This window comes from Spinacia oleracea, chromosome 2, assembly GCF_020520425.1.
Source record: "Spinacia oleracea cultivar Varoflay chromosome 2, BTI_SOV_V1, whole genome shotgun sequence".
Lineage (NCBI taxonomy): Eukaryota > Viridiplantae > Streptophyta > Magnoliopsida > Caryophyllales > Amaranthaceae > Spinacia > Spinacia oleracea.
The window spans coordinates 59254298-59398476 of NC_079488.1; positions in this window are offsets into that span (position 1 = coordinate 59254298).

The following is a 144179-nucleotide window of genomic DNA, read 5'->3' on the forward strand; positions in this document are numbered from 1 at the left end:
AGGAACTTGACTTTTGATTCTGAGTTGAAGTGGCACTCGCATGGTGTCAGGGGCTTGCTTGGCCATGTTGTTGACTTGGCAGGTGATGACACCCACGCTTCTGTGACGGTGATCATGGCTGCGATCCGCAACGCGGATATTTCTGCGGAGCAGAGGGTTCGACTCTTCCTCTTGGCTTTGGTGAGTAGAGTGATGGCCTCGAGTAGGAACAGTCGGGTGCACATTGGCATCCTGACAGCTTTGTAGGATTTTAGGGCTGTTTCGAGCCTCAACTGGGGTGGTCTGGCATACAACCACTTTTTGTATGAGATGAAGTGGGCCTCTCGGACTGCGCCAGAGAGCGAGCCTAGTATTCCTGCCTTGTGGAGTGTGATGGAGGTATTCGAGACTCCTTGTACTTTGTATTTTGCATTTGTATGTTTTTATCTTGGACTTGATTGATGCTTTGTTTGCTTTCTGAAAGATTTGGATGTACGAGCACTTCCCGACTTTGGCGCCGGTTTGTACTAGGGATGCGGCTTACCCGTATGCTGCCTCTTGGATAGGAGCGGTGCGCAGGAGGGTGCCTCTGGTGGCCTCCCGCAGAGCTTTGCGGGTTTTATCCGTTGATGAGGTAGACATTTGTATTGTTTTTCCCTTTTGTATTTGTACTTGTATAGTTTCCTGAGTTGTCTGCTCTGTAGGTGATTTGGCGTCCCTTTAATGGTGTGCCTATACCTGTTCCGTCTACTCGTGCCCTCTTCTTGTCTGGGCGGCGGGTCTTGCTCCCGGGGGTGTATCACCATATGTGGTACTTGGGGGAGCGAGTCTCCCTTCAGCATAGTATGGGGGGCAGGCTTGTCCCTAAGGACCCACCGGAGTCCATGTTAGCGCCAGACGAAGAACTCGCCTAGCTCTATTTGAATGCTAGGGGTGATGTTGTTTGTCTCCCTTGGGAGCACTTTGTATATAGGAGGGATCGCTATGAGGACCTTTTGAAGAGGCTTGCTCCACCTGTACGCTTCGTACTGCCTGTGAGCTCTTGAATTTTGTATCTTGTATTCTTGTACTCTTGTATTCTTGTATAATTGAATCATTGTATGAATGCTTGTAGGAGGAGGAGGTCGACCCCGAGGACATTCCCTATGCTGATAGGGTCATCCTGTTAGGTTATGATACATATGACAATTCATAAATCATGCGGAAAAACCATTTAGCCAAGAATACATATTATTTACACATAATCATATAGCATAGTTTAGATGCATACTCTTTGTTGCGTGCCTTCCCTAGCTGCGCCCGAACCGAACAAGAACAAGTCTTTAGGACTCGAAGTGTCGTCCCTCCGTAGATAGTCCACAGCACGTCCGGATCCGCCTTAAGATTGACCAACTAGAATCGCCCTTAAGGTACTAATAATTTTCGGCACTTTTAGGCAAGGAATGTGTCTGAATTTTTCTCTCAAAAACTCACTTTAAATACTTGAAAACTTGTTATAAATTGTGAACCCAGGCCACATATTTATAGGGGTATGGAAAGAGAATTGGAATCCTATTAGGATACGAATTAATTAAATTAGAATCCTAATGAAACTCTTATTTAATTAATTTATCAAATAGAATTAAGAATTTAATCATTAAACGAATCCTGTACGTTTTAGGTTTCGTATGTGAACACAAACACCCACACACGCACAGCAGCCCACGAGGGGCGCCATGCGCGCGCGCGCACAGCCCGAGCATCGCAGCCCACGACTGCCGCAGCCTTGGGCGCGCGCTGGGCCTGCCTTGCAGTGGGCCTGGCGCAGCCTTGGGCTGGCGTGTTGTGGCGCGCGTTTCCCTTGCTGGACGTGGGCCTGGCTTCGTGTTGGGCCTTCGTCTAGCAAGCTCGTCCGATGCTAATTCGTACGACGCGCTTCAGATTAATTTTCCGATTCCGGAATTCATTTCCGATACGAACAATATTTAACATTTCCGATTCCGGAATTAATTTCCGTTTCGAACAAATATTTAATATTTCCGTTTCTGGAATTATTTTCCGATTCCGATAATATTTCCGATTCAGACAATATTTCCGTTTCCGGCAATATTTCCGATTCCGGCAATATTTCTATTTCCAATAATATTTCCCGATATGTACCATGTTTCCGTTTCCGGCAACATCTACGACTTGGATAATATTTATATTTCCGATACGATCCATATTTCCGTTTCCGGCAATATCATCGTTTCCGGAGTATTCAATTCTTGCCTGTGACGATCTCAGCTCCCACTGAAACCAAGATCCGTCGATTCCGAATATCCATAGATGGAGTATTTAATGCCATTAAATACTTGATCCGTTTACGTACTATTTGTGTGACCCTACGGGTTCAGTCAAGAGTAAGCTGTGGATTAATATCATTAATTCCACTTGAACTGAAGCCGCCTCTAGCTAGGCATTCAGCTCACTTGATCTCACTGAATTATTAACTTGTTAATTAATACTGAACCGCATTTATTAGACTTAACATAGAATGCATACTTGGACCAAGGGCATTATTTCCTTCAGTCTCCCACTTGTCCTTAGGGACAAGTGTGCATTTCCTAATTCCTTTGTCGCTCGATGCTTGCTCTTGAACATAAGGTAAGAGTTGTCATCCTTATTATGTCCAGAGGTGTTCCTCGGTTTCAGAGTTCAACTGATCAAATAAACAGATAATCATAGCCTATGATTCATCCGAGCACGGCCATGCATTTCACAGTTTCTAGCTCTCCGAGTGGCCTTGTACAACTTTTAAGCATCTCATCCCGATTTTTGGGAGGACAATCCCAATCTTGCGATCTTGAGATTAGACTTCGTTTGATAGGTGATTACCTGAGCGTTGCCTTTATAGCCTCCTTTTACGGTGCGACGGTTGGTCAACGTCAAAGCAACCAGTTCTCAAACAAGTAATCTCAAATCACTCAGGTATTGAGGATTTAGTGTCTAATAATTTTAATGAAATTTACTTATGACAGATTTTCATCTCTTACAGTAAAGTTTCATAGGTCTTGTCCGATACTAGTCTTCCCAAAGTAAGTATCTATGCAAATGATTATGACATTGCCATGTCCACATAGTTCAAGAAACAGAACTATTAGTCATCTTGCATTCTAATCGTCTAACGTTTTCTATGCGTCCAATTTTATAGAAAACTCCGACTAGGGACCATTTTCAACCTTTGACATTCAAGTTCACTTGATAGACATTTCTTAGTCACAGGACTGGTCCTGACAGTCTATCTTGAATATATCGTCAAATTGAAGGGACTCATCATTTAATACTAAACCAAGATTAAATGGAATATGAAAATTCATTTCATATATGATAAATGTTCAACCCCAATGTTTTACCACCATGGGCCTCAAACCCATCTTCTAAAACAGTTCATGGAATTCAAAGGTATGCTTGATTTCCAGTGCTACAATGTGAGTGTTGTTTCTCACTTGTTGCATAGGTTTAGTTATCATGCTTTGCCAATCTTAATATCCTTTTCATTGAATGTTCTTCGAGATAGATGATAAGATCTTTTGAGTATTTTGTGATCTAGTCTTTTCTTGCTTCGATAGTGGTTCTACGCATTTTGCAATGAAGAACCATCAAGTTAGCAGACATGTGATCCACCCAAGTTTAATGAAGAACTCATTAATATAAACAACTTTGTTTTATTGCTTCTTAGGCAATAAGTACTTTTACTTCAACTGTTTAGGTTGCTAGTGATGCTTTGTTTGGATTTGCTTATCCAAGCAGTTCACAGATATGTGGAAGACTTTCCAGCTGTATCTTAGAACATAGAAATTAATATTTTAATTTCCCACGCAACAACTCATGGTCTCCAATCCATGTTGCCATTTTGAAACACGATGCTCTTTAGCTCGTCCTTATCAATGGTTAACTCCAAAGGGTCTTTGCTTGATCCTTTGCCAGTGTTTATGCGTGTAGCATCAATATTTAGCATATCTTTATTTCCTTGAATCAAGAACTATTCCTATGTACCTTTTCAAGTACCATAAGTATTCTTGATCTCAATCTAGTTGATCTTCACTTAGATCAATAGAGATTGGTATATGTTCGTCATACGATACATTTTTGGCGATCCTCATATTATATCATACATGACAAATTCTTTCGCAGAATAATTCCCAATTGAATTCTATTCATGTAACTTTAGCTCATTCAATTTCAGTAGATACTGAATCCAGCTAAATTCTTTGACATATAATATATAATATAGGTTAAGAATCTCACTTAGATCCTTTGATGTTTTAACTTAGTAAATGCTTATACATAGTTCAAACATTCTTTTACTTAGATTTATTCACATGGGTCGAATATCTCCAATGGAGTATTTCGTGTTTGATTTAGTAAATGCCATTACTTAATCCAAAACAATATTATAAGATCTTTGTAAATAGATCTTAGTACCCAGTATGTACTAAGTTTCGCCTTGGTCCATCATTGATGAATAATCTCAAATCTAAGTATTTAGCATTTGAATGTTATTTCACAATAGAGAGATATATGATATGTGTGATACACATAGGACCAATTAAGTTTTATGTACTCCCACTAAACTTCTTACATATCTATAAGAATCATGTACATTTTATGAAACTAAAATACTTATCAGCTTCACTAAAATACATTTCTAATTCCCAATTGCTTGCTTAAATCTGTACTTAGATTTTATAAACGAGCTTTTCTTTTCAAGCATTTATTTGGATCCACAAATCCTATGACATAGCATGTACATAGTTTCTTCCAACATTTGACTGGGGAAGATGTTTTGTCATCCAATCGCCATATGTACCAATATGCAATCATTGCTTGAATTATAGACTTAAGCATTACGATTTTGCATGAGGTTTCAACACAATCCACATCGTGAATTTGCTTGTAACCTTTAGCAACTAATCTAGCTTTGTGTGTGAACACAATTTCATGTTTGATGGTTTTTATCCTTAAAACAAACTTTGCAACCAATAGGTGTGAAACTATTCTTGCAAATCAACAAAATTTCAATTTTGTCATCAAAACATTGAGAATGTTTTATGGCCTCTAACCATTTAAAACATTTGAGTCTATATATGGGCTCTAACCATTTTAGGGAATCTGGGTTTCGTCATAGCTTTCTTACAAGTCACAAACTCATTAATCTACATGATAATAGTTTGACTGCAAGTTGTAGGTTTCTTCACTATCTAATAGAAGAATTGCATAGTTTCAGTGACCTGAACTCCATGTTTCTTCACTATCTAATAGAATTGCATAGTTTCAGTGACTTGAACTCTATGCCTACAAGGGTATAGAACATCAAACAACAGAATGTCAATAGCCACTTAAAAGTCCTTTGAATATTCTGTTCTCCTTGAAGCACTTGTAAAGTCTTCTAAGAGATGTCTATTCTTTAAAGCCACTTCTAAAGTCCTTAAAGAATACGTGTTCGGATTTTCTAAAGAACTTCGAAAAGCCTCCGGAATGTCCGTTTATGTTTGTTGTTCGCCTTGAAGACTTTCGAGGTCTATTTTCTCCCACTTGTCATTTTGGAAACGAATCTCCAAAAGGACATCATTTCGAGCAAACAAACATTATGTTCTCAAAAATTCGTGGTAGAAACAATACCCTTGTGTCTCATTTGAATAAATCACAATGAAACATATATCTATACTTGGGCCTTAGTTTGTTGAATAACAAACACTAAGCTCCCACTGAGTTTAGCAACTCTCTAGATATATATTATCGAAAAGATATTCTGAAATTTCTTTTCTATAGCTTTGACGAATTTAGTTTAGTTTGGTGGTAGTTGAGCATTTTGTTTTAGAAATTAAAGGAAAAGTCTTTATGACCCATCATGAATCAAGTACTAATCGACTTCGATCATTCCAACATAGATATGCCATATCTTATGGAGCTAGATTGTGAATTTTACTACACAATCATTGATGATCATTCTTGATTTAAGTAATCATCAACATGATCTAACCTAGATCTTTATGATTTCTTACCAAGTGGGATTTATACTTCTGAATCTTTGAACTAGCCAAACCTGATACAAACTTATATCACATTGAGTAAATAAACCTATATTCACTCAAATCTGTGTGAAATAATAAAGTCATAAAACCTTTCTTTAGCTTTGAACTCTATTGTCTAGGTGTTCTAACAATAGTTCATATCTTTTGTTACTTTCAACAAGTAAGACTAGTCGTCTTAAATTGATCTAGAAATCAATGAACTTTCAAAAGTCCATCAAAATAGAGCTTTTGAATGTTAATTTGTTGATATGGTCTAAGCAAAAATGCCAAAGATTAGTGGAACTCAAATCAAGGGGTTGATTTGAACCTAGTAAAGTTCTTTAAAGAGTTGTTTGTTTTAATCAAGCATATTGACTCAACCTGTAATTGACCATTTCATTCAAATAAACAAACAAACATTGTTTTTGTTTTTCTTGAATGTGAGTCTTTCTGTGTTTGAAAACAGAAATTTAGGTATGTTGATTATGGAACAAAATAGCCATTAAGTTCCAGCCTTTGAAAGGACTTAAAACAAACTAGATGACCCTACAACTAATGTAGCATTGCCATGCTTCATTCCCACTTGTAGGTCATTAATAAATCCTAGCTTCCATTGTTTGAGTTATTACCGAAGTAAGAACCTCAAGCGGTATATGATACCAAGGAAGTTTGATTGCTAGGTCACTTCTCTTTAAACATAAACTTATAGGTAGAAACGGAATCGTAAATTCCTTTCATTTGTTCCTCGTTTTCCTATTTCTTGTACCCTTTCTTATAGTCTTAAGAATTGATTTCTTTAGTGTTGACTTTTATACTTTATTAGACATGTCCAATGTCACCAACAAGGTTTTTACCATTTTAATTTATGTTGAATATTTTGCTTCAACTAGATGATCTTACCAGAAGCTTCTAAAGTTCTCTAAGCATCGATCTATTCGAATGTCTAGGGACTAGACTCATTCGAGAATTAAATGGACAAAGATGTTTAGGTTGTTAACCATTGGTAAAGCTGAGCGTTTAAGCTCAATGCTTTATGATCTCAAAACTACAGTGTATTTTGAATTCACAAGCACCAATTGGTTTTCCATTCGATTTTGATACTCGAAAACAACCATAAAAGTCGCTATAAGAAACGTACATTTTAAATTGCTCATTTTCTCTCATTTCCGTGAATCGTTCTTGGATTCACTACCAATCGAGGAAATTTACTGTTACCTTTCTAAAAGGATTTATTGCAGTGCAAGATATTTAATTATAAACAATAATTAAAACATACATTGAAGCATGCAAAGTCTAAACACTTATCATGAATAATAAGTTGAAAATTAAAGCAATCATGCAACAAGTCATTAGCATTTTATTCGAGTTATGTGTTCCGGCAGGTGTGAATAAAATGATTCCAAGACCCTAAAACCATTGGAGAATTAAGCACAGTTTGTCGACTCAATTCTAAAACATTTTAGGTAAGCAAAAGCCTTTTGCTAATAGTCTAGAAACTACTCTTGGTTGATAGGTACGTCTAAGAACTTATTAGGTAAACCTATCGATTTTGCCACGACATAAAAGGACTCCTTACTTATATCGTTGAGTTTCACCAAAACTAACGTGTACTCACAATTATTTGTGTACCTTGCCCCTTTAGGACCAATAAGTAACACCTCGCTGAGCGAAAACTATTACTAGATTGATGTAAAGGATATCCAAGCAAGTGTATATTTTGGCATGGCACCTTTTAACTCAATTTTTAAGTTTAGAACTTAAGGCTCTTACTATGTTGGTTAGATTTTAAGTGAACTAAAATCCTTAATCATGCAACATAATCAAGCTTTTGATCTCATGCATTTTAAGACATATTTAAAAGCAATAAATAACTTAAAACTTGCATAAGATAAATGTGATCTAGTATGGCCCGACTTCATCTTGAAGCTTTAACTTCAAAGTCCGTCTTGAAAATCTCCGTGGGAGGCACCATTTTCTTCAAATAGAATAAGCTATAATTAAAACTAATTACAACTATTTGATGGTACGCAGATCATATTTGAATTGAAAAACAACTTTGGTACTTTAGACCAATTACATTCAAATTAATGGTACGCAGACCATATTTTCTATTCTATTTGGGCCATACTAGTCACTTCATAACCTGCAAAACAGTACATATACAATATATACCATTCACTATCATGAATGGCCCACATAGCTGGTTAGTTAAACACATTATGCATCACATAAACATTTGCATCAATTAATCAAGGGCACCAATAATTTACAAATTATTCAGTCCTTATTAATTCTAATCAAGTTGTTTTAACCTTAAGGTTTTGTAGACCTAATCAAGAGTTTATGACTAAAAGCGCTCCCACTTAAACCAATAAATTCATATGCTTTACTAATTTTAAACATAAAAATGTATTTCTAGTTTAACCGGTAACATACAAAATTAATTAAAATTTAAAGCTCATATAAATTTATAATTGAATCCATAAAGTTTAATTTAATTTTAGTCGTATTTAAATTAATTCATGATTTTAATTTTAGTAAAATAATTAGAATAAATAAAAATTTATTATAATTACGATATTCAAAATCAAAATCCAAGAAAATAATTTAAATTATTAATTTTAAAATTAATTAAAATTACGTAAACTGAAAATTTCAAATTAAACATTCAAAACGATCTAATCGCAACGCAAACACCCTACGCATCGCACGCCCATGGGCCACACGCACATAGCCATTGCTGGCCATGTGCGCGCAGCCCATGCGCTGCGTCGCATAGCTGCTGCTTCTACCCTTCGCAAGCAATCGCGCGAGCTGGCGCTCGTTGCGCGAGCCCCAGCGCTTGATGCACGCGAGCATGTGCTCGCTGCGCGCGCGCCAGCGCTCGCTTCGTGCACTTGCCAGCGCATGTTGTGCGCACTCGCTAGCGCTCGCTTGGTGTGAGCAAGCGCTCGCTGCGCGCGGCATCAACGCTGGGCGCAGCACTCGTGGCACGCGAGCTTGCGCTCGCTGCGCGCGAGGCTGCGCGCGCTTGCGCGAGGCAGTGCGCGTTGTGGCGCAGCTCGCTTGCTGCCCACACGCGACTGCCGTGCCTTGCCTTCGCCCATGCCCATTCGTCCATTGCTCATAGCCCACGACACAAGGCAGGGCTGCTGCCTTGTGCTCGTTCACCATGGCCTTGCTCATTGCATTCGTGCCGCATGGGCGACGAGCTCCCTTGCTCGTCGTCACATGCCCGCACTATACAACACCCCTTAAGGGTAACACGTAGCGTCCATTGCTTTGTGCGTGCAAGTTATATGAGCGAATCGCATAAAATTTAAAAAATTTATATTTAAAATTAATGACAAATTAATAAATAATATTAATTTTATAATTTTAGGGCGAAAAATCGAAAATTTATTATTCAATTGATTTCCGATTAACATGGATTCAAGTCTAGGTCATAAAAATTTAAAATTTATCATAAATTTACAATTTTTATGGTGGTTTTTAATCATAGGTATCTAATTAAATTATAATTAATTATGAAAATCAAATTAATTCTAAATTATTCTAATTTTCAACAAATTAATCATAATTACAAATTAGATTGCATAATTAACAAGGCTAGGCATTCAAACTTGTTAAACATATACAGTAGGTCAATAAAAAATTCAAGATTTATCAACAAGAATCGCAAATATTTAATTTAACATCTTAAATTTACGAAATTTTGCATTCGAAAAACTAAAACCTTCGAAAAGTCATAGTTAGGCTTCGAATTTGATAATTCTGGGTTCGGCAGAAAAATATTGTTTTTGTCAAAATTTTAGAATGCCTTTTACATGCGGAATTGACACAAAAATCACTCGATTTGGATGAGTAACGAAGAAACTGCCGAAAACCTACGTACGTATAATTAAATAAACGCAATTTGCAATTAATTAACAATTACGAAAATTAATCACCCCTTTTAATTCTTGCAAATTTGTAATATTTAACCATGTTCATGCAATTTAGATTATGAAAATAATAAGAGGCTCGTGATACCACTGTTAGGTTATGATACATATGACAATTCATAAATCATGCGGAAAAACCATTTAGCCAGGAATACATATTATTTACACATAATCATATAGCATAGTTTAGATGCATACTCTTTGTTGCGTGCCTTCCCTAGCTGCGCCCGAACCGAACAAGAACAAGTCTTTAGGACTCCAAGTGTCGTCCCTCCGTAGATAGTCCACAGCACGTCCGGATCCGCCTTAAGATTGACCAACTAGAATCGCCCTTAAGGTACTAATAATTTTCGGCACTTTTAGGCAAGGAATGTGTCTGAATTTTTCTCTCAAAAACTCACTTTGAATACTTGAAAACTTGTTATAAATTGTGAACCCAGGCCACATATTTATAGGGGTATGGAAAGAGAATTTGAATCCTATTAGGATACAAATTAATTAAATTAGAATCCTAATGAAACTCTTATTTAATTAATTTATCAAATTGAATTAGGAATTTAATCATTAAACGAATCTTGTACGTTTTAGGTTTCGTATGTGAACACAAACACCCACGCACGCACAGCAGCCCACGAGGGGCGCCATGCGCGCGCGCGCACAGCCCGAGCATCGCAGCCCACGACTGCCGCAGCCTTGGGCGCGCGCTGGGCCTGCCTTGCGGTGGGCCTGGCGCAGCCTTGGGCTGGCGTGTTGTGGCGCGCGTTTCCCTTGCTGGACGTGGGCCTGGCTTCGTGCTGGGCCTTCGTCTAGCAAGCTCGTCCGATGCTAATTCGTACGACGCGCTTCCGATTAATTTTCCGATTCCGGAATTCATTTCCGATACGAACAATATTTAACATTTCCGATTACGGAATTAATTTCCGTTTCGAACAAATATTTAATATTTCCGTTTCTGGAATTATTTTCCGATTCCGATAATATTTCCGATTCAGACAATATTTCCGTTTCCGGCAATATTTCCGATTCCGGCAATATTTCTATTTCCAATAATATTTCCCGATATGTACCATGTTTCCGTTTCCGGCAACATCTACGACTTGGATAATATTTATATTTCCGATACGATCCATATTTCCGTTTCCGGCAATATCATCGTTTCCGGAGTATTCATTTCTTGCCTGTGACGATCTCAGCTCCCACTGAAACCAAGATCCGTCGATTCCGAATATCCATAGATGGAGTATTTAATGCCATTAAATACTTGATCCGTTTACATACTATTTGTGTGACCCTACGGGTTCAGTCAAGAGTAAGCTGTGGATTAATATCATTAATTCCACTTGAACTGAAGCGGCCTCTAGCTAGGCATTCAGCTCACTTGATCTCACTGAATTATTAACTTGTTAATTAATACTGAACCGCATTTATTAGACTTAACATAGAATGCATACTTGGACCAAGGGCATTATTTCCTTCACATCCGCTATGAGAACTCGGATGGGGAGCAGGTGGAGGTGACCGTCCCTATAGCTTCTCCTCCGCACCAGAGGTCGTATGATGCTGTACCTGAGCATTATGCAGCTGTAAGTAATGTTTATTTGTTTGAAACTGATTGTAATCTTGTATCTGGAAATTGATATTGAATTTTGTATGCAGGCGCCTCGGGTGAGAGTGCGTTGCTGGATGCTTCTGATTGATTCTTTGAAGAGGCATTGTGCCAAGCTGACCCAGAAGCTTTCTGGCCGGGACAGAGAGGTGCTTTCTTTGACTTTGAAATCTTGTACTCTAGAAATTCGAACTTGGATGTCTGATTCTTGAATTTTGTACTTTTGTATAGGAGCGCCGTCGAGGTCGCAGAGGTTCCGTTGACAGGGAGCCCCAGGTGAAGATTTCGAGAGGGCCGGAAGAGGCGAGCTTGGATCTGGGACAGGGGTCCGGTGTTGGTACATATCAGAGGCATTCTGATGCTGATAGGGGAAGTGTCCCCTTTGTATATGCTGATCCTACCAGGCATTCTTTTGGGGGTGCGAGCAGTTCCAGGCCTTTTCTACCTCCCCCCGGCTATTACTTCGGAGGAAGCGGCTCTCAGCCTTGGCGTGTAGATGCTTGGACTTACTGGCAGGAGATGGAGAGGATGCGTCAGGCCCAGATGTTTGAGGCACCGCGCCAGTTCATGGCGATGCCGCCGCCTTATCAGTACCCTTCCCCTCAGCAGGGAGCCTATCATTCTCCCGGTACTCTTCGTATTTCGGAGCAGGAGCTTGGTACCCCTGGGGCAGAGCTGGATCGGGATCTGGAGCGTTACAGGAGCCGACACAGGGGCAAGGAGCCTGTGGTTGACATTACGGTTGGTGATGACTCGGACTGACCCTGCATGGTAGCGAGTTCCAGCTTGCCTTAGTTGGATTTTTGTATAGATTGTATTTGTATGGATTTGAAATTTGAATTTTGTATGGCTTTGAATTTTGCAAGGTTTGAAATTTTAGATCTTGTATTGCTGATATTGGTTTTTGTATGATTTGAAAATTGAATTTTGTATGTGTTGCGTGTGCTTTTGAAATTTTTAGCTATATGTATGCATGCAAAATTTGAAAAAATTTGCCCATTTTTTTCGGGTGTACATACCCACTATAAGCCCCCACTTTGACTGAGGTTTTTTGGTTAGGAAAAGCGTATGTCAAAGTATATTCAACTTTTGCTGATGCATATGCAAACTCGACTTAGGACGCCGATCTAGGACTAGAATGTTTGAATTTTGAACAGATTGACTCGAATTCGGCCTGAGGCGCTGACTCGGACTGCTTGAAATTGCGCGGTTTGCGGCTTTCGAATCATGAATAATTGAGGTTGAACTCTGCTGTCCGAAGCACTAAAGAGTGCGTACTTGGAATCATAAAGGGGAAGGTGGCCCCGTCCTCTGTTGCAGGTACCTGCGCTTGGCGCAGGTCTCGGCGCCTGGCGCCGGTCTACTGTCACAAGTGCCGGTTTTTTAATAAATAGGGAGCTTTTCGGACCATGTTTTGCATCAATCCATCCATGCTTTTCTTTGTATACTGCTTTCTCACGAAAAGAAAGAAAATGGCCATGTATTTTGAAAATTCCTTGAACTCTTGGCTTGGTTCGTTAGGCAAATTAGAGAAAAGGGAGCTCGATGGCATGCATCTTGGGGTGCTCGCCTCCTTCCGGTTTGTAAAGCTTGATGTGCACTTCATTCTTGCTGCTTTGGAGGCTTGGGATCCGAATCCTCATGTCTTCCGCTTTGGAAATAATGAGGTATGTCCCCTCCCTGAAGAGTTTAGTGCCATATTGGGGTGGCCCATTATGTTGGAGCCATGAATGCCTAGTGTTGAAGAACACTTTTTCTTGGGTTTTGAAAGATATTTGGGCTTGAAGCCCCCACTTTTGAGTGCTATTGTATATGGCAGAGGGGTGGATTTGTCCCTCCTTGTCACCTATTTTGCTGGGCTTGATGTCCCCAAGGCTTTCCGCTTGAGGGCCTTGAGTTTTTGTATCTTTGCTCGCTTCCTCTTTTCGAAACAGGGGTTTGGAAATGGTGATGCCTCCCTAATAGAGATTGTAGAGCAGTTTGCTAGTGGCCGGGACCCAATGTAGCTCGTGATTGGCGAAACATTGTTGGGCCTTGATATGTTAAAGTTGGACCCCTCTTCTTTGCCGTCGGGAAGTCCGGTATTACTCCAAGCAAGGATCTGGAGCTTTCTTGTACATTGAATATGTACTTGTATTTTGAATGTTGAATTTTGAAATGATTTTTTTGTTAACTCCCCAAGGTCTGGCTTATGGAGAGGCTCATGTTGGTGGCACCACCGGAGAACATGGAAAGCTATAATAGAAAGGGGTTCACTGTGCGGCGCATGGTGTATGGTCGACTTTCATTGGATGAGTGGCGCTGCGCACTCTCTGGTGTTGAATCTTGTATAAGGTGGGTAGTTCCTTGGTGGGGAATTGCTGCTATGAGACATGCCCTAGGTTCTACTGCTTTGAGGGTGCCAAGCCTCACAATGTTAGTCTTCTACTCGCCTGCTAGAGTGATAAGACAATATAGCTTGAAACAGGAAATCCCGGATTGTGCTGAAGAGAACCGGAAACATGTTGCGTTGAATGCAAATCGACTTGAAGTTTGGAGGCGGTACTAGGTTGCCAAACCATTCTTGAGTGTTCAATACCCGCCTGAGCCAGTTACTCTGCCTGCGGGTTATGTTATATGGATGAACGGCCCAAGCCAGAGGGACATTTCTTTCTCGGGACCAGCTAAAGTCCAAGGTTCTAGAGCTAGACGCCCTGCATCAACTGATTACGAGGAAGGTGACGGGAGTGTGGCTCATCCGGTGCTTGACCGATTTGAGTCCAAAGAAGGTTCGTCATCCTCCCATCTTAGAAGACTAGCAAGTTCCTTCTCTCGCGGCTTGGGCAAAGGGAAGATTGATGATTGATTACAGGAAGAGACAGGGGATAGTACTCAAGGTGCCAAGACTCAAGAGCATAGTCGCCCGACCCTAGATCTTTGTAGGCTGATGTGTTTGAAGTTGTATTAGAAGGAATTGTGTTTAAGAATGTGTTTAGAAAATGTGTTTAGGAAGTGTGTTTAGTGGAAGTGAAAAGGCTTTGAACTTTGCTTCACTTGATTCCAACCTTGCTTTTGAATTAGCTTTGAAGGCCTTAGAGCCAAATAAGTAGTTATTGTGTTAAATTCTGCTTGAACATACTTTGCTTTGAATTGGCACATTTGGAATAAAGACAACAACCATTGAGTTTTGAATTTGATTTTTAGGATGCCCTTAATTGAGGAAATTTTGAATTTTTTTGTATTAAAGTGGTCGGGCCTCGGAATGAGGTTGCCTACGTGTCCCGTTAAGGAATCAGGCCGGACGTAGTTCTAACCCTTACAGAACTTTTTGAATTGGATTTTGAATTTGAACATTGAACTTAGACATAGAACTTCTTGAGTTGATCGAGGTTTGTAAGAGATCAGAATTCTGTTCCATCGACATCTGTTAATTCGACTGCTCCCCTGAAGAGGATTTTCTTGACATTGTATGGTCCTGCCCAGTTGGGTTTGAATTTTCCCCTTGGGTCCATGACGCTTTTGCGAAGGGCTTTTCGGACAAGCTCGCCTTCCTTGATGTTTCGGGTTCTGACCCTCTTTTTGAAATGTCTAGCCACTCGACACTGATAGACTTGTACGTGGTGAGCTGCCTGAAGCCGATGCTCATCAAGCATGATTAGCTCATCATACCTTGCTTGTACCCATGCAGCTTCTGGGATTTTTCTTTCGAGGACTATTCTTAGAGAAGGTATCTCCAGCTCGATAGGTTGTACTGCCTCCATTCCATAGGCTAATGAGAATGGGGTTGCACCAGTTGAAGTGCGAATTGAAGTTCGATACCCCCACAATGCGAAGTGCAGCTTCTGGGCCAGTCTTTGTAATTGGTTGTCATTTTCATGATTATGGTTTTGACATTCTTGTTGGCTGCTTCGACTGCCCCATTAGTTTGCGGGCGGTAAGGCGAAGAACGGTGATGCCGAATTTCCCGGAGCATGGGTCCGTTGGGATTGCTGTATTGAAGATTATTCGGTATTCCCTTTTGAAGTTTGAACTATTGAAGCCTGTAGATGTTTTTATAACTTTAACCTTAGGAGTTTGTGACTTGAATTTTGTACTTTGGAATTGTAGATGCCTTGCTTGGCACAACCTTGCTCGGTTAGAGATTATAGAACTTGAATTTTGAATCTTGTACTTGTTGAATGGGTCTTCACATTCTCCTTGGAAATGGGTTCCTTGATCACTGATGAACTTGTGAGGAACACTGTATCTGCATATGATGTTTTCTTGAATGAACTGGGACACTTGCTTGGAACCCAATACCTTGAAAGATCTGGATACTTGGATCCTCGAATAACCCGGCCTCTAGCCGCTTAGAGACTTCTTCTTGAATTTCGAGGGAAACGTCCGATTTCATGCGACGGAGTTTCTGGTTGATGGGTTTTAAACCTGGAATGAGGGGAATTGTATGCTGACCGATGCTTGGATCAACCCCTGGCATATCATGATAGGACCATGCGAAGACGTCTATGTACTCTGAAAGTAGCTTGATAAGATCATCCCGCTCTGCTTGAGATAGAGTCAGACCAATCTGAACTAGTTTTGAATCACTGCTGTTAGAAAGGTTAACCTTTTCTGTTTCCTCAATTATGGGCGTCCTGTTTTCATGATTTTTAATAGCTTTTAGTATTTCAAGGTCAGTTTCTGGTGAAGCAAAGTTGTTTGGGTTAGAAGTGTGTTTTGAATTTGGACTCGAAGAGTAAGAGGAAATTGAAGTGTTATTGAAATTGGCAATCATTACATCGAAAGTTTTGACTTGAAGCTCGGCCTTTAGAGGATCTTGATTGATGCAAGACTCTAGCCCTAGACTCTTAGACTCATCACTAGACTCGGATCCACACTCATCCTCTGACTCGGACTCGCTCATCATAGATCCTTCGCCCACAATAATCTTGAACATTTTTCCATTTGGAGCAGATATCTTTTTGGTTAGGTCATCGGTGGGTGCGGCCTGCTCCACAACACCCAAGTGGTTTCTCACATTCTCCGAGTTGGAATTGAGGTTGGCTACGGCGGCCATGAGCTGAGTGATTTGATCGACAATGGCTATTGGAACTGTTTCTTGAAAGGGACTTGAAGCTTGATTTGTAGACGGTGAGCTGGTTACTTGCTTGATACCGGCTATAAGGGAGGCTAGGGATGATGGATTTCTCTTCAACCTTTCTCCTCTTCGGCGAACCCATAGGATCTTTGGACTCCTAGTAAGGACACACCACATGACTTTAGAATTTGGACTTCTCGACACATGATATGATATGCATGCAATGAATGAGACCTAGACTTGACTCTATGTGCCACCCCGAAGATTCGGGATTTTGGATTTTGTACTTGTATTCGGGATTTGCAACCCGTTGGAAATGTTTGAGAGGAGCTTCATTCTTTTGTGGAGGCTTCCTCCTTGTACTAGAACTTGGAATATTGAACTCAGACTATTTTAGGGGGATTTCAACCCATTGGAAATTTGACTTGTATTATTTCAAGGGATTTTCAACCCATTGGAAATATTTTAGGAGATTGGATATTGCATTATTTCAGGGGAGTCTCAACCCGTCGATATTTTAGGGGAATTTCAACCCATTGGATTTCGAAGTATTTCAAGGGAATTTCAACCCGATTGATAGGGAATTGATTTTGTATTATTTCAAGGGAATTTCAACCCGTCAATATTTTAGGGGAATTTCAACCCATTGGATCTCGGAATATTTTAGGGGAATTTCAACCCGGAGTAGAATTTGGACTATTTTAGGGGAATTTAAAACCGTAGAATTTCGAAGTATTTTAGGGGAGTTTCAACCCGTAGATAGAATTTGGAATTTGAGTTTGTATTATTTCTGGGGATTTTCAACCCATTGGACAATTGGACTTGTACTATTTCAGGGGATTTTCAACCCATTGGAAGTGTTCTCGAATTTGGATTTGTATTATTTCAAGGGATTTTCAACCCATTGGAAGTATTTTGAATTTGGATTTGGAAGCAATGGAAGACAATTATATGTATAATGAAAAAAAAAATTATATATGTACAATGAATATTTCTCGTCAACTTTACTTTTAATTGTAGTCTAGCCTATGTAATACGTATTGTACGGTAAGTTTTTTTTGAAGGTAAGATAAAGTGCCTTATCGGATTGGAATCCCGTATGGGTCAACCCGCCCGCATTAACAGGATTTTAAGAGTGAGCGCGCGGGTTGGTAAGGGGAACCCTCCCTTAAAGTGCTCATATTAAACCCCCAATCCAATGTAGAATCATTTCCACTATATCAAGACATTACTTGATAAGTACGAGTGGTAAGTGATCAAACTTATCTCTAATTCCTACTGGTATTTTTTTATGTAGAAAGGAAGTGGTTGGCTTTCCCAAAATGCAAAGTTGAATCATATATGTCTCAAAGAAATGGTAGCATTCAATTAGGAACCAAAACGTGCAAACGTAAGCACAGCAATGAGTGTGAATGACTTGGAGTTAAAGCATATCATTGGCTCTTTTTTTTAAATTTTTTTTTTAACTATTGTTTGGAGCTAAGGCAATAATTCATGTCATCAGTCATCTTGTATGGATCAACCTAGGAGCTTATCCACTTATTTCACGTGACCTGTTGTTTAAGAAATTAATATAGTACTCCCTCCGTCCCAGAATACTTGACCTGTTATCCATATCGGGCCGTCCCTTAATACTTGATTTGTTTCTAAAAATGGAAATATTCTAACAATATTATATTATTTCTCACTCCACCCCTATTAACCCACCTACCCCCTACTCCATACAAAAATAATTAAAAATTCAACCCCTACTCTCCCCCAACCCCACCTCTTAACCCACCTCCCACTAACTATATTAAAATAATACCCCACTATCATCTACTACCTATTAAATTAAATAAGTCAATTCAAGTCCCTTAAACTCTGTGCCGGTCAAACCGGGTCGAGTATTCCGGAACGGAGGGAGTAACACTGACACAATCTAGAAGCTCAATCGTAAAGGTGGTCAAAATAAACTTTTTTTTTTAAAGTTGCGTTTTATACCCCTCTTTTTGTTTTGTTTTTCTAAACTTTTTTTTTTCAACTACCACTACAAGAAATTGTACTATTAACGACGGAAAATTCCGTAGCGAAAGGCCAACAATCGTTGATTAACGACGGGATTTCCTATCGCGAACCCGTCATAAAAAGGGACCGTCGTTCATAGAAAATCCCGTCGTTAACCCGTCGTAAAAGACATTTGCGATGGTTATTCCCGTATTTGTTTGGTTGTTATCCCAGTCGCAAAAGGCTTTTACGACGGAATTTTTGACCCGTCGTAATTAGGTTGTCGTTAAAGATATAAGTTCTTGTAGTGACAAGGATTTTTTTTATAGCTTGAAGATGAATTTGAATTTGACTCGGAGTTTGAACTTGGAAAGAGAAGCATTTTTTTTGTATAGAGTATGAGATTTTGAGTTTTGAAAATCCCGACATTATGCCGCCATGGATTTGAGACATTGAATTTGGAATTTTGAAAGTCCGGCATCATGGCGCCGTGGACTTGGGATTTTGAAGTGTTTGATCATGGAATTTTGAATTTGAAATTGTTTAAGGAAAATTTCGGCATTACGCCGTCATGGATTTGGAATTTGAAGGTTTCGAATATGGGACTTGAGATTTGGAAGATTGAATTTAGAACTTCGAACTCGAGGTTTGAAATATGGAATGGAAAAGTCGGTATTATGCCGGCACGAATTTGGAACTTGAAACTTTGAGTATAGGACTTGAAGTTTGAAAGATTGAACTTAGGAATTTGGTCTTGAAGTTTGAAAGATTGAGTTGAAAAGTTGGCATTACGCCGGCATGAGTTTGGGAATTTTGAATTTGAGGTTTGAGATTTGAATTGGCAACTTGAATTTGAGATTCGAAAGATGGAATTTGAAGATTTGAATGCTTGAACTAGAAAATCCGGCATGACGCCGTTGGACTTGAATTTTGAATTTGAAACTTGGAATTGGGACTAGAAAATCCGACATTATGACGCCGTTGGATTGAATTTGAATTTGAAACTCAAATTTTGGACTAGAAAATCCGGCATTATGATGCCGTTGGATTGAATTTTGAATTTGAAACTTGAAATTCGGACTAGAAAATCCGGCATTGTGACGCCGTTGGATTGAATTTGAATTTGAATTTGAAACTCGAAGTTTGGACTAGGAAATCCGGCATTATAACGCCGTTGGATTGAATTTAGAATTTGAAACTTGAAATTTGGACTAGAAAATCTGGCATTATGACGCCGTTGGATTGAATTTGAATTGAAACTTGAAATTTGGACTAGAAAATCCGGCATTATGACGCCGTTGGATTAAATTTGAATTTGGAATTTGTGCGTGAGGCGTGTTTGAGGGTTTTGAATCAAATGGAGTGGCACTCCTAAAAGACCTTAAATCGGCAATTTTAGATGCATGAGGCTTGAATGATGCTCCTAGGGGGTTGGCTTCCTAGTTGGAGGCTAATGGGTTTTGGCAAAGCTAGAACTCGAGGTTATCTATTCACGCGTGCAAAGACGCCCACACAATGCACAAGTAGCACGTTGTCACACTAACATGAATATGAATGCAACATGTAAAGTTCTCAACCTAAGGTCGGTCTAAGTTTTGTATGATGCAAGTGGTCGGCTTTGGGTGTCAAAAGGTACTCGACTAAGAGGCGGATCCGGCGACAACTTGCACCTCCACCTAAGGGACGTGTGTGTCGGCAGACGACCTCCATACTTGACATCGGGAATGTCAAGCAAATGCCAAGTTTCTGTAGGCGCGGAAATGGTCACACACTTTGGTCGGGAACCGTATGGAGAGTCACCATTTCGTTTCCCACGGGGCAAGCTCGAATGTAGAACAGATCCGTTTGGGCAAGGTAGAAATTCGTTTTGCACAAATATGGTTTTCGAAAAATGCATGAAATGCCTAGAAATTGAAAATTGAAATCGCACTTGAATATTTTATTTGAAAATCTCGTTTTTCGACATTCGTTCTCAAGGTTTGGGAGCGTCCTTCAAAGTTCAAAGACAGAATGACTCCCACTTGAAAACTTGAGCAAACGTGGGCAGCAAGCCACTGTGAGCCACTATGCTGGATGCAGGCAGTGGAGTTTAGCGCAGGGGCCTGCGCGTGGCGCCAGTGCTGGCATCCAGAACTTAAGCAGATCAGTGGCTTGATGCTCAAGGACTGCTCGTATTTTCGAAGTTGAAATGAGGAACTCCCTAGCGGAGTCGCCAGAATTGTAGGGGGTATTTTTTCGTACTTGCCTTTTACCCCTACGGGGGCGGTTGTTTTAGAAACCTTTCATATCTTTGTACTTTGAAGGAGTCGCCACCAAAAATTATTTAGGGTCTCGGTTGGAAAGACCGAAAAGATGACTCTATTAGGATAAGGCATTGAATCTTAGAAACGGATGGGTGAGATCCGGGCAAGGGAACGAGATGCTTATTCCGTGAGCTTTAAAAATGATTCAAATGCGTGGCACAACATTTTCGAAAATACCCTAGTTTAGACTATGTGGGTTTGAATTTAGAACAAATCGAATTTCTAGTTTGTATTGTGGTCATTTTGCTTTAAAGTTAATTTAAGGGAACCTAAGATCGGTTTGTCCAAGAAATTATCTTTGTTAAGCGTGGCGTAACCTTGTATCTTGTTGTATTTAGCATGCTAGGTGATGAAAGCAATAAGCAAGTAAAGCAACATCACAATGCAAAATAGGTGCGGAATTAGTAGAGTACAAGACCACCTAGAAATGGATTAGGAGGTAGAACCACATTGCCTAGAAGGACTAGGCAAGTAAAGTTGCGGGATTGAAATTGCATAATTGAAAGTGCGGAATTGAAATTGCATAATTGAAAGTGCGGAATTGAAATTGCATCATTGAAAGTGCGGTATTGAACTTGCATAATTGAAAGTGCGATATTGAACTTGAATCTTAGCACATGAGATCCGAACGCCAAGCGACTCCTTAAAAATAAGTGCGCCCGACACGGATTCAAAGTAAAAATCTCTACTTTAGGTCAAGTTGCTGGACCTAAAGTGTCTTAGATTTTGAACATAGAACTTGAACTTGAAAAGTTTGAATCTTGAAATATTGGACTTGAAATATTGAACTTGAAATGTTGAACTTTGAAATATTGAACTTGAACTTGAAATATTGAATTTAAGAGTCTTGAATCTTAAATATTGGACCTTTTAATGTTGAAAAGGCTTGATCTTTGATGAGCTCTTATTTTGAAATGATCCTAGTTTAAGGATGTGATTGCAAAAAACCCTAAACATTATCGGATCTTGAAACATGAACTTGAAATTTGAAAAATGGAGTCTTGAATCTCAAAGATTAAACCTTTAAACATTAGAAAGACATCATCTTTGATTACTCCATGTTTGGAAGGTGATTCTAGTTCAAAGAAGTGATTACAAACAACTTTGAACATCATTGAATCTTGAAAGTTGGTATTTTTGTATCACATCAAGTTTGGATTTTGTAAGAAATGTATGATTGTTTTAAGTGACACTTTTAGGATTAAAAATGCCAACTTACTAATCATTTTTGAAAGAGAAAATCAAAGAAACATGATTGATTAGGGTTGGGATTCGGAATTACCTAGTTAGGTTTAGGCAAGAATTCCTTTTAGAGCTCCCAATTGCTTAGAACTTGAAAATTGTATGTTATTTTGGAGGATTTTTGTATTTTTGATTTGAGTGGCAATTTTTGTATTACGGCGTTGTGTTTTGATTTTGCAACCCCCTAATGCTCAAAATTAGGGGGTTTAAATAGGAGAAGCTGCTGCTAAACGCCATTTCACGCCAGCGTACAGCGCCAGGCGCTGCCGACGTGGCGCAGAAGCTGCCAAACAAGGACAAAGGATGCCGTCCTTGTTTTGGCTTGTAATGGTGTACCTTCGTACGAATTTTTCGAAGTTGGCACGTATTGTTTGCTTGATGATTAAGGAATTTTGCGACTAAAAACTAGCCGTGTACGGGTTTTTGAATTCGGTTTTACGGGACGAGGCCCGACTCTCTCGGTTTTGTGGGTCGGCGCCCGAATTTGGATTGCTTAGTGTCATTTTGACTGGAAAAGGCCTTGTAAACCCAATGGGATAGTCCATTGGGCGAGATTGTACTTGGATTTTGAAATTGATTTTTGGAATTTGTATTTTGTACCGAGTTCCGGAATGGGAACGACCTCGGGGATTGGATTTTGGCTCTTGGATTTTGGAAATGTTCTTAGCAATTGGGATTTCCGCACGGAGTTGCTCCAACCGCCTAATAAGGATAATGGTATCGCCATCATCCCAATGGGGAGACACAAATTAGGTGTCTACAGCCGGTAGAGGCCGGTATTCGCTGCCATCAAGACGATATTCAATCTACCGGAGGGGGAATATGCCAAGTATCCGTGTGGGATCGAGTGTCCTAATAACAGTAATCTTCAAGTCCAAAGAACGCCCTGACCATTAGGTCTAGGTCTTGACTCGCTAAAGCTCGACGCACATCACTGCATGAGATGAACATATTTCCCGGGTACAGACACAAGGAAAAGTACCAGAACTTACCTCCTCTTGAAAAGTTCGATGGAACTTTGATAAGTAGTGAAGGAAATGTGTCCTTCACCCAAGGTGCATTAGTCTAATACCAAGGTTCAGATTAATTATGAACAATTAATTCAGTGAGATCAAGTGATCGGAACAGCTAGCTGGAGCAATGCTTCCGATCAGTGAGTTCTAATCTATATTAGGCTCACAACTTACTCTTGACTGAACCTATAAGGTCACACAAATGACATGTAACAGATCACCGGATTAAATGAATCGGAAATTCATTTAATAGCTTTTGGAGAATTAGTTCGGAAGAACATAAATATACGATATGACGTTGGATCGGAATCGTATATCATATCGCGAATATTCGTAAGCTAGGCGAAACAAATAATCGTATTGAACGAAGGTGATTCGTCAAGTACGATATGATAAATAATAGCCGTAAGGCGTTGGTCGCGCATACGATCCGAGATGAGGCTGCCAGCCCGTCGAGCCAAGCGCGCATGCGCGTAAGGCCCAACTGAAGGAAATAATGCCCTTGGTCCAAGTATGCATTCAATGCTAAGTCTAATAAATGCGGTTCAGTATTAATTAAACAAGTTAATAAATTCAGTGAGATCAAGTGAACTGAATGCCTAGCTAGAGGCCGCTTCAGCTCAAGTGGAATTAATAATATTAATCCACAACTTACTCTTGACTGAACCCGTAGGGTCACACAAATATTACGTGAACGGATAAAATATTTAAGTCAATATATTATACATTAAGTACTCCATTTATCAACACTCGGAAACGACGGATCTCGGTTCCAGTGGGAGCTGAAATCTTCAAAAGGTAGAATAAAGAATACTCTGGAAATGATGATATTGTCGGAAACGGAAATATGGATCATGACGGAAATATAAATATTATCCAAGCCGTAGATGTTGCCGGAAACGGAAACATGGTTCGTATCGGAAAATATTATCGGAAATAGAAATATTGTCGGAATCATAAATATTGCCGGAAACGGAAATATTACCGGAATCGGAAATATTGTCGGAAAAGGTAATTATTTCCGGAATCGGAAATATTAACGGAAACGTAAATATTTGTTCGAATCGGAAAAAAATTCCGGAATCGGAAAACGAATCGGAAGCGCGACGTGCGAATGCTCGACGAACGAGCTTGTGAGACGCGAGGCCCAGCGCTAAGCCATCCCGCGCGGTGCAATGCACGCTTGGGCCGAGCAAGACAGCAGCGCCCAGCACATGGCGGGTGATGTTGCTGGACGCCAAGCATGCTTGGGCTGAAGCAAGTCAGCAGCGCCCAACATGGGCTGCATGCTGTTGCTGGACGCCAAGTTCAGCGCAACAACGTGGCCTTAGGCCACACGATGCAAGGCCTTGGCCGACCTGTTGCTTGCAAGCTAAGCAAGCTTGTGTGCCAAGCTACTTGCGCAGCAAGTAGTTTGGGCCACAAGTTATAGTTTTCCTAAATCTACTAAAATTAGATATTAAGGGTAAATCTGAAATACTTAGTGTTATTAATTAACTTCAGTCATACTGGATTTAGTGAATCGATTCCTAGTAGGATTACAACTCCTTATTTCCACCCTATAAATATGTGATTCATGATCACAATTTATAATTCAATCACAACACATTAAATTCAAGAGAGAATTTAATACTTGCCTATCACTATTGTGAGTTTCCCGAGTGCACATAAAACCTTAGAGAATATTCTAGTTGGTTGAATCTAAGGCGGATCCAAATGTGCTATGGACTATCTACGGAGGGACGACATTTGGAGTCCTATACTTGTTCTTGTTCGGTTCAGGAGTATCTAGGGAAGGCACGCATCACATAGTATGTATACTATATTATGCTAATTGACTATGTGGCAATTAATTTGGATTCCTGGCTTTATGGTTTTTCCGCATGAATTATATTGTTTTTATTATTCATAACCTTACAGTGGTATCACGAGCCTCTAATTAATTCCATAATCAATTATAGTTAACATGGACTAAATTTTATAAATTTGCAATTAATTAAAGGGGTGATTAATTTCGTGTATGTAATTAGTTGCAAATTCGTGCGATTATTTGATTATATGTTCGAAGGATTTTTCGGCAGTTTTGACAACAATGGTCGGAATCTTATGTTTTTATAGTGAATTTCGCATGTAAACAACGTTTTAAAATTTTGACCAAAATAAGTTATTTGACGCCAAACCCAGAATTCCCAAATTCGAAGCCTAACTATGACTTTTCGGAGGTTTTTGTTTTTCGAATGCAAAATTTGTAATTTTTATGATGTTAAATTAAATATTTGCGAATCTTGTATGTAAATCTTGAATCTATGATTGACCTACTGTATATGTTTAACAATTTTAAGGCCTAATCTTGTGAATTATACAATCTAATTTGTAATTATAATTAATTTGTTGAATTTCAAATAATTTAGAATTTGTTTTGAATTTCATAATTAATTGATATTTAATTAGGATCCTATGATTAAAAACCACCATAAAATTTGTTAAAATTGAAAAGTTTTAAAATTTTATGACCTAGATTTTAATCCCTAAAAATACAAGTAGTCGGAAATTAATTTGAATAATAAATTTTTGATTTTTCGCCTAAATTTAGTGAAATTAATATAAATTATTAATTTGTCGTTAAAGTTAAATATAAAAGTTATTAATTTTTATAAAACGATCACAAATCTTGCACGCACGAAGCAATGGAAGCTAAGTGTTACCCTTAAGGGGTGTTGCATAGTGCGGGCATGCGACGACGAGCAAGGGAGCTCGTCGCCCATGCGGTACGAAGCAATGAGCAAGCACGAGCATGCGCGGCAGGCACGAGCCTGTGCGGTGTGCTGTGCTGGTGATCGAGAAAGGCGACGATGCATCGTAGCGCAAGGCATGAGGCAAGGCAGCAGCACAACAAGCAAGGGAGCTAGCGTGCCGCTGCGCAAGCCCCTGCCCAACGCGCAACATCAAGCACATCGATGGGCTAGTGCGTTACTGTGGTGCGTCACTCGGCCAGCAACAAAGCAGGCCATGGGCGCTTCCTTGTGCACGCGGCCCATGGAAGTTGCGGCGTGGCTGCTTGGGAGAGGCGTGGGCTTCGGCCTACGACCTTGCCTTGGCACGTTTGGGTCGTTTTGTTTATGTTTCGGTTGAAAACGATTTTAATTAAATTTAATTTTTTCCCAGAATTTAATTTTGATTAATTTAATTATTATAAATTATTTATACTAATTACTTTAATAAAATTAAAACCTTGATAAAATTTAATTATTAATCAACTCAAAATTAAATTAAGGGATTTAAATATTATTTTATATGAGCTTTAAATTTTAATTAAATTTGTAAGTTTTCGGTTGGGCTAGGAAATACAATTTTATGTTTAAAATTTGTAAAGCATGAAAATTCTTGGTTTTAGTGGGAGCTTTTAGTCATTAAACTCTTGATTAGGTCTACATTCCTTTAAGGTTAAAACAACTCGATTAGAACTAATAAGGTTGAATAATTTGTAGTTGTTGGAACCTTTGATTAGTTGCTGCAAATGTTTATGTGATGCATGATTTTTTCTACTAACTTGCTATGTGGGCCATTCATTGATAAATGAATGGGTGAATGGTATATTGTAAACGTACTGTTTTGCAGGTTATGGAAAGTGACTAGTATGGCCCAAATGTAAAATTGGTCTAATGCACCAAAGTTTTTATTTTAAATATGGTCTGCGTACAATCAAATAGTTGTAATTAGTTTTAGTTATAGCATATCCTGTTTGAAGAAAATGGCGCCTCCCATGGTGAAATTCAAGACGGAGTTTCCAATCTATTTTCAAAGACGGAGTTTGAAGTTGAAGCTTCAAGATGAAGTCAGGCTATACTAGATCACATTTAAATCTTATGCACGCTTTAAGTTATTTATTGCTTTAAATATGTCTTAATTATGCATGAGATTATGGCTTGATTATGTTGCATGATTAAGGATTTTAGTTCACTTAAAATCTAACCAACATAGTAAGAGCCTTAAGTTCCAAACTTTAAAAATTAAGTTAAAAGGTGCCATGCTAAAATAACACTTACTTGGATAACCTTTACATCAATCTAAGTAATAGTTTTCCGCCATAGCGAGGTGTTACTTGTTGATCCTAAAGGGGTAAGGTACACAAATAATTCTGAGTACATGTTAGTTTTGGTGAAACTCAACGATATAAGTAAGGAGTCTTTTTATGTCGTGGCAAATGAGATAGGTTTACCTAATAGGTTCTTAGGCGTACCTATAAACCAAGAGTAGTTTCTAGACTATTAGCAAAGGATTTCCTTACCTAAAATATTTTAGAATTGAGTCTAAATACATATTGTACTTAATTCTTCAATGATTTAAGGATCTTGGATTCATTTTATTCACACCTAGCTTTCGGAACACAAAGCTCGAATGGAATGCTTAATAAATATTGAATTATGCATGAATTCTAGAATTTAAGTTTATTAAGAGAAACTGTGAATGGTTATTTACTTGTTTATTTTTTTTCAATTGTAGTTTTAGCTATGGAAAACAACAATTCATTCAACATCCGATCAATTCTCGAAAAGGAGAAGTTGAGCGGGAAAAACTTCCTTGACTGGCAAAGAAACTTGCAAATAGTTCTTATGTAGGAAGAAAAGGAGTATGTCCTGGAAGAGGCGATGCCGGAAGCTGCCTTTGGTTCACTCAGGCAGCCCTCAATCGTTGGATTGATGCCAACAAGGATGTGAAATGTCTAATGCTTGCAACCATGAGTGCAGATCTATAGAAAACGTGTATCAACTCAGATGCTTTCACAATCATCAGTGAGTTTCAGAGTGAAGTAGAGAATCAATTATGCAAGAAGATCAAAGCACTGCGGTCTGATAGAGGCGGTGAATATCTGAGATATGAACTTGATGACCATCTGAAAGAATGTGGAATCTTGTCAGAGTTGACTCCTCCCGGAACACCTCAATGGAACGGTGTGTTAGAACGGAGGAACAGGACCTTGCTAGACATGGTTTGATCAATGATGGGTCATTGCCGAACTTCCAATAGAATTTTGGGGACATGCACTAAACACAGCTGCTCTCACACCAAATAGAGCTCCGTCTAAAGCTGTCGAAAAGACTCCATATGAGTTATGGTTTTAAAAGCCTCCAAATGTGTCTTTTCTTAAGAGTTGGGGTTGTGAAGTATACGTCAAACGATTAATTTCAGACAAACTTCAACTGAGATCTGACAAATGTATCCTTGTGGGCTACTGTAGACACCTAAATCGTGTCTCCCCATTGGGATGATGACGATACCATTATCCTTTTTAGGTGGTTGGAACAACTCCGTGCGAAAGTACAAATTTCTAAGAACACATTCCAAAATGCAAGAGCCAAAGTCCAATCCCCGAGACCGTTCCCATTCCGGAACTCGGTACAAAATACAAATTCCAAAAATCAATTTCAAAATTCAAATACAATCTCGCCCAATGGACTATCCCATTGGTTTTACAAGGCCTTTTCCAGTCAAAATGACATTAAGCACTCCAAATTCGGGTGCCGACCCACAAAACTGAGCAAGCCGGGCCTTGTCCTGTAAAACCGAATTCAAAAACCCGAAACGACTTGTTTTTGACGCAAACCAAGCCTTAATCATCAAGAAAACACTACGTGCCAACTTCGTACAATTCGTACAAAGGTACACCATTACAAGCCAAAATACAAGGACGACATATTCGTCCTTGTTTTGGCAGCTTATGCGCCACGTCAGCAGCGCTTGGCGCTGGTAGCTGCGCTAGAAGCTGGCGTCAGCTGGCGTTTAGCTACAAATTTTCCCATTTAAACCCCCTAATTCTGAGCATTTAGGGAGGGCAAATCGAAAACACAACGTCGTAATACAAAAACTGCCACTCAAATCAAAATACAAAACTCTCCAAAAATCTCATACAATTTCAAAGTTCTAAGCAATTGGGAGCTCTAAAAGGAATTCTAGCCTAAAACTAACTAGGTATTTCCGAATCCCAACCTAATCCACAATGTTTTCGTCATTTCTATTTCAAAATGATTAGTAAAGTTGACACTTTTATTATTAAAAGTGTCACTTACAACAATCATAAACTTTTGCAAAATCCTCACTTTATGTGATTCAAATACAACATTTCAAGATTCAATGATGTTTAAGGTTGTTTGTAATCACTTCCTTAAACTAGAATCATCTTCAAAATATAGAGTAATCAAAGGTGAGGCCTTTCTAATGTTTAAAGGTCCAAGCTTTGAGATTCAAGACTCCATTTTTCAATATACAAGTTCAAGTTTCCAAATTTCAAGATTGAATGATGTTTAGGGTTGTTTGTAATCACTTCCCTAAACTAGGATCATTTCAAAATATGGAGTAATTAAAGATGAAGCCTTTTCAACATTAAAAGGTCCAATCTTTGAGATTCAAGACTCCATTTTTCAATATACAAGTTTAACATTTCAAGTTCAATATTTCAAGTTCAACATTTCAAGTTCAATGCTTCAAGTTCAATATTTCAAGTTCTATATTTCAAGTTCAATATTTCTATGTTCAAAATCCAAGACTCTTTAGGTCGAGCAACTTAACCTAAAGTAGATATTTTTGCTTTGAATCTGTGTCAGACGCACTTATTCTTAAGGAGTCGTTTGGCGTTCGGATCTCATGTGCTAAAGTTCAATTTCAATAATCGCACCTTTCAATACCGCACTTTTCAATTCCACACTTCAATACCGTAATTTCGATTCCGCACTTCAATACCGCAATTTCAATTACGCATTTCAATATTGCTCCTTTCAATTTCGCACTTTCAATTATGCGATTTTACTTGCCTAGTCCTTCTAGGCAATGTGGTTTCCCACCTAGTCCCTTTCTAGGTGGTGATGTACTTTACTAATTTTGCACCTATTTTCTATTGTGATGTTTCTTTACTTGTTTATTGCTTTCATCACCTCACATGCTAAATACAAAATACAAGGTTACACCACGCTTAACGAAGATAATTTCTTGGACAAACCGATCTTAGGTTTCCTTAAATTAACTTTAAAGCAAAGTGGCCACGATACAAAGTACAAATTCTATTTTTCTTAATTCAAACCCACACAGTTTTAAACTAGAGTATTTTCGAAAATGTTGTGCCATTCATTTGAATTATTTCTAAAGCTCGCGGAATAAGCATCTCGTTCCCTTGCCCGGATCTCACCCATCCGTTTCTAAGATTCAATGCCTTATCCTAATCGAGTCACTTTTTGGTCTTTCCAAATGGGACCCTTAAAAATGTTTGGTGCCGACTCCTACAAAATCCAAAAATACAAAGGTTTCTAAAAGCTTCCCTTGTAGGGGAAATACACTACAGAAAAAAGTACGAAAAAACCCCCTACAATATATTCTGGCGACTCCACTGGGGAGTTCCTGATTTCAACTTCGAAAATACGAGCACACTTTGAGCAGCATGCCACTGATCTGCTTAAGTTCTGGATGTCAGCTCTGACGCCAGGCGCAGGCCCCTGCGCCAAACGCCACTGCATGCATCCAACACAGTGGCTCACAGTGGCTCGTTGCCCATTTTGCTCAAGTTTTCAAGTGGGAATCAGTCTGTTTTTGAATTTTGAAGGACGCTCCCAAACCTTGAGAAAGAATTCCGAACGAACGAGCTTTTCAAATACAATATTCAAATGCGATTTTCAATTTTCAATTTCTAGGCATTTCATGCATATTTCGGAAACCATATTTGTGCAAAACGAATTTCTACCTTGCCCAATACGGATGTGTTCTACATTCGGGCTAGCCCCGGGGACAACGAAATGGTGACTCTCCATGCGATTCCTAACCAAACTGTGTGACCATTTCCGCGCCTACCGAAACCTTGCATTTTCTTGACATTCCCGATGTCAAGTATGGAGGTCGTCTGCCGACACACACGTCCCTTAGGTGGATGTGCAAGTTGTTGCCGCATCCGCCTCTTAGTCGAGTACCTTTTGACGCCCATAGCCGACCCCTTGCATTATACAAAACTTAGACCGACCATAGGTTGAGAACTTTGCATGTCGCATTCATATTCCATGTTAGTGTGACAACATGCTATTTGTGCATTGTGTGGGCGTCTTTGCACGCGTGAATGGCTATCCTCGAGTTCTAGCTTTGCCAAAACCATTAGCCTCCAACTAGGAAACCAAACCCATAGGAGCATCATTCAAACCTCATGCATCAAAAATCGCCGATTTAAGGTCTTTTAGGAGTGCCACTCCATTTGATTCAAAACCCTTAAACACGCCTCACGCAAAAATGCCAAATTCAAAATTCAATCCAACGGCGTCATAATGCCGAATTTTCTAGTCCAAATTCCAAATGCCATATTCGAAATTCGTTCTAACGGCGTCATAATGCCGGATTTTCTAATCCAAATTCCAAATTCCAAATTCCATATTCCAAATTCAATCCAACGGCGTTATAATGCTGGATTTTCTAGTCCAAATTTCAATTTCCAAATTCAAAATTCAATTCAACGGCGTCATAATGCCGGATTTTCTAGTTCAAACATTCAATTTCCAAGTTCAAAAATTCGATTTCAATCATTCAAATGTTCAATCCCATCTTTCAAACCTCAATTTCAAATTGCCAATTTCAATCTCAAATCCTCAAGTTCAAATGTCCAAACTCATGCCGTCGTAATGCCGACTTTTCCGTTCCAAGTTTCAAACCTCAAATTCGAAGTTCTAAATTCAATCTTACAAATTTCAAGTCCTATAATCAAAAGCTTCAAATTTCAAATCCATGATGGCGTAATTCCGAAATTTTCCTCATTCGATTTCAAATTCAAAATTCCATGACCAAACACTTCAAAATTCCAAGTCCATGGTGGCATGATGCCGGACTTTCAAAATTCCAAATCCAATGTCTCAAATCCACGGCGGCGTAATGCCGCGATTTTCAAAATTCAAAACCTCATACTCTACACAAAAATGCGTCTTTTCAAGGTAAAAACTCCGAGTCAAATTCAAATTTCAAATTCATCTTCAAGCTACAAAAAATCCTTGCCTTCCATTGCTCCCAAATCCAAATTCGAAAATACTTCCAATGGGTTGAAAATCCCTTGAAATAATACAAATTCAAATTCTATATTCTATAATGGGTTGAAAATCCCTTGAAATAATACAAACTCAAATTCTATATTCTATAATGGGTTGAAAATCCCTTGAAATAATACAAATTCAAATTCTATATTCTATAAGGGGTTGAAAATCTCCTGAAATAGTACAAATTCAAATTCTACATTCTATCACGGGTTGAAAATCCCCCAAAATAGTACAAAATCCAATTTCCTTTCTATCGGGTTGAAACTCCCCTAAAAATTCCAAATTCTACTATGGGTTGAAATTCCCCTAAAATACTTCGAGATCCAATGGGTTGAAATTCCCCTAAAATATTGACGGGTTGAAATTCCCTTGAAATAATACAAAATCCAATTCCATTTTGATCGGTTGAAATCCCCTTGAAATAATACAAAATTCAATCGCCTATCTCTCGGGTTGAAACTCCCTTGAAATACTACGAAATCCAATCTCCTAAAATATTTCCAATGGGTTGAAAATCCCTTGAAATAATACAAGTCCAAAAATTGAACGGGTTGAAATTCCCCTAAAATAGTCAAAGTTCCAATAGATCAAAATCTTCTTTTTCGATGTTTCAAGTTCTAGTATAAGGAGATAACTTCCACAAAAGAATGAAGCTCCTCTCAAATATTTCCAACGGGTCGCAAACCCCGAATACAAATACAAAATCCGAAATCCCGAATCTTCGGAGTGGCACTTAGAGTCTAGTCTAGGTCTCATTCATTTCATGCATGTCATATCATGTGTCGGGAAGTCCAAGATCTAAAATTCAAATCATGTGGTAACCGAGTGCTTGGAATCATTTTCTCAGAATCCTATTCAAGATGACTTCACTTGTAACGGCTGTAGCATAGCTCTATGAACGTGTTGAAGAAGCTGAGGCTCGCATAAGGGCTCTCGAAGACAATCAAGAAACTCTTTTCCATGTTGTGGGTCCCTTTGAGGTAGAGGAGATGTTTCATAATCAAAGGCCTGTGTCGCACCTTGTGCAACCAAGTGAAGGTTCGGAGTCTAGGATTGTTACCGGATTGCCTCAAGAAGACATTTGTGGTATATGGGCCAGCGACGATGAAGACACATATCAAGACCCTCCCATTGAGAACATGTCTGACGATGAATGCCAAGAAATTGTGAACGCCGACTGGTACTTGGACCGTAAGCCAGAAAACAGTGTTCAGGTCATGACTAGATCCGGTCGAATTCAAGAGCCAGTCAACAGGACGACACCGGCAACTAATATCCCCCTAACCACCGAGGAGAATCCTTTTATCAAGAAATTGAAGCGCACAAAGGCAAAGGTTAACATTTGAAAACTCATGGCTTCCTCCGTGGAACATCGCACTGCTCTAATCAATGCTCTTGTCAAGTTGAATATACCCCCAAAAGTCACTCCCGACGAGTTGATCGGGTTACTTACAAATCTGGAAGAAGGAATCACCTTTACAAATGAAGACCTCCCACCTGAGGGGGCAAGCCATCACAAGGCTCTCTATCTGACCGTTGAATATAAAGACAAAATCACCCCCATGACTCTAGTGGATAATGGGCCAGCTATCAATGTGTGTCTTCTTCGCACTGCTGAGACTTTGGGTTTCACTCCTAGTGACTTTTCTAGTTCCTCCCGAGGTGTTCGTGCCTATGACAATACCCGTCAGGAAGCAATGGGAACTCTCACTCTTCTACTCCGAACAGGCCCAATCGAGCGCAAAGTGAGCTTTCAAGTGCTCAACATCAAAGCAAGTTTCAATCTCCTTTTGGGGAGACCTTGGATCTATGACCTCAAAGCGGTGCCATCCTCACTCCATCAGAAAGTCCGAATGGAGGTCCAAGGAAATGTCATTACTCTAAATGCATCCCATCCAAGAACCAAGATAGCCGACAAGGCTCTGATATTGATAGAACACGATGAAAATGATGAAGACCTTTGGAGGTTCAGTGTTGAAGTAGGAGCCATTGAGTAAAAAATGAATCCCATGGCAAGGCGCATGATGATCAAGCGTGGGCGCCTCTTGGGGACTACTCTGCCACCGCCTACCGAGTCTCCTTTCAAGACCCATGGTCAGACTAACTGTTGCGGTCTGGGGTACAAACCGGCTAAGCACGATAACAAGCAGCAAGAGGCTAAGCTAAGAGCCCTTCGACCTGGTAATGATAAATTCAAAATACCTCCCTATCAGCGTAAACTTAATGGAAAATTCATAAAGGAGGGAGAGGATGACCTATACTTTGACTTCCCAGAGCCCTTCCATGATACTACTATAGACACCTGCTTTTGTCCCCATTTCCCGAAAGGGAAAGGTTCGATGATGAAAGCATAAATCTCCACTTGACAACGCATCTCCTATAAAATAAACGAATCTCAATTCCCCTTTTCATTTCACCCGAAACTGCTATTTATGGAAACCTGCTAAAAATAGTAACTGCCGTAAAAGGTAGCTTCTAAAAGTGGCAAATCATAAAAGATAGAAACCTATCAGAATTAGGTGTTGCATTCCAACATAAATCCCAAATGAGATAGAAAACTACGAGAATCCTATTCCTAATATGATTCGGAAATAAGAGTTACGTATGAATTAAAATCCTAACGAACCTAGAGTTCGTAACGGGCCCAGACGCATTCCGTCATGAAATTGATACGCACTAAAAGACTCGATTAAGTCTCAAAGAACAACGGATTTCAGGAATCCGAATCTGACTAAGAAAACAGCCCAGACCCTATTTTCAACGCCTGGCTCTGGGCGCTGAAAATACCTGGGTACGTGTTTTTTCCTAATTCTATGTGGATTAGAACTCTGCAATTCTATCTTTCCACGAACTCTTCCCTATAAATACAGCCCCAAATTCGACGTGAAAGGAACACACACAACACACAATTATATTCTGAGCATTGACTCCAACCCTTAGCCTAAGCCTCACGCTGCAAAATTGTTCACGCGTTATGTCGCAATCGATCTATAAATCGAACAGAACGTATCTTGTCCCGTAATTGAGATTCGTTTAATAAAAATAAGAAATAGCAAAGTCAAAGTGGTTAGTTTTCTGAGAACCGTGACGCACCTCTCAAGGGTGCGTCGTAATGTGTCCCTTTTCGATGATTTAACTGCTTTCTTCGCCCTTTTTATGAACTGTTAAACTAAATAAATCTGATTATCCTATCACGCCTAACAAATATAATATTTTCGGGAAATTGGATTATCATGCTAGGTCCCTTAATACTATTTAAATCAGATAATCACGATCGATCTAGTATTATATGTTGCATATTGCTAAAATCAACTCAGATTAGTTTAATAGTTAACGCATGCCCCTTCAATTATTTATGCTGAGCTAGTAAGGATATCCTGCCTCTGGAGTTATCGACGAGCGAAGTACTCCTCTCGGTAGTTACAGTCCCCCGAACCCTCAATCTCTACCTTGCGGGTGTATGTTGAGAGATCCCCACACCAGGGATCACAAGGGAACCTACGGCCGTCGTGGTCAAACATAATTGCACTCCCTTTATGTCACGATAACCGGGTTTTGTCAGTTTTTCTCATTGTCGTTAAAAACTGAATGGCGACTCCTATATTACTAGTCAATTGGGTGTAAACTCACAGGAAATCCAATTACACTTGATTGAATAAAAAAAGAATCGTCACACCCACGAGGGACGAGGTCACGCATTAGCCTCGTGCTTTTTCGACCCCCTCACAGTGGCGAATCCACCGGGGATAGTGAAGGAAATACTCGTGCTTGTAGGTAATCAAAATAGCCGAAGGGTGAAACGATCCTACCCCGCGTTTATTTCCCCATCAAGTTGGGACGACCTGAAAATCAGCATATTAATGTGAACGGGCAGAACCGCATAATGAATATCGGCTCCCTCGGGAGTTGGGACTAAGGATACCTTTTTCTCCAATAGGGGGGTGCATACGCCGCGCATGTTGCCCACTCGGTACTTATGCAGGTAGTACACCTATCCCGAACCCAATCGCTCGCTCATTAGGTCCCTCTCGCCTGCATGGCCCCTTGGCTTGCACTTGCGGGTTGGCCTCTTGGGCGAAATTCGTGTGTTGAAGACACTACCTCGACCGGGGCATGTGTTGGATCTACGATAGAAGCGGTACCAAGCCAGGCGCAAATAAACTACCCATAGAAGCCTATCATAAACTAAGTGACATATTTAATTTTCAAATCCATGTTTGTAATGTAGTTATGTGTAGCGAAATATGTGATTGTGTGTGACAAACTATCCTAGAAAACCAACGACCTTAAAAATTGCCTAAACATTCATAGACTAATGAAGGAAATAATGCCCTTGGTCCAAGTATGCATTCAATGTTAAGTCTAATAAATGCGGTTCAGTATTAATTAACAAGTTAATAATTCAGTGAGATCAAGTGAGCTGAATGCCTAGCTAGAGGCCGCTTAAGTTCAAGTGGAATTAATGATATTAATCCACAGCTTACTCTTGACTGAACCCGTAGGGTCACACAAATAGTACGTAAACGGATCAAGTATTTAATGGCATTAAATACTCCATCTATGGATATTCGGAATCGACGGATCTTGGTTTCAGTGGGAGCTGAGATCGTCACAGGCAAGAAATGAATACTCCGGAAACGATGATATTGCTGGAAACGGAAATATAGATCGTATCGGAAATATAAATATTATCCAAGTCGTAGATGTTGCCGGAAACGGAAACATGGTACGTATCGAAAAATATTATCGGAAATGGAAATATTGCCGGAATCGAAAATCTTGCCGGAAACGGAAATATTGTCAGAAACGGAAATATGATCGGAATCGGAAAATAATTCCGGAAACGGAAATATTAAATATTTGTTCGAAACGGAAATTAATTCCGGAATCGGAAATATTAAATATTGTTCGTATCGGAAATAAATTCCGGAATCGGGAATTTAATCGAAAGCGTATCGTACGAATTAGCATCGGACAAGGCTCGCTAGACAAAGGCCCAGCACGAAGCCAGGCCATCGCCCAGCAAGCCACACGCATCACCAACACACGCCAAAGCCTCGACCAGGCCCAGCGCAAGCCAGGCCCAGCCGAAGCCATGGGCGCGCGCGGACAGTAGCATGGGCCGAGCGCTGTGCGCTCAGCGTGGGCCGCAAGGCCTGCGCGGGTGTACGGTGCTCGTGCGATGCTCGTGTGCGAATCCTAAAGCTATCGGGATTCGATAAACGATTAAATCCTAAACCTATTAGATAAAGTTTATTTAAATAGAGTCCTAGCAGGATTCTAATTAAATAAATTAGTATCCTAATAGGATTCCAATTCCTTTTCCATACCTCTATAAATAAGGACCTAGGGTCATAAATTTATACACAAGTTTTCAAGTATTCAAAGCTAGGATTTTTAAGCAGAAAAATCAGCCATAACTCTTGCCCATTTAGCCGAAAATAATTAGAACCTTAAGGGCGATTCTAGTTGGTCAATCTTAAGGCGGATCCGGACGTGCTGTGGACTATCTACGGAGGGACGACACTTGGAGTCCTAAAGACTTGTTCTTGTTCGGTTCGGGCGCAGCTAGGGAAGGCACGCAACAAAGTGTATGCATCTAAACTATGCTAAATGATTATGTGTAAATAATATGTTTTCCTGGCTTTATGGTTTTTCCGCATGATTTATGAATTGTCATATGTATCATAACCTAACAACTAATTTGCCAAAGAGTTATACCGAAATACGTGTTCCGCAAACCCGAATGATCGCCACAAAAATAAGCGACGCTCGGGATGGCCTGTAACGAATCCCACAAGCTCTGCTACGCGTAAAGGACGTTATTAGGCAAGCACGCAAATCGAAGTCGCATAAACAAAAGACAGAAAACGAGAACCAGCCAGGGACGCATTTTCAATGCCCCTGGCTGGGCGCCAGAATTTCTGACGCCCCTCGCTGGGCGCTGAAGTTGCTGCTTGGCCTTCTGGTCAGGCGCAGCAGCCTCGGTGCCCGCGCGAAAGGAAATTACATAGCGCAAAAAAAAATGTTCATAAAAAGAAATGCTACGAGGGCGTAAGAAAAGCACTCGATTTCAAAAGTGACTCGTAAAAAATTAATAACTCTTTGTGTCGTTGTTAGGCCTCCTACGACGACAATGCTCGGCACCAAAACCGAACATGCTAATAACTATGAATATCACACGGGCAAGTGTTTCGAAAATCCAAAGAATGACCAAAATAAAAAAAAACAACCAAAAAGTGTACCGACAAAAGAAAGAGTGAAAAACCAATTTAGGGAGTCGAAGTCTAGACTAAGTAATGCTTTAAACTTTGGGAACCTAAACTTTAGCTTATCTTATGCCTAGGACTGGTCCTGCCACTTGGTGCCGATGACGGAATCAACGGTTAGTGCGTCTCGAAGATACATCGCAACATCAGGTTTAGTGACTCCAAGCTCCGTCCGTCATCCCTCATTTCAAGGATCTCCGCTTCCCCAACCTCGATTCGCACCTTCAAACATGCCCATCGAAGATTTGCAAGAGCAGATGGCTCAAATGACCCGACTCATGGGCCAACTGAAAATGGAAAATGAAGCTTTAGCGGCTGCGCAAGCCAAAAATGACCTCGATAACGAGAAGAGGATTGAAAAAATGGTCCTACAGCAAACCATGGGGAGCAAATACTTCTCCCTCGATCCTGAACCTTTTCCTGGCAAACTACCAGAAAAATTCAATTCATCTGACTTACCAAAGTTCAAGGCCACGGACAACCCCCGTGATCATCTACTGAGCTTTGTGAATGCCATGAACTTGAAAGGCGTGGACAAGTCCATGTATTTACCTGCCTTTCCTTTGTCCTTGTAACCTGTGCCGTTGAAATGGTACTATAACCAGGACCCTAAGCTCTTCCCCACTTGGGAAGACTTTGTCAATGTCTTCATCAAGCAATACTCGTCGAACATGGATTTCCAAGTCACCATGCGCGAGCTGGAAGTTCTCTTCCAAAAGAAAAATGAGGGTTTCACGACCTACTTTGCTAGATGGAGGGACCAGGCGGCCCAGCTAATCAACAGGCCTCCCGAAACAGAATTGGTCTAAAAATTCATTGGCAACCTGGACCCGGCTTACAGACAACACCTTAGGGACCTGGGACTTGACACTTTCAAAAGATTTTATGATGTGGGAATAAAGATCTGGGACGACCTCGCCAAAACCATACAAAGCAAACCCACATATAAGAACAACACCTATAATCGGGGTAACACATCCCAAGCCCAAGAAGTCCATGCTGTAGAAGAGACTCCCGCCCGCAGAAGCCCTGGAAGATGGGTCCGAGACCAAAAGTTTGCCCCACTCGGGTCGACTTTGGTACAAGCCTTTGAAAGACTAACCAATCAAGGAAAGTTGAGACCTATAGGCCGCACCCGTGACCCTCCTGTCAAAAGCAAATATTGGGTCGAAGGTACTTACTGCAAATTCCATCAAGGAAATGGGCATGACACTGAAAACTGCTGGAATCTAAAACATACAATCCAGGACATGATAGAGGATGAAGTGATACCTCTCCCTAACGTTGGAAAACCCAACAACAACAAGAGCCCACTCGGCTCTTGTCACATCTCTCTCGACCAACCAGAGAATTTCGACCCCACAGTGTATATTACACCTCAAGGTGCACCACTCGCTGTGGTCCCTATGGATCGAATCGAGAGAGAAGTGTGTGGTGTGTGGAATGATGATGCTGAACATATTTACCTATCTCAAGTATCGAGCCAGGACCTCTTCACCGAAACTTGGCCCGGGTATGCTCTCATTGACACCACCCCTCAGGAGCCCGAGGTCGACAACCTCACCCGATCCGAAAGAATATACCAACCGGATATTCACCCACCTCCTATGGACGACATTCCGGTTAGGCAAACTCCTGAGAATGGACGGCACGCCACCGTCGCAGAAGTCATTGAAAATCCTCTCCTGAAACAACTAAAAAGAACCAAGGCCGAGATTACCATCTGGGATCTCATGTGTACTTCAAAAGAACATCGCGAAAAGCTTATTCGCTCACTCGACCTCATCTCAGTACCTACAGATATCACACCTGACTCATTGGTTAGCTATGTCACGAGAGATGCCGGAGAAAAGGCCATAGTTTTCACTGATAAAGACTTACCCAAAGAGGTGGGGGTGCTCACAATAAAGCCCTTTACCTAGTGGTTGGATGCAAAGGACAAAATATCCCCCTAGCGCTCGTAGGATAATGGTTCGGCGGTTAATGTCTGCCCATTGCGAACCGCCCATTGCTTGGGGCTAGGAAACGATGACTTCCAGACCTTCACGCAAGGGGTACGAGCTTATGATAACTCCCGAAGGCCTGTATTGGGAAAAATCAACCTTACCATACAAACCGAGCCTGTGGCACGCACCACAGAGTTTCAAATAATCGGCATCAAGCCCACTTTCAACCTCATCTTGGGGCGACCTTGGCTCCATGACTTAGGAGGTGTGGCTTCTACCTTGCACCAAATGGTTAAACTTAACCATAACGGGGTAATGCTAGAAATCCGCGCCCCTCCTCTCGACGTCAACTGCACTATGGTTGGAACGGCCGAAACTGCAGACGACCTTTACGGGTTTCAAACGGAACAATCCAGTTCATCGAAGATTATGACCCAGCATTCCTAGACCCGCATGCATCCCGAGTCATCCCTAGAATGCTGTTAGCTCAAGGTTATTTCCCAGGAACCCCATTGGGCATAAGGAAGAAGGAATACACATTCCATCCTTTTCCCAACAAATCTACTCCCTTTGGCTTAGGCTATGAACCAACGGAGGAAGATATTGCTGACCTCCTGTCTAGGCTACGCCTTAACAAAGCCAAACAAACCACCCTCCTTCCCCCGTATCAAAGGACCCTTAACGGGATGTTCGTTCGGGAAGGAGAAAAACACCCATGTTGTGATTTCCCTGAACCCTTCGTTCAGGATGGCTTGCTAAAACCCGGATTTGAAATTTTCCATGACTGCCACACCTTGGATGAGGCACCCCACCTCACCAAGACTAAAACAGCTGAAATATTGGACAACCAGGCTCTATGGACATTGTTTAACGAATCGAGGCCTATGGAGAACGAGACTGTGATGATCACCCTAGCTTTACAAGATGAAGGTTTCGATCCAACCCGGTTAATCTGTCCTGCATCAACACTAGAAGAGGTCGAGAACGGATGGGTGAAGACATATCAGTGGGTCAACGCAAAAGGAATGGAATTCAAGATGAGTACCGGTGAAGGACCGAAGTTTTATGAGACTAAACCCCAGGCTTGAGCCATATAGAGCACCATTAGTAAAAAAGCGCCTAGTAGTTCTTTAGATTGATAGAGAAAAATAATAGAGACTTTAGATGGTCCTAAGGCCCCTTAGAATATGGGTCAGTTTTATTTCAGTGTGTTTTTCTTACTTTCCGAATCAATAAAGGCGTAATATTTCTCCTAAAAATTTTCTCTAACACTAAATAAACACCAAATGTACTTGCAAAATACAGAGGCGGCCCACTCCAGGCCCAGTAAACAAGGCCCACTCGGTCTTGAATCGTGACATCGAAATTCATCAAACCCCAAAAAAAAGAACCACATTATCATATTACCAAAACATAAGGGTCTAACCCATGCAACCCAAAGAAATCAAAAGGAAGTAAAAATTAAAACAATACAAATGTTGCTAAAAAAAAAAACTCACAAAAATAAACGCCGCCCCCGGCATCAACACGCACTTCAACCCACCTCAAAAGCCTACACAAATATCTTCATAACTTCCGCACCCTAACCCCATTTTCAAAACTGTTTCGAGTCACGAATAGAAAAAATTAATCCGGACAAAAACGTATTTCGCGCTAACAGTAAAAAAAGCCTCCAAAATAGCCTCAAAATTGCCTTTGAATACGAGCAAAATATCAAGGCATAAAAAAGAAATAAATGCAAGAACATGTGAAGCAAAGCGTCAAAAATTGACCGCCCAAGTCATTTTCAGCGCCCAGGGCTGGGCGCCGAAATTTCTGACGCCCCAGCCTGGGCGTTGAAACTCTCTGCCTGACGAAAATTTTCTTTTCAGAAGTGCTCGTCATTTTATCCGCACACAACGGAAAAATAACGAACACTTGGGGGGTACAGTACGTATCCAAATAGGCTTACCAAGAATATAGCCATACAAATTAGTCGAATTTCGAATTTCATATTTTACGCGAATTATGGCAAAAAAACGGCAGATGAAAATAATGATAATGCTTTACTCATTTGACCGGTTAAGTAATATGCTACCACCTTAGGGCATATCTATTAAAATCTGGCATCCTAGAACTTATTCTAAAGCTAGAAATACGCGCGACCTGATTCTGACAAGATACGTAGGCAATCCTTACCAAGGATTCGGTCCAATAATAAAAAACAAATATTCTTTGTGCAAAAAGTGTTAGACATATAAAAACATAAAAAGAGGAGAAACAAAATAAATGAAAAATGAAAAATAAAAACACGCCTTTATTGAAAGAAATAATAAGAAGGAAAACAAAGTGCTAAGAATAAAAACAAACACAACTGAAATAAATAAAGGGCACCTACACCCTAGCAAGAACTACACTACTCTAGTTCTTCCGGATCATCAAATAAAGTCTTGTAGAGGGCAATGTTCGCAGGATCCACCCCCACAGTCTTCCGCGCCGCTCCAATATCAATCTCCATAAGAACCGGCTCCTGGACACTAACTTCCAAAGATGCCAAGGCTTCAGAAACATTCTCAGTTATGGCCCGCTCAGCCTCTAGGGCACAGACAATGGTGGGAGAAAGATTATTATCAACTAGACTAGCCACTGTTTCTACAGGCGGCTGAGCCTTCCTAACCCATACTTTCTTCCGGCGACGATCTCCGCGAGAGCTTGCATTTCTTTTAACAACAGCAGGCCCCTTCATGTTAGGCATCTTTTTAGGCCTGAAACTGGAACGGGGAGGAACTTCCTTTCGCTTTCGATCAGGACGAGCTTTCACAGTCTTAATACTATAGGTACGAGGTCTGGCAGAATCAGGACCCTCATACTTAACACGAATATGAGGTATCAAAAGCTCAGCCGGCTCCCCATTACGAGCCTCGGTCCTCACATCTTTATCATCGGAGCTCATCCACAACTTGTAGTTTTCAGAAAGACCCACAAAGCCATTTGTAGCTACGGCCCAACGCGGGAGACCATCATAATACTTAGCCCACGCTAGGACCCGTGTTTGTGAAAAGGCCGCTACCTTAGGTGGTACTGTATCAGAAAAGGGGATAGTCTGCCTTAAACCATATTGACGCATGACTCGGTAAGGGAAAATATAAATGGGACGAGACAGCCCCAACAAAGAAACATAAACCGATACATCAGAACCCCCTGTCATAGTAGTCAAACCCCACCATGGTACCACCCACTTAATAGAACAAATTCCATAAGTAAAAAAGGAGGTCCATTCGGCCTCGTCCTGGCCTTGGTGCAAGTATTTTCGGTTACCCAAAGCTATAAGGCGATAATGTTTAGGATCGGCAGGAGCTTCCAAAAGTCTAAGTCGTTCCGCAAGCCAAATCTGCAAAAACAGGGTACGATCGAATCAAAAGAATGAAAAGAAAAAAAAACGGTCCCTGGGGCGCAGTTTCAACGCCCAGGACCAGGCGCCGAAAACTCCAGCGCCCAGCCCTGGGCGCTGAAACTCAGCCCCAGGCAAAAGAAATATATGCAAAAGGGGCGTATGCGTGCGCAATGAAGAAGATCGATTACCTGCAGTAATAGGGGGCTTCCCTTAAAATGTTCAGATTTGGCATCCTTCTTCAACTCATCCGCACTCAGCAAAGTCTCGGCAACAACCAACGGCATGATAGAATAGCAACTTTCCATCTGGCTAATCAAGGGGATCAACCTTATGTCACCGAACTCACCATTGTTATTCGATAGCAAAAAATGATTCAACAAGCAAAATACAAGGGCTCAGATATTCAATTTCTGTTCGGTCATATTCTTACTAGGCCTAAAATGATGTTTTACAAGTTTTGTCAAGTTAACCTTGTCATCTACAACAATTTCAGCAAACAAGTTATCATCTAGTCCTAGGAAAGCCCTTATGGTTGTTTTACCCTCTTCAATAGTCCCATGAGTAACAGGAGTAGCATTAGTAGGATAACCAAGGATCGCAGCAAATTCATCAGGCAAAGGACATATTTCGTTGCCCCGAAAGGCAAAAACATGATGATCGAAGTCCCAAAAGCTTAGGGCAGCATGCAGAAAGTTATAATCAATATTAATTTGTTGTAAGCCTAAAAGTGCCTCTAAGTGGTATTCTTTTAACAAAGCCTTTTCTGTGGGAGTAAGGGCCCGTAGCCAACGCCTAACAGTCCGTTGGAGTGAGAAAGTAGGGATCGACATGGCGAAAGTAATGAGTAATTAAAACACAGCAAAAAGAGAGAAAGAATTTGAGAGTAGTGGAAAATAGGGACGTACCTAGCCCCTATATATAGCTGGACGCACCCAGTGACATCCTGATCCCATTCGAAAACGCGTTAGGAAATCCGAAAGTCAAATGTCACCAGGAAAAGACTTTCAGCGCCCACGGCTGGGCGCCGAAATGTTTAACGCCTGGCCTTGGGCGCTGAAAATGCAGCCCAAGGCCCAGATTTCCCAAAAACGCAAAACAGGAAAGGATTTAAGACCGTGTTGCTAAACACGAGGCCCTATTGCAAGTAGGATCACGCCCAAAGCACCTTTGGCTCCCAAATAAGCAAAAAAATAAAATTAATAACATTAAAACTTGGTCGAAACTTAGACTCGTCTCAGAAAATGCTTATGTACACTTTTCAAAAACAAATTAAATATCATGGTCATTCTTCGAAACACCAAAAATATGTGTCGTTAAGTCGTTGGTTTTCCAAATAAAAAATGTTTGTCAGTCAAAGGATTAATCCGGGCCAAGCTAAAACCGGATGTCGCCTGAAAACTAAAGTCGCACCCCACGGCTTCGCTAAAGTAGCACACTACTATAAAAGGTCTCTCGCACATACGAGCATGACCCCAAACATGATTACAAGATGCGAAAAACGATCGACGAGCCCCAGTGCTTGGGGGCTCGCGAAAAATAGACTCCAACAAGGAGCACACGATCAAAATCACATTCCCGGACTGCGCCATACACCATATCATGTTTGGATATCTCAAAAAAAAAGAACAACAACAGGTTCGACCTCATCGAAAGGTCGTCATTGACACTTGAGCACGGTCCTCTGATCGAAGACCAAGTCGAGCCGTAGAGACTAGCTCAAAATCACGAAAGCAGACGGTCGCAAGACAAAGGTCCGTCTGAACACGTTGTCAGCCCACGTTCAGGTTACAACTAAATTCGAGCATCCCTCGAAAGAATTCGCTCTTGCAAGAATGAATAAAAAGAAATTCTCAAAAGAAATCACAAAGAACCAAAGAAATAGGAACTTGCCCATCTTCAGTCGGCAAGATCGCGTCACAAACCGCGCGAGTTCCCAAATCGAAAAAACGAATTCAGGGACGTCCACCCTCAGCGGGCGGGGTCTGCGTCACTAGCCGCGTAGGTCCTCAGTTTTCGAAAAATAAAGTCTTCAAATTCAAAATAGGCTCGCCATCTTCAGCCGGCGGGGTCTACGGCGTAAACCACGTAGGGCCTTATTTTCAAAAAAAAACACAAAACAAATTTCAAAATAGATTCGTCCACTCCTATCGGACGGGGTGTCCACCCTTAGCGGACAGGTTCGCCGTCTTTAGCCGGCGGGGTCTACGTCACAAGCCGCGTAGGTCCTTATTTTCAAAATTCAAAAACAGATTCGTCCACTTCTATCGGACGGGGTGTCCACCCTTAGCGGACAGGCTCACCATCTTTAGCCGGCGGGGTCTGCATCACTAACCGTGCAGGTTCTTAGTCGCTGCAGCGATAACTTTTTCTGGTTTTCCCTTTTCCAAAAATTAAAAGGATTGTTTTTTCGTTTTTCCAAAAAAAAGAGCGATGTGCTGGATTTTCCTTCGTTTTACGTCCCATAAAAACAAGGGGGTTTTCTCGTTTAGCTAGCCCTGAAAATGAGAATCTTTAAAAACATTTTTACCTCGTGGTTGGGCTTGGCCAGGCCCAATTACACTTTATAGCTTTGATTTCGAAAACATCTGTAGCTACTCCCAATGACAAAGTGAGGGAGTTCCTACGCCTCTTTAGATACTTCCAATGACAAAGTGAGGGAGTATTCTATACTATCCGTTGATAAATCCCAATGACACGTGAGGGATATGTAGACATTTCAAGTGATGACCCTTAAGTCAAAGGTTATCACTCGGGGGCTCGTGAGACCCTCGCAGAACAGGTCACATACACCATGGCTTGTGTGACGCACTCCGTCTAGTACTTTGACCATCGTCTTACTCCAAGACTCAGTCAAAGTGGGGGCTAACTGTAGACACCTACTTTTGTCCCCATTTCCCGAAAGGGAAAGGTTCGATGATGAAAGCATAAATCTCCACTTGACAACGCATCTCCTATAAAATAAACGAATTTCAATTCCCCTTTTCATTTCACCCGAAACTGCTATTTATGGAAACCTGCTAAAAATAGTAACTGCCGTAAAAGGTAGCTTCTAAAAGTGGCAAATAATAAAAGATAGAAACCTGTCAGAATTAGGTGTTGCATTCCAACATAAATCCCAAATGAGATAGAAAACTACGAGAATCCTATTCCTAATATGATTCGGAAATAAGAGTTACGTATGAATTAAAATCCTAACGAACCTAGAGTTCGTAACGGGCCCAGACGCATTCCGTCATGAAATTGATACGCACTAAAAGACTCGATTAAGTCTCAAACACTACGGATTTCAGGAATCCGAATCTGACTAAGAAAACAGCCCAGACCCTATTTTCAACGCCTGGCTCTGGGCGCTGAAAATACCTGGGTACGTGTTATTTCCTAATTCTATGTGGATTAGAACTCTGCAATTCTATCTTTCCACGAACTCTTCCCTATAAATACAGCCCCAAATTCGACGTGAAAGGAACACACACAACACACAATTATATTCTGAGTATTGACTCCAACCCTTAGCCTAAGCCTCACGCTGCGAAATTGTTCACGCGTTCTGTCGCAATCGATCCATAAATCGAACAGAACGTATCCTGTCCCATAATTGAGATTCGTTAAATAAAAAGGAGAAATAGCAAAGTAAAAGTGGTTAGTTTTCTGAGAACCGTGATGCACCTCTCAAGGGTGCGTCGTAATGTGTCCCTTTTCGATGATTTAACTCCTTTCCTCGCCCTTTTTATGAACTGTTAAACTAACTAAATCTGATTGTCCTATCACGCCTAACAAATATAATATTTTCGGGAAATTGGATTATCATGATAGGTCCCTTAATACTATTTAAATCAGATAATCACGATCGATCTAGTATTATATGTTGCATATTGCTAAAATCAACTCAGATTAGTTTAATAGTTAACGCATGCCCCTTCAATTATTTATGCTGAGCTAGTAAGGATATCCTGCCTCTGGAGTTATCGACGAGCGAAGTACTCCTCTCAGTAGTTACAGTCCCCCGAACCCTCAATCTCTACCTTGCGGGTGTATGTTGAGAGATCCCCACACCAGGGATGCCAAGGGAACCTACGGCCGTCGTGGTCAAACATAATTGCACTCCCTTTATGTCACGAAAACCGGGTTTTGTCAGTTTTTCTCATTGTCGTTAAAAACTGAATGGCGACTCCTATATTACTAGTCAATTGGGTGTAAACTCACAGGAAATCCAATTACACTTGATTGAATAAAAAAGAATCGTCACACCCACGAGGGACGAGGTCACGCATTAGCCTCGTGCTTTTTCGACCCCCTCACAGTAGCGACTCCACTGGGGATAGTGAAGGAAACACTCATGCTTGTAGGTAATCAAAATAGATGAAGGGTGAAACGATCCTACCCCGCGTTTATTTCCCCATCAAGTTGGGACGACCTGAAAATCAGCATATTAATGTGAACGGGCAGAACCGCATAACGAATCTCGACTCCCTCGGGAGTTGGGACTAAGGATACCTTTTTGTCTAGGGTTAGAGTCTTGCATCAATCAAGAGCCTCTAAAGGCCGACCTTCAAGTTAAAGATGTCGATGTAATGATTGCCAATTTCAATAATACTTCAATTTCCTCCTACTCTTCAAGTCCAATTTCAAAACACACCTCTAATCCAAATAACTTTTCTTCACAAGAAACTGACCTTGAAATACTAAAAGCTATTGAAAATCATGAAAACAGGGCGCCCATAATTGAGGAAACAGAAAAAGTTAACCTTTCTACCAGCAGTGATCCAAAACTAGTTCAGATTGGTCTAACTCTATCTCAAGCAGAGCGGGATGATCTTATCAAGATACTTTCAAAGTACATAGACGTCTTCGCATGGTCCTATCATGATATGCCAGGGGTTGATCCAAGCATCGGTCAGCATACAATTCCCCTCATCCCATGTTCCAAGCCAATCAAGCAGAAACTCCGTCGCAAGAAACCGGATGTTTCCCTCAAATTTCAAGGAGAAGTCTCTAAGCAGCTAGAGGCCGGGTTTATTCAAGAATCCAAATATCCGGAATGGATAGTAAATGTCGTTCCAGTTCCAAAGAAGGACGGCAAAGTACGAATGTGTGTGGATTACAGAGATCTTAACAGGGCCAGCTGATATGTGTGTTTTATATAGAGTTTAACCCCCGTCCTTTAGTACTTTTATGCGTCAAATGAGCTCTTAGGATCCGTTTTTAGTACTAATATGTGTTATTAAGTGTGCCTTGAGTTTCAGGTTAGATTAGTGAGAAATTGGTCTTTTTAGACCCGTTTCATGATGATTTAAGCCACTACACGAGCCCGAGGAAGTTCGGGACCATTATCGTCGACTTCCGGGAGCCTTAGATGCTTATGGTTGGGCCCCGGGAGTTAGACTTGGTGATATGGGCAAAAGATGATGATGATTGCAAATCGCTCTGTGAGCTGAGGGCGAAACGCGAAGATCGGGCGAATTAAAAGAGAATTGAAGCTTTATGTACGCGCCCGATCGGGCGCACTTCGCCCGGTCCGGATCGGGCGCCCATCAGAGGGCAGCTATGGACCTTTGGCAAACCGCCCGATCAGGCGGAATTTAGCCCGATCGGGCCGACTATCGAGCACTTCGCCCGATCGGGCGACGCCAACCCAGCAGCTTTTCCCGTGGTTTATTTCCGTTTTTTATTGTTATTTTTGGGCAAACTATATATACTTAGCCCTTTTATTTTTAGTGACATCTAATATTATAGTTTCTAATACTTAGTTTATTTTGAGTTTTCTCTCTAATTTGTTTAAATACTTAGTTTTTAATTCCAAGTAAAAATTCAAGCTTTATTATTTCATTGTTCATCAATTCGGTATTGTTTCTCACTTTAATTTATATTATTGCTTCAATCATGTTTTCCATTATGTTAATTGCGTTGTTATTTATTATCATGAGTGAGTAGTTTAATTTCTACGGTTTAAGGGGATCAATGAATGCATGATTGGGATTACATGTGGACATGATATTTGATTGATTGATTGTAATTTCTATAGCTTATTATTATTGCTCGTCAATTCTGTTCGGCCGGACTATTTTGATTTGAGTTTGGTTAACCTTAGATTATGCGCCGAGGTATAAATCTGATGTTTTTGGTATGTGGCTATTAGATAGGAATTATTTCTAGTACATAGCGAGAGCCTGCTAGTTGTTTTATCCTAAGGAATTCATAGCGAAAGATGCATGTTTTCCTAGTTATGATTGTTAATTGATCGTTATTGTCCGTTGTCCAATCCTGGTCTGCATTTATGGTGAACCGCTTCCCTAGATTCCTTTAATAATATTGTTATTTTCCGATTTGATTATTTGCTTTAGTTTAATATACAAACCAACCCAACTCTTGTTACCAGTAGTCTAGACTTGTCGATTAATAGTAGAAAGAACATTGTTTCCCTGTGGATACGCTCCATGCTTCCCTTGCTTTATTTTTAGTTGGTGAACGTTAGGTTTATCTTTGATAGGAGTGCGATTCATCCTGTCAAATTTTGGCGCCGTTGCCGGGGAAACGGTTTTATTTTCTGTTGTTAATTGTTATTTCTAGATTATTGTTTGTTACTTCTTAAGGAACTCCCGTTCCTTGAGATCAGATCTCACGACTGTTTTCTAGTTTTTGCTTGTTTATACCCAGGACTGTCCATACCAGCGATCTGACTTCGTTCGATCCTGAACCTGAACGGACCTTTCGTAGACAACGTAGATTCGTTGAACAGTTGAGAGACTATTCAGACTCTGAATCCAACTATTTGATTAGCAATCTATTCCATACAGATTCAGAGATGGGTGACCTGAAGGAAATAATTCCCTTGGTCCAAATATGCATTCAATGTTAAGTCTAATAAATGCGGTTCAGTATTAATTAACAAGTTAATAATTCAGTGAGATCAAGTGAGCTGAATGCCTAGCTAGAGGCCGCTTCAGTTCAAGTGGAATTAATGATATTAATCCACAGCTTACTCTTGACTGAACCCGTAGGGTCACACAAATAGTACGTAAACGGATCAAGTATTTAATGGCATTAAATACTCCATCTATGGATATTCGGAATCGACGGATCTTGGTTAAAGTGGGAGCTGAGATCGTCACATGCAAGAAATGAATACTCCGGAAACGATGATATTGCCGGAAAAGGAAATATGGATCGTATCGGAAATATAAATATTATCCAAGTCGTAGATGTTGCCGGAAACAGAAACATGGTACGTGTCGGAAAATATTATCAGAAATGGAAATATTGCCGGAAACGGAAATATTGTCAGAATCGGAAATATTATCGGAATCGGAAAATAATTCCGGACACGGAAATATTAAATATTTGTTCGAAACGGAAATTGATTCCGGAATCGGAAATATTAAATATTGTTCGTATCGGAAATGAATTCCGGAATCGGGAATTTAATCGGAAGCGTATCGTACGAATTAGCATCGGACGAGGCCCGCTAGACGAAGGCCCAGCACGAAGCCAGGCCATCACCCAGCGAGCCAACACGCACCATCGCGTGCCAAGCCTCGACCAGGCCCAGCGCAAGGCCAAGCCCAGCCAAGGCCTGGCGCGCGCGCGCGAGAGCACAGCAGCAGTGGGCCGAGCGCTGTGCGCCTAGCGTGGGCCGCAAGGCTTGCGCGGGTGCACGGTGCTCGTGCAATGCTTGTGCGGGAATCCTAAAGCAATCGGGATTCGAAATATGATTAAATCCTAAAACTATTAGATAATGATTATTTAATTAGAGTCCTAGTAGGGTTATAATTAAATAAATTAGTATCCTAATAGGATTCCAAATCCTTTTCCATAACTCTATAAATAGGTTCCTAGGGTCACATATTTACAACGAGTTTTCAAGTATTCAAAGTGAGTTTTTGAGAGAAAAAATTCAGTCACAAATTTGCCTAAAAGTGCCGAAAATAATAGTACCTTAAGGGCGATTCTAGTTGGTCAATCTTAAGGCGGATCCGGACGTGCTGTGGACTATCTACGGAGGGACGACACTTGGAGTCCTAAAGACTTGTTCTTGTTCGGTTCGGGCGCATCTAGGGAAGGCACGCAACAAAGAGTATGCATCTAAACTATGCTAAATGATTATGTGTAAATAATATGTTTTCCTGGCTTTATGGTTTTTCCGCATGATTTATGAATTGTCATATGTATCATAACCTAACAGTGGTATCACGAGCCTCTTATTATTTTCATAATCTAAATTGCATGAACATGGTTAAATATTACAAATTTGCAATTAAAAGGGGTGATTAATTTTCGTAATTGTTAATTAATTGCAAATTGCGTTTATTTAATTATACGTACGCAATTTTTCGGCAGTTTCTTCGTTACTCATCCAAATCGAGTGATTTTTCTGTCAATTCCGCATGTAAAAGGCATTCTATAATTTTGAAAAAATTAGTATTTTTCTGCCGAACCCAGAATTCTCAAATTCGAAGCCTAACTATGACTTTTCGGAGGTTTTAGTTTTTCGAATGCAAAATTTCGTAAATTTAAGATGTTAAATTAAATATTTGCGATTCTTGTTGATAAATCTTGAATTTTTTATTGACCTACTGTATATGTTTAAAAAGTTTGAATGCCTAGCCTTGTTAATTATGCAATCTAATTTGTAATTATGATTAATTTGTTGAAAATTAGAATAATTTAGAATTAATTCGATTTTCATAATTAATTATAATTTAATTAGATACCTATGATTAAAAACCACCATAAAAATTGTAAATTTATGATAAATTTTAAATTTTTATGACCTAGGCTTGAATCCATGTTAATCGGAAATCAATTGAATAATAAATTTTCGATTTTTCGCCCTAAAATTATGAAATTAATATTATTTATTAATTTGTCATTAATTTTAAATATAAATTTTTTAAATTTTATGCGATTCGTTCATATAACTTGCACGCACAAAGCAATGGACGCTACGTGTTACCCTTAAGGGGTGTTGTATAGTGCGGGCATGTGACGACGAGCAAGGGAGCTCGTCGCCCATGCGGCACGAATGCAATGAGCAAGGCCATGGTGCACGAGCACAAGGCAGCAGCCCTGCCTTGTGTCGTGGGCTGTGAGCAATGGACGAATGGGCAAGGGCGAAAGCAAGGCATGGCAGTCGCGTGTGGGCAGCAAGCGAGCTGCGCCACAACGCGCACTGCCTCGCGCAAGCGCGCGCAGCGAGCGCTGGCTCGCATCAAGCGAGCGCTGGCTCGCATCAAGCGAGCGCTGGCGAGCGAACGCAGCGAGCGATAGCTCGCGTGCATCGAGCGCTGGCGCGCGTGCAGCGAGCACCAGCTCGCGTGATGCTTTGCGAAGAAAAGTAGCAGCATCTATGCGACGCAGCGCATGGGCTGCGCGCACATGGCCAGCGATGGTTGTGTGCGTGTGGCCCATGGGCGTACGTTGCGTAGGGTGTTTGCGTTGCGATTAGATCGTTTTGAAATTTTAATTTGAAATTTCAGTTTACGTAATTTTAATTAATTTAAAAATTAATAATTTAAATTATTTTCTTGGATTTTAATTTTGAATATTGTAATTATAATAAATTTTATTTATTCTAATTATTTTACTAAAATTAAAATCATGAAATAATTTAAATTCGACTGAAATTAAATTAAACTTTTGGATTCAATTATAAATGAGCTTTAAATTTTAATTAAATTTGTATGTTTCCGGTTAGACTAGAAATACATTTTTATGTTTAAAATTAGTAAAGCATATGAATTTATTGGTTTAAGTGGGAGCCCTTTTAGTCATAAACTCTTGATTAGGTCTACAAATCCTTAAGGTTAAAACAACTTGATTAGAATTAATAAGGACTGAATAATTGGTAGATTATTGGTGCCCTTGATTAATTGCTGCAAATGTTTACGTGATGCATAATGTGTTTTATTAACCAGCTATGTGGGCCATTCATGATAATGAATGGGTGAATGGTATATATTGTATATGTACTGTTTTGCAGGTTATGAAGTGACTAGTATGGCCCAAATAGGATAGAAAATATGGTCTGCGTACCATTAATTTGAATGTAATTGGTCTAAAGTACCAAAGTTGTTTTTCAATTCAAATATGGTCTGCGTACCATCAAATAGTTGTAATTAGTTATAGCTTATCCTATTTGAAGAAAATGGTGCCTCCCACGGAGATTTTCAAGACGGACTTTGAAGTTAAAGCTTCAAGATGAAGTCGGGCCATACTAGATCACATTTATCTTATGCATGTTTTAAGTTATTTATTGCTTTTAAATATGTCTTAAAGTGCATGAGATCAAAAGCTTGATTATGTTGCATGATTAAGGATTTTAGTTCACTTAAAATCTAACCAACATAGTAAGAGCCTTAAGTTCCAAACTTAAAAATTGAGTTAAAAAGTGCCATGCCAAAATATACACTTGCTTGGATATCCTTTACATCAATCTAGTAATAGTTTTCGCTCAGCGAGGTGTTACTTATTGGTCCTAAAGGGGCAAGGTACACAAATAATTGTGAGTACATGTTAGTTTTGGTGAAACTCAACGATATAAGTAAGGAGTCCTTTTATGTCGTGGCAAAATCGATAGGTTTACCTAATAAGTTCTTAGACGTACCTATCAACCAAGAATAGTTTCTAGACTATTAGCAAAAGGCTTTTGCTTACCTAAGATGTTTTAGGATTAAGTCGACAAACTGTGCTTAGTTCTTCAATGATTTTAGGATCTTGGAATCATTTTATTCACACCTGCCGGAACACATAACTTGAATAAAATGCTTAATAAACATTGAATTATGCATGTATGCTAGAATTTAAGTTTATTAAGAGAAACTGTGAATGGTTATTTATTTGTTTATTCTTTTCAATTGTAGTTTTTAATATTGCAAACAACAATTCATTCAACATTCGATCAATTCTCGAAAAGGAGAAGTTGAACGGGAAAAACTTCCTTTACTGGCAAAGGAACTTGCAAATAGTTCTTATGCAGGAAGAAAAGGAGTATGTCCTAGAAGAGGCGATGCCCGAAGCCGCAGGCGACGGGGTCACTCAGGCAGCCCTCAATCGTTGGATTGATGCCAACAAGGATGTGAAATGTCTAATGCTCGCCACCATGAGTGCGGATCTGCAGAAAACGTTCATCAACTCAGATGCTTTCACAATCATCAGTGAGTTGAAGAACATGTTCCAAGATCTGGCTCGAGTCGAAAGATTCGAGACTCATAGGCAAATTCTTGTGACCAAGCTTAAGAAAGGCGAGCCCGTAAGTCCACATGTTCTCAAAATGATTGGACTCATTGAGAATATGAGTCGGCTGGATCAGCAATTTTCTCAGGAAATGGCTATAGACACCATCCTCCATTCTCTTCATAGCGGGTATGACCAGTTCAAACTGAACTACAGTATGAATACTCTGGACAAAACGCTCACTGAGCTTCACGGTATGCTGAAGACCGCTGAAAAGACGCTCAAAAGTGATAAGCAGGATGTGCTTATGGTGCGTGGGGGCAAGTTCAAGAAATCTGGAAAGAAGAGGAATGCTAAGAAAGGTGGCAACAAGGCCAGCCCAACTAAGAAAACTGGCGCCAAATCTGTAAAGAGGAAGGTCAGTCAACCCACTTCTGAATCCGAATGCTTCTACTGCAAGAAGAAGGGGCATTGGAAGAGAGATTGCTTGAAGCTAAAGGAAGATCAGAAGAACGGAACAGTCGTTCCATCTTCAGGTATTTTCGTTATAGACTGTATACTTGCTAATTCAACTTCTTGGGTATTAGATACAGGTTGTGGCTCACACTTATGTTCCAATCTACAGGGACTAAGAAGAAGTAGAAAGTTAAGCAAGGGTGAAGTCGACCTACGGGTGGGAAATGGAGCACGGATTGCTGCATTAGCTGTAGGAACTTATTATTTGTCATTGCCCTCTAGGCTAGTTTTGGAACTGGAAGAGTGTTTCCATGTTCCAAGTCTTACTAAAAACATCATTTCTGTTTCTGGCTTAGATGCTAAGAGATTTTCCTTTTTAATAAAAGACAATAGTTGTTCGTTTTATTTTAAAGAGATGTTTTATGGATATGCTAGATTAGTCAATGGACTTTATTTATTAGATCACGACAAACAAGTTTATAACATAAATACCAAAAAGGCCAAAAAGGATGATTCAGATCTCACCTATCTGTGGCATTGTCGATTAGGCCATATTAACTTGAAACGCATGGAAAGACTTCAAAAGGAAGGAATTCTAGAACCATTTGACTTAGAGGATTATGGTAAGTGCGAATCATGTTTACTTGGCAAAATGACAAAGCAACCTTTCTCTAAAGTTGGAGAAAGAGCAACTGAACTATTGGGTTTAATCCATACAGATGTATGTGGACCAATGAGTACAAATGCTAGAGGTGGTTTCAGCTACTTTACCACTTTCACTGATGACTTCAGTAGATATGGTTATGTCTACCTAATGAAGCATAAGTCTGAATCCTTTGACAAATTCAAGGAATTTCAGAGTGAAGTAGAGAATCAATTAGGCAAGAAGATTAAGGCACTGCGGTCTGATAGAGGCGGTGAATATCTGAGCTATGAATTTGATGACCATCTGAAAGAATGTGGAATTCTATCAGAATTGACTCCTCCTGGAACACCACAATGGAACGGTGTGTCGGAACGGAGGAACAGAACCTTGCTAGACATGGTCAGGTCAATGATGGGTCAGGCCAAACTTCCATTAGAATTTTGGGGACATGCACTAAATACAGCTGCACTCACTATAAATAGAGCTCCGTCTAAAGCTGTCGAAAAGACTCCATACGAATTATGGTTTGGAAAGCCTCCAAATGTGTCTTTTCTTAAGGTTTGGGGATGTGAAGTATACGTCAAACGATTAATTTCAGACAAACTTCATCCAAAATCTGACAAATGTATCCTTGTGGGCTATCCAAAGGAAACAAAGGGGTATTACTTCTACAATACATCTGAGAACAAGGTGTTTGTTGCTCGAGATGGTGTCTTTTTGGAGAAAGATCACATTTCCAAAATGAAAAGTGGGAGAAAAGTAGACCTCGAAGAAATTCGAGTCGAACAACAAACTCTAGAGAATGCTCAAGATGACATTCAGGATGAAACTCAGAGATCTTTAGAAGAATCTGGTGAGAATCATGGTCAGTCTAGAAATGTTACCCCGCGTAGATCGCAAAGATATAGATCTCAACCGGAAAGGTACTTAGGTATTTTGACGAACGAGAGCTATGACGTTCTATTACTTGAAAGTGATGAACCTGCGACTTACAAACAAGCTATGACGAGCCCTAGCTCCAAGCAATGGCAAGAAGCCATGCAATCTGAATTAGACTCCATGTCTGAAAACCAAGTATGGGATTTGGTCGATTTGCCAGATGGCTACCAAGCCATTGGAAGCAAATGGGTTTTCAAACTGAAAAAGGACAAGGATGGGAAACTTGAAGTTTTCAAAGCTAGATTGGTTGCAAAAGGTTACAGGCAAGTCCACGGTGTGGATTACGATGAAACCTTTTCACCAGTTGCAATGCTAAAGTCTATTCGGATAATGTTAGCAATCGCTGCATATTACGATTACGAAATATGGCAGATGGATATCAAAACTGCTTTCTTAAACGGCGTTTTAACAGAAACTGTGTTTATGACACAGCCTGAAGGTTTTGAGGATCCAAAGAATGCTAAAAAGGTATGCAAGCTAAAGAAGTCAATCTACGGATTGAAGCAGGCATCCAGGAGCTGGAATATACGTTTTGATGAAGCAGTCAGTGACTTTGGTTTCATCAAGAACGCAGACGAATCTTGTGTATACAAGAAGGTCAGTGGGAGCAAAATTGCTTTCCTAGTATTATATGTCGACGACATATTACTTATCGGAAATGACATTCCTATGTTGAACTCTGTCAAGATTTGGCTTGGGAAATATTTTTCGATGAAAGATCTAGGAGAAGCACAGTACATATTGGGCATCAAGATTTACAGAGATAGATCTAAAAAGATGATTGGACTTAGTCAAAGCACTTATATCAATAAAGTGCTTGATAGGTTCAAGATGGCGGACTCCAAGCGAGGCTACCTACCCATGTCTCATGGAATGACTCTAAGCAAGAATCAATGCCCAAAAACACTTGATGAGCGTAGACGAATGAATGGGATTCCATATGCATCATTGATTGGTTCAATAATGTATGCTATGATATGTACAAGCCCGGATGTTGCGTACGCACTCAGTGCTACGAGCAGATACCAGTCAGACCCAGGAGAGGCGCATTGGACTGCTGCCAAGAATATTCTGAAGTACCTGAAAAGGCACAAAGATGACTTCCTGGTCTATGGTGGAGATGATGAATTAATTGTTAAAGGCTATACGGACGCAAGTTTCCAAACCGACAAAGATGATTTCAGATCACAGTCTGGGTTTGTCTTCTGCCTCAACGGAGGAGCAGTAAGCTGGAAAAGTGCTAAGCAAAGCACCATTGCGGATTCTACAACTGAAGTGGAGTACATTGATGCACATGAAGCAGCAAAGGAAGCTATATGGCTAAGGAAGTTCATAGGTGAACTTGGTGTAGTCCCCTCCATTAAAGGACAAATAGCCCTGTATTGTGATAATAACAGAGCTATTGCACAGGCAAAGGAGCCTAGACACCACCAGAGAGTCAAGCATGTACTTCGTAGATTTCACCTTCTACGAGAGTTCGTTGAAAGAAAAGAAGTCGAGATAAGCACAATTGGAACTGATGACAACATATCAGATCCATTGACTAAACCTCTGCCGCAGGCGAAGCACAACTCGCACACTGCAGCTATGGGAATCAAGCATATTGGAGAATGGCTTTGATGTCCCTGTTTAATGTTTTAAAGTTTTAGAGTTTAAATCTTTGTAAAACATTATTGGTTAATCATTCACAATAAATGAAAAGAATTCATTTTTCCATTTAATTTGTGGTTTATTAAATGATGAGTCCCTTCAATTTGACAATATATTCAAGATAGACTGTCAGGACCAGTCCTGTGATTAAGAAATGTCTATCAAGTGAACTTGAATTTCAAAGGTTAAAAATGGTCCCTAGTCGGAGTTTTCTATAAAATTGGACGCATAGAAAACGTTAGACGACTAGAATGCAAGATGACTAGTAGTTCTGTTTCTTGAACTATGTGGACATGGCAATGTCATAATCATTTGCATAGATACTTACTTTGGGAAGACTAGTATCGGACAAGACCTATGAAACTTTACTGTAAGAGATGAAAATCTGTCATAAGTAAATTTCATTAAAATTATTAGACACAAAATCCTCAATACCTGAGTGATTTGAGATTACTTGTTTGAGAACTGGTTGCTTTGACGTTGACCAACCGTCGCACCGTAAAAGGAGGCTATAAAGGCAACGCTCAGGTAATCACCTATCAAACGAAGTCTAATCTCAAGATCGCAAGATTGGGATTGTCCTCCCATAAATCGGGATGAGATGCTTAAAAGTTGTACAAGGCCACTCGGAGAGCTAGAAACTGTGAAATGCATGGCCGTGCTCGGATGAATCATAGGCTATGATTATCTGTTTATTTGATCAGTTGAACTCTGAAACCGAGGAACACCTCTGGACATAACAAGGATGACAACTCTTACCTTATGTTCAAGAGCAAGCATCGAGCGACAAAGGAATTAGGAAATGCACACTTGTCCCTTGGTCCAAGTATGCATTCAATGTTAAGTCTAATAAATGCGGTTCAGTATTAATTAACAAGTTAATAATTCAGTGAGATCAAGTGAGCTGAATGCCTAGCTAGAGGCCGCTCCAGTTCAAGTGGAATTAATGATATTAATCCACAGCTTACTCTTGACTGAACCCGTAGGGTCACACAAATAATACGTAAACGGATCAAGTATTTAATGGCATTAAATACTCCATCTATGGATATTCGGAATCGACGGATCTTGGTTTCAGTGGGAGCTGAGATCGTCACAGGCAAGAAATGAATACTCCGGAAACGATGATATTGCCGGAAACGGAAATATGGATCGTATCGGAAATATAAATATTATCCAAGTCGTAGATGTTGCCGGAAACGGAAACATGGTACGTATCGGAAAATATTATCGGAAATGGAAATATTGCCGGAATCGGAAATATTGCCGGAAACAGAAATATTGTTAGAATCGGAAATATTATCGGAATCGGAAAATAATTCCGGAAACGGAAATATTAAATATTTGTTCGAAACGGAAATTGATTCCGGAATCGGAAATATTAAATATTGTTCGTATCGGAAATGAATTCCGGAATCGGGAATTTAATCGGAAGCGTATCGTACGAATTAGCATCGGACGAGGCCCGCTAGACGAAGGCCCAGCACGAAGCCAGGCCATCGCCCAGCGAGCCAACACGCACCATCGCGTGCCAAGCCCCGACCAGGCCCAGCGCAAGGCCAGGCCCAGCCAAGGCCTGGCGCGCGCGCGCGAGAGCACAGCAGCAGTGGGCCGAGCGCTGTGCGCCTAGCGTGGGCCGCAAGGCTTGCGCGGGTGCACGGTGCTCGTGCAATGCTTGTGCGGGAATCCTAAAGCAATCGGGATTCGAAATATGATTAAATCCTAAAACTATTAGATAATGATTATTTAATTAGAGTCCTAGTAGGGTTATAATTAAATAAATTAGTATCCTAATAGGATTCCAAATCCTTTTCCATAACTCTATAAATAGGTGCCTAGGGTCACATATTTACAACGAGTTTTCAAGTATTCAAAGTGAGTTTTTGAGAGAAAAAATTCAGTCACACATTTGCCTAAAAGTGCCGAAAATAATAGTACCTTAAGGGCGATTCTAGTTAGTCAATCTTAAGGCGGATCCGGACGTGCTGTGGACTATCTACGGAGGGACGACACTTGGAGTCCTAAAGACTTGTTCTTGTTCGGTTCGGGCGCAGCTAGGGAAGGCACGCAACAAAGAGTATGCATCTAAACTATGCTAAATGATTATGTGTAAATAATATGTTTTCCTGGCTTTATGGTTTTTCCGCATGATTTATGAATTGTCATATGTATCATAACCTAATATGACCAAGCACCACCACCACCACCCCCACATGTGCCAAGGCTTACAGACTATTCTAAGCCAAGTCCGTCTGTGCTTCCCAAGGCGATCATGCCTTCTATTGCGGTCGAGAATTTCAAGATCGAACCCCAGCTGATAAATATGATTGAGAGACACCAATTCGGTGGGGAAAAGGGTGAAGATCCTAATCTCCATATTCAGTCTTTCATTCAGTATTGTGCCACCATTAAGCAGAAGAATTTAACACCAGAGAAGACTATGGAGATACTCTTTCCATTTTCATTGAGTGGGAAGGCAAAGCTATGGATAAATAGTCTCAACTGCGCAGCTATGAAAATCACCGATTGGGATTCTTTGGCTCTTGCTTTCTATGTGAAATACTTCCCACCTGAGAAGACGGCTCGTCTAAGGGGAGAGATAATTTCCATTACCCAACGAGAAGACGAGAGTTTGTTTGAAGTCTGGGAAAGGTTCAAGGATCTGCAGAGAGAGTGCCCACACCATGGTATGGATGACTGGTTCTTGATCCAACAATTTTACAACGGTCTGGGTAACGAGTCTAGACTTATTTTAGATTCGGCTGCTGGTGGGAGATTTATGCAACTGGAGGTGCCTAGAGCTTTAGAGGTGATTGAGGAGATGGCCATAGATAGTGCCAAATATGGGAATCCTAGAGGTTGTGCCGACCGTGGTGTTAAGCATGAGATGAATTCTATTGAACAGCTTATTGCTCAGCTAACTGCACTACATCACAAGCTAGATAATATGCAAATCGCATCTTCCCAATCCACCCAACATGCTAGTGTCGCTGCAATGAGTGCCCAATCTACCAATGTTTGTAATAGTTGTGGGATGCAAGGTCATTATGCACAGGAATGCAGGAGCTCTATCGAACAATGCAACGCATTCCAGTCCTACAAGCAGAACAATCCGTACTCCAACTCTTACAATGAGGGGTATAAAAATAACCCCCTGCTATCATATAGGAGTACTAATGTTCAGAACCCCCATCAGATTCAACACCCTCCACCACCACAACAACATTACCAACCACCACCACAACAGTCATACCAACCGCGGAGTAACTACAGCCCACAGTCTAGTGGACCACCTGAGTTTCCTCCACAACCTCAACCCACACAGTTAGATCCCATGCTTGTAGAGATGAGGAATATGATGTTGGAGTTGCAGAGGTCTCTGAGCAAAAAGGATGCCAAAATTGATGCCCTCACTGCTCATAACAAGATCATGGATGTTTGGCACAAATGGCTACCACTCTTGTAGAGAGACCCGAAGGTCATCTCCCTTCACAGCCCGTGCACAGAGAGTCTGTAAATGCTGTCATTTTGCGGAGTGCATATGAGTATGATGGGCCGCCTATGACTATTGAATGAGAGGTTGAAGTATCTGTCAGTGGTGATGTGCCAGAAGAGAGTGAGAAGGTGGTCAGGGAGAAGGAAGCTAGCACAAGGGTTGAGAAGAAAGTTGAGATACAAGTCCCACCTATCAAACTTCCCTTCCCTCACCGTCATCTTAAGAACAAGCTAGACAAGCAGTTTGGTAAGTTCTTATAAGTGGTAAAGAATCTGCAAGTAACAGTCCCTTTCACTGAATTAATTACTCAAGTACCTGCATATGCTAATTAAATACATGAAAGACATCTTGACTAGGAAGAGAGCATTTAGTGAGGTGAAGACTATTGCATTTAATGAAGAGTGCAGTGCCTTACTACAAAATAAGTCTCCACCCAAGTTGAAGGACCCCGGGAGTTTCTCTATCCCATGTAACATTGGAAATATTTTTATTGACAAAGCCTTATGTGATTTAGGTGCCAGTGTTAGTGTCATGCCCCTGTCTGTCTGCACTAAATTGAACATGGGTGATTTAAAAGTTACCAATATAACTCTGCAAATGGCTGATATATCTGTGAATTACCCCCTAGGTGTTCTAGAAGATGTGCCTGTTAGAGTAGGTAAATTTTTTATTCCTGTTGACTTTGTTATTTTGGACATGGAAGAGGACAGGCAGATTCCTATTATTTTAGGTCGACCTTTCCTACACACTGCGGGGGCAATCATAGATGTCAAGAATGGCAAGCTGACTTTAAATGTGGGGGATGACAAAGTTACTTTCAATTTAACCCATGTTGCTAAGAGTCCTATGGTAGAGGAGTCATGTTGTGGAGTCAATGTTTCTAATGATTATTTCAATAATGAATTGACTCGTACTAACTCTAGCAACTCTTTGGAGAAAGCGCGTGTTTCAAATTGTTTTGCAGGTGGAGGTGACCGGAGTATGAACTCTTTAGCATGGGTTCGAAAGGAGGAACGATTTGATGATGCTGCGACCCAAAAGGCCGAAAGTTCTGTAAACGGTGGGCACCGTATTCACGATTGGGGTCTTGATCTGTCACTTCCCGCGCCACATAGCTCATCCAAGGCAATTGATTTGACACCAGATGGCACCATCTTTGGTGCCCCCATTCGATGAGCTGTCGTGGCTCTCATCCCCTTCTTTTCGTTGTCTGCGCATAAACTGAGATTGTGTAATGGGGACATTGCATCAATCTAATCAGGGGATGAGTACTTCACTATCCATTTATTGCTTTCCGTAGTGTACTTTTTGCTTTCGTTTGTGTGTTTCAGTATAATTCTTTTTAAGTGTGTGTTTCAGTGTAGTCTTTGGTATTGGAGAGGGGAGAAGAGGGTATTTTACGGTTTGGGTGTTTAATGTTGTGCAGGTCTAAGGCTCCAAGTTCAAAAAAGTTGAATTAAAGCTAAAACAGAGTAGCCTGCATATCGCCCGATACGGATTGGGCAAGGTGCGCCCGATTGGGCGCGCACAGATTCAAAGAAAAGGGTGTAAAATCGCCCGATCGGGCGAGCTGCTGCCCGATCGGGCGAAACGCGAATCAGCGCATATAACACCACGGGCTCTTCACTTCCTCATTCTATTCTTCATCTTCAACCTTCCTTTCTCTCTCTTCCTCCATTAAACCCCAACCTCCCAAAACTTCAAACCACCATATCTCACTCAAATCTCCACCAAATTCAACACATCTTACATCAAAATCTTCCTCTCATCATCCTCTACAACCTACACCCAACCAATTTCAATTTCCTCCACTCTCCACCAAATCCCCAAATTCCACCAAAAAACCCAAAAACCACCAAAAATTCAGATTTTAACCATGTCTAGTCGTCCAAAGAGGAATTGCACAAGGCAAGCAAGGAACCAACATGAGGCTTCAACTAGCCGAGCTCGTGAGCCGACACCACCACCGCCGCCACCCCAATTCGAAGCCGACCGGGATCGATTCATCCACCTCAAACAAAGGGAGGTAATTCCAACCCATTTATTTGTCAAAGGTCTTTGCATGATATGCGTATTGAGAATGATGTTAAACGTGTCTTTTATGGTGTCGGTATGAAAGGAATGTATAGCATGTTGCGTCTGACCTTTAGGCGTTTGACTTTGGAATTTTTGAGTTCTTTGCAATTACGTAGAGATGGTTATAGGAATGTGTCGTCGGTTCACTTCCGTTTGATGAACCGTAATGTTAGCTTGAGTATTGCTGATTTTGGTGGAATTTTTGGTCTGTCCAATACCCCTAGTAGGAAACCGGGTAATGCCCATAATAACTGTGAAATGTGGGGAAATCTGACCGGTAATAGTGATCCCGGTAGTATGCAACACTTGCATGCTTCCAAGATCCAACACCCTGTGCCTATTGTATTCTACAGGTTCCTGGGGTTCACTATTTTTGGTAGGGAGGAGACTCAGAACATTAGGAGTACGGAGCTGGAGATTTAGGGTGGCTATGTTTTAGAGGGGGAGGCGAGGTATACCATGAACTTAGCACATCATATGGCCTCCCAACTTTATTCTATAGCCACTAGCACGCACACCACCCGTATCACCGTTGGTGGGTTGATCACCCACATTGCCATGGCCACGGTAAACTTTGTTGAGGCTAACCAGACTCCGATTTTGGGTAACAACTTACTAGATTTGGCCTATTTTGCTGGGCTTCGCCGCTTACAGGGTGAGCATGGGCTGTTTAGGTCGGGTGCCATGTATTGGATGTTCGAAGGGAACATGCTTTTCTCCTTGCCTGACCCTCAAGGCCGCACCAGTTTCAGACCCGGTCAGGCTCACTATCTATATGTTGGGTTTGAGCAAGAGCAGCGACCTGACCCACAGCCCCAGCCTGACCAACAGCTAGAGCCCCACCAGTTTCAGCCTGAGCCTCGCACCTACTTTAGGAGGGGGCGTCGAGGGGATGAGGGGAGGCCACAGGGTGGGCCTACACCAAAGGAGGAGCAGGGGTCCGTTCATGAGAGATTGGGAAGGCTTGAGATCGGTTTTCATGAGTTCGCGAGTGATCACCAGAGGGCCATGTTCCCTATCTATGATCAGTATTCCAGACAGGGCTACATTGCTCCTGATGCTCAGCACCCTTCCTGGTTTACCTATCTCGCGGAGGGATATGGAGCTCCGGGTTCTAAGGGCACTTTCACACCCACCTACTATGGTGGATATGGAGCAGGCCCTAGCGGTCACGGTGGTCGAGATGGTGATGATGGTGATGATGGTCAAGGCCATCAATGATGCTGAGGATGATCGAGATGGTTCGAGACCCCTTGAGCCAATGAGGACATCGTCTGATTTAGCTTGGGGGGGTGTTTCACTCACTTGTACATTTTAGATATGTTTTCTTTTTATTATTTTTGCATTTACTTTTTTGGTGTGTTTATTTTGGTGTGTTTATTGCTTTCTAGAGTAGTTTATTGCATTGAAAAAAAAATATACAAAAATACGTTCCGATGAATGCAAAATCATGCCTCCTTGTGCCCCTTGGTTGAAAATTGTTTTGATTCTTGGTATTTGATGATGAGCAATGTAGATGTGTTAGCCATGATTTAATATTCGATTACTTTGATGCCTTTGCATGAGTCAACTCTGACTAACTATTTGTGGACTTGGTGTTTGGCTAGTTGACTTGGTTAGGATATGTGATAGCTTCCTGGTGTGTCATTGATTTTGAGTATTGATTTACAACTATTAGTAATGTTTTATGACTCATATACATGCATATTGTGGAGGATGAAGGCATTTTTTTATTTAGGTAGCCTTCAGATGAATGTAGATACATTTGTTCCCTCCTTTTCTACCAATGTTGTTGCTTGTGCCCTTTATTCGGTGACTAGCCACATTACAAGCCTGTGAAAACCCCATTGGTTACTAGTCCCAAGCCTAGCTTGGGGGAGCTAATAGTAGTGAGGTGAGGGAGTTGTAGTGTGCAACATTTTGAGCACAAAGTGAGTGTTGAAAAAGGAGTTCGTCTTATCATGTTTGTTGTTGAAAAATGAGTTGAAAATGAAAGAGATGAAAGAATAAAACTAATGTGAAGGTTACTAAAAGAAAGGAAAAAAGAGAGATTGAAAAAGAAAAGAAAGAGAAAAATCTATTACTCTCAGAAAAAGTTCAAAGTATTATTTCAATCATGTTTTGCAAATTCATATCCTTATGAGTGATTGGTTATAATTGTGAAAAAGGAAAGAAAGTATGGTGTTGGTTTTTTGTTGTTTTGTCATGTGTTGAGTGGGAGAGTTATGGTCATTATTTTGGATGATCATGGTTGTATTTAGGATTTATGCTCCCCAAAGCCAAGGCTTTTAGCTCACATTTTATCCAAATATACCACACCCTTACCTAAGCCTAACATTACAAGCTTTGAAGACCTTCCGACCTTTGTGCATAGAGTCGTATTTATGTGAAAATAGTTGTTTATCAATGCAATTTATGACATGACACATTTCGAGTCGACTACTAGGTTGAGTGTATGTTTTTCTAGACACACGAGTGTTGTGAGTTTGGGAGGGCATTGTTCACTTATATGTTGGGAGGAGAGCGAACGGGTACATCTTTTATTCGCCACATAAATGAGTGACGAGTGTGTGAGCACTAGTCTTGAATTCCATTGTGCACTTGTGGTTCGCTTTGCGTGACGATTGTTAGGGAGGATTTGTGGTTGGGTGGATTTGATTGGTTGATATTGATGCATGCTTGTTAGATTTTGCCTTGAATTATGTTTTTCATTTTGAAATATGTTGGGGGTGAAGTTGGTCTTGTATTCATCGATGATTTCCTTGCTTAAGCAAGGATCTAGCTTGGGGGAGTTTGATATGTGTATTTAATATAGAGTTTTACCTCCGTCCCTTAGTACTTTTATGCGTCAAATGAGCTCTTAGGAGCCATTTTTAGTACTAATATGTGTTATTGAGTGTGCCTTGAGTTTTAGGTTTGATTAGTGAGAAACTGGTCTTTTTAGACCCGTTTCATGATGATTTAGGCCACTACACGAGCCCGAGGAAGTTCGGGACCATTATCGTCGACTTTCGGGAGCCTTAGATGCTTATGGTTGGGCCCCGGGAGTTAGACTTCGTGATATGGGAAAAAGATGATGATGATTGCAAATCTCCCTGTGAGCTGAGGGCGAAACGCGAAGATCGGGCGAATTGAAAGAGAATTGAAGCTTTATGTACGCGCCCGATCGGGCGCACTTCGCCCGGTCCGGATCGGGCGCCCATCAGAGGGCAGCTATGGACCTTTAGCAAACCGCCCGATCGGGCGGAATTTGGCCCGATCGGGCCGACTATCGAGCACTTCGCCCGATCGGGCGACGCCAACCTCCAACAGCTTTTCGCGTGGTTTATTTCCGTTTTTTAGTGTTATTTTTGGACAAACTATATATACTTAGCCCTTTTATTTTTAGTGACATCTATTATTCTAGTTTTTAATACTTAGTTTATTTTGAGTTTTCTCTCTAATTTGTTTAAACACTTAGTTTTTAATTCCAAGTAAAAATTCAAGCTTTATTATTTCATTGTTCTTCAATTCGGTTTTGTTTCTCACTTTAATTTATATTATTGCTTCAATCATGTTTTCCATTATGTTAATTGCGTTGTTATTTATTATCATGAGTGAGTAGTTTAATTTCTAGGGTTTAAGGGGATCCATGAATGCATGATTGGGATTATATGTGGACATGATGTTTGATTGATTAATTGTAACTTCTATAGCTTATTATTATTGCTCGTCAATTCTGTTTGGCCGGACTATTTTGATTTGAGTTTGATTAACCTTAGATTATGCGCCGAGAGGTATAAATCTGATGTTTTTGGTCTGTGGCTATTAGATAGGAATTATTTCTAGTACATAGCGAGAGCCTGCTAGTTGTTTTATCCTAAGGAATTCATAAGATTCGAGAGATGCATGTTTTCCTAGTTATGACTGTTAATTGATTGTTATTGTCCGTTGTCCAATCCTGTTCTGCATTTATGGTGAACCGCTGCCCTAGATTCCTTTAATATTGTTATTTTCCGATTTGATTATTTGCTTTATTTTAATATACAAACCAACCCAACTCTTGTTACCAGTAGTCTAGACTTGTTGATTAATAGTAGAAAGAACATTGTTTCCCTGTGGATAAGATCCCTGTTTCCCTTGCTATATTTTTAGTTGGTGAACGTTAGGTTTATCTTTGATAGGAGTGCGATTTAGCCTGTCACCAGCCCTAAAGACGGTTTTCCATTGCTTCACATCGACATCTTGGTCGACAACACCACAAATGATGCCTTACTCTCTTTCATGAATGGGTATGCAGGCTACAATCAGATTCCCATGGCAGAGGAGGATATGGAGAAGACAACCTTCATCACTCAGTGGGATACATATTGCTATACAGTTATGCGGTTCGGACTGAAGAATGCAGAGGCTACATATCAAAGAACAGCCACAACCATCATGAGCGATATGATTCATAGGGAGATCGAGGTATATGTCGATGACATGATCGTCAAATCCAAAGAGCGACATGAGCATACCTCGGTACTCCGAAAATTCTTCAACAGGCTCAGGCAATACAATATGAGGCTCAATCCTCAAAAATGCGCATTCGAGGTAATGTCAGGCAAGTTACTCGGATATGTCATCAGCTTTCGGGGCGTCGAGGCTTATCCTTCAAAAATCAAGGACATTCTAGAGATGAAGCCGCCAACGAATGAAAAGGAAATTCCGGGTTTTCTCGGCAAACTACAATACATCAGTAGGTTCATTTCGAACCTCACTATGATCTGTGAACCGGTATTTCGAAAGCTCCGCAAAAGTAAGCTCAAAGTCTGGGACAAGGACTGTCAACATGTGTTCGACATTATCAAAGACTACCTCTCCAACCCGCCAATTCTAAAGCCAGCCATGCCAGGGATTCCCCTCAGGCTCTACGTTACAACGACAGATTCAGCAGTAGGGGCCATGCTCGCCCAAGAAATTGAAGGCAAAGAGAACGTCGTATACTACATAAGCAAAAAGTTGATCGAGTACGAAACCAGATACACTCAGCTCGAGAAACTCAGCATCGCCTTGGTTTGGGCCACAAAGAAAATACGGCACTACATGTTGTCCCATACAATGCATGTAATTAGCAAAGCGGATCCTATCAAGTACTTATTTGAAAAACCAGCTCTCAACGGACGATTGTCCAGATGGCTGGTCATGCTAGCATCTCAAGTACACCCCTCAAAATTCTATCAAGGGTTCAGCAGTCTCAGACTTCCTAGCCAACTGTCCCGTCGACACAGAAGAGGAGGATTATGACTTACCCGACGAGCAAATCTTAATGACAAGCGATGACAGTTTGTCGCTGCACTTTGACGGTGCTTCAAATTAGAATGGATGTGGTGTTGGAGTAATTCTAGTAGCCCCAGACGACACCCACATTCCTATGTCAGCAAAACTGCAATTCAACGCCACAAACAATGCGGCAGAATATGAAGCATGCATCATGGGCCTGGAAGTCGCCTTAGCATTGGGCGTCCAGAAACTTTGAGTCTACGGGGATTCCTGACTGATCATCAATCAAATTTCCGGCAAATGGAAAGTAAGGAGGGAAAGATTATCCCCATACCAAGCATATCTTGAGAAGCTGTTTGAGCAAGTAGAAGAGCTTCACTATACATGCCTCCCGAGAGAGGAGAATCAATTTGTCGATGCACTGGAAAAACTGGCTTCAATAATCAACATTCCAAATGGCAAGGCTGAAATGCCACTTATAATTGAAACACGTCAAGAAGCAGAATATGTCCATGCTATTAACGACATCGAGGCTGACACGGAGGAACCTTGGTTTACAGACATTCAAAGGTATTTGCCAAACTCTGAATATTCCCCGAACTTTTCAAGCAAGAGTCAAAGGGCTTTGCGACTATAATCAACCAATTTCGTTATATAAGGCGGCGTTTTATACAAGAGGTCCCCTAACGGCCCCAATCTCCGATGTGTCGATAGGCACGAAGCACAAAGAGTCATGGGCACCGTACATGCCGGAGTATGTGGCACCCACATGAATGGGAAGATGTTGGCCCCCAAAGTCATCAGGGCTCGATATTATTGGACTACCCTAGAACGGGATTGCTACTTCTTTGTCAAGAAATGTCCTACCTGCCAAAAGTGTGCGAATCTAAAGCACATTCCCCCGTCCTTGCTATATTCTCAGTCATCACCATGGCCATGCTCAGCTTGGGGTATCGATGTCATCAGCAAAATCACTCCAACAAGCACTGGGGGTCATGAGTTAATACTGGTCGCCATCGACTATTTCACCAAATGGGTCGAAGCCAGGTCATCGAAAGTGTTGGGTTCCAAGCAAGTGGCCCAGTTCATACAAGAAAACATCATATGCAGATACGGAGTTCCTCACGAGTTCATTAGCGACCAGGGAACCCATTTTCAAGGAGAGTGTGAAGATCTATTCACCAAGTACAAAATTCAACATCATCGTTCTTCGCCTTACCGCCCGCAAACTAATGGGGCAGTCGAAGCAGCCAACAAGAATGTCAAAACCATCATCATGAAAATGACAACCAATTACAGGACTGGCCCCAGAAGCTGCACTTTGCATTGTGGGGGTACCGAACTTCGATTCGCACTTCAACTGGTGCAACCCCATTTTCATTGGTCTATGGAATGGAGGCAGTACAACCTATCGAGCTGGAGATACCTTCTCTAAGGATAGTCCGCGAAAGCAAGATCCCAGAAGCTGCATGGGAACAAGCAAGATACGATGAGCTAATCATGCTCGATGAGCGTCGACTTCAAGTCGCTCACCATGCACAAGTCTATCAGCGCCGAGTGGCCAGACATTTCAACAAGAGGGTCAGAACCCGAAACATCAAGGAAGGCGAGCTTGTCCTGAAGGCCCTTCGCAAAAGTGTCATGGACCCAAGGGGAAAATTCAAACCCAACTGGGCAGGACCATACATTGTCAAGAAAATCCTCTCTAGGGGAGCAGTCGAATTAACAGATGTCGATGGGACAGAGTTCCGATCCCTTACAAACCTCGATCAACTCAAGAAGTTCTATGTCTAAGTTCTATGTTCAAAATTCAAAAGCCAATTCAAAAGTTCTGTAAGTTAGAACTACGTTCGGCCTGATTCCTTAACGGGACACGTAGGCAACCTCATTCCGAGCTCGGCCACTTTAATACAAAAAAAATTCAAAATTTCCTTAATTTAGGGCATCCTAAAAATCAAATCAAAATTCAAAATTCAATTGTTGTTGTCTTTATTCCAAATGCGCATTTTCAAAACAAAGCATGTTCAAGCGGAATTTAACACAATAACTTCTTTTTTATTTGGCCCTAAGTCCTTCAAATCTAATTCAAGAACAAGGTCGGGATCAAGTACTGAAGCAAAGTTCAAAGCCTTTTCACTCCTACCAAACACATTTTTCAAACATATTTTCTAAACACATCTTCTAAACACACTCCAAAACACAATTCCTACTAGTACAAGTTCAAACACATTTAGCCTACAAAGATCTAGGGTCGGGCGACTATGCGCTCGAGTCTTGGCACCTAGAGTACTATCCCTTGGCTCTTCTGGAAATCAATCATCAATCTTCCCCTTGCCCAAGCGGCGGGAGAAAGAACTTGCTAGTCTTCCAAGACGGGAGGATGACGAACCTCCTTTGGACCCAGATCGGTCAAGCACCGGATGGGCCACATTCCCGTCACCTTCCTCATAATCAGTTGATGTAGGGCGTCTAGCTCTACAACCTCGGACTCTAGCTGGTCCGGAGAGGGAAATGTCCCTCTGGCTTGGGCCTTTCATCCATACAATATACCCCGCAGACAGAGTAACTGGCTCAAGTGGGTACTGAATATTCAAGAATGGTTTGGCAACCCAATACCGCCTCCAAACTTCAAGTCGATCTGCATTCAGCACAACAGGTCTCGGGCCCTGTTCAGCACAACCCGGGATTTCTTGTTTCAAGTCATACTGTCTCATCACTTTAGCAGGCGAGTAGAAGACCAACATTGTGAGGCTTTGCACCCTCAAAACAGTAGAACCTGGGGCATGTCTCATAGCAGCAATCCCCCACCAAGGAACTACCCACCTTATACAAGATTCAACTCCAGAGAGTGCGCATCGCCACTCATCCAATGAAAGCCGGCCATACACCATGGGCCGCACAGTGAACCCCTTTCTATTATAGCTTTCCATGTTCTCCGGTGGTGCCACCAGCATGAGTCTCTCCATAAGCCAGACCTTGGGGAGTATACAAGAAAAGCATTTCAAAATTCAACATTCAAAATACAAGTACAATTTCAATATACAAGAAGGCTCCAGATCCTTACTTGGAGTAATACCGGACTTCCCGACGGCAAGGAAGAGGGGTTCGACTTCAACATATCAAGGCCCATCAATGTTTCGCCAATCACAAGCGGCATCGGGTCCCGGACAATAGCAAGCTGCTCTACAATCTCTATAAGGGAGGCATCACCATTGCCAAACCCCTGCTTCGAAAAGAGGAAGCGAGCAAAGATACAAAAACTCAAGGCCCTCAAGCAGAAAACCATGGGGACATCAAGCCCAACAAAGTAAGTAGCAAGGAGGGAAAAATCCACCCCTTCCATATACAACAACACTCAAAAGTGGGGGCTCCAAGCCCAAATATCTTTCAAAGCCCAAGAAAAAGTATTCTTCAACACTAGGCATGCATGAATCCGGCATAATGGGCCACCCTAATATGGAACTAAACTCTTCAGGGAGGGAACATACCTCATTATTTCCAAAGAGAAAGACATGATGACTTGGATCCCAAGCCTCCAAAGCAGCAAGAATGAAGTGCACGTCAAGCTTTACAAACCGGAAGGAAGCGAGCACCCCAAGATGCATGCCATCAAGCTCCCTTTTCTCCATCTTGCCTAACGAACCAAGCCAAGAGTTCAAGGCATTTTCAAAAGACATGACCATTTTCTTTTTTTTCTCGTGAGGAAGCAGTATACAAAGAAAACCAGGGAAGGATTGATGCAAAGTATGATCTGGAAAGCTCCCTATTTATACAAAACACCACCGTCCCCTTTATTATTCCGAGTACGCACTCTTTATTTCTTTAGACAGCAAAGTGCAGCCTCAATTATTCGAGATTCCAAAGCCGCAAGCCGCGCAATTTCAAGCAGTCCGAGTCAGCGCTTCGGGCCGATTTTTGGTCAATTTGTTCAAAATTCAAGCATTCTAGTCCTAGATCGGCGTCCTAAGTCGAGTCTGCATATGCATAAGCAAAAGTTGAATATACTTTGACATGCGCTTTTTCTAACCTAAAACCCTCAGTCAAAGTGGGGGCTTATAGTGGGTATATACTCCCGAAAAAATGGGCAATTTTTTTCATTTTTCATGCATGCATATAGCTACAAATTTCAAAAGCACACACAATGCATACGAGATTCAAATTTTCAGCCATACAAGATTCAAAAATTCCAAACCTTGCAAAATTAAAAAACAAAACCATACAAAAAATTCCAAAGCTCAAAAACAAAACCATACAAAAATTCAATCCAACCATACCAAATTCAAATATCCAACCAATACAATCCATATAAATACAATCCATACAAAACCCAACTAAGGCAAGCTAGAACTCGCTACCATGCAGGATCAGTCCGAGTCATCATCAGCCGTAATGTCAACCACAGGCTCCTTGTCCCTGTTTCGGCTCCTATAGCGCTCCAGATCCCGATCCAGCTCTGTCCCAGGGGTACTAGACGCCTGCTCCGAGATGCGAAGAGTACCGGGAGAACGATAAGTTCCCTATTGAGGGGAAGGATACTGATAAGGCTGCGGCATTGCCATGAACTGGCGTTGTGCCTCAAAAATCTGGGCCTGACGCACCCGGTCCATCTTCTGCCAATAAGCCCAAGAATCTGCACTCCAAGGCTGAGAGCTGCTCGCTCCAAAGAAAGAACTAGGGGGTGGCGCAAAAGGCATCGAACTGCCCTGACCTCCAAAAGAATGCCTGGTGGGATCAACATATACAAAGGGAACAGCTCCCCTGTCAACGTCAGAATGCCTCTGATGAGTACTAGTACCAAGACCTAAGCTCGGTCCCGCCTGCCCTACTGAAGTCTCCACCTGGGGCTCCCTGTCAACGAAACCTCTGCGACCTCGACAGCGCTCCTATACAAAATACAAAATTCAATGTTCAAGAATCAGTCATCCATATTCAAATTTCAAGAATACAAATTTCTCAGTCAGTGAAGGCACTTCTCTGTCCTGGCCAGTAAGCTTCTGGGTCAGCTTGGTACACTGCCTCTTCAAGGAATCAATTACAAGCATCCAGCGACGCACTCTAACCCGAGTCTCCTGCATACAAAATTCAAAATCAATTTCCAGATATAAGATTACAAACAGTTTCAAGAAAATAAAACGGTACTTACAGCTGCATCATGCTCCGGTACAGCATCATACGACCTCCGGTGTGGAGGAGAAGCTACAGGAACGGTCACCTCCACGTGCTCCCCATCCGAGTTCTCATAGCGGATAACCCTGTCAGTATAGGGAATATCCTCAGGGTCGATCTCATCCTCCTACAAGCACTCATACAATGATCCAATTATATAAGAATACAAGAATACAAGAATACAAGAGTAAAAGATACAAAATTCAAAAGCTCACCGGCAGTACGTAGCGTACAGGTGGAGCCAGCCTCTCCAAAAGGTCCTTATGACGGCCTCTCCTATTCACAAAGTTCTCCCAAGGGAGACAAACAGCACCACTCCCAGCATTCACATAGAATTGGGTGAGCACCTCATCCTGCGCTAACATGATCTCCGGTGGGTCCTTAGGGACAAGCCTGCCCCTCGTACTATGCTGACGGGACACTCGTTCCCCCAAATACTGTTAGGTTATGATACATATGATAAAACATAAATCATGCGGAAAAACCATAAACCCAGGAAACATATTATTTACACATAATCATATAGCATAATTTAGGTGCATACACTTTGTAGCGTGCCCTCCCTAGCTGCGCCCGAACCGAACAAGAACAAGTCTTTAGGACTCCAAGTGTCGTCCCTCCGTAGATAGTCCACAACACGTCCGGATCCGCCTTAAGATTGACCAACTAGAATCACCCTTAAGGTGCTACAATTTTCGGCAATTATGGGCAAGAATGTGACTGAATTTTTGCTCTCAAATATCACTTTGAATACTTCAAAAACTCGTTATAAATTGTGAACCCAAGCCACATATTTATAGGGGTATGGAAACAGAATTGGAATCCTACTAGGATACGAATTAATTAAATTAGAATACTAGTAGCACTCTTATTGAATTAATTTATCCTTTTAGGATTAGGAATTTAATCATATATATATCGAATCCTGATAGCTTTAGGATTCGTATAGCACGTACACGACTATCGCACGAGCAACGCACAGTCGCGCAGGCCTTGCGGCCCCACGCTGAGCGCACAGCGCTCGGCCCATGCTGCTGCCTATGTCCGTGCGCGCGCCCAAGGCCTTGGCTGGGCCTGGCCTTGCGCTGGGCTTGGTCGAGGCTTGGCGTGTGTTGGTGATGCGTGTGGCTTGCTGGGTAATGGCCTGGCTTTGTGCTGGGCCTTCGTCTAGCGAGTCTCGTCCGATGCTAATTCGTACGATACGCTTCCGATTAAATTTCCGATTCCGGAAATCATTTCTGATACGAACAATATTTAATATTTCCGATTCCGGAATTAATTTCCGTTTCTAACAAATATTTAATATTTCCGTTTCCGGAATTATTTTCCGATTCCGATAATATTTCCGATTCTGACAATATTTCCGTTTCCGGCAATATTTCCGATTCCGGCAATATTTCCATTTCCATTAATATTTTCCGATACGTACCATGTTTCCGTTTCCGGCAACATTTACGACTTGGATAATATTTATATTTTCGATACGATCCATATTTCCGTTTCCGGTAATATCATCGTTTCCGGAGTATTCATTTCTTGCTTGTGACGATCTCAGCTCCCACTGAAACCAAGATCCGTCGATTCCGAATATCCATAGATGGAGTATTTAATGCCATTAAATACTTGATCCGTTTACGTACTATTTTTGTGACCCTACGGGTTCAGTCAAGAGTAAGTTGTGGATTAATATAATTAATTCCACTTGAACTGAAGCGCCCTCTAGCTAGGCATTCAGCTCACTTGATCTCACTGAATTATTAACTTGTTAATTTTTACCGAACCGCATTTATTAGACTTAATATTATATGCATACTTGGACCAAGGGCACTATTTCCTTCAGTCTCCCACTTGTCCTTAGGGACAAGTGTACATTACCTAATTCCTTTGTCGCTCGATGCTTGCTCTTGAAGATAAGGTAAGAGTTGTCATCCTTATTATGTCCAGAGGTGTTTCTCGGTTTCAGAGTTTAACTGATCAAAATAAACAGATAATCATAGCCTATGATTCATCTGAGCACGGCCATGCATTTTACAGTTTCTAGCTCTCCGAGTGGCCTTGTACAACTTTTAAGCATCTCATCCAGATTTATGGGAGGACAATCCCAATCTTGCGATCTTGAGATTAGACTTTGTTTGATAGGTGATTACCTGAGCGTTGCTTTTATAGCCTCCTTTTACGGTGCGACGGTTGGTCAACGTCAAAGCAACCAGTTCTCAAACAAGTAATCTCAAATCACTCAGGTATTGAGGATTAAGTGTCTAATAATTTTAATGAAATTTACTTATGACAGATTTTCATCTCTTACAGTAAAGTTTCATAGGTCTGTCCGATACTAGTCTTCCCAAAGTAAGTATCTATGCAAATGATTATGACATTGCCATGCCCACATAGTTCAAGAAACAGAACTACTAGTCATCTTGCATTCTAGTCGTCTAGCGTTTTCTATGCGTCCAATTTTATAGAAAACTCGGACCAGGGACCATTTTCAACTTTTGACATTCAAGTTCACTTGATAGACATTTCTTAGTCACAGGACTGGTCCTGACAGTCTATCTTGAATATATCGTCAAATTGAAGGGACTCATCATTTAATAAACCACAAATTAAATGGAAAAATGAATTCTATTCATTTATTGTGAATGATTAACCAATAATGTTTTGCAAATAATTAAACTCTAAAACTTTAAAACATTAAATAAGGACATCAAAGCCATTCTCCAATATGCTTGATTCCCAAAGCTGCAGTGTGCGAGTTATGCTTCGCCTGCGGCAGAGGTTTAGTCAATGGATCTGATATGTTGTCATCAGTTCCAATCTTGCTTATCTCGACTTCTTTTATTTCAACGGACTCTCGTAGAAGGTGAAATCTACGAAGTACATGCTTGAGTCTTTGGTGGTGTCTAGGCTCCTTTGCCTGTGCAATAGCTCCGTTATTATCACAATAAAGGGCTATTGGTCCTTTAATGGAGGGGACTACACCAAGTTCACCTATGAACTTCCTTAGCCATATAGCTTCCTTTGCTGCTTCATGTGCAGCAATGTACTCCGCTTCAGTTGTAGAATCCGCAATGGTGCTTTGCTTAGCAGTTTTCCAGCTTACTGCACCTCCGTTGAGGCAGAAAACAAACCCAGAATGTGATCTGAAATCATCTTTATCGGTTTGGAAACTTGCGTCCGTATAGCCTTTAACAATTAATTCATCATCTCCACCATAGACCAGGAACTCATCTTTGTGCCTTTTCAGGTACTTCAGAATATTCTTGGCAGCAGTCCAATGTGCCTCTCCTGGGTCTAACTGGTATCTGCTCGTAGCACTAAGTGCGTACGCAACATCCGGGCGTGTACATATCATAACATACATTCTTGAACCAATCAATGATGCATATGGAATCCCATTCATTCGTCTACGCTCATCAAGTGTTTTTGGGCACTGAGTCTTGCTTAGAGTCATTCCATGAGACATGGGTAGGTAGCCTCGCTTGGAGTCTGCCATCTTGAACCTATCAAGCACCTTATTGATATAAGTGCTTTGACTAAGTCCAATCATCCTTTTAGATCTATCTCTGTAAATCTTGATGCCGAATATGTACTGTGCTTCTCCTAGATCCTTCATCGAAAAACATTTCCCAAGCCAAATCTTGACAGAGTTTAACATAGAAATGTCATTTCCAATAAGTAATATGTCGTCGACATATAATACTAGGAAAGCAATTTTGCTCCCACTGACCTTCTTGTATACACAAGATTCGTCTGCGTTCTTGATGAAACCAAAGTCACTAACTGCTTCATCAAAACGTATATTCCAGCTCCTGGATGACTGCTTCAATCCGTAGATTGATTTCTTTAGCTTGCATACCTTTTTAGCATTCTTTGGATCCTCAAAACCTTCAGGTTGTGTCATAAACACAGTTTCTGTTAAAATGCCGTTTAAGAAAGCGGTTTTGACATCCATCCGCCATATTTCGTAATCGTAATATGCAGCGATTGCTAACATTATCCGAATAGACTTTAGCATTGCAACTGGTGAAAAGTTTTCATCGTAATCCACACCGTGAACTTGCCTGTAACCTTTTGCAACCAATCTAGCTTTGAAAACTTCAAGTTTCCCATCCTTGTCCTTTTTCAGTTTGAAAACCCATTTGCTTCCAATGGCTTGGTAACCATCTGGCAAATCGACCAAATCCCATACTTGGTTTTCAGACATGGAGTCTAATTCAGATTGCATGGCTTCATGCCATTGCTTGGAGCTAGGGCTCGTCATAGCTTGTTTGTAAGTCACAGGTTCATCACCTTCAAGTAATAGAACATCATAGCTCTCGTTCGTCAAAATACCTAAGTACTTTTCCGGTTGAGATCTATATCTCTGCGATCTACGCGGGGTTACATCTCTAGATTGACCATGATTCTCACCCGATACTTCTAAAGATCTCTGAGTTTCATCTTGAATGCCATCTTGAGCATTCTCTATAGTTTGTTGTTCGACTCGAATTTCTTCGAGGTCTACTTTTCTCCCACTTGTCATTTTAAAAATGTGATCCTTTTCCAAAAAGATACCATCTCGAGCAACAAACACCTTGTTCTCAGATGTATTGTAGAAGTAATACCCCTTTGTTTCCTTTGGATAGCCCACAAGGATACATTTGTCAGATTTTGGATGAAGTTTGTCTGAAATTAATCGTTTGACGTATACTTCACATCCCCAAATCTTAAGAAAAGACACTTTTGGAGGCTTTCCAAACAATAACTCATATGGAGTCTTTTCAACAGCTTTAGACGGAGCTCTATTTATAGTGAGTGCAGCTGTATTTAGTGCATGTCCCCAAAATTCTATTGGAAGTTCGGCCTGACCCATCATTGACCTAACCATGTCTAGCATGGTTCTGTTCCTCCGTTCCGACACACCGTTCCATTGTGGTGTTCCAGGAGGAGTCAATTCTGATAGAATTCCACATTCTTTCAGATGGTCATCAAATTCATAGCTCAGATATTCACCGCCTCTATCAGACCGCAGTGCCTTAATCTTCTTGCCTAATTGATTCTCTACTTCACTCTGAAATTCCTTGAATTTGTCAAAGGATTCAGACTTATGCTTCATTAGGTAGACATAACCATATCTACTGAAGTCATCAGTGAAAGTGGTAAAGTAGCTGAAACCACCTCTAGCATTTGTACTCATTGGTCCACATACATCTGTATGGATTAAACCCAATAGTTCAGTTGCTCTTTCTCCAACTTTAGAGAAAGGTTGCTTTGTCATTTTGCCAAGTAAACATGATTCGCACTTACCATAATCCTCTAAGTCAAATGGTTCTAGAATTCCTTCCTTTTGAAGTCTTTCCATGCGTTTCAAGTTAATATGGCCTAATCGACAATGCCACAGATAGGTGAGATCTGAATCATCCTTTTTGGCCTTTTTGGTATTTATGTTATAAACTTGTTTGTCGTGATCTAATAAATAAAGTCCATTGACTAATCTAGCATATCCATAAAACATCTCTTTAAAATAAAACGAACAACTATTGTCTTTTATTAAAAAGGAAAATCTCTTAGCATCTAAGCCAGAAACAGAAATGATGTTTTTAGTAAGACTTGGAACATGGAAACACTCTTCCAGTTCCAAAACTAGCCTAGAGGTCAATGACAAATAATAAGTTCCTACAGCTAATGCAGCAATCCGTGCTCCATTTCCCACTCGTAGGTCGACTTCACCTTTGCTTAACTTTCTACTTCTTCTTAGTCCATGTGAATTGGAACATAAGTGTAAGCCACAACCTGTATCTAATACCCAAGAATTTTAATTAACAAGTGTACAGTCTATAACGAAAATACCTGAAGATGGAACGACTGTTCCGTTCTTCTGATCTTCCTTTAGCTTCAAGAAATCTCTCTTCCAATGCCCCTTCTTCTTGTAGTAGAAGCATTCGGATTCAGAAGTGGGTTGACTTACCTTCCTCTTTTCAGACTTGGCGCCAGTTTGCTTAGTTGGGCTGGCCTTGTTGCCACCTTTCTTAGCATTCCTCTTCTTTCCAGATTTCTTGAACTTGCCCCCACGAACCATAAGCACATCTTGCTTATCACTTTTGAGCGTCTTTTCAGCGGTCTTCAACATACCGTGAAGCTCAGTGAGCGTTTTGTCCAGACTATTCATACTGTAGTTCAGTTTGAACTGATCATACCCGTTATGAAGAGAATGGAGGATGGTGTCTACAGCCATTTCCTGAGAGAATTGCTGATCCAGCCGACTAATATTTTCAATGAGTCCAATCATTTTGAGAACATGTGGACTTACGGGCTCGCCTTTCTTAAGCTTGGTCTCAAGAATTTTCCTATGAGTCTCGAATCTTTCGACCCGAGCCAGATCTTGGAACATGTTCTTTAACTCACTGATGATCGTGAAAGCATCTGAGTTGATGAACGTTTTCTGTAGATCTGCACTCATGGTTGCAAGCATTAGACATTTCACATCCTTGTTGGCATCAATCCAACGATTGAGGGCTGCCTGAGTGACCCCTTCGCCTGCGGCTTCGGGCATCGCCTCTTCCAGGACATACTCCTTTTCTTCCTGCATAAGAACTATTTGCAAGTTCCTTTGCCAGTCAAGGAAGTTTTTCCCGCTCAACTTCTCCTTTTCGAGAATTGATCGAATGTTGAATGAATTTTTGTTTGCCATAATTAAAACTAAAATTGAAAAAGAATAAACAAATAAATAACCATTCACAGTTTCTCTTAATAAACTTAAATTCTAGCATACATGCATAATTCAATGTTCATTAAGCATTTAATTCGAGTTATGTGTTCCGGCAGGTGTGAATAAAATGATTCCAAGATCCTAAAAACCATTGAAGAATTAAGCACATTATGTATTTAGACTTAATTCTAAAATATTTTAGGTAAGCAAAAGCCTTTTGCAAATAGTCTAGAAACTACTCTTGGTTGATAGGTACGTCTAAGAACTTATTAGGTAAACCTATCGATTTTGCCACGACATAAAAGGACTCCTTACTTATATCGTTGAGTTTCACCAAAACTAACATGTACTCACAATTATTTGTGTACCTTACCCCTTTAGTATAGATAAGTAACACCTCGCTATATATGGCGGAAAACTATTACTAAGATCGATGAAAAAAGGATATCCAAGTAAGTGTTATTTTGGCATGGCACCTTTTAACTCAATTTTTAAGTTTGGAACTTAAGGCTCTTACTATGTTGGTTAGATTTTAAGTGAACTAAAATCCTTAATCATGCAACATAATCAAGCTTTGATCTCATGCATATTTAAGACATATTTAAAAGCAATAATAACTTAAAACATGCATAAGATAAATGAGATCTAATATGGCCCGACTTCATCTTGAAGCTTCAACTTCAAAGTCCGTCTTGAAAATCTCTGTGGGAGGCGCCATTTTCTTCAAATAGGATAAGCTATAATTAAACTAATTACAACTATTTGATGGTACGCAGACCATATTTGAATTGAAAAACAATTTTGGTACTTTAGACCAATTACATTCAAATTAATGGTACGCAGACCATATTTTCTATCCTATTTGGGCCATACTAATCACTTCATAACCTGCAAAACAGTACATATACAATATATACCATTCACCCATTCATTATCATGAATGGCCCACATAGCTGGTTAGTAAAACACGTTATGCATCACATAAATATTTGCAGCAATTAATTAAGGGCACCAATAATCTACCAATTATTCAGTCCTTATTAATTCTAATCAAGTTGTTTAACCTTAAAGGATTTGTAGACCTAATCAAGAGTTTATGACTAAAAATGCTCCCACTTAAACCAATAAATTCATATGCTTACTAATTTTAAACATAAAAATGTATTTCTAGTCTAACCGGAAACATACAAATTTAATTAAAATTTAAAGCTCATATAAATTTATAATTGAATCCACTTATTTAATTTATTTTTAGTCGAACTTAAATTAATTCAAGGTTTTTAATTTTAGTAAAATAATTAGAATAACTTAAAATTTATAATAATTATAATATTCAAAATTAAGATCCAAGAAAACAATTTAAATTATTAATTTTAAAATTAATTAAAATTATATGAACTGAAAATCTCGAATTAAAATTTAAAACTTGACATTCGTAACATGACGAGCACTTGGGCTTGCGCCCAAGCCCCGTCGTGTGCACGACCTATCGCTGGCCCATGGCTCATCGCAGCAGCAGCCACGCGCAAACGCAGTCAGCCAAGCCACGCTTGCGCGCAGCCTGCTTGCCCGCATGCATCGCAGCAGCTACGATGGGAGCGCTCGCTCGCTCGCGCAAGCAAGCCCTCGAGGCCACGCGTGTTGGTGCGCGGAGCAGCGATCGCTGGGCGACCAGCTCTCGCCCTCGCGCGTGCGCGCGCCTCTCCTCGTGCCACGCCTTCGCCCATTGCCACAGCACACAGCACACACGCACATGCTCCTTTGCCTCGTGCGCGCGCCATGCGCTAGGTTGCTCGCTGCATTCGTACCGCACGGGTGACGAGCTCCATTGCTCGTCGTCGCGTGCCCGCACTATACAACACCCCTTAAGGGTAACACGTAGCTTCCATTGCTTTGTGCGTGCAACATTAATGAGCGTTTTCATAAAAATTTAAAATTTTTAATTCAAAATTAATGAAAAATTAATAAAACATATTAATTTCATAATTTTAGGGCGAAAAATCAAAAATTTATTAATCAATTAATTTCCGATTAACATGGATTCAAATCTAGGTCATAAAAATTAAAAATTTAACATAAATTAGAAATTTTTATGGTGGATTTTAATCATGGATACCTAATTAAATTATTAATTAATCATGAAAATCAAATCAATTCTAAATTATTCGAATTTCAACAAATTAATCATAATTACAAATTAGGTGGTATAATTAACAAGTCTAGGCATTCATAATTGTTAAACATATACAGTAGGTCAATCAAAAACTCAAGATTTATCAACAAGAATCGCAAATACTTAATTTAACATCTTAAATTTACAAACTTTTGCGTTCGAAAAACTAAAACCTCCGAAAAGTCATAGTTAGGCTTCGAATTTGTCAAACTTTTAGAATGTCTTTTACATGCGGAATTGACACAAAAATCACTCGATTTGGATGAGTAACGAAGAAACTGCCGAAAAACTGCGTACATATAATTAAATAAACGCAATTTGCAATTAATTAACAATTACGAAAATTAATCACCCCTTTTAATTCTTTGCAAATTTGTAACATTTAACCATGTTTATGCAATTTAGATTATGAAAATAATAAGAGGCTCGTGATACCACTGTTAGGTTATGATACATATGATAAAACATAAATCATGCGGAAAAACCATAAAGCCAGGAAACACATTATTTACACATAATCATATAGCATAATTTAGGTGCATACACTTTGTAGCGTTCCCTCCCTAGCTGCGCCGAACCGAACAAGAACAAATCTTTAGGACTCCAAGTGTCGTCCCTCCGTAGATTGTCCACAGCACGTCCGGATCCGCCTTAAGATTGACCAACTAGAATCGCCCTTAAGGTGCTACAATTTTCGGCAATTATGGGCAAGAATGTGACTGAATTTTTACTCTCAAAAATCACTTTGAATACTTCAAAAACTCGTTATAAATTGTGAACCCAAGCCACATATTTATAGGGCTATGGAAAGAGAATTGGAATCCTTCTAGGATACGAATTAATTAAATTAGAATACAAGTAAAACTCTTATTTAATTAATTTATCCTTTTAGGATTAGGAATTTTATCATATATCGAATCCTGATAGCTTTAGGATTCGTATAGCACGTACACGAGCATCGCACGAGCACCGCACACTCGCGCAGGCCTTGCGGCCCCACGCTGAGCGCACAACGCTCGGCCCATGCTGCTGCCTGTGTCCGCGCGCGCGCCTTAGGCCTTGGCTGGGCCTGGTCGAGGCTTGGCGTGTGTTGGTGATGCGTGTGGCTTGCTGGGCGATGGCCTGGCTTCGTGCTGGGCCTTCGTCTAGCGAGCCTCGTCCGATTCTAATTCGTACGATACGCTTCCGATTAAATTTCCGATTCCGGAAATCATTTCCGATACGAACAATATTTAATATTTCCGATTCCGGAATTAATTTCCGTTTCGAACAAATATTTAATATTTCCGTTTCCGGAATTATTTTCCGATTCCGATAATATTTCCGATTCTGACAATATTTCCGTTTCCGTCAATATTTCCGATTCCGGCAATATTTCCATTTCCATTAATATTTTCCGATACGTACCATGTTTCCGTTTCCGGCAACATTTACGACTTGGATAATATTTATATTTCCGATACGATCCATATTTCCGTTTCCGGTAATATCATCGTTTCCGGAGTATTCATTTCTTGCTTGTGACGATCTCAGCTCCCACTGAAACCAAGATCCGTCGATTCCGAATATCCATAGATGGAGTATTTAATGCCATTAAATACTTGATCCGTTTATGTACTATTTGTGTGACCCTACGGGTTCAGTCAAGATTAAGTTGTGGATTAATATAATTAATTCCACTTGAACTGAAGCGGCCTTTAGCTAGGCATTCAGCTCACTTGATCTCACTGAATTATTAACTTGTTAATTAATACCGAACCGCATTTATTAGACTTAATATTATATGCATACTTGGACCAAGGGCACTATTTCCTTCAAATACCACATATGGCGGTACACCCCCGGAAGCAAGACCTGGCGCTGAGACAAGAAGTGAGCATGCATGGCCTTAACAAGTATAGGCGCACCGACAAAGGGACGCCAAACCACCTACAGAGCAGACAACCCAGGCAACTATACAAATACAAGTACAAAAGGAAAACATACCTCCTCAACACGCAAAACCCGCAAATCTCTACGGGAACTCGCGAAGGACATCCTCTTGCGCTCCGCTCCCATCTCAGAGGAAGCATACGGGTAAGCCGCATGCCTAGTACGAGCAGGCGCCAAAGTCGAGAAATGCACGTACATCTAAACCTTCAAAAAATACAAGCAAAGCATTGGTCAAATCCTATGTGTAAAAAATTCAAGGTACAAACGTATAAGTATAAGATACAAAGTACAATGAGTCCCAAATACCTCTACCACGCTCCACAAAGCAGCAATGCTCGCCTTGCTCTCTGCTGAAGTCCGGGAGGCGTACTTCATCTCATACAAAAGATGGCTATATGCTAGACCACCCCAGTTGAAGCTCGAAACAGCCCTCAAATCCCTCAAAGCTTCCACGAAGCCAACATGCACCCATCTATTCCTGCTCGGGACCATCAATCTACTCACAAGAGCCAAGAGGAAGAGTCGAACCCTCTGCTCCGCAGATACTTCCGCACCGCGGATCGCGGCCATAATCACCGTCACAGAAGCATGGGTGTCATCATCCGCCAAGTCAACAATAGGGCCGAGCAACTCCCTGACACCACCCGAATGCCACTTCATATCGGGATCAAAAGTCACGTTCCTCTCAAAGAAGGGAAGGCCCGTGATCATAGCAAAATCGAAGAGGGTAATGGTGATCTCCCCCCATGCCATATGAAAACTGTTGGTGGTATCCCACCACCGCTCCAGCAGAGCCTGAAGTCGGGCTTTGACGCCCGTCCTTCTTTGAGTATCTCCTGAGGCACGCCAAAAATCTACCAGGCCCGTCTGCAACCAGATCTTCCTAGCCTCCGCGTTGTCATACACAACCGGAAAAACATTGTGAAGGTCCGTCAGAGACCAAAACGTGCGCAACGGATCTCCATCAGCCTGCGGATGAGTGGATCAGTTCAAAACCTATACAAATTCAAAAGACAAAAGCACAATTCAAGATTCACCAAACCAGCGCGAGGCCGCTGAGACAAATGAAACTCTGGTCGGAACACAAGATCGGAAGGCCTCTAGCCAGTGCCAACGAAGGCGGGTGCTCTCCGTGGTACCATGCCCGCCTCCGGCACGTCGGTCGCAGCCGCTTCATCATCTGAAGCATCCTCCATGGCGGCTCGAACCGCCGAACATTCGGCAAGCTTACTCCGGGTGTGACGAGGCATACTAATTCATTCGAAATACAAAATGTCAAAATTCAAGATTGGGGGCTATCCTATATTAGCCCGTACAAAATATCAAAATTCAAGATTGGGGGCTATCCTATATTAGCCCGTACAAAAGTCAAAATTCTAAAAAATCCCTAGTGGCGGTACAAATTCAGCCAGGGACCACTACTTCAACATACAAGTTCTACACCAACGCCTAGGCTATCCATACCGAAGCAGGAATGCAAGTTCTACAAACAACATCTAGGCATCCTAGCCTACTCTCCTACAAGACCCAACAAGGTCACCAGTGAGGCCACTATCTACACGTACCAAGTACAAAGTTCAAGGAAAATTTCAAAATTTGAGTTTCTACGGAAATTCAAATTCTACAAAGTTCCAACAGTTCAAGTTCAAGTGGCTATCGAACAATTTTCTACAAGATTCAAGAAGCCTACTATCATACAAGCCTCATATCAACAAACATTTCTAGGTACAAAAATTAAAACTACATGCAATCCTAGAGTTTATTTCATAAGATAAACATGAAATACTTACATGGACAAGGTAAGAACAACAAGATCAAGGGAGAGTATTCGAACTTTGAGAGAAAAAGCAAGAGATTACAAGTTCTAGAGCTCTTCAAATGGCACAGCAAAGGGGGCTTTTATAGCCCAGCCCCGCGCCGAACGCCGAGCACTGCGCTGGGCGTAGCTCTGTCGCATGCACGGAATCTTCAGCGCACGGTCCTCCGTGCTGATTGCACGTCCTTTGCTGCTGCGGTTTTCTGCACCAGGCATCAAACATCAAGTCATACTACTTTCCGAAATTACGGGTATACACCTGTATCTCCCAGCACTAACAGATGGATATTTCAAGAATACGAAGTCAAAAAAATACAACAATTCAGGCATTTGACTCCAAACGGACCCAAGCTCCAGGAAGGTCAGCCAAAATTTCAAATTCTTAAGGGCCAATAAAAAACTCTTCTCCCCAGTGAAGCACATCCCCAGCGGATCAATTCGGGGTATTCAAAATTCAAAATCCAAGATTCTAAATTTTCGATGCCAAGCTCCGTCCTAAACAAAAGGCGGAAGTGTAGTACAAGTACAAATCAGAGTCGTCATAACCGAACGGAGGTAGACTCTGTCCTTTTTTTTAACGCCTATTTTGTGCAGGTACCGGCGTACAAAGAATGGTCTTGATTGTAGAACATCTTTATCATTCTCCGTCCCTTTCGAAAACTTTGACTTGTGCTTTCCTAACCGGACGTTCAGTCAAAGTGGGGGCTTCTATACACACCTAAATTGTGTCTCCCCATTGGGATGATGACGATACCATTATCCTTGTTAGGTGGTTGGAACAAATCCATACGGAAGTACCAATTGCTAAGAACACATTCCAAAATCCAAGAGCTAAAGTCCAATCCCCGAGACCCTTCCCATTCCGGAACTCGGTACAAAATACAAATTCCAAAACTCAATTTCAAAATCCAAGTACAATCTCACCCAATAGACTATCCCATTGGTTTTACAAGGCCTTTTCCAGCCAAAATGACATTAAGCAATCCAAATTCGGGCGCCGACCCACAAAACCGAGCAAGCCGGGCCTCGTTCTGTAAAACCGAATTCAAAAACCCGAAGCGGCTTGTTTTTAGACGCAAACCAAGCCTTAATCATCAAGCAAACACTACGTGCCAACTTCGTACAATTCGTACAAAGTTACACCATTACAAGCCAAAATACAGGACGACATATTCGTCCTTGTTTTGGCAGCTTCTGCGCCACATTAGCAGCGCTTGGCGCTGGTAGCTGCGTTGGACGCTGGCGTCAGCTGGCGTTTAGCTACAAATTTTCCTATTTAAACCCCCTAATTCTGAGCATTTAGGGAGGGCAAATCGAAAACATAACGTCGTAATACAAAAATTGCCACTCAAATCAAAATACAAAAACTCTCCAAAAATCTCATACAATTTCAAAGTTCTAAGCAAATGGGAGCTCTAAAAGGAATTCTAACCTAAACCTAACTAGGTATTTCCGAATCCCAACCTAATCCACAATGTTTTCGTGATTTCTACTTCAAAATGATTAGTAAAGTTGACACTTTTATTATTAAAAGTGACACTTACAACAATCATAAACTTTTGCAAAATCCTCACTTTATGTGATTCAAATAAAAAATTTCAAGATTCGATCAATGATGTTTAAGGTTGTTTTTAATCACTTCCTTAAACTAGAATCATCTTCAAAATATGGAGTAATCAAAGGTGAGGCCTTTCTAATGTTTAAAGGTTCAAGCTTTGAGATTCAAGACTCCATTTTTCAATATACAAGTTCAAGTTTCCAAATTTCAAGAATCAATGATGTTTAGGGTTGTTTGTAATCACTTCCCTAAACTAGGATCATTTCAAAATATGGAGTAATTAAAGATTAAGCCTTTTCAACATTAAAAGGTCCAATCTTTGAGATTCAAGAATCCATTTTTCAATATACAAGTTTAACATTTCAAGTTCAATATTTCAAGTTCAACATTTCAAGTTCAATGCTTCAAGTTCAATATTTAAAGTTCTATATTTCAAGTTCTATATTTCAAGTTCAATATTTCTATGTTCAAAATCCAAGACACTTTACGTCGAGCAACTTGACCTAAAGTAGAGATTTTTGCTTTGAATCCGTGTCGGACGCACTTATTCGGATCTCATGTGCTAAAGTTCAATTTCAATAATCGCACCTTTCAATACCGCACTTTTCAATTCTGCACTTCAATACCGCAATTTCAATTCCGCACTTCAATACCGCAATTTCAATATTGCACCTTTCAATTCCGCACTTTCAATTATGCAATTTTACTTTCCTAGTCCTTCTAGGCAATATGGTTTCCCACCTAGTCCCTTTCTAGGTGGTGATGTACTTTACTAATTTTGCACCTATTTTCTATTGTGATGTTGCTTTACTTGTTTATTGCTTTCATCACCTCACATGCTAAATACAAAATACAAGGTTACACCATGTTTAACAAAGATAATTTCTTGGACAAACCGATCTTAGGTTCCCTTAAATTAACTTTAAAGCAAAGTGGCCACGATATAAAGTAGAAATTCTATTTGTTCTAAATTCAAACCCACATAGTTTTAAACTACGGTATTTTCGAAAATGTTGTGCCACCCATTTGAATTATTTCTAAAGCTCGTGGACTAAGCATCTCGTTCCATTGCCCGGATCTCACCCATCCGTTTCTAAGATTCAATGCCTTATCCTAATTGAGTCACTTTTTGGTCTTTCCAAACGGGACCCTTAAAAATGTTTGGTGGCGACCCCTACAAAATCCCAAAATACAAAGGTTTCTAAAAACCGCCCTCGTAGGGGAAATACACTACGGGAAAAAGTACGAAAAAACCCCCTACAGCTACCCAAAGGAAACAAAGGGGTATTACTTCTACAATACATCTGAGAACAAGGTGTTTGTTGCTCGAGATGGTATCTTTTTGGAAAGAGATCACATTTCCAAAATGACAAGTGGGAGAAAAGTAGACCTCAAAGAAATTCGAGTCGAACAACAAACTCTAGAGAATGCTCAAGATGACATTCAGGTTGAAACTCATAGATCTTTAGAAGTATCTGGTGAGAATCAAGAACCAACTAGAAATGTAACCCCGCGTAGATCGCTGAGATATAGGTCTCAACCGCAAAGATACATAGGTATTTTGACGAATGAGAGCCATAAAGTTCTATTGCTGGAAAGCGATGAACCTGCGACTTACAAACAAGTTATGACGAGCCCTAGCTCCAAGCAATGGCAAGAAGCCATGCAATCCGAATTAGACTCCATGTCTGAAAACTAAGTTTGGGATTTGGTCGATTTTCCAGATGGCTACCAAGCTATAAGAAGAAAATGGGTTTTCAAACTGAAAAAGGACAAGGATGGGAAAGTAGAAGTTTTCAAAGCTAGATTGTTTGCAAAAGGATACATGCAAGTCCACGGTGTGGGTTATGATGAAACCTTTTCACCAGTTGTAATGCTAAAGTCTATTCGGATAATGTTAGCAATCGTTGCATATTACGATTACGAAATATGGCAAATGGATGTCAAAATCGCTTTCTTAAACGGCATTTAATAGAAATTGTGTTTATGACACAACCTGAGGGTTTTGAGGATCCAAAGAATGCTAAAAAGGTATGCAAGCTTAAGAAATCCATTTATGGATTAAAGCAAGCATCAAGGAGCTGGAATATACGTTTTGATGAAGCAGTCAGTGACTTTGGCTTCGTCAAGAACGCAGACGAATCTTGTGTATACAAGAAGGTCAGTGGGAGAAAAACTGCTTTTCTAGTATTATATGTCGACGACATATTACTTATCGGAAATGACATTCCTATGTTGAACTCTGTCAAGAATTGGCTTGGGAAATGTTTTTCGATGAAGGATCTAGGAGAAGCACAGCATATACTGGGCATCAAGATCTACAGAGATAGATCTAAAGGATGATTGGACTTAGTCAAAGCACTTATATCAATAAGGTGCTTGAAAGGTTCAAGATGGAAGACTCCAAGCGAGGCTACCTACCCATGTCTCATGGAATGACTCTAAGCAAGACTTAGTGACCAAAAACACTAGATGATCGTAGACGAATAAGTGGGGTTCCGTATGGATCATTGATTGGTTCAATAATGTATGCTATGATATGTACACACCCGGATATTGCGTACGCACTCAGTGCTACAAGCAGATACGAGTCAGATCCAGGAGAAGCACATTTGACTTCTGCCAAGAATATTCTAAAGTACCTGAAAAGGCACAAAGATGATTTCCTGGTCTATGGTGGAGATGATGAATTAATTGTTAAAGGCTATACGGACGCAAGTTTCCAAACCGACAAAGATGATTTTAGATCACAATCTAGGTTTGTCTTCTGCCTCAACCGAGGTGTAGTAAGCTGGAAAAGTGCTAAACAGTGCACCATTGCGGATTCTACAACTGAAGCGGAGTACATTGTTGCACATGAAGCAGCAAAGGAAGCTATTTGTTTAAGGAAGTTCATAGGTGAACTTGGTGTAGTCCCCTCCATTAAAGGACCAATAGCTCTATATTGTGACAATAACGGAGCTATTGCACAAGCAAAGGAGCCTAGACACCACCAGAGAGTCAAGCATGTACTTCGTAGATTTCACCTTCTATGAGAGTTCGTTGAAAGAAAAGAAGTCGATATAAGCAAGATTGGAACTGATGACAATATCTCAGATCCATTAACTAAACCTCTGCCGCAAGCGAAGCACAACTCGCACACTGCAGCTATGGGAATCAAGCATGTTGGAGAATGGCTTTAATATCCTTAATAAATGTTTTAAAGTTTTAGAGTTTAATACTTTGTAAAACATTTTTGGTTAACCATTCATATAAATGAATAGAACTCATTTTTCCATTTAATTTTGTGGTTTATTAAATGATGAGTCCTTTCAATTTGACGATATATTCAAGATAGACTGCCAGGACCAGTCCTGTGACTAAGAAATGTCTATCAAGTGAACTTGAATGTCAAAAGTTGAAAATGGTCCCTGGTTGGAAGTTTTCTATAAAGGTGGACGCATAAAAAACGCTAGACGACTAGAATGCAAGATGACTAGTAGTTTTGTTTCTTGAACTATGTGGACATGGCAATGTCGTAATCATTTGCGTAGATACTTACTTGAGAAGATTAGTATCGGACAGACCTATGAAACTTTACTCAGGAGATGAAAATCTGTCATAAATAAATTTCATTACGTTATTAGACACTAATCCTCAATACCTGAGTGATTTAAGATTACTTGTTTGAGAACTAGTTACTTTGACGTTGTCAAGCGTCGCACCGTAAAATGAGACTATAACTGAAACGCTCAGGTAATCACCTATTAAACGAAGTCTAACCTCAAGATCACAAGATTGGGATTGTCCCCACATAAATCGGGATGAGATGCTTAAAGTTGTACAAGGCCACTCGGAGAGCTAGAAACTGAAAAAATGCATGGCCGTGCTCAGATGAATCATAGGCTATGATTATCTGTTTATTTGATCAGTTGAACTCTGAAACCGAGAAATACCTTTGGACATAATAAGGATGACTACTCTTATCTTATGTTCATGAGCAGGCATCGAGCGACAAAGGAATTGAGAAATGCACACTTGTCCCTAAGGACAAGTGGGAGACTGAAGGAAATAATGCCCTTGGTCCAAGTATGCATTCAATGCTAAGTCTAATAAATGCGGTTCAATATTAATTAAACAAGTTAATAAATTCAGTGAGATCAAGTGAACTGAATGCCTAGCTAGAGGCCACTTCAGTTCAAGTGGAATTAATAATATTAATCCACAAGTTACTCTTGACTGAACCCATAGGGTAACACAAATAGTACGTGAACGGATCAAGTATTTAAGTGAATATATTATTCATTAAGTACTCCGTTTATGAACATTCGGAAACGACGGATCTCGGTTCCAATGGGATCTGAAATCGTCACAAGGAAAAATGAAGAATACTCCGTAAATGATGATATTGCCGAAAACGGAACTATCGTTCATGACGGAAATTTTAATATTATTCAAGTCGTAGATGTTGCCGGAAAAGGAAACATGGCTCGTATCGGAAAATATTATCGGAAATAGAAATATTGTCGGAATCGAAAATATTACCGGAATTGAAAATTGTTAACCCACATGGTTTTGATGATGACAGGCAAACTTAACTAATAAATGTTTAAGTTTCTATGCTAAGAAAACCAGGAGTTCCAGAGCAGGAACAAGAGAAGGCCAAAGCATGTAGACTTGGACAATCAGAGAAACTGATCAAGCAGGCATAAATAAGTTCCTGATGGGAACATGGTTCGAGAAGTTCCAGAGGTGGAACAACCAACATGCGGAGCAGCATGGAACATGAAGACAGGAAATAAGAGTTTATTTTCTAGGATTCATGTAAGTATGTAGTAGCTTGAAAGATTATGGAACAAGGTACTAAAAGGAACTTTGAATATGATCTTAAAATAGTAAAATAAAGTCTCTCTAATATAAGATTAATATTTTCTAAAGAAAGATTTTATAAAACAGAATATTTTCTAAAGAAAGATTTTATAAAATATAATATTTTATAAAGAAAGATTTTATAAAATAGAAATAGAATTTTACTGTGAAGAAATAAAATGAAATAGTTATGTTTTGGAAAATACACCTTGGATCCTATTTTACAAAACATTTCTTTTTCCCCAAGGATTTTATTTAATCACGTTTTCCTATTTTCTGTTCTTTCAAAAGGAAATTCTGTTGAGAAAATTCAGGCACTTCCAGCTTTGACTCCCACGTTTTCAGCAACTGAATAGGTCATGGGAACATGCCTAAAATCATGGCAACATGGTCGTCAGTTGAGGAGATAAAGGGGGAAGTGGTTAGGAGTTTCAACACTATAAAAGAAGATCTTAGCATTCATTCCAAACTGTCTGACTCTCACAGTCTTTCCAGTAGGTCTGGTTTAAGAGGAAAAACGTTTTAATAGAAATATGTTTTGGTTTCCACGTTCTTGAGTCAGTCCATTAGTTCCAAGTTCCTCGAAGTTCTAAGTTCCCCATTGTTCTTTCATGTGCTACATACTAGAGGGATACTAATCAATTATCAATCATCAATATTTTGAGAGTTGGTCAAGGGTTGAGCGAACTCTTGTAATGGGAAATTGGTCAAGGGTTTGAGTGAATTCTTGTATCAAGTTTTGGGCTGGAACTTGAGTGAGTTCCTGATGTGTATGGGGCAGGAACGTGAGTGAGTTCCTGATATGTATTTGGGTAGGCTTTGAGTGAAGTCTATGAGAGAGAAGCAGAGAGGCTTTGAGTGAAGTCTAAGAGTCAAGAGAGACTTCTAGGGAAGTCAGTGAGAGCGTAGTTGTTTGAGGGAACAACTATTGGGAACTTGAGTTCGTAGAGGAACTCAAGTAATGGCCAAGTTTCTTATAGGATTGTAACTGAGTTGTTGCCCTATAGTGAAAAGAGTTTGAGATGAAATCCCTAGTGGGTCGAGGTTTTTTTTCCAGTTGGGCCCTGGAAAGTTTCCTCGTAAAATCTCTCTTACATTGTTTCTCTACTTGCTTATGTTCTTTATAATTCCGCAAAAATTGGCTAGCAAGTTCCATATTACAATTCACCCCCCCTCTTGTAGTGTTCCATCCAAATAACAATTGGTATCAGAGCAGGAACTCGCTGATAAGCAGGCAACCCTGCTGAGTTAAGTTCCTGGAAGGAGGAACAATTACAAGAAACTTGATGAAAGGAACTCGATCCTACCCATTCAAAGGAACAAGGCAGATCTGACTTTTATTGTTGAATAAAAGTCAGTCAAGGTGTAACAGGCGATCTTCTAAGGTAAATATCTATTCCTTTAGACCTTCTTTGTGTGCATACATTAATTTATTGCGTGTTCCTTGCATTGTTTCTAATGGAACTTCTGTTTTGTTTTGATTTAAAATTAAATTTGAAAAATCTAAAATCTATATTTAATAAATGATTTTTCAATTTATTTTTTTTTAACTTCAGTACATTAAAATTATGTCAAGGAAACGTATTTTGAAAAATGCATATTTGTGGAACCCAGAGTTTTTAATTTTTAGGCAACAAAATATCCTACTTATTTTTTCTCTGCCTAAGAACTATTATTTTATATGCTTCATGAATATATTGAATATCATTTATATGAAGGCTTATTGTATCTTGGTAGTAGTTGTTGTGTTGATTATTTTCTTAACAGTTACTACTAACAAGAAGGGACCCAAATCTGTTGGGTTCCCATGACAAAGAAATTGGTACAGGAACAAACAAAGATGCACATTAATATGTCAGAGTTCCTATGAATATAAGTTCCACATTGAGGAACTCACTGGATCACTGTTGACCCACGAGTTACACTTAGTAACTCATGAGGGTGTGACATTATTAAAGATACATTACATCAGCACCCCACTTCGGAACAAGGATCAAAATCCGAAGAGGAACTTCTAGATAAAGGAACTCATTCCAGCACCATTCCAAGGAACAGATAAAGGCTGCAACTAAAAGATCCTTAATGATATATTTAAGTAGAAGAGAAATGATTTTTACAGGTTTATAACTCATGATTGAGTGTGTGTATGAAGTAAAGGAACAACATCAGAATTACACCAAGGAAAAATGAGTTGGAAATCCATTAGATTCGTTGGAATAGTGAAGAGGAACTCAGGCTCGGAACTTGGAACTTCAGATGTAAACTAGTTCCAGTTCCACCAGCATGTAAGTTCCTTCCAAATATGATGGGTCATATCAACGAATCAACTCACATGCACTATATAATGGGAAGTCACTTTGAACATCTCAAAGGAACTCAATCATGTGAAATGCTAGTAAGGTTGTTCCCTCATTTTACTTGTGTTAATTAATGTTGAATTTTTTTTATAAACCTGTTTCTCTTAAATTATTGTGCAAACTAACCTTATTTGTGTTATAGGTTTTGTTTTGGAATTTAATATGTATAAAATGCATAATATAAGTTTGATTGATCAAAGGAACTCTTCCTAAGTTCTGGTGAAACAATCAGCGAACTCAAGGTTACAGTAACTTGATAAATTGTGCATAAACTATTTGATAGCAAATTTTTGGTGTCAAAGTTTTTCATGTACAAGTTCTTGGTTCTTGTTAACTTAAGTTCCATGGAACAAAATATATGTTTCATGTTTCTTTCGTGAAGTAACTTTTTCAGGAACATCATATTTTGTTATTATGTTTGAGTATATATATATTTATTTTAGACTAACCTGCTAATCATAACTTTGCACAAAAGTACTACACTTGAGTGTTATTTTTTCCCAGATTACTCATATTAAAATAACTCAAGATGGAGAATGGTCATGAAGACCATAGGAACATGTTCTAGCTTACTTGTAACATGAAAAATGAGGTGGCTACAACTAAGGGGGAACAACTCGTTATATCTCGACAATGATTGTTCTATGAAAGAAAATTCACTATTATCGTTTGGTTGCTACCTACAGTGGAAACTTATAACTTTTGACAGTTAAGGTAAGATTGGTTCCAAATGAAAAGTTGGTAAGTCAAGTTCCTGTTCCATTGTGAATTTTTATTGTCGAGTAATTAATGCACATTTGTTTAGAGTTTCCAAAATTATGTTTTCTCTGGTAATTTTAAAAATAAATTACATCATCAGTAATAAATGTCATAGTTGAAGGGAATCAAAGAGGGAACACATACTTTGTGGATCACAATTTGGTTCCTAACAATAATTTGATATTTCTAGGGGTTATTGAAGATGATCCAGAGTTTACAACAAATATAAAAATGTGCGTTGAAATAAGTGAATATATTACTTGTGATTGAAACTAACATGTCTATTCCCAGCAACAGGTTAAAGTTTATTTCAATATTGAACTCGCAAGTTCCTGTAGAACTAATCGAGTTTCTAATGATAAAATATGTCACTATTAAAAGCAACAGTAGCCAGCTACATAAGCTCATGTCGAGGAACTTCAAACTAAGGTTCAAGTTCCAGTTCATGAAGCTGAAGATCAACTCGATCAATCAATATCATGCAACAAGTTCCACGGCTGCTCTAGTAGTAGAGAAATTGCCAGATTCATTTATCGAGTTCCTGTGTGCACTACAACATTCATTCAATCAATTTATCAATGACATCGACAAAGGAACTCATAGAAGGTTGGTTCTTGAAAGGAACAACCAGCCAGAAAGGTATTGATTTTTAGGAGACTCTTTCTCCAGTAGCTTGTTTATAAGGTAATTATATATAATCCTATGTTGTTGCACATATGGAACGTAGGTTGTTCCAAACAGAAGATGACTTCTTTTTTCTTATAAAGAACAATGTCAAGTCCCTTCTTGAAAACTGATTTTAAAATTAACATATTTTGTTTTCAAGAGAAACTGATTTATTAGTGATATATATACATAAATGTTGAACCTAACGAATTGTTTTATAAGGTTTCATTATCATAAGTGTTTATATGAACATGATGAAAGAACACAACAACCACTCTCTTAATTTCTATAAAAATTAAATAGAGAGTGATAATTGAGATGATCAAATGACAAAAGCACGTCAAGGAACTTCTGAAGAATGATTGACAATATTCGATTACACATGAATGTTTCAATAAGATGTGAGGGCATCAAGATGGTGGAACTAGCACTCTAGGAACTCGAACATAAAGTCATCAAAATCAGTCCAGCACTTCAAAGAAATCATATACATGGTGAAAATTTATATAAGGTAAATTTTTCTTATTCATATCATAGCATGTTTTAATGCGTTATATTGTTAACTTATTAATACAAGTGTACAAGTTTTGCAATGCATTATGTGAATATGCTTTCTTTATGATTTCATCTACTCATGGACTGTTTGGAGGATCAAGACTTAGTGAAGCATGACATGAGCATAACATAGTCTTTAACAAGAGTTTTGTTGATTTGGAACGCATACACATATTTAAATAAGGCACTTATGTATGCTTAAAGTAAATGTGTCACACTTATATTTTGTGCTGTAAAAGGAAAACGCATTATAGCTTATTTTTCCAAAGAACTATTCTTCATGCATCATGAATTTTCTTTAAAAATCCTTCATATGAATGCATGTTATAATTTGGTTGTTGTACGTATTTATCACTGATTATATATTCTTTGGTACAACTAACAAATCTTTGTGTAAGTACTTTACTAAACTCATAAAGTAATATGAGCGTAAGAATGCAGAGACGCATCACACTCCCACAGGAACACGAGCAAGACTAGATGAAGGTTCCTAAGGGATGATTGTGAGCCATACACAAAGCTTCAGAGGTATGATTGTTAAATTGTCCAATATTTAACCGCTAATAGACCAAATATTGCCATATCCATAGGTCCAAGCGAGAGGTTCGAATCAAATCTCCGAAAGTCGCATTTTACCATCCTATAACTCTTGATCAGAAGCACGAGAAAATGTGACTGGAACTCAGTATATTCAAGCTGGATATATTTTCCTTGAAGTTCCCCAAATATGGCAAAACTGTAAGTATTTAGCTTTTGGTAAAATTAATCCCACGCAATTCTTGTGTGTGAACATAGATCAGAATTGTACATTGTGAAGGACTCTCCTAATTTCTCGTATTTTGGTTCATAATTACTTGTGCTAACTGATGAAAAGGTAAAAAGAAGAGTCATAAGCCATGTTGTTTTGTGTGTTCCTATTACTAGTACGACAAGCAATTTTTTATATTTTTTCTTTTGATTCAATCTTCGTTTATTCTTTTTCCTTTACAATTTTTCGTATTTGCTTAATGAAAGGACTCCTTGCCGATCTCAATTTTCCTCAAGGATGTTCCATCTTTTGTTAAGTTACACCCAATAAAATAAAATTTTATCTTTTAAATGTTTCAATCTATCATAAACACCTAAAACACTTAAAATCTCTTTCACCTATATCCTAAAAGACTTATGCACCAATTAAGTTTTGTTCCTCACAAAAATGTTTCCCAATATTCTCTTACCATATCAACCTATTAGAAACCACAAAATCCAAATCAATACCACACGTTGATTTATTTTTTCTCTTCAAAAAAAAAAAATCTCAAAAATTCATCACTATACAAAAACCCTCTACAAAATATTCCTCCTTTGTCACTAAATCGATGCAGCAACAACTGAGGGGGAACTAATGAGGAAGGTGATTAATAGAGCGTTAATGTACATTTTGAAAAAAAAAGGGAGATGAAAAAAAAAAAAAAAAAAAGGAGACAAAAGAAATCGAAAAAAAAAAGAGGGGAATAAAAGGAGAGATATGTGAAAATAGAAAGAGAAGGGATCATAAGTTCCTACAAGCATTTCAAGTTTCCAAGTTGAAATGCAAATGAAGCTGTCTATACCTTAAAGAATTATCTCAAAAATTATGTAGTTCCTTCAAGATTCACATGGGAACTTACACCATAAATGTAAGTTCCTACAAAAATTGAATCAAGGAACTATCAAAAAGCTTCAAAGAATTTATACGTACTGCTAAAGAAGAATAGAAGAAAGAAAGGAACAACGGTGTATTTTATGGCGAGGATCTTCAGTTGAAAGTCCGTAAAGAAGGAGACATGCAGATAAACAAGTGACAAAGGAATACATTCATTAAAATCATGAGCCATGCCTAACCTTTACCTCATAAATTGCCTATCCCTGCAAAATACAAATTGATGGTGTTTATGTATTTTGAAATAATTTTTCATTATTTTTATTTTTCTTTTCTGTTTTTTTTTGGGTGAACTTATTTCTTTCTTTTCTGCTTGTTGCTAAGGAACATTGGCTTATGATAATTTCTTTTCACTTTGAATTCTATTCGCTTGAGTATGATTGTCTAAACAGTACAACATTGAGGGAGATATTTTGCTTTGTCTCTGATTCTGACTAACCATTCTCGTTAGTATGGTGCTGTGATGGGATTAAATTAATACTATTAGCTAAACCTTTTTTATGATGCCAAAAGGGGGAAAAGAAAGGCAAACATTGAAGGCAAAATATTTTGAGTTCCTAGTCTCAAATATCTGCTTTTCTCAAGTATGTTACAACTATGTATATTCTTTTAACTCTTGTAAATATTTTGTTTTAAGATTTCTATGCATGTTGGATTTATTTTCTCTATTAAGTTTGCTTGGTTTGTCATCACCAAAAAGGGGGAATTTGTTAACCCACATGGTTTTGATGATGACAGGCAAACTTAACTAATAAATGTTTAAGTTTCTATGCTAAGAAAACCAGGAGTTCCAGAGCAGGAACAAGAGAAGGCCAAAGCATGTAGACTTGGACAATCAGAGAAACTGATCAAGCAGGCATAAATAAGTTCCTGATGGGAACATGGTTCGAGAAGTTCCAGAGGTGGAACAACCAACATGCGGAGCAGCATGGAACATGAAGACAGGAAATAAGAGTTTATTTTCTAGGATTCATGTAAGTATGTAGTAGCTTGAAAGATTATGGAACAAGGTACTAAAAGGAACTTTGAATATGATCTTAAAATAGTAAAATAAAGTCTCTCTAATATAAGATTAATATTTTCTAAAGAAAGATTTTATAAAACAGAATATTTTCTAAAGAAAGATTTTATAAAATATAATATTTTATAAAGAAAGATTTTATAAAATAGAAATAGAATTTTACTGTGAAGAAATAAAATGAAATAGTTATGTTTTGGAAAATACACCTTGGATCCTATTTTACAAAACATTTCTTTTTCCCCAAGGATTTTATTTAATCACGTTTTCCTATTTTCTGTTCTTTCAAAAGGAAATTCTGTTGAGAAAATTCAGGCACTTCCAGCTTTGACTCCCACGTTTTCAGCAACTGAATAGGTCATGGGAACATGCCTAAAATCATGGCAACATGGTCGTCAGTTGAGGAGATAAAGGGGGAAGTGGTTAGGAGTTTCAACACTATAAAAGAAGATCTTAGCATTCATTCCAAACTGTCTGACTCTCACAGTCTTTCCAGTAGGTCTGGTTTAAGAGGAAAAACGTTTTAATAGAAATATGTTTTGGTTTCCACGTTCTTGAGTCAGTCCATTAGTTCCAAGTTCCTCGAAGTTCTAAGTTCCCCATTGTTCTTTCATGTGCTACATACTAGAGGGATACTAATCAATTATCAATCATCAATATTTTGAGAGTTGGTCAAGGGTTGAGCGAACTCTTGTAATGGGAAATTGGTCAAGGGTTTGAGTGAATTCTTGTATCAAGTTTTGGGCTGGAACTTGAGTGAGTTCCTGATGTGTATGGGGCAGGAACGTGAGTGAGTTCCTGATATGTATTTGGGTAGGCTTTGAGTGAAGTCTATGAGAGAGAAGCAGAGAGGCTTTGAGTGAAGTCTAAGAGTCAAGAGAGACTTCTAGGGAAGTCAGTGAGAGCGTAGTTGTTTGAGGGAACAACTATTGGGAACTTGAGTTCGTAGAGGAACTCAAGTAATGGCCAAGTTTCTTATAGGATTGTAACTGAGTTGTTGCCCTATAGTGAAAAGAGTTTGAGTTGAAATCCCTAGTGGGTCGAGGTTTTCTTTCCAGTTGGGCCCTGGAAAGTTTCCTCGTAAAATCTCTCTTACATTGTTTCTCTACTTGCTTATGTTCTTTATAATTCCGCAAAAATTGGCTAGCAAGTTCCATATTACAATTCACCCCCCCTCTTGTAGTGTTCCATCCAAATAACAAAAATATTATCGGAAGAGGAAATTATTTCCGGAATCGGAAATATTATCGGAAACGTAAATATTTGTTCGAAACGGAAATGAATTCCGGAATCGGAAAACGAATCGGAAGCTCGACGAGTGACAAGCTGGCAAGCGAGCCGGCCCATCGCTCGACAAGCAAAGGCAACAGCCATGGGGCCACGCCCTGCGATCAAGGCCGCAGCCATGGGCCACGCCAAGCTACAAGCAAGGCAGCAGCCTCATGGGTCGCGCCAAGCTGCAACCAAGGCAGCAGCTCATGGGCCGCGCCAAGCCTGCTGCAAGGCAGCAGCGCATGGGCTGCGCCCAGCGAGGCATGGGCCAAGGCAACATGCACACCCACGTGGGCCATTGTGGCTGCGTTGGGTTGTTAGTCTTAGGCTCCAAGAAATATTCGATTGCTTAATTTCCAAGTAACCTTGGATTAAGTATTCCTAGTTTTACTAGAATTTAAATAATTAAGAGTTTAATTATATTTGCAATTCTAATTGAATAAGAATTTCAATCCTAGTAGGTTTGGTAATTCTATTCCTAGTAAAAATCAAATTCCTTATTTCCTACACTATAAATATAAGGCTAGGGCCTCATAATTATACACATCAATTGAATTAAAAACATATTCTTTATTCCCATTGTGTTCAAGGGAGAACATAATATATACAAGCCTGCCCGAATACATAAAACCTTATGTAAATTCCTAGTTGGTTAAACCTAAGGCGGATCCGAACGTGCTGTGGACTTTCTACGTAGGGGAAACGTTTGGGGCTCTAAAGACTTGTTCTTGTTCGGTTTGGGAGCAGCTAGGGAAGGCACGCATCACATTGTATGTCACCTAAATTATGCTTATTGACTATGTGGCAATTAATTTGGATTCTGGCTTTATGGTTTTTCCGCATGAATTATATTGTTGTATTATTGTAACCTAACAGTGTCCACATATAATATTTTGCTACCGCAAGATAAGCATTGTATTCAGTAACTTTATCACTGAAAAAATAACAACTATATCGTACAAAAGGTAACTATAGTAAAAAAACAATAACTATATCAGATATAAAGTAAATATAGTATACATATACAATAAATATATTTTAAAGATAACAACTATATCATATAAAAGGTAATTATGGTATAAATTACAATAACTATATCAGATAATAATAAATGGTATAAGAATAAAAGATACAATAAGTAATGAAATGTAAAAATTCTACTTACTCGAGCTCAACACCATCTCCATCAGTCAAAGAAGTAAAATCAACAACTTCTTGAACTAATGGTGGAAAATTTCTCATTATATCTTCATAAGCAATCATGAAAATAGACTAAAAAACACGTTCTCCTCAACACCATAGATATTGTAATCCACACTCGACGATACAACATGTATGTTTCTGATGATTTTTTGGAAACCAGACCAGACATGGGCATAGTCTTCCAATTCATCATCATCATCATCCATGGGTTCGGTCACAATCTTGTCCACATCAAGAACAACATAATAATAGCTTTATTAATCAGCGGGATTAATAAATCCTTGCGTAGAAGATGTAGGCACAACAATAGCAGATTGCGTAGAAGATGTATGCACAACCGTAGCAGGTGCAAGACTACATGTAGGCACAACAGTAGAAGATCTAGGCACAACGTCAAGAGATGCACCCTTAGATGTAGATGGACCCTTAGAAATACCAAAAATATCATCCTACCCAATAAGTAGGTTTTTCACCATTTCATGAATTCCCACTATCTCATCAACTAGGTTTTGATAAGTAGAAGATTCCATAATATCATCTTTGTTGTTCTGCATTGCAAATTTTATTTTAAACAGATCTTCAGCGTGAATTGCTAAAATCACATCCAAATCTCTCTTCATCAACAACCACTGACCTTAAAAATCCCGGAAACACAAGAACATAAAATTAGTATCCTATTAATATAGAAACTATATGAATATGCAACCTAGTAGGAAAACATAATAAAGCAGTATAGTAACTATTATAAAAATAAAGTTACTATCTTATGAATATAGTAACCATTGCATCACACATGATTTATTTATGAATATAGTAAATAAAGTTACTATCTTATATTCATAATTTATGAATATAGTAACATAACATGATACAAATAAATAATAAACAATAATAAGTAACAACATAAAGACTCATTAGATAACTTTTACTAGACTAACTTTAAATAACAATTTATTTAAATGGATTAGTTAATGGACTGAGTTGTCTAACTGAAATAGCCTTCCTTTTAGAAGACATAATACGAGCGCGATTACGTATTCCTGTGACCTACGATATCGAGTAACCTTTTAACTAAAATAGAACAAAGTGATCAATCCAGTCCCAGAAAAAGCCATGGGCAACCACCATGAACTCCAACTCCTAATTGTCCGTCACTTCAGATGTGCACAGTCTAAAGCTATTGCTATACAGTTTCACTTTACATGGTTTATCAATTACATCAACCACACAAATAGCACAACCAACCATTAATTACAACCTCCTTTTATCTTGGAATTTAATAAGTGATCACACAACTTACAATCCAGGATTAATTCCAAATTTAATTCAATATTTCCTTAACCAATGATTAACTACCTTCTATAGGTGTAAATATCAACTTACTAAACAATGACCACAATCCTCATAAAGTAGTGAAATACTAAAAAGGGAACAACGATCAATAATAATCCATGCCATTATATAAATAATATAAAGTTCCCAAATCAACATGCTTGCATCAATCATTCATGCCAACATGACATAAATATCATAATATAATTCTATGATAACATGTTTATACAACATCATCAACATGCAATCAAGCTCATAAATAAATCAATGTGGTTTCTTTTCATAATACCACATCCATCAACACATAGGTATGTACGTACTTTGTGTAAACAAATTGAGAGGCCACTTTAACAATTTCAAAAGTCGCATACAGAGAATTCTCCACCTAAAAACAACCAATATAAATTCATATAAAACCTCCATGAATTTACAACAACATTAGAGTAATTCAAACCCTTCATAAACATATTTAGAACATTCCCCCAATATTAAAACATAATTACTAAACATTCTAGCATAGTAATTACTACACTACTGGTCACAAATCATCACAAACTCCATAAAACATCCCTTATAAAATTTCCAACAATATAAAATAATTTAAAACCTATTCAAATTAAACATATTCAACATGCTTAAAATCATAAAAACAAAAACTTTCATAATTTTATAATCATCCTACTATGAATCTAAAACTATTAAAGCCCTAAAAATTTATGCTTTAATAATTAAAACTCTTGTTTCAACAAAATTATAGAATATGAAAATTTATGACTTTAACATGCAGTCATGCACAACATATAATCTGAAATCTATAATTAAATCATAAAAACTATAAATTAACTAAAGAAAACATAAATTAAATTGTTAAAACATAATTAAAACCTTAATTAATTTAAGGGTTAAGAAATAACCAAAGAGAGAGAAGGGGAAAGCCGACGAGGTGCAGCGACAGGCGGCGGTCACGGAGGTTGGCCGGCGGCAGTCGCTGGGCTGACGGCGATGATTCTGACGGTGGGCGCTGGTGGTTGCGTGAGGGAGAAGAAAATAAAAAGGAAGAAGAAGAGAGAAGCGTGAAAGAGAGGAAGGAGGAAAGAAAGAAAATAACGTGACTTTTTGTACGTGAGTGAGAGGAGAGAGAAAATATTTGTGTGGGTAAAATTTGGGGTTTAGGGGGTTTATTTGGGCTTAGGTATTTTATGGGCTTAGGAATATAATTGGGATAGGATTAGGATTCCTTTTCCAATTTTAAGAGTGTTTGAGTCCAAACTGATATATGCGTATTTTATATAGTTTTTACCCACGTCTCAAGGGCACTTTTGTTCTAATTTGAGATCTTCGGAGCCAATTTTTGTGCTAATGTGCGTTATAAAGTTTAATTAGTTGTAGGATCGCCCTTTGATGATAATTGGTCTTTTGAGACCCATTTCTATTGTTCCTAGACGACTACACATACCCCGAGAAAGTACGGAATATTTTACCCAACTTCAAGGGGCCACAAAAGGCAAACTAAGCCCAAAGAAGTTAGGCTCGTGGAAAAAGCCTCATTGCACCGAAAGCCGGTGGCCTCGATTTCCCAAAATCGGTCGGTTTTCGGATCATGGAGATATATTTTTTTGCATTCGCATTCATCCGGATTTGGAAATCCAGAGGCACCGGTTTTGAAGACAGTGGAATCCGGAGCAGGCATAGGTGCCGAAAACCGGTCCATTTTCGAAACCCGACCGGTTTTCAGTGTTTTCCCTTATTTTGTTCGATTTTCTCCGTACGCTTTAAGGGGAAGCTCTAAATATTAACTTGATTTTTTATTAGCGAGGATCGTATTATCTTATTATTCAGCACTTTTAGCTTTACTTAGTTTTATTTCTACTCTCAAACTTGTTCCAAGTACATTTTATTGTTTCAATAAAAGTTTGAAGCTTTCGTTCAATTCGTCGTTCATATTTCCGGTATTGATTCATTCCTTGTCTAATTATTCTAGATTAATTATGTTTTCATTAATATTAATTGTTTTATTTATGTTTAGCACGTGTGAGTAGTTTTAATCTAAGGTTTTGGGAATCCATGAACTAATATGAAGGGATGAACTATTATTGTTAATTGTTGGTATTGTTGGTTGATTTCCTATTCATTGATTTCATTGACTATGTGATTAGATTTGCGCAGGTTTAATTTTGTTAGTCTAGCAATATCAAGTTAAAATTCGAGAGATGCAATTTGATGTTTATGCTTGTTTCAATAGGTAGAATTGGGGTTAATACATAGCGAGAACTTGTTAATTACAAGTCTATGATTAGTATCGACTCGAGAGAGCATGCTAGTCTGATTAATCGCTTTATTGATTATTAGTGATTGTTTATCATCCTGGAATATTATTTAGTGGTGAACTTATACCCTAGGCCTTTTATTAATTGATTTATTCCTATTTAATTATTGTCGTAGTTTAATTACTTAAACCAAACCAATTTATTTTTTTGGCAAATTTTTTTTTGTTATTATTAACCAAAGGAAGAGATTATACATGACTCCAACTCACCAAAATCAAAAGGCAAAATATCTTAGCTAAATGCATCAGTGATTACTCACCCTCACCTTCTATGAAGGGTTGAAAGAGAAACTCTTCATTTGCAGGCATAAGACTTACAACAAAAGCATATTCCTTAGCTCCTCCGGACATCTACAAGCAACCATGAAAACTATACTCTTAAATAAAGCATTACAATCAACTACATTTCCTACAAACACTCTTTGATTTCTTTGGAGCCAAATCCGGTAGATAGCCTAAGTAAATAACATAACATGAAATTGATGGATGCCATTCGTCTTTCGGCATGCAGCAGCAGCATATCCTATCTCCTTTTGGAAGGTCTCCACTGGTCTACTGTATTTCAATACTCGCAAGCATTGTCTCCAAACTCCAGTAGAGTAATTGCATTCAAAGAAAAGATGAAGAACAATTTCAAGCATATTATTACACAAAACACAAAGCCCATCAGTTTGCACCTTGTAGGTGGTTTTTTTTGTTGTTTTTTGTAAAGAGGCTTTGAATTGCTCTTTCCCTACAAGGGGCGGTTTTTAGAAACCTTTGTATTTTTGGATCTTGAAGGAGTCGCCACCAAACATTGTTTAGGGTCTCGTTTGGAAGGACCGCAAATGACTTTATTAGGATAAGGTTTTGAATCTTCGAAACGGATGGGTGAGATCCGGGCACGGGAACGAGGTGCTTATTCCGCGAGCTTTAGAAATTATTCAAGTACGTGGCACAACATTTTCGAAAATACCCTAGTTTAGACTATGTGGGTTTGAATATAGGACAAATAGAATTCCTACTTTGTATGGTGGTCACTTTGCTTTAAAGTTAATTTAAGGGAACCTAAGATCGGTTTGTCCAAAAAATTATCTTTGTTAAGCGTGATGTAACCTTGCATTTTGTTGTATTTAGCATGTGCGGTGATGAAAGCAATAAAGCAGATAAAGCAACATCACAATAGTAAATAAGTGCGGAATTAGTAAATACAAGACCCCCTAGAAATGGACTAGGGAGTAGGTCCACATTGCCTAGAAGGACTAGGCAAGTAAAATTGCTTAATTGAAAGTGCGGAATTAAAATGCGTTATTGAAAGTGCGGAATTGAAATTGCGGAATTGAAAGTGCATAATTGAAAGGTGCGGAATTGAAAGTGCATAATTGAAATTGCAATATTGAAATTTGTACTTGGGCACATGAGATCCGAACGCCAAACGGCTACTTAAAAATAAGTGCGCTCGACAAGAATTCAAAGCCAAAAATCTCAACTTGGGAGAAGTTGCTCATCCCAAAGTATCCTAGATTTTGCATATAGAACTTGAACTTGAAAGCTTGAATCTTGAAATATTGAACTTAAAATACTTGAACTTTGAACTTGAAATATTGAACTTGAACTTGAAATATTGAAATTAAGAGACTTGAATCGCAAAGATCGGGCCTTTTAATGTTGAAAAGATTAGATCTTTGATGTGCTCTTACTTTGAAGGATGCTAGTTTTGGGAAGTAGTCATGAGCAACCCTAAACATTGTTGGATCTTGAAATTCGAAAACTTGAACTTGTATATTGAAAAATGGAGTCTTGAATCTCAAAGAATAAACCTTTAAGAGTTAGAAAGGCATCATCTTTGATTACTCCATGTTTGAAAATTATTCTAGTTCAAAGAAGTGATTACAAAGAACTTTGAACATCCTTGAATCTTGAAAGTTTGCAATTTTGTATTTTGAAAAGTTTGGATTTTGAAAAGATGTATGATTGTTGCAAGTGACATTTTTAAGAGTAAAAATGCCAACTTACTAATCATTTTGAAATAGAAAATTAAGACAACATTGAATATATTAAGGTTGGGATTCGGAATTACCTAGTTAGGTTTAGGCAAGCTTTCCGACTAGAACTCCCAATTGCTTAAAGCTTGAAGATTGTATCGTGTTTTTTGGAGGATTTTGTATTGATTTTTGTATTGAATTTTGAGGTGCAATTTTTGCATTACGACGTTGTATGTCAATTTTTCCTCCATAAACTGCTCAGGATTAGGGGTATTTATAGGGGGATTTGCTGCTAAACGCCAGCCATTGCCAGCGCAGCACGCAGCTGGCATCGCTGGGCGCTAGTGACGTGGCAGGGATGCTGCCAAAACAAGGACGCGGGCTCCGTCCTTGCCTTGTCTTGTATTGATGTACCTTCGTACTATTTAACGAAGTTTGGCGTGTAGTGTTTGCTTGGGGCTTAAGACTTGATTTTGCGTCTAAAAACAAGCCGTTTCGGGTTTTTGAATTTCGGTTTTACGGGACGAGGCTCGGCTTGCTCGGTTTTGTGGGTCGGCGCCCGAATTTGACTTGCCTTATATGATTTTGAGTGGAAAAGGCCTTGTAAAACCAATGGGATAGCCCATTGGGTGAGATTGTACTTGGATTTTGAAATTGGTTTTGGAATTTGTATTTTGTACCGAGTTCCGGAAGGGGAACAGCCTCGGGGATTGGATTTTGGACATGCTTTTAGCAATTGGAATTTCCGCACGGAGTTTCTCCAATGACCTAACAAGGATAATGGTATCATCATCATCCCAATGGGGAGGCACAAATTAGGTGTCTACAGAAGCCCCCACTTTGACTGAGGGTTCGGTTAGGAAAGCGCAAGTCAAAGTTCTCGACTCGAGACGGAGAATGGTCAAGATGTTCTTCAATTAAGACCATTCTTTGTACGCCGGTACCTGCACAATACAGGCGTTAGAAAAAAGGGTAGAGTCTACCTCTGTTCGGCTGTGACGACTCCAGTTTGTACTTGTACTGTTCATCTGTCTTTGGGGTTAGGACGGAGCTTGGCATCGAAAATTTTGAATTTTGAACACCCGGAGTTAATCCGTTGGGGATGTGCTTCACTGGGGACAAGAGCTTTTTTCCGACCCGTGAGATTTTGAAATTTCAGCTAACTTTCCCGGAGCTTGGTCCGTTGGGAGTCGAACGCCTAAATTGTTGTATTTTTTGGACTTTGTATCCTTGAAATATTCATCTGTTTGTTCTTGGAGACACAGGTATGTACCTGTATTTTCGGAAAATAGCACGATTTGATGTTTGATGCCTGGTGCAGAAAACCGTAGCAGCAAAGGACGTGCAATCAGCACGGGAGACCCCGCGTGCTGAAGATTCTTGTGCATGCAGCAGGCAGCGCTGGGCGCTGAGCTCGGCGCTCGACGCGGGGCTGCGCTATATAAGCGCCCCTTGCCGTGCCATTTGAAGAGCCATCTCTTGCTTTCTTTTCTCTCTCAAAGGTCGACTTGTCTCCCCTTGATCTTGTTCTTGCCTTGTCCATGTAAGTATTTCATGTTTTGCTTATGAAATAACTCTAGGATTGCATGTAGCTTTGATTTTTTTTGATTTTTTGCTTTGAAATGATGATTGCATGATAGTAGGCTTCTTGAATCTTGTAGAAAATTGTTTGATAGCCATTCGAACTTGAACTGTTGGAACTTGTAGTCTTGAATTTTTGAATTTTTGAAATTTTTTCTTGAACCTATATCTGCTTTGGCGTGGGTAGCCTAGGCATTGATGTAGAACTTGTATACCTGCTTTGGCATGGATAGCCATAGGCGTTGGTGTAGAACTTTGCATACCTGCTTCGGCATGGGTAGCCTAAGCGTTGGTGTAGAATTCTCTTTTGAAGTAGAGGTCCCTGGCTTAAACTTGTATGGCCATTGGGGATTTTTTGAATTTTGACTTCATACAGGCTAGTATAGGATAGCCTCCAGTTTAGAATCTTGATGTTTTGTATTTTGCATGACTTAGTATGCCTCGTCACACTCGAAGAAAGCTCGCCGAACGCTCGGTGGTTCGAGCTGCTATGGAGGACGTTTCGGATGATGAAGCGGCTGCCACGACTGTGCCGAAGGGGGGCATGGTTCCTCGGAGTCTACCCTCTTTCGTTGGCACTGGTTGGAGTCCTTCTGATCTAGTGTTCCGACCGGATTTTCATTTGTCTCAGCGGCTTCGCGCTGGCTTGGTGAGTCTTGTACTGTGCTGTGAATTTGTATCTTGTACTTGTATAGGTTTTGAGCTAATTCGTTCATCTGTAGGCCGATGGAGAGCCGTTTCGCACCTTTTGGTCCTTGGCGGAGCTTCATTGAGGCAGGAAGGACCGAGCTTGGATCTGGGACAGGGGTCCAGTGCTGGTACTTTTCAGAGGCATTCTGATGCCGAGAGGGGAGCTGCCCCCTTTGTATATGCTGATCCCACCAGGCATTCTTTTGGGGGTGCGAGCAGTTCGAGGCCCTTTGTTCCTCCTCCTGGTTTCTACTTCGGAGAGAGCGGTCCTCAGCCTTAGGGTGCGGATGCTTGGGCTTACTGGTCGGAGATGGAGAGGATGCGTCAGGCTCAGATGTTTGGGGCGCCGTATAAGTTCATGGCGATGCCGCCGCCTTATCAGTACCCTTCCCCTCAGGTGGGAGTATATCCCTCTCCTGGCACTCTTCATATCTCGGAGCAGGATCCTGGTACCCCTGGGACGGAGCTGGATTGGGATCTAGAGCGCTTTAGGATCCGAAATAGGAACAAGGAGCATGTGGTTGACATCACGCTTATGATGACTCGGACTGACCATGCATGGTAGCGAGTTCCGGCTTGCCTTGGTTTGATTTTTGTATAGGTTGGTTTGTATTTGTATGGATTTGTACGGTTTGTGATTGGAATTTTGTATGGTTGTATGGTTTTGACCTTGAATTGGTTTGGAATATTGAAGATTGGGTTTTGTATGTTTGAAAATTTTAACTTGTATGCGTTGTGTGTGCCTTTGAAATTTGTAGCTATATGCATGCATGAGGATTTTGCAAAAAAAATTTAAAAAAAATTTCCCATTTTTTTCGGGTGTATACTATAAGCCTCCACTTTGACTGAGGTTTTTTGGTTAGGAAAAGCGTAAGTCAAAGTATATTCAACTTTTGCTATGCATATGCAGACTGGACTTAGGACGCCGATCTAGGACTAGAATGCTTGAAATTTGAATAAATTGACCCGAAATCCGCCCGAAGCGCTGACTCGGACTGCTTGAATTTGCGCGGCTTGCGGCTTTGGAATCTTGAATAATGGAGGTTGTACTCTTCTATCCGAAACACTAAAGGGTGTGTACTCGGAGTCATAAAAGATGGCGGTGGCCTCGTCCTTCGTTGCAGGCCCCTGCGTTTGGCGCAGGGCTCGGCGCCTGGCGCTAGTGTGCTGACACGCAAGCCAACTCTTGTATAAATAGGTGGCTCGTCGGATCATTCCTTTGCAACAATCCTTCCCTGCTTTCCTTTGCAGATTGCTTCCTCAAGAAAAAGAAGAGAGAATATGGCTATGCCTTTTGAAAATGCCTTGAACTCATGGCTTGGTTCGCTAGGCAATTTGGAGACGAGGGAACTCGATGGCCTGCATCTTGGGGTGCTCGCTTTTTTCCGGTTTGTAAAACTTTATGTGCACTTCCTTCTTGCTGCTCTGGAGGCTTGGGATCCAAATCATCATGTCTTCCGCTTTGGAAATAAGAGGTATGTCCCCTCCCTGAGGAATTTAGCGCCATATTGGGGTGGCCCGTTATGCCGGAGCCATGCATGCCTAGTGTTGAAGAACACTTTTTCTCGGGCTTTGAAAGATAATTGGGCTTGAAGCCCCCACTTTTGAGTGCTGTTGTATATGGTATAGGGGTGGATTTGTCCCTTCTTGTCACCTACTTTGTTGGGCTTGATGTTCCGAAGGTTTTCCGCTTGAGGGCCTTGAGTTTTTGTATCTTTGCTCGCTTCCTCTTTTCGAAACAGGGGTGTGGCAATGGTGATGCCTCCCTAATAGATATTGTAGAGCAATTTGCTAATGGTCGGGACCCAATGCCGCTCGTGATTGGAGAAACATTGATGGGCCTTGACATGCTGAAGTCGAACCCCTCTTCTTTGTCGTCGGGAAGTCTGGTATTACTCCAAGTAAGGATCTGGAGCTTTCTTGTATATTGAATTTGTACTTGTATTTTGAAGGTTGAATATTGAATTGCTTTTCTTGTATACTCCCCAAGGTCTGGCTTATGGAGAGACTCATGTTGGTGGCACCGCCGGAGAACATGGAGAGCTATAATAGAAAGGGGTTCACTGTGCGGCCCATGGTGTATGGCCGGCTTTCTTTGGATGAGTGGCGAAGCACACTTTCTTGAATTGGATCTTGTATAAGGTGGTGTAGTTCCTTGGTGGGGAATTGCTGCCATGAGGCATGCCCCTGGTTCTACTGCTTTGAGGGTGACAAGCCTCATAGTGCTGGTCTTCTACTCGCCTGCTCGAGGGGTGAGACAGTATGGCTTGAAACAGGAGATCCCGGACTGTACTGAAGAGAACCCGAAACCTGTTGTGCTGAATGCAAATCGACTTGAAGTTTGGGGGCGGTATTGGGTCGCCAAACCATTCTTGAGTGTTCAATACCCGCCCGAGCCTGATACTCTGTCTGCAGGATAAATTGTTTGGATGAGAGGCCTAAGCGAGAGGGACATTACTCTCTCCGGACCAGCTAGAGTCCGAGGTTCTAGAGCTAGACGTCCTGGATTAACTGACTATGAGGAAGGTGAAGGGAGTGTGGCCCGTCCGGTGCTTGATCGTTCGGAGTCCAAAGGAGGTTCGTCATCCTCCCGTCTTGGAAGGCTAGCAAGTTCCTTCTCCCGCTGCCTGGGTAAGGGGAAGATTGATGATTGATTGCGGGAGGAGCCAGGGGATAGTACTCAAGGTGCCAAGACTCAAGAGCATAGTCGCCCAACCCTAGATCTTCGTATGCTGAATGTGTTTGAATTGTACTGGAGGGAATTGTGTTTTGGAATGTGTTTGGAAGATGTCTTTAGAAAATGTCTTTAGAAAATGTGTTTAGGAAGTGAAAAGGCTTTGGACTTTGCTTCACTTGATCCTGACCTTGTATTTTAATTAGCTTTGAAGGCTTTAGAGCCAAGTAAAAAGTTATTGTTAAATTCCGCTTGAACATGCTTTGCTTTGAATTGGCACATTTGGAATAAAGACAACAATAATTGAATTTTGAATTTGATTTGATTTTTAGGATGCCCTTAATTGAGGAAATTTTGAATTTTTTTGTATTAAAGTGGTCGGGCCTCGAAATGAGGTTGCCTACGTGTCCCGTTAAGGAATCAGGCCGGACGTAGTTCTAACGACCTTACAGGACTTTGAATTGAACTCTTGAATTTGAACATGGAACTTAGACATGGAACTTCTTGAGTTGATCTAGGTTTGTCAGAGATCTGAATTCTGTTCCATCGATGTCTATTAGTTCGACTGCTCTCCCGGAGAGGATGTTCTTGGCAATGTATGGGCCTGCCCAGTTGGGTTTGAATTTTCCCCTTGGGTCCATGATGTAGACACCTACTTTTGTCCCCGTTCCCGCAAGGGAAAGGTTCGATGATGAAAGCATAAAAACTCCACTTGACAACGCATCTCCTATAAAATAAACGAATCTCGATTCCCCATTTCATTTCACCCGAAACCTGCTATTTATGGAAACCTGCTAAAAATAGTAACTGCCGTAAAAGGTAGCGTCTAAAAGTGGCAAATCATAAAAGATAGAAACCTGTCAGAATTAGGCGTTGCACTCCAACATAAATCCTAAATGAGATAGAAAACTGCGAGAATCCTATTCATAATATGATTCGGAAATAAGAGTTACGTATTAATTAAAATCCTAACGAGCCTAGAGTTCGTAACGGGCCCAGACGCATTCCGTCATAAAATTGATACGCGCTAAAAGACTCGATTAAGTCTCAAACTCTACGGATTTCAGGAATCCGAATCTGACCAAAGAATTCTGCCAGACCCTATTTTCAACGCCCAGCCCTGGGCGCCGAAAATTCCAGCGCCCAGAGCTTGGCGCCGAAAGTACCTGGGACGGATTCTTTTCCTAATCCGTTTCGTATTCAAATTCCTGAAAAACTATCTTTCTATGCCACTTTTTCCTATAAATAGACCCCTAAGTTCGACGTGAAAAGAACACACACAACAACACACAATTATATTCAGAGTATTGACTCCAACCCTTAGCCTAAGCCTCTCGCTGCGAAACTGTTCACGCGTTCTGTCGCAATCGATCCATAAATCGAACAGAACGTATCCTGTCCCATAATCGAGATTCGTTAAATAAAAAGGAGAAATAGCAAAGTCAAAGTGGTTAGTTTTCTGAGAACAATGACGCACCTCTCAAGGGTGCGTCGTAATGTGTCCCTTTTCGATGATTTAACTGCTTTCCTCACCCTTTTTATGAACTATTAAACTAACCTAATTTGATTTTTCTATCACGCCTAACAAATATAGTATTTTTGGGAAATCAGATTATCATGCTAGGTCCCTTAATGTTATTTAAATCAGATAATCACGATCGAATTAGTATTATATGTTGCATATTGCTAAAATCAACTCAGATTAGTTTAATAGTTAACGCATGTCCCTTCAATTATTTATGCTGAGCTAGTAAGGATATCCTGCCTCTGGAGTTATCGACGAGCGAATTACTCCTCTCGGTAGTTACAGTCCCCCGAACCCTCAATCTCTACCTTGCGGGTGTATATTGAGAGATCCCCACACCAGGGATCACAAGGGAACCTACGGTCGTCGTGGTCAAACATAATTGCACTCCCTTTATGTCACGATAACCGGGTTTTGTCAGTTTTTCTCATTGTCGTTAAAAACTGAATGGCGACTCCTATATTACTAGTCAATTGGGTGTATACTCACAGGAAATCCAATTACACTTGATTGAATAAAAAGAATCGTCACACCCACGAGGGACAAGGTCACGCATTAGCCTCGTGCTTTTTCGACCCCCTCACACATGATGCTTTTGCGAAGGGCTTTCAGGACAAGCTCGCCTTCTTTGATGTTTTGGGTTCTGACCCTCTTGTTGAAATGTCTGGCCACTCGGCGTTGATAGACTTGTACGTGGTGAGCTTGTCATACCTTGCTTGTACCCATCACACCGTGCTTGTACCCATGCAACTTCTGGGATTTTTCTTTCGAGGACTATTGTAACACCCCCAGAATTTGGGCCTTTTTTATAATAAAAAACCCTGTTTTTATTTAATAAATTCATCGTCCAAATCTTGGGAGTGTCACTGCTACATTTATTCTCCTTAGAAAATAAATGCAAAGCAACAAAACAATTTAAAGCCATTAAAGTCAAAATTAACTAAGTGGTCTAAAGGTGGCCAATAAAATATTACAACCAATTAATCCCCATAAAATAAACAATAAAATCCAACTTGAAATGGAAAACAAATTGTCTCTTGACTAGGTGGTTATTCAAAGCGTCTCCTCACTTGTAGCCAAGTACCTTTACCAACCTGCAAAAATAAATAGAAAAGAGACAAGAGAGACAAACTCCCAAAAATTAGATAAACTGAGTAATTCCAACTCCATCCCGTAAAATAAATAATTTTAGTTTGAAAACGTTTTGAGTACATAAAAAAAATAATTAAACAACAAGTACCGATTTAATAACTCCATTATTAAACTCATCACATAAGATCAATATTAATTAAGTGAGGGAAAGAGAACGCTAATAGTTAACGCATGTCCCTTCAATTATTTATGCTGAGCTAGTAAGGATATCCTGCCTCTGGAGTTATCGACGAGCGAATTACTCCTTTCGGTAGTTACAGTCCCCCGAACCCTCAATCTCTACCTTGCGGGTGTATATTGAGAGATCCCCACACAAGGGATCACAAGGGAACCTACGGCCGTCGTGGTCAAACATAATTGCACTCCCTTTATGTCACGATAACCGGGTTTTGTCAGTTTTTCTCATTGTCGTTAAAAACTGAATGGCGACTCCTATATTACTAGTCAATTGGGTGTATACTCACAGGAAATCCAATTACACTTGATTGAATAAAAAGAATCGTCACACCCACGAGGGACAAGGTCACGCATTAGCCTCGTGCTTTTTCGACCCCCTCACAGTGGCGACTCCACTAGAGATTGTGAAGGAAATACTCGTGCTTGTAGGTAATCAAAATAGCCGAAGGGTGAAACGATCCTACCCCGCGTTTATTTCCCCATCAAGTTGGGACGACCTGAAAATCAGCATATTAATGTGAACGGGCAGAACCGCATAACGAATCTCGGCTCCCTCGGGAGTTGGGACTAAGGATACCTTTTTTCGCCAATAGGGGGGTGCATACGCCGCGCATGTTGCCCACTCGGTACTTGTGCAGGTAGTACAACTATCCCGAACCCAATCGCTCGCTCATTAGGTCCCTCTCGCCTGCATGCCCCCATTGGCTTGCACTTGCGGGTTGGCCTCTTGAGCGAAATTCGTCTGTTGAAAACACTACCTCGACCGGGGCATGTGTTGGATCTACGATAGAAGCGGTACCAAGCCAGGCGCAAATAACTACCCATAGAAGCCTATCATAAACTACGTGACATATTTAATTTTCAAATCCATGTTTGTAATGTAGTTATGTGTAGCGAACTGTGTGACTATGTTATGATTGTGCGTACGAATAATGCTAGACAAATAATGCTAGAAAACCAACGACCCTAAAAAATTGCTCAAACATTCATGAACCGATTGGCCAAAGAGTTATACCAAAATACGTGTTCCGCAAGCCCGAACGATCGCCACAAAAATAAGCGACGCTCGGGATGGCCGTAACGAATCCCACAAACGCTGCACAACGCGTAAAGGACGTTATAAGGCAAGCACGCAAAATTAAAGTCGCAAAAGCAAAAGTAGACGAAAACTGAAAACGAGTAACAGTCAGGGACGCATTTTCAGCGCCCCTGGCTGGGCGCCAAAATTTCTCACGCCCACTTCTGGGCGCCGAAGTTGCTGCCTGGCCTTTTGGTCAGGCACAGCAGCCTCGGTGCCCGCGCATAAAAAATATGTACCTAGCAAAAAAAAGACTTTTTCGAAAAATTGCTACGAGGGCGTAAGAAAAGCACTCGATTGTTAGGTTATGATACATATGACAATTCATAAATCATGCGGAAAAACCATAAAGCGCCAGGAAAGCATATTATTTACACATAATCATTTAGCATAGTTTAGATGCATACACTTTGTTGCGTGCCTTCCCTAGCTGCACTCGAACCGAACAAGAACAAGTCTTTAGGACTCCAAGTGTCGTCCCTCCATAGATAGTCCACAGCACGTCCGGATCCGCCTTAAGATTGACCAACTAGAATCGCCCTTAAGGTACTACTTATTTTCGGCTAAATGGGCAAGAGTTAGGGCTGATTTTTCTGCTTAAAAATCCTAGTTTTGAATACTTGAAAACTTATTTATAAATAATGACCCTAGGCCCTTATTTATAGAGGTATGGAAAAGGAATTGGAATCCTATTAGGATACCAATTTATTTAATTAGAATCCTGCCAGGACTCTATTTAAATAAACTTTATCTAATAGGTTTAGGATTTAATCTTTTATCGAATCCCGATAGCTTTAGGATTCGCACACGAGCATCGCACGAGCACCGTACACCCGCGCAGGCCTTGTGGCCCACGCTGAGCGCACAGCGCTCGGCCCATGCTACTGTCCGCGCGCGCCTATGGCTTCGGATGGGCCTGGCTTGCGCTGGGCCTGGTCGAGGCTTTGGCGTGTGTTGGTGATGCGTGTGGCTTGCTGGGCGATGGCCTGGCTTCGTGCTGGGCCTTCGTCTAGCGAGCCTCGTCCGATGCTAATTCGTACGATACGCTTTCGATTAAATTCCCGATTCCGGAATTTATTTCCGATACGAACAATATTTAATATTTCCGATTCCGGAATTAATTTCCGTTTCGAACAAATATTTAATATTTCCGTTTCCGGAATTATTTTCCGATTCCGATAATATTTCCGTTTCTGACAATATTTCCGTTTCCGGCAATATTTCCGATTCCGGCAATATTTCCATTTCCGATAATATTTTCCGATACGTACCATGTTTCCGTTTCCGGCAACATCTACGACATGGATAATATTTATATTTCCGATACGATCCATATTTCCGTTTCCGGCAATATCATCGTTTCCGGAGTATTCATTTCTTGCCTGTGACGATCTCAGCTCCCACTGAAACCAAGATCCGTCGATTCCGAATATCCATAAATGGAGTATTTAATGCCATTAAATACTTGATCCGTTTACGTACTATTTGTGTGACCCTACGGGTTCAGTCAAGAGTAAGCTGTGGATTAATATCATTAATTCCACTTGAACTGAAGCGGCCTCCAGCTAGGCATTCAGCTCACTTGATCTCACTGAATTATTAACTTGTTAATTAATACTGAACCGCATTTATTAGACTTAACATTGAATGCATACTTGCACCAAGGGCATTATTTCCTTCAGTCTCCCACTTGTCCTTAGGGACAAGTGTGCATTTCCTAATTCCTTTGTCGCTCGATGCTTGCTCTTGAACATAAGGTAAGAGTTGTCATCCTTATTATGTCCAGAGGTGTTCCTCGGTTTCAGAGTTCAACTGATCAAATAAACAGATAATCATAGCCTATGATTCATCCGAGCACGGCCATGCATTTCACTGTTTCTAGCTCTCCGAGTGGCCTTGTACAACTTTTAAGCATCTCATCTCGATTTATGGGAGGACAATCCCAGTCTTGCGATCTTGAGATTAGACTTCGTTTGATAGGTGATTACCTGAGCGTTGCCTTTATAGCCTCCTTTTACGGTGCGACGGTTGGTCAACGTCAAAGCAACCAGTTCTCAAACAAGTAATCTCAAATCACTCAGGTATTGAGGATTTAGTGTCTAATAATTTTAATGAAATTTACTTATGACAGATTTTCATCTCATACAGTAAAGTTTCATAGGTCTTGTCCGATACTAGTCTTCCCAAAGTAAGTATCTATGCAAATGATTATGACATTGCCATGTCCACATAGTTCAAGAAACAGAACTACTAGTCATCTTGCATTCTAATCGTCTAACGTTTTCTATGCGTCCAATTTTATAGAAAACTCCGACTAGGGACCATTTTCAACCTTTGACATTCAAGTTCACTTGATAGACATTTCTTAGTCACAGGACTGGTCCTGACAGTCTATCTTGAATATATCGTCAAATTGAAGGGACTCATCATTTAATACTAAACCAAGATTAAATGGAATATGAAAATACATTTCATATATGATAAATGTTCAACCCCTAATGTTTTACAACCATGGGCCTCGAACCCATCTTTAAAACATTTCATGGAATTCAAAGCTATGCTTGATTTCCAGTGCTACAATGTGAGTGTTGCTTCTCACTTGTTGCATAGGTTTAGTTATCATGCTTTCCCAATCTTAATATCTTTTTCATCGAATGATATTCGAGATAGGATGATAAGATCTTTTGAGTTTGTTTATTATGTGATCTAGTCTTTCTTACTTCGATAGTGGTTCTACGCATTTTGCAATGAAGAGCCATCAAGTTAGCAGACATGTGATCCACCCAAGTTCAATGAAGAACTCATTAATATAAACAACTCTGTTTTATTGCTTCTTAGGCAATAAGTACTTTTACTTTAACTGTTTAGGTTGCTAGTGATGCTTTGTTTGGATTTACTTATCCAAGCAGTTCACAGACATGTGGAAGACTTTCCTACTGTATCTTAGAACATAGAAATTAATATTTTAATATCCCACGCAACAACTCATGGTCTCTCATCCATGTTGCCATTTCAAAACACGATGCTCTATAGCTCGTCCTTATCAATGGTTAACTCCAAAGGGTCTTGCTTGATCCTTTGCCAGTGTTTATGCGTGTAGCATCAATATTTAGCATATCTTTATTTCCTTGAATCAAGAACTATTCCTATGTACCTTTTCAAGTACCATAAGTGTTCTTGATCTCAATCTAGTTGATCTTCACTTAGATCAATAGAGATTGGTATATGTTCGTCATGCCTAAAGTCATACGATACGTTTTTGGCGATCCTCATATTATATCATACATGATAAATTCTTTTGCAGAATGATTCCCAATTGAATTCTATTCATGTAACTTTAGCTCATTCAATTTCAGCAGATACTGAATCCAGCTAAATTCTTTGACATATAATATTGGTTTAAGAATCTCATTTAGACTCTTTTATGTTTAACTTAGTAAATGCTTATACATAGTTCAAACATCCTTTACTTAGATTTATTCATATGGGTCGAATATCTCCAATGGAGTCTTTCGTGTTTGATTTAGTAATTCCATTACTTAATCTAAAACAATATTATAAGATCTTTATAACCAGATCTTAATACCCAGTATGCACTAAGTTTCGCCATGGTCCATCATTGATGAATAATTTCAAATCTAAGTCATTAGCATTTGAATGTTATTTCACAATAGAGAGATATGTGTGTGATACACATAGGACCAAATAAGTTTTTATGTACTCCCACTAAACTTCTTATACATCTATAAGAATCATGTATATTTTATGAAACTAAAATGCTTATTAGCTTCACTTAAAATACAGTTCCAATTCCCAATTGCTTGCTTAAATCTGTACTTAGATTTTATAAGCTAGCTTCGCCTTTTCAGGCATTACTTGGATCCACAAATCCTATGACATGTCATGTGCATAGTTTCTTCCAACATTTGATTGAGGAATACGTTTTGTCATCCAATTGAATATGTACCAATATGCAATCATTGATTGATTTATAGACTTGAGCATTACGATTATGCATGAGGTTTCAACACAATCCACGCCGTGAATTTGCTTGTAACCTTTAGCAACTAATCTAGCTTTGTGTGTGAACACAATTTCATGTTTGATGGTTTTTATCCTTAAAACAAACTTGCAACCAATAGGTGTGAAACTATTCTTGCAAATCAACAAAATTTCAATTTTGTCATCAAAACATTGAGTATGTTTTATGGCCTCTAACCATTTAAAACATTTGAGTCTATATATGGCCTCTAACCTTTTTAGGGAATCTGGGTTTCGTCATAGCTTTTTTACAGGTCACAAACTCATTAATAGTTTGACTGCAAGTTGTAGGTTTCTTCGCTATCTAATAGAAGAATCTCATAGTTTCATTGACTTGAACTCTATGCCTACTTGGGTATAGAACATCAAACAATAGAATATCAACAGGCACTTTGAGAGTCCTTTGAATATTCTATTCTCTTTGAAGCACTTGTAAAGTCTTCTAAGAGATGTCTATTCTTTAAAGCCACTTCTAAAGTCCTTAAAGAATAAGTTCGGTTTTTCTGAAGTACTTCGAAAAGCCTCCGGAATGTCCGTTTATGTTTGTTGTTCGCCTCGAAGACTTTCGAGGTCTATTTTCTCCCACTTGTCATTTTGGAAACGAATCTCCAAAAGGACATTATTTCGAGCAAACAAACATTATGTTCTCAAAAATTCGTGGTAGAAACAATACCTTTGTGTCTCATTGAATAAATCACAATGAAACATATATCTATACTTGGGCCTTAGTTTGTTGAATAACAAACACTAAGCTCCCACTGAGTTTAGGAACTCTTTAGATATATTATGAAAAGTTATTCTGAAATTACTTTTCAATAGCTTTGACGAATTTGGTTTAGTTTGGTGGTAGTTGAGCATTTTGTTTTAGAAATTATAGGAAAAGTCTTTATGATTCATCATTGATCGAATCAAGTACTAATTGACTTTGATTATTCCAACGTAGATATCCCATATCTTATGGACCTAGATTGTGAAATTATAACACACAATCATTGATGATCATATTTGGTCTCAAGTAATCATCAACATGATCTAATCTAGATCTTTATGATTTCTTGCCAGGTGGATTTTATACTTCTGAATCTTTGAACCAGCCAAACAGATTCAACTTATATCACATTTGAGTAAATAAACCTATATTCACTCAAATCCATGTGAAATAATAAAGTCATAAAATCTTTCTTTAGCTTTGAATTCTATTGTCTAGGCGTTCTTAACAATAGTTCATATCTTTTGTTACTTTCAACAAGTAAGACTAGCTTGTCTTGAATGATCTAGAAATCAATCAACAAAAGTCCATAAAAATAGAGCTTTTGAATGTTAACTTGTTGATATGGTCTAAGCAACAATGCCAAAGATTAGTGGAACTAAAATCAAGAGATTGATTTGAACCTAGTAAAGTTCTTTAAAGAGTTGTTTGTTTTAATCAAGCATATTGACTCAACCTGTAATTGACCATTTCGTTCAAATAAACAAACAAACATTGTTTTTGGTTTTCTTGAATGTGAGTCTTTCTGTGTTTGAAAACAGAAATTTAGGTATGTTGATTATGGAACAAAATAGCCATTAAGTTCCAGCCTTTTAAAGGACTTAAAACAAACTAGATGACCCTACAACTAATGTAGCATTGCCATGCTTCATTTCCCACTTGTAGGTCATTAGTGTATCCTAGCTTCCATTGTTTGAGTTATTACCGAAGTAAGAACCTCAAGCGGTATATGATACCAAGGAAGTTTGATTGCTAGGTCACTTCTCTTTAAACATAAACTTATAGGTAGAAACGGAATCGTAAATTCCTTTCATTTGTTCCTTTGTTTTCCTATTTCTTGTACCCTTTCTTATAGTCTTAAGAATTGAATTCTTTAGTGTTGACTTTTATACTTTGTTAGACATGTCCAATGTCACCAACAAGGTTCTTTACCATTTTAATTTATGTTGAATATTTTGTTTCAACTAGATGATCTTACTAGAAGCTTCTAAAGTTCTCTAAGCATCGATCTACTCGAATGTCTAGGGATTAGATTCATTCGAGAATTAAATGGAAAAAATATTTTAGGTTGTTAACCATTGGTAAAGCTGAGCGTTTAAACTCAATGCTTTATGATCTCAAAACTACAGTGTATTTTGAATTCACAAGCACCAATTGGTTTGCCATTCGACTTTGATGTTCGAAAACAACCATAAAAGTCGCTATAAGAAACGTACATTTTAAATTGCTCACTTTCTCTCATTTCCGTGAATCGTTCTTGGATTCACTACCAATCGAGGAAATTTACTGTTACCTTTCTAAAAGGATTTATTGCAGTGCAAGATATTTAATTATAATCAATAATTAAAACATACATTGAAGCATGCAAAGTCTAAACATTTATCATGAATAATGACTTGAAAATTAAAGCAATCATGCAATTAAAACAAGTTATTAGCATTTTATTCGAATTTATTGTTCCGGCAGGTGTGAATAAAATGATTCCAAGATCCTAAAACCATTGAAGAATTAAGCACAGTTTGTCGACTCAATTCTAAAACATTTTAGGTAAGCAAAAGCCTTTTGCTAATAGTCTAGAAACTATTCTTGGTTGATAGGTACGCCTAAGAACTTATTAGGTAAACCTATCGATTTTGCCACGACATAAAAGGACTCCTTACTTATATCGTTGAGTTTCACCAAAACTAACATGTACTCACAATTATTTGTGTACCTTGCCCCTTTAGGACCAATAAGTAACACCTCGCTGAGCGAAAACTATTACTAGATTGATGTAAAGGATATCCAAGCAAGTGTATATTTTGGCATGGCACCTTTTAACTCAATTTTTAAGTTTGGAACTTAAGGCTCTTACTATGTTGGTTAGATTTTAAGTGAACTAAAATCCTTAATCATGCAACATAGTCAAGCTTTTGATCTTATGCATTTTAAGACATATTTAAAAGCAATAAATAACTTAAAACATGCATAAGATAAATGTGATCTAGTATGGCCCGACTTCATCTTGAAGCTTTAACTTCAAAGTCCGTCTTGAAAATCTCCGTGGGAGGCACCATTTTCTTCAAATAGAATAAGCTATAATTAAAACTAATTACAACTATTTGATGGTACGCAGACCATATTTGAATTGAAAAACCACTTTGGTACTTTAGACCAATTACATTCAAATTAATGGTACGCAGACCATATTTTCTATCCTAATTGGGCCGTACTAGTCACTTCATAACCTGCAAAACAGTACATATACAATATATACCATTCATCCATTCATTAACATGAATGGCCCACATAGCTGGTTAGTAAAACACATTATGCATCACATAAACATTTGCATCAATTAATCAAGGGCACCAATAATCTACAAATTATTCAGTCCTTATTAATTCTAATCAAGTTGATTTAACCTTAAGGTTTTGTAGACCTGACCTAATCAAGAGTTTATGACTAAAAGGGGCTCCCACTTAAACCAATAAATTCATATGCTTTACTAATATTAAACATAAAAATGTATTTCTAGTCTAACCGGAAACATACAAATTTAATTAAAATTTAAAGCTCATATAAATTTAAAATTGAATCCACAAAGTTTAATTTAATTTCAGTCGTATTTAAATTAATTCATGATTTTAATTTTAGTAAAATAATTAGAATAAATAAAATTTATTATAATTACAATATTCAAAATTAAAATCCAAGAAAATAATTTAAATTATTAATTTTAAAATTAATTAAAATTACGTAAACTGAAAATTTCAAATTAAAATTTCAAAACGATCTAATCGCAACGCAACAATCCCACGCAACGCACGCCCATGGGCCACACGCACACAGCCATCGCTGGCCATGTGCGCGCAGCCCATGCGCTGCCTCGCATCGCTGCTGCTCACCATCGCAAGGCATCACGCATGGTGCTCGCTGCGCGCGCCAGCGCTCGACGCACGAGCATGCTGCCGCAGCCCATCGCTGGGCGCAGCGCTCGTCGCACGTCGCAACACGCACCCGCACGCCATTGCTGGGCGCAGCGCTCGTCGCACGCACAACAAGCACTCGCACGCCATCGCTGGGCGCAGCGCTCGTCGCACGCACAATAGCGCTCGCACGCCATCGCTGGGCGCAGCGCTCGTCGCACGCACAATAGCGCTCGCACGCCATCGCTGGGCGCAGCGCTCGACGCACGCACAACAGCGCTCGCTGCGCGCGAGCGATCGATGCTTGGCGCAGCACTCGTGGCACGCGAGCTTACGCTCGCTGCGCGCGAGGCAGTGCGCGCTGTGGCGCAGCTCACTTGCTGCCCACACGCGACTGCTCGTGCCTTGCTCTCGCCCTCGCCCATTCGCCCATTGCACACAGCCCACGACACAAGGCAGGGCTGCTGCCTTGTGCTCGTGCACCATAGCCTTGCTCATTGCATTCGTACCGCATGGGCGACGAGCTCCCTTGCTCGTCGTCACATGCCCGCACTATACAACACCCCTTAAGGGTAACACGTAGCGTGCAAGTTATATGAGCGAATCGCATAAAATTTAAAATTTATATTCAAAAATTAATGACAAATTAATAAATAATATTAATTTCATAATTTTAGGGCGAAAAATCGAAAATTTATTATTCAATTGATTTCCAATTAACATAGATTCAAGTCTAGGTCATAAAAATTTAAAATTTAACATAATTTTACAATTTTTATGGTGGTTTTTAATCATAGGTATCTAATTAAATTATAATTAATTATGAAAATCGAATTAATTCTAAATTATTCTAATTTTCAACAAATTAATCATAATTACAAATTAGATTGCATAATTAACAAGGCTAGGCATTCAAACTTGTTAAACATATACAGTAGGTCAATCAAAAATTCAAGATTTATCAACAAGAATCGCAAATATTTAATTTAACATCTTAAATTTACGAAATTTTGCATTCGAAAAACTAAAACCTCCGAAAAGTCATAGTTAGGCTTCGAATTTGAGAATTCTGGGTTCGGCCGAAAAATACTCTTTTTGTCAAAATTTTAGAATGCCTTTTACATGCGGAATTGACACAAAAATCACTCGATTTGGATGAGTAACGAAGAAACTGCTGAAAAACTGCGTACGTATAATTAAATAAACGCAATTTGCAATTAATTAACAATTACGAAAATTAATCACCCCTTTAATTCTTGCAAATTTGTAATATTTAACCATGTTCATGCAATTTAGATTATGAAAATAATAAGAGGCTCGTGATACCACTGTTAGGTTATGATACATATGACAATTCATAAATCATGCGGAAAAACCAAAAAGCCAGGAAAGCATATTATTTACACATAATCATTTAGCATAGTTTAGATGCATACACTTTGTTGCGTGCCTTCCCTAGCTGCGCCCGAACCGAACAAGAACAAGTCTTTAGGACTCCAAGTGTCGTCCCTCCGTAGATAGTCCACAGCACGTCCGGATCCGCCTTAAGATTGACCAACTAGAATCGCCCTTAAGGTACTACTTATTTTCGGCTAAATGGGCAAGAGTTATGGCTGATTTTTCTGCTTAAAAATCCTAGTTTTGAATACTTGAAAACTTATTTATAAATAATGACCCTAGGCCCTTATTTATAGAGGTATGGAAAAGGAATTGGAATGCTATTAGGATACTAATTTATTTAATTAGAATCCTGCCAGGACTCTATTTAAATAAACTTTATCTAATAGGTTTAGGATTTAATCTTTTATCGAATCCCGATAGCTTTAGGATTCGCACACGAGCATCGCACGAGCACCGTACACCCGCGCAGGCCTTGCGGCCCACGCTGAGCGCACAGCGCTCGGCCCATGCTACTGTCCGCGCGCGCCTATGGCTTCGGCTGGGCCTGGCTTGCGCTGGGCCTGGTCGAGGCTTTGGCGTGTGTTGGTGATGCGTGTGGCTTGCTGGGCGATGGCCTGGCTTCGTGCTGGGCCTTCGTCTAGCGAGCCTCGTCCGATGCTAATTCGTACGATACGCTTTCGATTAAATTCCCGATTCCGGAATTTATTTCCGATACGAACAATATTTAATATTTCCGATTCCGGAATTAATTTCCGTTTCGAACAAATATTTAATATTTCCGTTTCCGGAATTATTTTCCGATTCCGATAATATTTCCGTTTCTGACAATATTTCCGTTTCCGGCAATATTTCCGATTCCGGCAATATTTCCATTTCCGATAATATTTTCCGATACGTACCATGTTTCCGTTTCCGGCAACATCTACGACTTGGATAATATTTATATTTCCGATACGATCCATATTTCCGTTTCCGGCAATATCATCGTTTCCGGAGTATTCATTTCTTGCATGTGACGATCTCAGCTCCCACTGAAACCAAGATCCGTCGATTCCGAATATCCATAGATGGAGTATTTGATGCCATTAAATACTTGATCCGTTTACGTACTATTTGTGTGACCCTACGGGTTCAGTCAAGAGTAAGCTGTGGATTAATATCATTAATTCCACTTGAACTGAAGCGGCCACCAGCTAGGCATTCAGCTCACTTGATCTCACTGAATTATTAACTTGTTAATTAATACTGAACCGCATTTATTAGACTTAACATTGAATGCATACTTGGACCAAGGGCATTATTTCCTTCATCGATTTCAAAAGCGACTCGTAAAAAATTAATAACTCTTTGCGTCGTTGTTAGGCCTCCTACGACGACAATGCTCGGCACTAAAAACCGAACATGCTAATAATGAATGTCACATGGGCGAAGTATTCAAAAAATAATGTTCGAATAAAGTCTTCAAGAAAAAATAAATGTTCAAATAGAAAATGAACAAATCCGAGTCTAGACTAGGCTATGCCAAAGTACAATCCAAATCCTAAGTCTTAGTTGTCTTCTCCATAGAATCGGTCCTAATGCTTGGTGTCGTTCTGCAAGTTAAAAGGTTAAACCATATTGAGTCTCCCTTCCTAACATTTAAATCAATAAGCACCCATATGTAATTGTCATCCCTTGCTAAGAATCCACGGTCTCAATACTCTCTCTCACCAATAAAAAGAATATATTATAGTATTTGCAAAATGGAAACAGTCACATTCTGGAAATTATCCCCCATAGTCGCACAACCCCAAAGTGAACATAAGGTGTCAATACCATTGGCAAAAAAAAAAATTAATGGCCTCAAGGCTTATAATCACATTGGGTCACGACTATCATAGTCCTCTAAAGTCACTCACTCCTTGAAATACTACTAAGTACGGATTAAAAGATTTTCCATGAATGCAACATGACCAACCATGAAAATACCCAAATCGGCATACCATAAGGCTACCATTGGGGTAAAGCAATACACACTAAAGAGAGAAGCCGCACTAATGATTCTAGTCTTGCAAAAATAAAAATTCGATCTCCCCAATTAACTACCTTGCCAACATTAAGCAAAATGGCGCATGACAAATGAACACCCAAGGGTTAAAATCTAAAGTGTCAACCAACGAAAGTTATGGTCCAATTAGCCTAAGTCTGAGAGTCGCTTGGTCAAGTATTATAGGCTTACGCCACGTCATTATTTTGAGTCTAGGCCACCTCCTTGTATTCATACACGGGTTATAATCAGAAAGATTAATGAAAGTTCGAGTCTAAATCACAACTTCCAATTAAATCCCAGAAACTGGAATCTGAAAAGAAGCAAAAAAGTTATTTTTGATGCAATTCTTTCGTTAAATTTCAATAAGGTAAAAACAAGATTTTGAATCTACTCTATTTGCACATTTTAAGAAACGACTAAATACGCTTGCAAAGTAAGACAATTTAAAATGTCCACCCTAGGCCCACTAAAGCTAAAGGTCCACCCTAGGCCCGCTAAAATTAAAGGTCCACTATAGGCCTACCAAACGAGGCTCACTCAGTCTCGCCTCGTGACTCAAAGACCACAACCATCTACCTTTTAGCCCAAACAAAAAATTGATTGAAGGATTTATGTTGGGAAGAAATCCCAAGCAAAAAGAAAAAAGAGAAAGAGAAAAGGGAGAGCGAAAAGAGCCATGAAATATTTAGCCCGTACCTCCCAAAGTGCGAAATATACCCAAGTAAACGAAGGAAAAGAATTGAGTCAACCAATCCAAATCATAAAATTCTACGATGTCTACCCTTTCCAATCTTTATGCTCTTAGACGCATTCGCTCTGGGGTCCCTGTTCAGCTCATCTAACCCATCCATGTTCTCATTGCCATAACCCAAGAAACCATTACCTCGACTCTTGTTCTTGAACTTGTTGTCAACCATAAACCACGCACGGCCATTGACACGTGCGTCATACCCATTGTTTCCAAAGCCCAAAACCTGTTCTTACACCACCATTAGCATAATGACCATATAACTTGTGTGGATACATCCTGTTGATATACCCTTAAGCCGTCCCCATACTACTCATTGACCTTGGTTGATTTAAAACTCATGACACTAGCTTGAGGCTGCAAATTGTGAGCCCTAGCAGGTGTAATCCTCATGCTCCACTAATACCCATACAACTTATCCTATCTCATTCAACCCGTCTTTCATACCGTCTTGAGTCACGAATAAAAAAGGAAGACAAATGAAAAGTACAAAAAAGTAATAAATAATAAAGAAGGAACTTTGCAAAGCGCCTCTAAAGTTAGTCTAAAAGAAAAAGGAGCATTTAGCGCACCAAAAAAAGATCCTCCCAAAAGTCATTTTCAGCGCCCATAGCTGGGCACCGAAATCTTTAGCGCCCCAGCCTGGGCGCTGAATCTCTCTGCTCGCCAAATTTTGTCCAGAAGTGCTCCTCATTTTATCCGCACATGCACGGAAAAATAACGAACACTTGGAGGGGTACAGCACGTATTCAGATATACGTACCAACAAAAAATACATGTGCTCAAAAAATATATAAAACAATTTTTTTGGCTTACGGCAAAGCAGTAGATTAAAATAATAATAAACTTCACTTATTCTACCGTTTCAAATAATATGTTTCCACCTCAGAACATACCTATCGAATTCGGCATTCTAAGAAACCATTTTCTAGGATAAGAACTACGCAAGACCTGATTCCAAATTAAATCTATTTAAGGCGGATACGTAGGCAATCCATGATTCGGTCCAACCAATTTGCAACCAATATTAAAGCCTATAGAAATAACAAGAATAAGAAATAGAGTCCCTTATTGAAATTTAATTACTTGCAACCCAAGTCGAAAGAAAGATTTAAGTCAAAAGAAGAATCCAAGTCATCAAGATGCCAAAATTAATGAGCACACATCGAAAAATAATAAGGGCACGTATCCTTGCTAGAAGGAGCACTCACACTCCTAGGCACTTAGCCAAGACTCAAAAAGATCGCTTTGCCTCAATTGAATGGGGGCTAGCGCAAGCGTCCATGACCTCTAAAGTACTCAACTTGACCCTCCCTAAAAGCGAACTAACTCACTTAAAGACTTTCTTTCACCACTGGACATAGTCGTTCGCTTAAAGACCTTCTTTCACCACTAGACACAGTCATGATCGCCAACAAGTAGTAAAGGCAGTAAGCTTGCAATGAAAAAGATTGTTCTACGGCATCGCCCCATCGTTCCTTCGAACTCAGGGCACCCGTTCATTGTTATTCGAATGCTTGTTAATCTCCTTTGAAAAAAAAATCAGACATTGTCAATAGGACTTGGCACTTAACCAAGTCTCACCCTACTCAGATATATGACACGGGCATCTAAAATCAAAATCTAAAAGCATCATTAATGGGAAGACATAATAGCAATTGGGGGCTAAAAATTGAAATGAAAAAGCTAGGGAAAGAACTAAATATACCTTGACCTTTTGTACAGACATACACCAAGTAAATCTAAGTCAATTTGAAAACGGTTTATATTCCCGCAATTCTTGAAAAGATGGCCCTAAAAGCCTAAAGCAAATGCCAAACGGGTACAAGTGTATCTTGACGCCTGCACCCTGGCTTCTAGCAAATCCTTAGACAACATTCCAAAAATCGTAATAGTATTTTTACGAACCCTTCTATAAGTCAACCTACTTAGGACACCTCGGATTGTACACAGTAGGACTCGGATTTTAAATAATTTTCAAATGATTTTCAAAGACTTCTTCGAACATAATAAAGTGTCGTTGGTTTAAGCTAAGTATGCGTTTATCTCAATTTTGTGAGTGAGTCAAAAGATTTCCAAATATGATTATGGGTAAAGAAAGGCACCTAGCTATTGGTCAAGGCACACTTCGACATGTGACCACCTTGACCATGGCAATGTCGCACAATACGACATTTACAAGAGAAGTAGCAAAATCACTACTCGAGCGTGCCTCGCACTAAACGAGTCTGGTCCAAACTATTCATGATCCATGTCACCACGAAGGCATAAAGACGTATGCAAAGCATTATAGCACCAAGCCAATCCCGTAGCTACAATTGGGGGCTTGAGAAAAACACTGTAAAAATGCTCGAAATGACGATTTTATCGCAAATTCTCGACGCTAATGCTATACATATGTCATAGGGGCTCAATCCTAAGCTTTAATCGTGCAAAACGAACCTTAGAATGGCTACAACCCCTCCCAAATTCTAAGCACTACTTAGAATATATAAAGTCACCCCACTTACAAGGGTAACTGAAAATCGCGAGTCACCAAAACTCCGATCAAACCACTGCACATAACGCTCGCCCTATAAAGCGCCCGTTACACAATCTACCTCGTTCCAAAGCAAAAGCGAAAGAAAAATCAAGGATAAGAACTGTCAAAATATACCCAGAAATCATTTTCAACGCCCAGAGCTGTGCGCCGATATCTTTAACGCCCCAGCCTGGGCGCTGAATCTTTCTGCTAGCCAAGTTTTGCCCAGATATAAAAATAAGAAAGAAACACCTATGAAATCTCGCATCGAACGAAGTAATAAGCCGTGCAAACCCACGTAGAAAGTGCTACGCTTGTTCGAACACCTGAACGAGGCGTGATGAAGTACTCCAATGCAAAAAATAATAATGTTATATCCCAACACCTGGAGAAATGTTCTAATACATGCGGTTAGGCCACACAAGCCTACGTCGCACCAGAAGTTCAACCATCCCACGGTACAAGTCTAAAAAAGAGTAAGGCATATTGCACTAATGTAGGCACGACCAAGAGCACGTGTAAAAGAGGCAAAAACTGTTTATCGCCCAAATGCAAGCCACACGACTTCTACATTAAGGATTAGAGGTAGCAAAACATTACCTACCATGGAAGGGATAGCTCGCACTTACACGAGCGAAACCCCAAGGCATCTTTTTCGAAAGAACCTACGAAAATCGTACGCCAAAAGGAAGCATCCCAGCATGCATACTTGGGGGCTCCAAGCTACGAAACAACCATAATAAAAAAAAGGGTCTCGAAGCAAATGTTTGAACAATCGAAAGGGCACGATGTTTGAGCCCACTTCATGAATAGGCCTGAACCCTATCAAGCTTCTAAGCAAACTATTCAAAATCAGTCGTTGCTCAAAAAAAAAAAAATTAAACAATTCAAGCAATCTGATTAATGGACCGCACACAACGGCCATTCTATGAACGCTCGTTCGCACATACATATCATCATTCACGAACACGTTCAAAAAAAAATATAAGAGCGATCAAAGTCTTACACCTCAAAATATGTTCCTCGGGCCATATAGACTCGCCCAACTATCGCAATAACTGTACGCCTTAACAGCAACAGTTCCTTAAAATAATCGCCCCAAAGCAACAAGCGCCGTAGTCCACCAATCGGCTACGGCTTCTTAAGAAAATCATCACGTTCTAAAAACAAAGAAAAAAACAAAAGAAGAGAGAATACATAGAACTTCCAAGTGAAATAAGCAAATGAACAAGAGGCCAACTATGTCATCAAGAAACCTCGCCAGAAATTATTTTCAGCGCCCAACGCTGGGCGCCGAAATCTTTAACGCCCAGACATGGGCGCCGAAAATGATCCCAGACCCAAAAAAGGGGCTTCTGACTTCTAGTGGGCCCTTCCATACTCATTCAACTAGAAAATTGCCGAAAGTCGCACCTCACGACTTTGTCAAAGTAGCACACCACTACAAAGATCACTCGCACATACGAGCGTGACCCCAAACATGATTACAAGATACAAAAAACAACCGACGAGCCCCAACGCTTGGGGGCTCGCAAAAAATGGACTCCAACAAGGAGCGCGCAATCAAAATCACATTCCCAGACTGCGCCACACACCATATCATGTTTGGATATCTCAAAAAAAATATTGTTAAACAAAAATGTACATAGTGTGGACCCACTTATAGGACACATCTAATCAGGAAATATTGCGACCCACCAACAGGTTGTAATCACAAAAGCCCTTCTACATAGGCAAAATAAGAAATTCAAAATGGGCTCGCCCACCCTCAGCGGGCGGGGTCTGCGTCACTAAGCCGCGCAGGTCCTCAGTATTCGAAATAAATAAAATCTTCAAATTTAAAATAGGCTCGCCATCTTCAGCCGGCGGGGTCTACGGCACAAACCACGTAGGTCCTTATTTTCAAAAAAAACAAAATAAATTTCAAAACAGATTCGTCCACTTCTATCGGACGGGGCGTCCACCCTTAGCGGACAGGTTCGCCATCTTCAGCCGGCGGGGTCTACGTCACAAACCGCGTAGGTCCTTATTTTCAAAACATCAAAACAGATTCGTCCACTTCTATCGGACGGGGCGTCCACCCTCAGCTGACAAGCTCGCCCACCTTCAGCGGGCGGGGTCTGCGTCACTAACCGCGCAGGTCCTTAGTCGCTGCAGCGATAACTTTTTTCGGTTTTCCCTTTTTCCAAAAATTAAAGGATTGGTTTTCCCTTTTTCCAAAAATTAAAGGATTGGTTTTCCCTTTTTCCAAAAATTAAAGGATTGGTTTTCCCTTTTTCCAAAAATTAAAGGATTGGTTTTCCGTTTTTCCAAAAAAGAACGATGTGCTGGATTTTCCTTCGTTTTACGTCCTATAAAAACAAGGGGGTTTTCTCGTTTAGCTAGCCCTGAAAATGAGAATCTTTAAAAACGTTTTACCTCGTGATTGGGTTTGGCCAGGCCCAATTACACTTTACAGCTTTGATTTCGAAAACATCTGTAGCTACTCCCAATGACAAAGTGAGGGAGTTTCTACGCACCTTTAGATCCTTCCAATGATAAAGTGAGGAAGTTTCTATACTATCAGTCGACAAATCCCAATGACACGTGAGGGATATGTCGACACTTCAAGTGATAACCCTTAAGTCAAATGTTATCACTCGGGGGCTCGTGAGACCCTCGCAAAACAGGTCACACACACCATGGCTTGTGTGACGCACTCCGTCTAATACTTTGACCATCGTCTTACTCCAAGACTCGGTCAAAGTGGGGGCTAACTGTAGACACCTACTTTTGTACCCGTCCCCGTAAGGGAAAGGTTCGATGATGAAAGCATAAAAACTCCACTTGACAATGCATCTCCTATAAAATAAACGAATCTCGATTCCCCATTTCATTTCACCCGAAACCTGCTATTTATGGAAACCTGCTAAAAATAGTAACTGCCGTAAAAGGTAGCGTCTAAAAGTGGCAAATCATAAAAGATAGAAACCTGTCAGAATTAGGCGTTGCACTCCAACATAAATCCTAAATGAGATAGAAAACTGCGAGAATCCTATTCATAATATGATTCGGAAATAAGAGTTACGTATTAATTAAAATCCTAACGAGCCTAGAGTTCGTAACGGGCCCAGACGCATTCCGTCATAAAATTGATACGCGCTAAAAGACTCGATTAAGTCTCAAACTCTACGGATTTCAGGAATCCGAATCTAACCAAAGAATTCTGCCAGACCCTATTTTCAACGCCCAGCCCTGGGCGCCGAAAATTCCAGCGCCCAGAGCTTGGCGCCGAAAGTACCTGGGACGGATTCTTTTCCTAATCCGTTTCGTATTCAAATTCCTGAAAAACTATCTTTCTATGCCACTTTTTCCTATAAATAGACCCCTAAGTTCGACGTGAAAAGAACACACACAACAACACACAATTATATTCAGAGTATTGACTCCAACCCTTAGCCTAAGCCTCTCGCTGCGAAACTGTTCACGCGTTCTGTCGCAATCGATCCATAAATCGAACAGAACGTATCCTGTCCCATAATCGAGATTCGTTAAATAAAAAGGAGAAATAGCAAAGTCAAAGTGGTTAGTTTTCTGAGAACCATGACGCACCTCTCAAGGGTGCGTCGTAATGTGTCCCTTTTCGATGATTTAACTGCTTTCCTCGCCCTTTTTATGAACTATTAAACTAACCTAATTTGATTTTTCTATCACGCCTAACAAATATAGTATTTTTGGGAAATCAGATTATCATGCTAGGTCCCTTAATGTTATTTAAATCAGATAATCACGATCGAATTAGTATTATATGTTGCATATTGCTAAAATCAACTCAGATTAGTTTAATAGTTAACGCATGTCCCTTCAATTATTTATGCTGAGCTAGTAAGGATATCCTGCCTCTGGAGTTATCGACGAGCGAATTACTCCTCTCGGTAGTTACAGTCCCCCGAACCCTCAATCTCTACCTTGCGGGTGTATATTGAGAGATCCCCACACCAGGGATCACAAGGGAACCTACGGTCGTCGTGGTCAAACATAATTGCACTCCCTTTATGTCACGATAACCGGGTTTTGTCAGTTTTTCTCATTGTCGTTAAAAACTGAATGGCGACTCCTATATTACTAGTCAATTGGGTGTATACTCACAGGAAATCCAATTACACTTGATTGAATAAAAAGAATCGTCACACCCACGAGGGACAAGGTCACGCATTAGCCTCGTGCTTTTTCGACCCCCTCACACATGATGCTTTTGCGAAGGGCTTTCAGGACAAGCTCGCCTTCTTTGATGTTTTGGGTTCTGACCCTCTTGTTGAAATGTCTGGCCACTCGGCGTTGATAGACTTGTACGTGGTGAGCTTGTCATACCTTGCTTGTACCCATCACACCTTGCTTGTACCCATGCAACTTCTGGGATTTTTCTTTCGAGGACTATTGTAACACCCCCAGAATTTGGGCCTTTTATATAATAAAAAACCCTGTTTTTATTTAATAAATTCATCGTCCAAATCTTGGGAGTGTCACTGCTACATTTATTCTCCTTAGAAAATAAATGCAAAGCAACAAAACAATTTAAAGCCATTAAAGTCAAAATTAACTAAGTGGTCTAAAGGTGGCCAATAAAATATTACAACCAATTAATCCCCATAAAATAAACAATAAAATCCAACTTGAAATGGAAAACAAATTGTCTCTTGACTAGGTGGTTATTCAAAGCGTCTCCTCACTTGTAGCCAAGTACCTTTACCAACCTGCAAAAATAAATAGAAAAGAGACAAGAGAGACAAACTCCCAAAAATTAGATAAACTGAGTAATTCCAACTCCATCCCGTAAAATAAATAATTTTAGTTTGAAAACGTTTTGAGTACATAAAAAAAATAATTAAACAACAAGTACCGATTTAATAACTCCATTATTAAACTCATCACATAAGATCAATATTAATTAAGTGAGGGAAAGAGAACGCTAAGGGTCGCGCGTAACCCTTGAGAATGGCGAAAGTAAGATGAGTACAATGTCCCTAGTGTGCACACCCCTCACTAATTAACTATGGGTCTCCGCTACCGCGCACCAATAGAATTAGGAGGAAGACTAAGCAGAAAGTTTAATACGGAATAATAGAAACCTACTAGAAGCCTACCGGGTCTCCACTAAAGTGCACCGATAGAACAACATCTAGAAGGGAAACTTGTTCCTAACCCTTACGGGCTTTTCCCTCAGAGATTACACTTTAAGTTTAGTAGTTTAATAATGGTCAAGCACATAATACAAAGAGATAATAGTCACAGAAAGGAAACCAAAACGCAACAAGTCCATTAAGATATGCCTAGGACATTTAGTTTAATCCATTTACACTTCTTACATCAAAGAGCTCATAATGCTCTATTAATTTACAACCCCAATGCTCACGAGATGCGTCCAGCTTAACCAACAATTCTCCTCATTGTACAACAAGTATCATAGACATTTTCATAAACTAATTATAGAATTCAAATATCAGTTTCAAAATAATACCACTTCGAACAAGACAGGCTTCTAATTTCAAATTACATAACTCATGTATATAACACTTTATCTACCGAACACATAATAACATAAACATATCCAAAATATTTTTCCTGACGGGACTTATAGATGATGGACATTGAAAATTACCTTGAACACGCACGTACTTCGAACTAGTAGTCTCCTTGCGTATCTCCTAAGTAGCCTCCGTCTACGATTACGCAAAATAAATAAACCTAAGTTAGTCTACGGTAGTCGCATAATTAGCGTAGGTATACAAACGTTAGTACATAACTGACGCAAGTTAATGGCGACGGAAGGTGTTAATGATTAAACTCGCCTCACCATAATTCTCTCAATTAACAAAATATAAGAAGTTGTAAAGTCAACGTATTTGAAGAAAGCGGAAATCAGTTTACTCATAAAAACCAAATCACTCCCTTAAAATTAACTTGTGATTGTTTTAATTTCAAAAGGGAACATCATGATTGATAAAACAGTTCGAAACAAGGCTTCATACCCCCACCAATACAAATCCAATACTCCATTACTGAAAAGCTAATCAGATAAAAGTAGAGGCACGACTCATCATTAATTACGTTGATAGGGATGGTATGATTCCAGGACTTACCAGCATGGTTGAATTAAAGATGGTGAGACGGGATGACGACAGTAGAGGTTTTGAGAGATGAAGCTTTTTTTTTTTTTTAGTCACGTAGGGAATTTTTTTTAAGGGTTTGAGGAAATATATAACTTAGGGTATTAGGGTTTAATTAGGAGACTTAATTTCAGAAAATAATGTTTAAAAAAAGTTGAATTTTTTTTTTTTTGTTAAAAACTCATTAAAACTTTATTTTAATACTTAAATTACCAAAATATTTTACTATTAAATACCCGAAAATACGGGGTATTACATCTACTCCCCCTAAAAAACAAAGTTCGTCCTCGAACTTAAATTTAACTCTCAAGTTAAAAGAACGATACTAGCATGTTATTATCCTATTCCACCCTCCCTAAAAGGAGTTTCGTCCTCGACGCTTAGCATACCTGCTCAAATAGTTCTGGATAACGCTTTTTCATGTCATCCTCAGCTTCCCAAGTTGCCTCTTCGAAATTTTGATTCGACCACAGCATATTAACTAACTTAACGGCCTTGTTCCGGGTACTTCTCGTTTTGGTATCAAGAATCTTAATAGGACGCTCTTTGGAGGTTAATGACTCATCTAACTCTATAGACTCGGGTTGGATTACATGGTTAGGGTCATGGATATATTTTCTGAGTTGGGAGACATGGAATACATTATGGACATTGGCTAACTCCATTGGTAAAGCTAACTGATATGCCACCTCTCCAACTCGCTTCAATACCTCATACGGGCCAATGAACCTTGGGCTCAACTTTCCTTTCCTTCCAAATCGCATGACACCCTTGGTTGGTGAGACCTTAAGTAATGCCTTCTCTCCAACTTCAAACTCTACCACTCTCCTATTCTGGTCTGCATATGACTTCTACCGATCTTGGGCTGCCTTCATATTCTCTTGTATCAACCTAACTTGCCTTGTTGTTTCTTCTATCATTTCTGGCCCCAGTGTCATCGACTCACTAATATCACTCCAACACAAGGGACTCCGACATTTTCTCCCATACAACGCTTCATAAGGTGTCATTCCTATGCTTACATGGTAGCTATTATTATATGAGAACTCAATCATAGGCAACCGCTCATCCCAGGATCCACCAAAATCCATTACACAAGCCCTTAACATATCTTCTAAGGTCTGAATCGTTCTCTCTGTCTGCTCATCAGTAGCAGGATGAAATGTTGTGCTGAACTTTAGTATAGTACCAAATGCTTTCTGAAAAGTACCCCAAAAGTTTGACAAGAATCTCGGGTCCCTATCTGAAATGATGTCCTTAGTAACTCCATGCAGTCTCACTATGTCACAAACGTATGCATCTGCTAGTTGGTTCACATTCCAAGTATCCTTCATGGCAATGAATCTTGCTGTCTTTGTCAAGTGATCAACTATGACCCAAATTGCATTCTTTGCTGTCTTGGTAAGTGGCAATGCCATCACAAAATCCATTGAAATCGACTCCCACTTCCATCCTGGTACTTCTAAAGGTTGCAACTTCCCTCCAGGTCTCATGTGCTGAATCTTTACCTTCTGACATGTCAGACATCTTACTACAAACTCAGCTACCTCACGCTTCATGTTAGACCACCAAAAATGTTGTTTAAGGTTCTTATAAAGTTTATCTCCGCCCAGATGCACTGAGTATGGAGTATTGTGAGCCTCCTCTAAGATTTTCCTCTTTAGCTCTTCATCTTTTGGAATGCACCATCTTCCCTTATATTTTACTGCTCCAGTATCGTCGATTTCAAAGTCAATAGCTGCTCCTTCTTCCTTCAAATTTCTCACCTTTCCCAACCATTCATCTGTTGCTTGCTTCTCTCGAATCTCATCGTATATGGTAGGTTCTACTGACATTGCATTCAACTGAGCATCCACTTGACCAGCTTCCATCACCTCCAGATTCAGCTTTTGAAACTCCTCACATAACTCCTTTGCCAACACCATTTTGTTCATCGTGTGGCTTGTCTTTCTGCTCAATGCGTCAGCTACCTTGTTTGCCTTTCCCTCATGATACAAGATCTCCAATTCATAGTCTTTTATCAGTTCTAGCCATCTTCTTTGTCTCATGTTCAACTCCTTTTGAGTGAATATGTACTTCAAGCTCTTGTGGTCTGTATAAACCTTACACCTCACACCATACAAGTAGTGTCTCCAAATCTTAAGAGCAAACACCACTGCCCCTAGCTCCAAATCATGTGTGGGGTAATTCTTCTCATACTGCTGAAGTTGCCTCGATGCATAAGCTACAACCTTCCCATGTTGCATAAGTACACACCCTAGCCCGTTCTTTGATGCATCACTATACACTTTAAAGCCATCAACTCCCGAGGGTAATGTCAAAACTGGTGCACAGGTAAGTTTTCGTTTCAACTCTTGAAAAGCTTGCTCACATTTCTCATCCCACTGAAATCTCGTTGTCTTTTTCATTAAATTTGTCATTGGTTGAGCTACTCTAGCAAAGTCTTCCACAAATCTCCTATAATAACCAGCAAGGCCTAAGAAACTCCTTACTTCTGTCACACTAGTAGTTCGAGGCCAATCAGTCACTACTCGAATCTTAGATGGGTCAACTGCAACTCCCTCTTTCGATATCACATGGCCTAAGAATGCTACTTTCTCTAGCCAAAACTCACACTTAGAGTATTTAGCATACAACTGCTTTTCACGGAGTATCTCCAACACTCTTCTTAGATGCTCTTCATGCTCTTCCTTATCCCTCGAGTACACCAAGATATCATTAATAAACACCACAACAAATTTATCCAAGTATGGCTGAAAAGTTCTATTCATAAGGTCCATAAAAGCTGCTGGCGCATTTGTGAGTCCAAAAGGCATGACAGTGAACTCATAATGGCCATATCTTGAGCGAAAGGCTGTCTTGGATATATCTTCTACTGCAATCCTCAACTGGTGGTATCCAGGCCTCAAATCAATTTTCGAAAAGATCTCAGCACCTTTATGTTGATCAAATAAATCTTCAATCCTAGGTAACGGATACCTATTCTTTACTGTGACATTGTTTAACTCTCGGTAGTCAATGCACAACCTCATGCTCCCATCCTTCTTTCTCACAAACAAAACAGGTGCTCCCCAAGGTGAGACACTCGGTCTAATGTACCCTTTCTCAAGCAACTCCTCTAACTGCACTTTCAACTCCTTCATCTCTGCGGGTGCCATCCTATATGGTGCCTTGGAAATAGCTCCTGTCCCAGGCACTAAATCTATTTTGAAATCTAACTCCCTAGCTGGTGGCACCCCTGGGATTTCTTCTGGGAATACATCTTGAAATTCTCTTACTACTGGAATCTGTTCTATGGCTTTCTCTTCTACATTCACATCTTGCACATGGCACAAGTATATGGGGTAACCTTTCCTAATATAAGAATGAAAAGTCATGGCTGACACAATACTGAGTTCAGGCTTAGACACAACTCCCTGGTAAGAAATTCTATTCCCCTTTGCCCACTAAGAGACACTTTCTGGGTGTGACACTCAATTCTAGCCCTGTACTTACTAAGCCAATCCATTCCCAAGATTACATCGAAATCAGTCAGGTTAAACTGGATAAGGTCTGCAGGTAACTCAGTCCCAGCTACATTAATAGGAATGTTTTGGTATAGGGATTTACAAAGCACAACTTCCCCAGATGGTATCACTATATTGGCTTGACACGACGATGAAGGTTTCAATGCATTTTTACTCACAAAAGAAGTGGATACAAAAGAATGAGACGCCCCTGAATCAAAAAGTAAGTAAGCAGGCTTAGAGTTAACTAGAAAAGTACCCGTCACAACGTTGGCATTGATGCTAGCCTCATTCTGGTTCATGACATATATCCTTCCATTGCTGGTCCTTCCATTGCCATTGTTCTGGTTAGTGTTTGTTGCTCCAGCATTACCATTGTTGGTATGCCCATTGGCATTGTTGTTCGAGTTCCTTCCATAGCTGCCTCCATTGCTACCATTGTTTCCATTATGACCTTGGCGATTATTCCCCTGCCTCTTGGGACATTCACGTGCCTTATGTCCAGGCTCCTTGCATTCGTAACAAGTGATTGGGTCTCCTTGGCAAGTACGACCACGATGGCTCTTGTGACATCTTTTGCAAGGAAGGGATCGTTGCTGATTCTGATTTCCTTGGCCTTGGTAGTTGCGGTTGTTGTTGTAACGATCGTTAGACCTGTAGCCACTGCCATTACCATTGCCACTTCCATTCCCATAGCCATTTCCATTGCCATAGCCATTACTATTTCCTCCATAGCGAGGTTTCTTGTCATACCCTTGCTGGTTGGAGGTTTCAGCATTATTTCTCTTCTTGTGCATATTCTTCACCTCTTCTTCACGCTTTATCACCCTTTCGGTGTTACAAGCCCTTTCGTATGCTTCTTGGAATGTTGTTGTTGCGCCAGCTGCAATCACTTTCTTCTGAATTCTGAAAATCAACCCATCTTCAAATTTTGAAGCCTTAGCTCTCTCATCAGGTACCACAATGGGACAGAACCTAGCATATTCATTAAACTTCTTAGCATATTCTTACACGCTCATGCCCCCAGTTTGATTGAACCTACTGAACTCATTGTATTTCTTTCTCCTTATGTGTTCAGGGAAGAAACGTCCCTTGATAGCCAACTTGAACGCATCCCAGCCAAAGTTTTCTTGGTTTCTTAGTATAGGACCCTGTCTTTCCCACCATAAGTCAGCATTTTCGTGATAGGTTATGATACATATGACAATTCATAAATCATGCGGAAAAACCATAAAGCCAGGAAAGCATATTATTTACACATAATCATTTAGCATAGTTTAGATGCATACTCTTTGTTGCGTGCCTTCCCTGGCTGCGCCAGAACCGAACAAGAACAAGTCTTTAGGACTCCAAGTGTCGTCCCTCCGTAGATAGTCCACAGCACGTCCGGATCCGCCTTAAGCTTGACCAACTAGGATCGCCCTTAAGGTACTTAGAATTATCAGCACTTTATAGGCAATTGTATGACTGAATTTTTGCTCTCAAAAATCACTTTGAATACTTGAATACTCTATGTAAATATGTGACCCTAGGCACCTATTTATAGAGTTATGGAAAAGGATTTGGAATCCTATTAGGATATTAATTTATTTAATTATAATCCTACTAGGACTCTAATTAAATAAACTAAATCTTTTAGGATTAGATTTAATCATATGACAAATCCCGGTAGCCTTAGGATTCGAGTAACACACTTCGAGTGATACGCTAGCACCGCACGCAGGCCTTGCGGCCCACGCACAGCGCCAGCCCACTTGTCGCAGCCCCGCGCGCGCGCCAAAGCCATTGCTGGGTCTGGCCTTGCGCTGGACCGGGCGTGGCTTGGCAGCGTGTTTTTGGGCACTTGGGCTTGCTGAGCGTAGGCCTGGCTTCGTGCTGGGCCTTCGTCTAGCAAGTCTCGTCCGATGCTAATTCGTACGACGCGCTTCCGATTAAATTCCCGATTCCGGAATTTATTTCCGATACGAACAATATTTAATATTTCCGATTCCGGAATTAATTTCCGTTTCGAACAAATATTTAATATTTCCGTTTCCGGAATTATTTTCCGATTCCGATAACATTTCCGATTCTGACAATATTTCCGTTTCCGGCAATATTTCCGATTCCGGCAATATTTCCATTTCCGATAATATTTTCCGATACGTACCATGTTTCCGTTTCCGGCAACATCTACGACTTGGATAATATTTACATTTCCGATACGATCCATATTTCC